Here is a 105,937-nt window from a genome sequence, read left to right on the forward strand (position 1 = left end):
CTCTATGTTGGAGATGGACAGGCACTCCTGTGGGAGAACACACACACACACACACACACACACACACACACACTAAATGACACACACACACACTGAAAATAACATTGATCCAAACAACAAATACACAACGCTACTATCTTTGATTATTCGGCTGACCATTAAAAAGCCACTCTTGTAAATGGTGCATCCTATTGGCATGTTATTCCTATAACACCCACAGCACCCTGTAGCCTGCAGCCTGTTTCCTTTCCTCATTTAGCAGAGTGGACCAGGACACCGACCCCAGTGACACATCCAAAAAGCATGACCAGCCATACACATGGCCAAAGCTCATTACCCAGCATGCAAGGCTGAGTATGGAGTGAAGCTCTTCATCGCAGGTCAGGAACCCTTTCACTGGGGGTGACATAGTGAATAATGCATGGAGGTGAGTAGGGGAGCCTGATGAAAGGACACTGTATGAGCTGATGAACATGAGAAAGAGCTTGACAACGGCCTCAAAGGGTTGTTGTTTTGTGAATAAAATTAATCATATTGGAATTACAAATGGCTGTGTGTTTTAAGGGTGGTGGGTGTATGATACAGCCTAACCCTGTCTATGATGTTTACTGTTTATAAACATTTTCCACACATGATTACAATTCTATTGATCGATCTATTAGGCAGAGCACGTAATGATACGCTAACAGAGCATTTGTAACCTGCATTTGTCATGACTGAGCACCACCACAGATCCAGAAATATTGTTGTTTTATAATGCAAGAAGACATTCCCTTATGAGAACCTGCTTCATTAGCTTAATTGTAGCCTGCAGTCTACACACACAGATACACACACACACACAAAGTCCCCTAATCTGCAGTAATCAAAAATACATTTGTTATTGATTTGCTTAATGCCTTTTACAATGTGAATGTTTCATCTGGAGTAAATATGTCTGAAAATACCACAATTACCTCGCTGTTTCTCAGGTTAATGAGTACAGCTCCCAGCCCGGTTGTACACAAGCAGAGTAGGAGGACACACTGAAACATTGGTCTCGTGCTCCTTTAAAAAAAATGGGATTCTGGTACTGCTGTCATGAAATCAAATGTGATGTACGTTTTCAGCCAGGTCACAGCCTATGTTGAACAGGGATGACTTGAGACTTTTTTTCATCTCAAATTAAAACAGGACAAAAAAGAGCAACATGAGAACTCATTTCACAACATGAGAACTCATATCACACAACATGAGAACTCATATCACAACATGAGAACTCATATCACACAACATGAGAACTCATATCACAACATCAGAACTCATATCACAACATGAGAACTCATATCACACAACATGAGAACTCATATCACAACATGAGAACTCATATCACACAACATGAGAACTCATATCACAACATGAAAACTCATATCACACAACATGAGAACTCATGTCACAACATCAGAATTCATATCACAACATGAGAACTCATATCACACAACATGAGAACTCATATCACAACATGAGAACTCATATCACAACATGAGAACTCATATCACACAACATGAGAACTCATATCACAACATGAAAACTCATATCACACAACATGAGAACTCATATCACAACATCAGAACTCATATCACAACATGAGAACTCATATCACACAACATGAGAACTCATATCACAACATGATAACTCATATCACACAACATGAGAACTCATATCACACAACATGAGAACTCATATCACAACATGAGAACTCATATCACACAACATGAGAACTCATATCACAACATCAGAACTCATATCACACAACATGAGAACTCATATCACAACATCTGAACTCATATCACACAACATCAGAACTCATATCACAACACGAGAACTCATATTACAATGCCACTTGAGAGGGTTCAACATAAGTTTAGTCTAATTCTGCAGAAATTCAATGTTAGTTATATGAATACAACAAACTAGACCTTGGTCTCAGGATAGCAGGTAGCCATCCCACCTCTGCTCATTTTCATACAGAGTTGTAGCATCCGTCAACATTCCACAATACACCTTGTAGCCTATTGCTGTAGTCATAATGAATCAAAAACTCCCTACCAGATATTTTTAAGAGCCATATATGATCACCATTTATGTTTTTACAACTGTTTTTGCTATTGAATGAAGCATACTTTTATCCCATTTAGTTAATAACAGACAGATCATTTAAAATGACTGTGTATGTGCACAACCGCGACCCCTAACGGTAGATATCTGAATCTGCCAATGACAAAAAAAACAACCGACAATCTTCGATTTCATTGGCCATTGCCTTTCTCACCGGGGCCTCTCATTGGTTCGTCAGATCTCCACCCTCTCGTACTGTCTCGCGGTGTCAGAGTGCTAGCAGTGAGAAGCAGATGCGCGATTGTGTGTCCACATTAAATGTTGCGCGAAGGTAAGGCATACAGCCTCTTGTGAAAAGGAACATTCAGAGAGAAGCCAGCTATCTAAGTAATTGATTTCAGAATCCCTGGATATTCAGCACTATAACTGAACAGGACATTTATTGAGCTTTTGTCGCAGGTAAGTCACACGTCTTTCAGCATTCTCTAATGTTTATTATTGCCCATGTAATGCTAACGTCTGTTTGCAATCATTTTCCATTCTCCACATACACAGCCAGCTGCTAGTTAGGACAACCGTCATATGTAGTGCCTTGTTCAGACAGTATAGCGACGGAAATTGCTATTTTTGCCGTACTAGCTTGTTTGCTAGCTATCATTGTATTTGATAGGATGCATGGAAGTTCCATGTACACGTTAGCCTGCCAGCTAGCTAACGTTACAGTAGTGGACCAGCCAGCAATGTTTTAAGACATCAGCTGGCAGCTACGTTAGCTTCTTGTAGACACACTCGTACAGCCACAGCGGGTAACGTTAGCTAGCTAACTAGCTATATGTTTTGCAAGTTGCACAAAAAGACTATCTAGGTATGTTGGTCAGTGTAAAGGGATAAAGAAAAGGAAAGCCACATTTGGGTACCTTAGCAGTGTTCATGCCCTCTGACATTCTAGCAAGCTCCTGCTAGAATGGCCAGTCTCTCATGCGTTCAACTCTGAACTTCTGAGTTTAGGCGAGTAAACTAGCTAACTATTTCTAACTACCAGATGGTACAACATTAACACTTGAGTTAACCTGTCTGTACAACCCAACCACAATGAAAGTAGATTCCACCCTCCTCTGTCCAGTTTTAGAGTTTGTCCATGCTACCATAGTATAAAACTAGTCTGATTCATCTATGGGTGTTTTCAGGAATTTTTAAAGCGAACCCTGGGGATAAAAAAAAAAAATCAAAATAACTCAGTTCTCTTTGTGTTCACACTGCCCTTGCATTTGAATGAGGACTCAACTATTTTGCCAGTTCACTTCACCTATTTTGTGGTCACAGTGCTATGTTTAGAATGGACCCAAGATATGTTTCAAATATTCATTCAATGCACTCTGAGTTTTTACAAATGGCAGGAAAGCCATTCAATCAGAATGTGTTATTGGACAGCTAGATATACCTACTTACGTTGTTGGAAGCTAATAGATTGCATTTAGTTAAAAGATGAGACAATCATTTTAATCAGAGGATACCATAATATTGACATGTTAATCGTAACAGAATAAATGGCAGAAGAATAACTGCAGATTAAATAATGCTGTCATGGTAAATTGTAAACCTAATGTTGGGTACTGCCCCTTTTGAGATCTAGAAAAAAGGTTGTACCCTTTGTGATTCTCACCAAATACAGTATATTATCTCCTCACACTATTCAACCCCCACAATTGAATAAACAGTCTATGAAGCTCTCTTAGCCTATAGATCACATATTGCAAAAATTATCTGAATTAAACTCCACAATTTTTGGGGGCATTTCTGTGCATTCTTGACAATCGCTAATCAATATTCAAAACGGCACATTTTTCCCACAAACCTGCACATCATCTCTCTTTTTTGGCACTAATGTGAGGGGTTATGTCAGGGAAAGCGGTGGCGCTGGGATAACGACATGTAAACCTGGGGAGATTTTTGTTCACATTACCCCCCAAAAGTGAAGGGAACAGAGTTCAGACCACCTCTCAAGATGGTTTCACGCTTCGAGGGCTCTTTTGAGGGGTCTGAGTTCCTTTGGAATGTTCACACTGTACAATTTTTTTTTTGCAAACTGCATTGAGTTCTCCAAAGTTGTCTGAAAAGGGACCAAGTGTGAAAACAACCTAAAACAGGGGTGTCAAACTTATTTTGCCCCGAGGGCTGTATGTTTGGCTCCCCTGATCTTTACAAAATACACAACTTTTCAGAAATAAAAAACTGTCACACACCCCAGTCAATTCTATTCTATCCAGCCTCTTCACCAATTAACGGAGGTTCATCCAGCTTCTTTGTTCTGTCAAACTGTTTCTGCAGTCTTGGATACAGTTACTTTTTGGGGCTTTTGTGTGCACTGGCTCAGCCCACTTGGCTGTTGTGTCTGCATCTCTCTGGTCTGAGAAGCAGTCTTTGCTCTGTGCGCTCTAGCAAGCCTAATGCCTTCAGAAAGTTAACACAATTGGACTTTTTCCACACTTTTTTTGTTGTTACAGCCTGAATTTGAAATTTATTAAATTGAGATTGTGTCACTATTTTCCCCCATTTATATTTATATATATATATATATATATAGCACACACACAAAATAAAAAGCTGAAATGTCTTTAGTCAAGTATTCAACCTGTTTCTTATGGCAAGCTTAAATAACTTCAGGAGTAAAAATTTGATTAACAAGTCACATACGTTTGCATGGACTCACACTGTGTGTAATAATAGTGTTTAACATTTATTTTATAATGACTGCCTCATCTCTGTACCCCACACATACAATTATCTGTAAGGTCCCTCAGGTCGGCAGTGAATTTCAAACACAGATTCCACCACAAAGACCAGGGAGGTTTTCCAATGCCTCACAAAGAAGGGCACCTATTGGTAGATGGGTAATACATAAAAAAGCAAGCAGACATTGAATATCCCTTTGAGCATGGTGAAGTTAATAATTCCGCTTTGGAGGGTGTATCAATACACTACGAAGATCCAGATGCCCGTCCAAACTCAGTTGCCGGAGAGGAAGGAAACCACTCAGGGATAGCACAATGAGGCCAATTGTGACTTTTTAAAGGGGTTACAGAGTTTAATGGCTGTGACAGGAGAACTGAGGATGGATCAACATTGTAGTTACTCCACAATACTAACCTAAATGACAGAGTGAAAAGAAGGAAGACTGTATAGAATATAAATATTCCAAAACATGCATTCCTCCAATACAAGGCATTATTTTCAAGCATGGTAGTGGCTGCATCATGTTATGGGTATGATATTAATCGTCAAGAACTAGGGATTTGTTTTTAGGATAAATAGAAACAGAATAGAGCTAAGCAAAGGCAAAATCCTAGAGTAAAACCTTGTTCGGTCTGCTTTCCAACAGACACTTGGAGACAAATTCACCTTTCAGAAGGACAATAACCTAAAACGCAAGACCAAATATACACTGGAGTTGCTTTCCAAGATGACATTAAATGTTCCTGAGTGGCCTAGTTACAGTTTTGACTTAACATCTGCATGAAAATATATGGCAGACTTAAAAATAATCAACAATCAACTTGATAGAGCTTAAATCATTAAAAATAAATAATAGTATGGCAATATTGTTCAATCCAGGTTTGGAATGCTCTTAGACTTACCCAGAAAGACTCACAGCTGTAATCGCTGCCAAAGGTGATTCTAACTCCGGTTGTTGAACACTTGTGTTATATATATTTGTGAATACGTTCTTTAGGCACTGTATATGCCAAAAAAGCCTCCATGGTTTGGCCTTGGCAGTGTGCACTTTTGTCAGAGTCAGCGACTGTGATTTGTAGTTTACGTGTCCTTCCAAACCCATTTCAAAGCCCTTTCTTCAATGAGTGTCCTTCATCAGCACATTTTTTTCATACGTTCTTGAATGATTCTTTCTGTGATTGAAGTGCAGAGCTAGCTGATTCTCAAAGGAACGGTAGATCAGTTGCTATTCAGACTTCCAAAAGAGACTCATCAGTGGAAATGCCTTTTCATTCATAAGCACTTTTGAAAAGACCTGGGGACTACATCTTTTCTAGAAATGTGATGCATAATGGGCTCATTGGGTTTAGAGTTTAATTTGAGATTTCTGCTGCAGCCAATGTTCCCTCTAAGCTGTGCAAGCACACACAGTAGCCCGAGACGCGCAGCTCCCTGGGACTGCAGTGCAGAAATATCAGCCTGCAGAGAGTAGCTTGAGATTGAAACTTCACTCAAATTTCTAGAGCAGTGGTCACCAACCGGTCGATCGATTGGTCAATCTCCAAGGCATTCCAAGTCGACCTTCAAACATTTCTGTAAAAACCCCAACGATAAATCCTTGTTCCTATTTGTTATTTATTTGTCTCCTGCTGTTGGTGGTAGGTGACCCGGGTAGGGGAAAGGTTGCCACTTTGAACCATTTAATGTGTCTGTAGGTACAAACTGTCCCTTCCCGGCAGGCCCAGAGAGCAAATCAAGTGCACTAAAGGCCTACCACTGTCCAATCAGTTGGCTCAGACCTACCGCTGTCCAATCAGTTGGCTCAGACCTACCGCTGTCCAATCAGTTGGCCCAGATGATCGTGTCTGCAGTAACGTTGCAGGCATTATAGAAAGCTGAAGCAACGTTGGTACTGTGAGATTTCAAAATGTTTAAAACCATGAGAGAGACTCAATGAGAACAGCAAAGAGATGCTGTTTTTATGACTGAGTTCATGTTTAAGTTCTTACTCAGCACTGTCAACACTTTGTATTCAACACTTTTATAACCCATGAAATGCGAGTTCTTCCTATTTTCACTCACTGCTACAACAAGCACTGCAGCAGTAATGAATGAGCAGGAAAGTGTATCGATAGACTTGCGTTATTTGGGTCTTTTAATATCAAGGAACATTTGATTTTTTCTGTTCATAGGAGTAACAATATGAATTTGTGCATGAAGTAGAAATAATGCAGTGCGACTGGAGTTTAGCCATCAGCTGGAAGACAGTGTTTCCTTTTGGTCAGTGTGGGAAAGGGAAGTGGAGGGGTGTTGAGAGGCGGACCCTCAGTCTGCTGTGAATGACCATCAGCTGGAAGACTGTTTTCTTTTGGTCAGTGTAGGAAAGGGAAGTGGAGGGGTGTTGAGAGGCGGACCCCCAGTCTCAGTCCAACAACAATGCATTGGCAGCGAAGACAGTATGCATTGATAATAGGCCTATAGTTTACTGCACAAACCTCATTGCTACAGTGCTGCTTTTAATTGGTTATTAATGTTGCATAGGCTTACGTCTAAGTCATGTTAATAAATCTAAGCGGTAGATCTCAGCTTGCATTTTGACTCTGTGATCGTGACTCAGAAAAGGTTGGTGACCATTGTTCTAGAGTTTTCCCTGTTAACGCGATCAACGTTTCCCTTTACTATGGCAATTGTGATCGACTCAACACAATGTTAGCCACTTTCAATGCAACACTACCCAAAACAAAATACTTTTGCTGTAGGCAGAACGCATCTGAGTAGGATTCTATTGCATTGACATGCACTACTCAACCTGTACTCTACACATACCTGTGCTGCAGTAGGCCTATATGCAAATAGACTGTTGCCATATATGGATGTGTGCCATTTACTTTGAGCTGGACTGTGTTTACAGCATGATCAGTCATGAGTAAATGCTTTTGTTTTGAGATCAAAGCGAGAGCTAAATGTATCCACGTGTACACATTTAGTTCATATCTTTTGCTAGTTAGTGAGTTAGCCAAGTTACAAATCATTTGTAGTCAGCAATGGGGAGTGATTGCTTCTTCCAAGAGCACAAAACACATGCATTTCTAGACATCTTTGAAAAGAGAGTCAGGTAAAGAGCTTTTTTGTTTTGTCTTCGGGGCAGTGCTGTATTTTGAGACAGGCTTGAAATAAGCTGAGCCAACAGGCAGAGGGTAACTGTTTGATTCTCTGTAATAATGGTATGGGAATAATAATGCATTTTATTTTGTAAAGTGGTTTCTTGCATCAAACAACATTTTCAGTCACCTTGGCCTCTGTTAAAACTAACTTAGTGGGTGCACCCTCAGTGTTCAGTCAACGGGCTGGAAGTTGCACTGAATTTTTACTATTTTCAAGTTTGCACTCAGCATACTTTACATTTTCTCCCAATGTTAAAGGCCTGACCTGTAGTCTAATTATTCTTTTTTTTAATGTTGCTATTATTTCAGTCATGTTATTCAGACTACTTGAGAACTCGAATAGACCACGTAGGTGGTTAATGCCCCCAGTGTGTGAACAGATGTGAAAAGCAACATTAGCCAGAGCACTAGGCTACATGCGTGAGGAACCTAGGTTCTGTAGGCTAAATGGTGTGGGGGAATGCAGTGTTCAGGGAAATGTTGGCGTCTCTCATTTGCATGATGAACTAAATTAGTTCTGGGTTTGAACAAGCTTATGTTATCTCAGCTTTACCACCCCATTCTATTGGGAGCAGTTATCATCTTGGCTAAATTAATGAATGATAAGTTGGGCTGATTATCAGACTGTCAAAAAGTAAGCTAATTATTGTGTGTGTGTGTGAGGCTTTTGTATCAGTTGCTTTGCATTAGCCTAAAGAGAGATGGTACCATCTAGCTTCCTGCCACAGATATACACATTTCTTCTGTTTTTTCCCCTTTTATTGTTTGAAGGAGTCTTGGTAGTACTACTTCCTGTTCCGTAGCTTTGGAAAGCAACCCTCAACAATGAGCTGCTTTTATGAGCTTTGAAATATTCCAGCTGAAGAAATTTGTATTCAAGGAATGTTAACATGTCTGTGCCCTGAGGAGATGCCATTGTCTCTGGGGGTTTTGCCTGCCGCCCATCAAAGCAGATCCCTAAAGCAGACTGAGTGGCTTTATGACACTTGTTTGGCTTTGTCCTGCCCTGTGGTGTTTGGCTGGGAGGTTATCAGAGGTGGGGTGTCTGGGGCCAGGCATACAGGCAGATGGCCACTCTGTGCTGCTCATACCCTACTGGAGCACACTAGGAAAACCTCTAATTGTCATGTCCTTTTGGGACGTGGCAGTGAAGTGGCAGTGCTTGAACATCTCCCTTCCTGTTTTCTGGATAAATTGCGTTTCAAGGACCCACGACCATGTTAACTCTTGCTCTTAACAAATTGTTCGGCTTGTTTTCAGTAAGGCTTACCTACACGGTGTCGACCCCAAGGCATTGTCATCAGTGACAAGTGTATCTAGCAAACAACCAAAACATTATTTAAATATAGTACAACTTAGTATGCTGCAGTGGATTAAATATCCAATGTTAACAATATAACAGCTTTCTCAGTAATGTATTTATGAAATTGAATTAACACAAATCTTTTGGAAATGTAAAAGTCCCCCTGTCAAGGCTGTTTCAGGGCAAGACTTTTGAAAACTTAAGGAATAATTTGAGAGATGGGCCTGGTACTAGCAGCAGTGTAGCCTCATAATGATGGGCCTGGTACTAGCAGCAGTGTAGCCTCATAATGATGGGCCTGGTACTAGCAGCAGTGTAGCCTCATAATGATGGGCCTGGTACTAGCAGCAGTGTAGCCTCATAATGATGGGCCTGGTACTAGCAGCAGTGTAGCCTCATAATGATGGGCCTGGTACTAGCAGCAGTGTAGCCTCATAATGATGGGCCTGGTACTAGCAGCACTAGCCTCATAATGATGGGCCTGGTACAGCAGCAGTGTAGCCTCATAATGATGGGCCTGGTACTAGCAGCAGTGTAGCCTCATAATGATGGGCCTGGTACTAGCAGCAGTGTAGCCTCATAATGATGGGCCTGGTACTAGCAGCAGTGTAGCCTCATAATGATGGGCCTGGTACTAGCAGCAGTGTAGCCTCATAATGATGCAGCATTTTTTACTAACATTCCTAAATCTCTTCTTATTGTCAAGGTTGTATGGAAACGTAAGTTGTAGCTGTAATCAGTGGCTCATGTGACTTCTGTCTTGGTAGTTACAATAGTTCCATGTTTCAACCCATAGCCTACACACACACACACACATCAGCAACCCTGCTTTCAAGAGCGACAGTTTACAACCAATGAAACCAACCCCGTCCACGCATAATTAGCACTTAGCAGTATGTCTTGATAATCGCGAGTCTCACCTGCAGTGCCTTGATAAGATGCAGAACTTTCCCTCCCGTTCTCCTTTATTAACTTTTGCTAAAGCTTTGGGGAGTCTGCCAAGGCCCACCAAGTGCTTTGATTAAGAAGCATATGATATTTCAGTGGACTAATTATACTGGAAGGTGCGAGGGGAATTTTTAATAGGGAGTTTGGCTGAGAACAGGTCTCGAGCACAAAGGAAGCTGAAGTGAAATGGGAAGAAGTAATTTGGCCTTCACCGATTTTCAGATGAGGCCTTTTCCTCTGTCTTTTTGTTTTACTGCAGCACCTCTTAATGAGCATCCGTAGGAGCCGTTCCATGTAATTTCAGCAAGCTATGACACCCACCATCTCAGACCATACAATTTATTTTCATCATGAGCACAAGCAAATGGCTCTCTACCCAAAGTTACAAATACAATGTTGTGATCCGTTTAATAAACATGAGACCAGTGACATTTTATAAAAGGGTGTGGCAGAAACAGTGGCATCTAGTGGAAAAACCAGGTAATTTTAACACTTTTGTTAAGTAATGCAAGCGACTTCAATGGCCAATTTCTCGGAACAGGGAAAAATCACCAGGTTAACAGGGAATACATTACATAGTATGACGAAACAATACTCCAAGCCGTTGCTCCATATTACTTGTTAGACACGGGGAACTGATAATGGTTGTTGAGGGGGGGGGCTTTTGATCATGTTGTTGGATTCCTCATGACTTACAATAATTATGGTCCAAATTGGATGTTAGGTACTATATTTATTGAGTCCTATAAATTAAAAGGACCAATTTGGGTGTAATCAATTAGCTTAGTTTCTCAGACCAAATAATGTTTCAGGAATGCTAATCTTATTTCTAACTACAGGAACAATTTCAACATGACCTGTAGCCATCTTGAAAGGAGATTTTGAAAAAAATAGGAATACGACTCCTGGTAAGACTATTGTGGGCCTGTGCAGGCCTGGCCAACTAGCTGGGTCTCATTTGTTTGCCTCAGGACCTCTGTACTCTAAAATGTTGGGTCACTGGCCTGTTCTGCGGCTGCCTTTTTTTTAATAGGCTCACTGTCAAGTAGACACTAATAGGTAGATTGATCATCTGCCCCAATGCTTCAGTCACTTGAGTCTGCTCATCGAGGGGGTTTAGTCTCTGTACCGTGAGTGGAGCGTTAAGCCAGGCGCCCCATTGAGACTAATAATAGTGTAGTGCTGGAAGGCCCTGCCCTACTTTGGCTCCTAGCTAGACACTTCCTGGAGCCTGCAGCCCTCTGGTAAGTCACTCCAGTCATTTGGATGGCTGGGTTACTGGCTAACTAACATTGCTGTCAGCAAGACTGATAAGATGGATCATCCAACTGTGCTTCATTCAGCCATGCCATTAAAGTTCAACACAGTTGAGGTAAAACAAACGTGCAAGTTTTCAGTACTTTGCAAGAACCAAAAGGAGCCATGAATATAAAGCGCTCTAATCGATTGGAGACATTTTGAGAGATCGATAAGACCTGAAAGCCAGCAAAGTTTTTACGGTGCCCTCGCAATCAATATGCTGCTTGTGTTGCTGGTTTGAAAAGGGCAACACAGACAAACACAGGGTTAACGTTGCCAAGTTTACCCTGTTCTTGAGGAGTGGATACTTTTGAGGGGTTGGAATTTAGCGCGAGGGGAGATCTGTTTGCCGTGGATGGTTTCCGTAAGAGTTCCCCGGTCAGTTCATTTGTCGAGTCACAGTGGGGGTGTGACAATCCCTATTGATAGTTAATTTGATGCCTCCCCATGACACATGGCTCCAGTTTCCAATAGCTTGTAGAAGAGTAGTTAATAAATACATGATTGATGCAGAAAAGACGAGTAGAAGTGTTTTTAAAGTGCTCATGATGTCTTCAGTGTGCTCTGTTTTTAACTGAAGCATTCAACCTGTGGAAATGACTCCCATGTCATGATTTCAAGTGTGCATGGATGACTCCCCGTCTCGCCACTTCATTGTACAATGAAGTCTTTCTGTTGAGGCCCTTTTGCTTTAGGGCCACTTTGTCACCCCGGAATGACAGCAGAGCTTCTGGAAGCCAAGAGATGTCAGGAAGGGCTAGGCCACTATTGTCTCATCTCAGAGAAAATACGGGCTTGAGAAACTAGACACTTTCACCCACCGACTTCTGTTTTCTGAGTGGTTTCTGAGTAGTCAATGGGCATTCATATCACATTTTAATGTTGGTTTAATGGGTGATTCATGCTGTTTAACATTTTTGAACAGTGCTTTTTTAACTGGGGCTGATCATGACATGGTGCAACATCGCGTAGTCAGCTGATTCAGTGTGATAGTGACCATGCATCATTGAGTGCCTCATTAATTCAAACAGCTGTCCAATCATTTCTATATATTTTGTACTGAATGGTTCCTTTTTATAACTGTGCTGTATGTTGTCTTCCTAAATATTACAATGGAGTAGCCTAAATGTGGACATTGCTCATTTTTCTATCATCATGGGTCTTGGTGAAATACAAAGTATTACACAACTTTGTAAGACAGACTATTTCCTCTTTCGAACTTCACTTGTTTTCCTTAATGACATTTTATTTTCTGACTGAGTACTGGCTCTTGGAAATGTGGTGTCACTGTTACCACTGCTGTCTGTAGGGGGTAGGCTCATTGACCCACTCGCTGGGGCCCCTCAGGGCACCGTTGACCATGGCCCAGTTCAGTCCTAAACCAGACGGCACTAATGCTCCCCGACCCGGGGTGCTCTAATCCTCAGACGCGTCCCCGGCAGCCCCAGCAGCCACATCAACAAAGAGCTGGCTTCAGCACCCTGGCACCAAGACCAACAGAGATGGAGCTGTATTCCCATCCTATTATTCACTGTACTCTCATTATGGCCAGTAGTGAATGGAGGGGGCTTTTAGAAAAATGTGTCTGCACTGCCTTCGGGGCCAGACTTCCTGGTCGAGGCTCACAGGGACTAAGGTGGGGGTGCTCTCTCTGAGGATTGGTAATATCTGGTTGGCTGCTGCTGAGCCAATGGAAAGCTTGCCGCTCTCCCTGTTGTCCTGTGGTCTGCTATGACAGACACTGGCATGAGGAGTAGTGGCTATGGACACGCCCACACAGACACACACTGTGGTGTTGGCCGGTGGAGTCACACTGCTGCCCTGGTCCTCTCAGGCACTGGCACCGTCTGTTTAGGAGTCTATGGAGCCCATTCAGCTGAATGTATAGAGGGGTGTTCCGCAGTGTCAAGAGGTCCATATGACCCTCATGTCATACTAAATGGCTGAGGGCCTTTTACTTGGTTTTCACTCTGTTTTGATCTCCATTTTCTGTCTTTCAGTTGTTCAAACAATGATAGGAGAATGGATTGGAGCGTAGAACGGCTATTGGCATTAAAAGTGGAAAACCATGTTTGTCTTGCCTGTTCTTGGTATTGTTGCTGTTTTGACAACAGCCAATGGGAGGAGTACAGTGCATTGGGAAAGTATTCAGACCCCTTGACGTTTTCCACATTTTGTTACGTTTACAGCCCTGTTCTGAAATTGGTGAGAAAAATAGATTGTTGAAATTATATATGTACAATACCCCATAATGATAAAGTGAAAACCAGGTTTGCTGGTGTATTAAAAATAGAAATAAGACACACAAATACCTTTAAGTATTCAGACCCTTTGCTATGAAACTCAAAATTGAGCTCTGGTGCATCCTGTTTACATTGATAATCCTTGATGTATCTACAACTTGATTGGAGTCCACCTGTGGTAAATTCAATTGATTGGACATGATTTGGAAAGGCACACACCTGTCTATATAAGGTCCAACAGTTGACAGTGCATGTCAGAGCAAAAACCAAGCCATGTGATCGAAGGAATTGTCCATAGAACTCTGAGACAGGATTGTGTTGAGGGACAGGAAGAAGTTTGGAACCACCAAGACAATTCCTAGTGTCCGGACAAACTGAGCAATCAGGGGATAAGGGCCTTGGTCAGGGAGGTGACCATGAACCTGATGGTCACTCTGACAGAGCTCCAGAGTTCCTCTGTGGAGATGGGACAACCTTCCAGAACGACGACCATCTCTGCAGTACTCCACCAATCAGGCCGTTATGGTAGAGTGGCCAGACGGAAGCCACTCTTCACTAAAAGGCACATGTCAGCCCGTTTTGGGTTTGCCAAAAGGGACCTAAAAGACTCTCATACCAGGAGAAAAAAGATTCTCTGGTCTGATGAAACCAAGACGGAAGTCTTTGGCCTGAATGGCAAGCATCACATCTGGAGGAAACCTGGCTCCATCCGGTGAAGCATGGTGGTGGCAGCCTCATGCTGTAGGGATGTTTTTCAGAGGCAAGGACTGGGAGATAAGTCAGGATCAAGGGAAAGATTAACTTAGCAAAGTACAGAGATCCTTGATGAAAATCTGTTCCGGTGCGCTCAAGACCTCAGACCGGGACAAAGGTTCACCTTCCAACAGGACACCGACCTCAAGCACACAGACAAGTCTCAATGTTCTTCAGTGCCATAGCCCGGACTTGAACCCGCTCGAACATCTCTGAAGATACCTGAAAATAGTTGTGCAGCGACGCTCCCCATCCAACCTGACAGAGCTTGAGAGGAACTGCAGAGTAGAATGGGAGACACTCCCCAAATACAGGTGTCAAGCTTGTAGCATCATATCCAAGAAGAAACGAGGCTGTAATCGCTGCCAAATATGCTTTAACAAAGTACTGAGTAAAGGGTCTGCATATTTATGTAAATGTGATATTTCATATTTGAAAAAATGTCTAACCATCTTTTGCTTTGTTATTATGGGGTATTGTGTGTATTGAGGAATGTTTAAAAAAAAATCCATTTTTAGAATAAGGCTGTGTGGGGGAAAAGGTCTAGACAACAGCCAATGAGAGGAGTATGTCTAGACAACAGCCAGTGAGAGGAGTATGTCTAGACAACAGCCAGTGAGAGGAGTATGTCTAGACAACAGCCAGTGAGAGGAGTATGTCTAGACAACAGCCAGTAGACAACAGATGAGAGTATGTCTAGACAACAGCCAGTGAGTCTAGAGTGAGAGGAGTATGTCTAGACAACAGCCAGTGAGAGGAGTATGTCTAGACAACAGCCAGTGAGAGGAGTATGTCTAGAGCCAACAGCTAGACAACAGTGAGAGGAGTATGTCTAGACAACAGCCAGTGAGAGGAGTATGTCTAGACAACAGCCAGTGAGAGGAGTATGTCTAGACAACAGCCAGTGAGAGGAGTATGTCTAGACAACAGCCAGTGAGAGGAGTATGTCTAGACAACAGCCAGTGAGAGGAGTATGTCTAGACAACAGCCAGTGAGAGAGTATGTCTAGACAACAGCCAGTGAGAGGAGTATGTCTAGACAACAGCCAGTGAGAGGAGTATGTCTAGACAACAGCCAGTGAGAGGAGTATGTCTAGACAACAGCCAGTGAGAGAGTATGTATGCCAGTGAGAGGAGTATGTCTAGACAACAGCCAGTGAGAGGAGTATGTCTAGACAACAGCCAGTGAGAGGAGTATGTCTAGACAACAGCCAGTGAGAGGAGTATGTCTAGACAACAGCCAGTGAGAGGAGTATGTCTAGACAACAGCCAGTGAGAGGAGTATGTCTAGACAACAGCCAGTGAGAGGAGTATGTCTAGACAACAGCCATGAGAGACTAGACAACAGCCAGTGAGAGGAGTATGTCTAGACAACAGCCAGTGAGAGGAGTATGTCTAGACTGTTAAACGTAAAAATACCTAACCCATAACGGACGTGAACAGCAACAGCCAGTGAGAGGAGTATGTCTAGACAACAGCCAGTGAGAGGAGTATGTCTAGACAACAGCCAGTGAGAGGAGTATGTCTAGACAACAGCCAGTGAGAGGAGTATGTCTAGACAACAGCCAGTGAGAGGAGTAGGTCTAGACCTACACATGTTCCATCATTCTCTATTCATGCTCAGATTGAAATGATACCTGGACAAGCCAGCGCAGAAAAGGAAAAGCTTTCATTGTCGTTTGAAATGGTCTCCATGTCAATGTTGCCTGTTATCTTGTAAAATGACAACCATGTCAACAAGTGGATAAATTAGGCCATCTAATGGCTGCTGCTGTTAGCCTGTTCAGGGTTGAGGCGGGTGTCTGGATAGGTCGTGCATGGTAGGGACGTGAGTGTTAAAACGTAAAAAATACCTAACCCATAACGTTGTTACCGTAGCATAGTCGGTGAACTATCATGCTACCATGTACGACTGGGGAGGATCTGTCTCTATCGCTACCATGTACGACTGGGAAGGATCTGTCTCTATCGCTACCATGTACGACTGGGGAGGATCTGCGCTACCATGGGGAGGATCTGTCTAACGCTACCATGACTGGGGAGGATCTGTCTCTGCTACCATGGGAGGATCTGTCTCTATCGCTACCATGTACGACTGGGGAGGATCTGTCTCTATCGCTACCATGTACGACTGGGGAGGATCTGTCTCTATCGCTACCATGTACGACTGGGAAGGATCTGTCTCTATCGCTACCATGTACGACTGGGGAGGATCTGTCTCTATCGCTACCATGTACGACTGGGGAGGATCTGTCTATCGCTACCATGTACGACTGGGGAGGATCTGTCTCTATCGCTACCATGTACGACTGGGGAGGATCTGTCTCTATCGCTACCATGTACGACTGGGGAGGATCTGTCTCTATCGCTACCATGTACGACTGGGGAGGACTGGGGAGGATCGCTACCATGTACGACTGGGGAGGATCTGTCTCTATCGCTACCATGTACGACTGGGGAGGATCTGTCTGACTGGGGAGGATCTGTCTCTATCGCTACCATGTACGACTGGGGAGGATCTGTCTCTATCGCTACCATGTACGACTGGGGAGGATCTGTCTCTATCGCTACCATGTACGACTGGGGAGGATCTGCTACCATCGACTCGGGAGGACCATGTCGCGACTGGGGAGGATCTGTCTATCTACCTACCATCTGTCTCTATCGCTACCATGTACGACTGGGGAGGATCTGTCTCTCGCTACCATGTACGACTGGGGAGGATCTGTCTCTATCGCTACCATGTACGACTGGGGAGGATGTATCGCTACCTGGGGAGGATCTGTCTCTATCTGCTATCGCCATGTACGACTGGGGAGGATCTGTCTATCGCTACCATGTACGACTGGGGAGGATCTGTCTCTATCGCTACCATGTACTGGGGAGGATCTGTCTCTATCGCTACCATGGGAGGATCTGTCTCTATCGCTACCATGTACGACTGGGGAGGATCTGTCTCTATCGCTACCATGTACGACTGGGGAGGATCTGTCTCTATCGCTACCATGTACGACTGGGGAGGATCTGTCTCTATCTACCATGTACGACTGGGGAGGACCATGTACGACTGGGGAGGATCTGTCTCTATCGCTACCATGTACGACTGGGGAGGGGGAGGATCTGTCTCTATCGCTACCATGTACGACTGGGGAGGATCTGTCTCTATCGCTACCATGTACGACTGGGGAGGATCTGTCTCTATCGCTACCATGTACGACTGGGGAGGATCTGTCTATACGACTGGGGAGGATCTGTCTACCATGTACGACTGGGGAGGATCTGTCTCTATCGCTACCATGTACGACTGGGGAGGATCTGTCTCATCGCTACCATGTACGACTGGGGAGGATCTGTCTCTATCGCTACCATGTACGACTGGGGAGGATCTGTCTATCGCTACCATGTACGACTGGGGAGGATCTGTCTATCGCTACCATGTACGACTGGGGAGGATCTGTCTATCGCTACCATGTACGACTGGGGAGGATCTGTCTCTATCGCTACCATGTACGACTGGGGAGGATCTGTCTATCGCTACCATGTACGACTGGGGAGGATCTGTCTCTATCTCTACCATGTACGACTGGGGAGGATCTGTCTATCTCTACCATGTACGACTGGGGAGGATCTGTCTCTATCGCTACCATGTACGACTGGGGAGGATCTGTCTATCGCTACCATGTACGACTGGGGAGGATCTGTCTCTATCGCTACCATGTACGACTGGGGAGGATCTGTCTCTATCGCTACCATGTACGACTGGGGAGGATCTGTCTCTATCGCTACCATGTACGACTGGGGAGGATCTGTCTCTATCGCTACCATGTACGACTGGGGAGGATCTGTCTCTATCGCTACCATGTACGACTGGGGAGGATCTGGCTACCATGTACGACTGGGGAGGATCTGTCTCTATCGCTACCATGTACGACTCTCGCTACCATGTACGACTGGGGAGGATCTGTCTCTATCGCTACCATGTACGACTGGGGAGGATCTGTCCATACGCTACGACTGGGGAGGATCTGTCTCTATCGCTACTGGGGAGGATCTGTCTCTATCGCTACCTACCATCTGTATCGCTACCATGTACGACTGGGGAGGATCTGTCTCTATCGCTACCATGTACGGGGAGGATCTGTCTCTATCGCTACCATGTACGACTGGGGAGGATCTGTCTCTGGGGAGGATCGCTACCATGTACGACTGGGGAGGATCTGTCTCTATCGCTACCATGTACGACTGGGGAGGATCTGTCTCTATCGCTACCATGTACGACTGGGGAGGATCTGTCTCTATCGCTACCATGTACTGGGGAGGACTGGGGAGGATCTGTCTATCGCTACCATGTACGACTGGGGAGGATCTGTCTCTATCGCTACCATGTACGACTGAGGAGGATCTGTCTATCGCTACCATGTACGACTGGGGAGGATCTGTCTATCGCTACCTACGGGGAGGATCTGTCTCTATCGCTACCTACTGTCTATCGCTACCATGTGGGGAGGATCTGTCTCTATCCGCTACCATGTGTACGACTGGGGAGGACGACTGGGGAGGAGGATCTGTCTGGGGGAGGATCTGTCTCGCTACCATGTACGACATGCTACCATGTACGACTGGGGAGGATCTGTCATGTCTGGGGAGGATCGCTACCATGTACGACTGGGGAGGATCTGTCTCTATCGCTGGGGACCATGTACCGACTGGGGAGGATCTGTCTCTATCGCTACCATGTACGACTGGGGAGGATCTGTCTCTATCGCTACCATGTACGACTGGGGAGGATCTGTCTCTATCGCTACCATGTACGACTGGGGAGGATCTGTCTCTATCGCTACCATGTACGACTGGGGAGGATCTGTCTCTATCTACCATGTACGACTGGGGAGGATCTGTCTCTATCGCTACCATGTACGACTGGGGAGGATCTGTCTACCATGTACGACTGGGAGGATCTGTCTCTATCGCTACCATGTACGACTGGGGAGGATCTGTCTCTATCGCTACCATGTACGACTGGGGAGGACGACTGGACTTGAGGAGGATCTGTCTCTATCGCTACGACTGGGGAGGATCTGTCTCTATCGCTACCATGTACGACTGGGGAGGATCTGTCTCTATCGCTACCATGTACTGGGGAGGACATGTACGACTGGGGAGGATCTGGATCTGACTGGGGAGGATCTCTATCGCTACCTACCTGGGGAGGATCTGTATGTCGACTGAGGAGGATCTGTCTCTATCGCTACCATGTACGACTGGGGAGGATCTGTCTCTATCGCTACCATGTACGACTGGGGAGGATCTGTCTCTATCGCTACCATGTACGACTGGGGAGGATCTGTCTCTATCGCTACCACCATCTGTACGACTGGGGAGGATCTGTCTCTATCGCTACCATGTACGACTGGGGAGGATGCTACCATGTACGACTGGGGAGGATCTGTCTCTATCTGCTACCATGACTGGGGAGGATCTGATCGCTACCATGTACGACTGGGGAGGATCTGTCTCTATCGCTACCATGTACGACTGGGGAGGATCTGTCTCTATCGCTACCATGTACGACTGGGAGGATCTGTCTCTATCGCTACCATGTACGACTGGGGAGGATCTGCTACCATGTCTGGGGAGGATCTGTCTCTACCATGTACGACTGGGGAGGATCTGTCTCTATCGCTACCATGTACGACTGGGGAGGAGGACGACTGGGGAGGATCTGTCTCTATCGCTACCATGTACGACTGGGGAGGGAGGATCTGTCTCTACGACTGGGAGGATCTGTCTCTATCGCTACCATGTACGACTGGGGAGGATCTGTCTCTATCGCTACCATGTACGACTGGGGAGGATCTGTCTCTGGGGAGGATCGCTACCATGTACGACTGGGGAGGATCTGTCTCTGCTACCATGTACGACTGGGGAGGATCGCTACCATGTACGACTGGGGAGGATCTGTCTATCGCTACCATGTACGACTGGGGAGGATCTGTCTATCGCTACCATGTACGACTGGGGAGGATCTGTCTCTATCGCTACCATGTACGACTACGACTGGGGAGGATCTGTCTACCATGTACGACTGGGGAGGATCTGCTACCATGTACGACTGGGGAGGATCTGTCTATCGCTACCATGTACGACTGGGGAGGATCTACCATGTACGACTGGGGAGGATCTGTCTCTATCGCTACCATGTACGACTGGGGAGGATCTGTCTATCGCTACCATGTACGACTGGGGAGGATCTGTCTCTATCGCTACCATGTACGACTGGGGAGGATCTGCTACCATCTCTACCATGTACCATGACTGGGGAGGAGGATCTGTCTGTCTATCGCTACCATGTACGACTGGGGAGGATCTGTCTCTATCGCTACCATGTACGACTGGGGAGGATCTGTCTCTGGGGAGGATCTGCTACCATGTACGACTGGGGATCTGGGGAGGATCTGTCTCTATCGCTACCATGTACGACTGGGGAGGATCTGTCTCTATCGCTACCATGTACGACTGGGGAGGATCTGTCTCTACCATCGCTGGGGACCATGTACGACTGGGGAGGATCTGATCTGTCTCGCTACCATGTACGACTGGGGAGGATCTGTCTATCGCTACCATGTACGACTGGGGAGGATCTGACTGGGGAGGATCTGTCTATCGCTACCATGTACGACTGGGGAGGATCTGTCTCTATCGCTACCATGTACGACTGGGGAGGATCTGGATCTGTCTATCGCTACCATGTACGACTGGGGAGGATCTGTATCGACCTGGGGAGGATCTGTCTCTATCGCTACCATGTACGACTGGGGAGGATCTGTCTCTATCGCTACCATGTACGACTGGGAGGATCTGTCTCTATCGCTACCATGTACGACTGGGGAGGATCTGTCTCTATCGCTACCATGTACGACTGGGGAGGATCTGTCTCTATCGCTACCATGTACGACTGGGGAGGATCTGTCTCTATCGCTACCATGTACGACTGGGGAGGATCTGTCTCTATCGCTACCATGTACGACTGGGGAGGATCTGTCTATCTCTACCATGTACTAGGGATGTGGCGGAGGGGGATTTATTTTTTCTGTTTTTGGGGTGTCTTCCGTTCAGATTGTTAAGCATTACTGTACCTCAATTCCACCTTGCAAAGTTTGCTGCCTTTCCATTTAACTTCTCAAGGTGTTGCCATACAGGACTTTGCCTGTCGTCGCCTGCCTCTCTCTGCCATTTTTCCAACTGTTAACGAAGCCGATGATTCAGGTTAGGATTAAGTTTAAAATCACATTTTGTGTCTCCTGAGTGGCACTGTGGTCTAAGACACTGCTAGAGGCATCACTACAGACTCGTGTTTTTCCATTTGTCACATCCCTAGTGATGGTAGTGATAGCGACAGATCCTCCCCAGTCCTTTAGCTCACTTCCTGCCACCGGGAACTCCTGCCTCGACCTTTAGCACCCTACAAGCAGCAGGTTGTCAGGGGCGATATATTAAAAACCTCCATTCATCCAAAAACAACGTAGAAGAGTGTTTTTGCCTAAACCACATGAAGGCCATCCTCTCCTCAGCAGATATAGCCTTGTGATCCTCCACACACGGTCTATTAGCCTGTACGTGCCCATGTTAAATCCATAACGGAATGCTAAACATCCTGAGAAGCCATCACTGATTGTAAACATTGCTTAGTGTCTTGTGTTTTAATATCATTGGTTGAACTTTATTTGACGTGTAGGTTTTAATGACATATTAGCTCCTCACTAAACTACTAATACTTTACATATGCAGACCATTGCTCAATATCAATAGTGTTAGGATAGTCATTATCAGAAGGTTGTGTTGGCATTATTTGCAGCGACTCCTTGATGTTTCTCTTAAGCGAGGAAAGCGCTTATGCAAATATGCCCAGTGTCATGGGAAGGACAGCTTCATAAGTATGAATAACCACGCAATTATTTTTCATCCATTTGATAACACATGGAGCCAGTATAATAAAATGTCCCTGGGCAGCCATTTTCCCTCCACCGCCACGAGCACCACCCACTCCTCCTACCGTAGAGTCTGAAATGATGCCTCGTTAAATAGTTCTAATAGCTGCCTTTACAAGCCAGTGCCTGGATACAAACTGGTGGTCTGACTTCCTCCTCTCCCAGGATAAAATGATTTCTCTCCCTGGATGCCTCAAGCCACACTCACACATGATTGGGCTTGCAAATGAAGTTTTCCCCTTTGGACAGATAAGAGCAACCTTGGCCTTGGAGACCCGGTAAGTCTGTTTTGTTTGGCCGTGGACAGGCCAGCTCCATCATCAGCACTTTCTTTAGCTCTTCCATCGCGTCCTCCACAACGGCCCCTCCCTCAACAGCCTTTGAGGTGAGGGGTGTCCCCCAGACTGATGAAGCAGTCTTGAGAGAGACACTGTTTTATCATCTGATTTGATGCAGAGCACACAGAGGAATGGAACCGAACCAATCAGCTGGCCGCCTTTCCTCGTCCTCTTTTTACATGGTGTGGAGATCGCACCTCCTGAAACGTTGTCTTTTGGGGGGGACTTAACTGAACGGTGGTGATCCACAATTGGCTATAGACGGGTTAGTTGACAACGTCAGGAAAACGATGTGCTTCAATGTGGCAGAAGTCAGTGTGTTGTGATTCTGGATGTGCAGATGGCTAGCAGCAATGAAGAGGGAGAGGAAAATACATCCTGGCATGTGGGGAATCGTAGGTGGCTAGTTTTATCTCGTGCTTGATGCAAGGACATCAGTAAAAACACCTCAATGTCTGGTAATGTGGCAAATTCACTAGCTAACCAACAGCTGTAACAATATATTTGAGAAGTGCTCATTGTGCAAATGTATTTGTTTTGAAAATATATTTGACATGTCAACAATCTAAGCCAGGGGCCTGTAAACCTTTTTCTAGCATGAGAGCTACTTCATTTTTTAGTCGCGAGTTAGTATTACTTATTTGTTTTATAGCTTCTCCTCTACACGGCAACTTGTCTTCAGGTTCTTGGTGTACACTGTGTTTTCTGTGAATATACCCGGTCAAATAAGGGTTGATAAACAGTATTTGGCGTGACTTGTATTTTCCCATATGCTGTTTTCTGTATTTATTTACTACAATAATTCCCAGAGAAACAGCTGATTGATGTTCTGATAGGTCCAGGCAGTATACCTCATTTGACCCAGCAACACGTTTGGTTCCTACCATGTCAATAATTCCCAGAGAAACAGCTAATTGATGTTCTGATAGGTCCAGGCAGTATACCTCATTTGACCCACCAACACGTTTGGTTCCTACCATGTCAATAATTCCCAGAGAAACAGCTGATTGATGTTCTGATAGGTCCAGGCAGTATACCTCATTTGACCCAGCAACACGTTTGGTTCCTACCATGTCAATAATTCCCAGAGAAACAGCTAATTGATGTTCTGATAGGTCCAGGCAGTATACCTCATTTGACCCACCAACACGTTTGGTTCCTACCATGTCAATAATTCCCAGAGAAACAGCTAATTGATGTTCTGATAGGTCCAGGCAGTATACCTCATTTGACCCAGCAACACGTTTGGTTCCTACCATGTCAATAATTCCCAGAGAAACAGCTGATTGATGATCTGATAGGTCCAGGCAGTATACCTCATTTGACCCAGCAACACGTTGGGTTCCTACCATGTCAATAATTCCTCCCTGGTGTATTCATTGTCAAACAGCAATGTATTCAAGGTGCTGCCCACTATATTCCAACTATAGAATTAGAATAATCATTATATTTTCATGATTCCAACAGTTCACCAATTTAACTAGGCCTATATTTTATGCCCATATCATGCTGCATGGCACAGTGTGGCATTGATAAGTGTGGAAATGGATAAATATGATTTGTTGTGTTGAACAGTATAAATGGAGAGACCCATTTTGAAATCCCATAATTTGTCTTATCACGGTAAGGTTATGAACTACTGAAAAAGCATATTTAGAACTTTTATTATTGTAAAACATACAATACCGTCAGACATTTTGATAGACAAAAAATAATATCTCCCAGCCATATGTTCTGAGTACATTTCAATGCTTAACACATTTTTAATTTGTCGAATTCCCCTTTAGTTGTCCATCTAGAATGAGAAATGTCAGTCTAGCGATTTGTTTCTGCTCTTAGGCATACTGCTGCAGCACATGTCATAGTTTGCAAAACAATGGACTCCCAATTTAATCAAATAATGATTTCTAGTTCTGTCAGGTAAACCTGCTCTGCAGTTAACATTTTCATTGGGAAGGTTTTTGGGGAAAGTCTTTGTCTACTCTACCCACCAGACTGTTATCATTAGCACCACTAACAGGGTAAATACGTAGTGATGGACAAACACGCGCACCAGATGGGCAATATTGCTGGAAATTAATTGCCAGGTATTGTTATGTTTGGCTTTTTAAGCCAATGGTGGCTAACCAGTGGTGGGATATTGTCAACATGGCTTTGATTGGATAGTAGCCAGGAGCTTTATGTTTATGACAGTACTCCGTCTGTGTTGTCCCCGGACCCCGTCTGTTTCGACCCCCTTCTAGTTTAGCCCCCGTAACCCTGACTGGTTTGTCCCCCGTCTAGTTTAGCCTCCTTACCCCGTTTAGTTTAGCCCCCTTACCCCGTCTGGTTTAGCCCCCTTACCCCATCTGGTTTAGCCCCCTTAACCCATCTGGTTTAGCCCCCTTAACCCGTCTAGTTTAGCCCCCTTACCCCGTCTGGTTTGTCCCCCGTCTGGTTTAGCCCCTTAACCCGTCTAGTTTAGCCCCCTTACCCCGTCTGGTTTGTCCCCGTCTAGTTTAGCCCCTTACCCCATCTGGTTTGTCCCCCGTCTAGTTTAGCCCCCTTACTCCGTCTAGTTTAGCCCCCCCAACCCCATCTGTGTTGGCCCCGTACCCCGTCTGCTTTTGTTGCTAAACAACCAACCTGTCTTTTAAACTGTGCGCATTCAGTACACACACACACATACCTCACACGTTTGATGTTTTCACACACTTCACACTGCTCAAAATGCTGTGATGTCTTCAGCTCCATTGGCCCCATGTAAGACCTGTCACCACTGTCAGATCTCATGTGCTGAGGAGTCGGGCCAATGATCTATAACAGCTTTGTTTTCTTCAGAATATGTATCCAACCTAAAGATGGCGCTGACAGAGGGCTGCCTCGCTTCTAGTCCTCAGTGCTACGTTTCCTATTTTATTTTTAATCTTTTATGCTGCATTGTCGGAACTAGAAGCACATTAATTTTGCTACACTCGCAATAGTATCTGCTAACCATGTGTATGTGACCAACACAATTTGATTTGAAATGATGTAACTCTCTCCTGAGATTGGACTATTCTGATAAGAAATGACTTCTAAAGGAAGGATGGTTGGTGTTTATTGCAAGGAACAGAATAGAATAGAGTGGGGAAGCATGTTTTGAAGGGCAAACATTATTGGTGTTATTCTGGAAGAAACAGAAGGTAGTTGGTTGGCTTTTTCCCCAAGTAGGTCTTTGTAAACTTGCCAGTCCAGAGATAAAAGCATGAAGGGAAGTGATCTCTCCTCCATTGCAGGTTTTCTTTGAGCGCCTGTTCAGAGTGTACACATCCTGGAAAGTGCTTGCTTGTATTGCATGTTGTATTGCTAGTTATAGGCTGCAACTTGTTGTGAAGCCAGCGGCCAGGGTGGGCTAACGGTAGCGGCCAGGGTGGGCTAACGGTAGCGGCCAGGGTGGGCTAACGGTAGCATACAGCCCCTCCCTTCCTTTGAGGAAGAGAAACACCAGGGCTAGCTGATCATTTGTTACCTTGTTGCCACTGAGGAGAAAATATTTGGATGTGCTTTCAATTACAAGGCTGCACATCAAAGAACATCAAGAGAGATCTTTGAACACGTCTGGCTGGAACCAAGATGTTCATTTCATGCGTTTTATCTTTTAGATCGAAAGCCTTCAAGGTTGTTATGACAATAGCCTTCAAAGGTGAAGCAACCATTTTTATTGTAGCAAATGACAACCAGCTTTTCAGTGGCAGGTTGTAGCACAGCCATATCTTAACGCTCCTCACCGCCATGACTGAGGACTGATCCACCCACGTGACGTCACCCCTGAAAGCTGGGCTCTTCATCCTCTACCTCCCTTTCATCTTCTCCACACCAAAGCGAGACTGCAGCACCTTTTCATTCTGCCTCAGTGGAATATTCCAACATAGGGATCCCCCACCACCACCACCACATGGTCACAGAGGCGCTCAGAAGCCTCACTAAGAGGTTTTCAGTTGGAGGCGGTCGGTGCCAGGTAGAGGTCAGGCCAGGTTGAGCTTGAAAAGAGAGCCTCTGTAATTTGCTGGTAAAGTTCTGAGAGTTTCTGCAGGCTAGGCGTCGTAGTGGTGTGTTGGTAAAGTTCTGAGAGTGTTTCTGCAGGCTAGTGGTGTGTTGGTAAAGTTCTGAGTTTCTGCAGGCTAGGTGTCGTAGTGGTTTGTAAGTCGCTCTGGATAAGAGCGTCTGCTAAATGACTTAAATGTAAATGTAAATGTGGTGTGTTGGTAAAGTTCTGAGAATGTTTCTGCAGGCTAGGTGTCGTAGTGGTGTTGGTAAAGTTCTGAGAGTGTTTCTGCAGGTCGTCGTAGTGGTGTGTTGGTAAAGTTCTAAATGACTTAAATGTAAATGTAAATGTGGTGTGTTGGTAAAGTTCTGAGAATGTTTCTGCAGGCTAGGCGTCGTAGTGGTGTGTTGGTAAAGTTCTGAGAGTGTTTCTGCAGGCAGGCTAGGTTCTGAGAGTGTTTCTGCAGGCTAGTGGTGTGTTGGTAAAGTTCTGAGAGTGTTTCTGCAGGCTAGGGCTAGTGGTGTGTTGGTAAAGTTCTGAGAGTGTTTCTGCAGGCTAGGCGTCGTAGTGGTGTGTTGGTAAAGTTCTGAGAATGTTTCTGCAGGCTAGGCGTCGTAGTGGTGTGTTGGTAAAGTTCTGAGAATGTTTCTGCAGGCTAGGCGTCGTAGTGGTGTGTTGGTAAAGTTCTGAGAATGTTTCTGCAGGCTAGGCGTCGTAGTGGTGTGTTGGTAAAGTTCTGAGAGTGTTTCTGCAGGCTAGGCGTCGTAGTGGTGTGTTGGTAAAGTTCTGAGAGTGTTTCTGCAGGCTAGGTGTCGTAGTGGTGTGTTGGTAAAGTTCTGAGAGTGTTTCTGCAGGCTAGGTGTCGTAGTGGTGTGTTGGTAAAGTTCTGAGAGTGTTTCTGCAGGCTAGGTGTCGTAGTGGTGTGTTGGTAAAGTTCTGAGAGTGTTTCTGCAGGCTAGGTGTCGTAGTGGTGTGTTGGTAAAGTTCTGAGAGTGTTTCTGCAGGCTAGGCGTCGTAGTGGTGTGTTGGTAAAGTTCTGAGAGTGTGTTTCTGCAGGCTGAGAGTGTTTCTGCAGGCTAGTGGTGTGTTGGTAAAGTTCTGAGAGTGTTTCTGCAGGCTAGGCGTCGTAGTGGTGTGCTGGTAAAGTTCTGAGAGTGTTTCTGCAGGCTAGGTGTCTGCAGGTAGTGGTGTGTTGGTAAAGTTCTGAGAGTGTTTCTGCAGGCTAGGTGTCGTAGTGGTGTGTTGGTAAAGTTCTGAGAGTGTTTCTGCAGGCTAGGTGTCGTAGTGGTGTGTTGGTAAAGTTCTGAGAGTGTTTCTGCAGGCTAGGTGTCGTAGTGGTGTGTTGGTAAAGTTCTGAGAGTGTTTCTGCAGGCTAGGTGTCGTAGTGGTGTGCTGGTAAAGTTCTGAGAATGTTTCTGCAGGCTAGGTGTCGTTCTAGTGGTGTGCTGGTAAAGTTCTGAGAGTGTTTCTGCAGGCTAGGTGTCGTAGTGGTGTGCTGGTAAAGTTCTGAGAGTGTTTCTGAGAGTGTTTCTGTTCAGGCTGCAGGCTGTCGTAGTGGTGTGTTGGTAAAGTTCTGAGAGTGTTTCTGCAGGCTAGGTGTCGTAGTGGTGTGTTGGTAAAGTTCTGAGAGTGTTTCTGCAGGCTAGGTGTCGTAGTGGTGTGCTGGTAAAGTTCTGAGAGTGTTTCTGCAGGCTAGGCGTCGTAGCGGTGTGCTGGTAAAGTTCTGAGAGTGTTTCTGCAGGCTAGGTGTCGTAGTGGTGTGCTGGTAAAGTTCTGAGAGTGTTTCTGCAGGCTAGGTGTCGTAGTGGTGTGCTGGTAAAGTTCTGAGAGTGTTTCTGCAGGCTAGGTGTCGTAGTGGGTGTGCTGGTAAAGTTCTGAGAGTGTTTCTGCAGGCTAGGTGTCGTTCTGAGAGTTTCTGCAGGTGTGCTGGTAAAGTTCTGAGAGTGTTTCTGCAGGCTAGGTGTCGTAGCGGTGTGCTGGTAAAGTTCTGAGAGTGTTTCTGCAGGCTAGGTGTCGTAGTGGTGTGCTGGTAAAGTTCTGAGAGTGTTTCTGCAGGCTAGGTGTCGTAGCGGTGTGCTGGTAAAGTTCTGAGAGTGTTTCTGCAGGCTAGGTGTCGTAGTGGTGTGCTGGTAAAGTTCTGAGAGTGTTTCTGCAGGCTAGGTGTCGTAGTGGTGTGCTGGTGGTGGTAAAGTTCTGAGAGTGTTTCTCTGCAGGCTAGGTGTTTCGTAGGCTAGGGTGTGCTGGTAAAGTTCTGAGAGTGTTTCTGCAGGCTAGGTGTCGTAGTGGTGTGCTGGTAAAGTTCTGAGAGTGTTTCTGCAGGCTAGGTGTCGTAGCGGTGTGCTGGTAAAGTTCTGAGAGTGTTTCTGCAGGCTAGGTGTCGTAGTGGTGTGCTGGTAAAGTTCTGAGAGTGTTTCTGCAGGCTAGGTGTCGTAGTGGTGTGCTGGTAAAGTTCTGAGAGTGTTTCTGCAGGCTAGGTGTCGTAGTGGTGTGCTGGTAAAGTTCTGAGAGTGTTTCTGCAGGCTAGGTGTCGTAGTGGTGTGCTGGTAAGAGTGTTTTGCAGGCTGAGTGGTGTGCTGGTAAAGTGTTTCTGCAGGCTAGGTGTCGTAGTGGTGTGCTGGTAAAGTTCTGAGAGTGTTTCTGCAGGCTAGGTGTCGTAGTGGTGTGCTGGTAAAGTTCTGAGAGTGTTTCTGCAGGCTAGGTGTCGTAGTGGTGTGCTGGTAAAGTTCTGAGAGTGTTTCTGCAGGCTAGGTGTCGTAGCGGTGTGCTGGTAAAGTTCTGAGAGTGTTTCTGCAGGCTAGGTGTCGTAGTGGTGTGCTGGTAAAGTTCTGAGAGTGTTTCTGCAGGCTAGGTGTCGTAGTGGTGTGCTGGTAAAGTTCTGAGAGTGTTTCTGCAGGCTAGGTGTCGTAGTGGTGTGCTGGTAAAGTTCTGAGAGTGTTTCTGCAGGCTAGGTGTCGTAGTGGTGTGCTGGTATAGTTCTGAGAGTGTTTCTGCAGGCTAGGTGTCGTAGTGGTGTGCTGGTAAAGTTCTGAGAGTGTTTCTGCAGGCTAGGTGTCGTAGTGGTGTGCTGGTAAAGTTCTGAGAGTGTTTCTGCAGGCTAGGTGTCGTAGTGGTGTGTTGGTAAAGTTCTGAGAGTGTTTCTGCAGGCTAGGTGTCGTAGTGGTGTGCTGGTAAAGTTCTGAGAGTGTTTCTGCAGGCTAGGTGTCGTAGTGGTGTGTTGGTAAAGTTCTGAGAGTGTTAAAGTTCTGAGAGTGTTTCTGCAGGCTAGGTGTCGTAGTGGTGTGCTGGTAAAGTTCTGAGAGTGTTTCTGCAGGCTAGGTGTCGTAGTGGTGTGCTGGTAAAGTTCTGAGAGTGTTTCTGCAGGCTAGGTGTCGTTTCTGCAGTGGTGTGCTGGTAAAGTTCTGAGAGTGTTTCTGCAGGCTAGGTGTCGTAGTGGTGTGCTGGTAAAGTTCTGAGAGTGTTTCTGCAGGCTAGGTGTCGTAGTGGTGTGCTGGTATAGTTCTGAGAGTGTTTCTGCAGGCTAGGTGTCGTAGTGGTGTGTTGGTATAGTTCTGAGAGTGTTTCTGCAGGCTAGGTGTCGTAGTGGTGTGTTGGTATAGTTCTGAGAGTGTTTCTGCAGGCTAGGTGTCGTAGTGGTGTGTTGGTATAGTTCTGAGAGTGTTTCTGCAGGCTAGGTGTCGTAGTGGTGTGTTGGTATAGTTCTGAGAGTGTTTCTGCAGGCTAGGTGTCGTAGTGGTGTGTTGGTATAGTTCTGAGAGTGTTTCTGCAGGCTAGGTGTCGTAGTGGTGTGTTGGTATAGTTCTGAGAGTGTTTCTGCAGGCTAGGTGTCGTAGTGGTGTGTTGGTAAAGTTCTGAGAGTGTTTCTGCAGGCTAGGTGTCGTAGTGGTGTGATGGTATAGTTCTGAGAGTGTTTCTGCAGGCTAGGTGTCGTAGTGGTGTGTTGGTATAGTTCTGAGAGTGTTTCTGCAGGCTAGGTGTCGTAGTGGTGTGTTGGTATAGTTCTGAGAGTGTTTCTGCAGGCTAGGTGTCGTAGTGGTGTGTTGGTATAGTTCTGAGAGTGTTTCTGCAGGCTAGGTGTCGTAGTGGTGTGTTGGTATAGTTCTGAGAGTGTTTCTGCAGGCTAGGTGTCGTAGTGGTGTGTTGGTATAGTTCTGAGAGTGTTTCTGCAGGCTAGGTGTCGTAGTGGTGTGTTGGTATAGTTCTGAGAGTGTTTCTGCAGGCTAGGTGTCGTAGTGGTGTGTTGGTATAGTTCTGAGAGTGTTTCTGCAGGCTAGGTGTCGTAGTGGTGTGATGGTATAGTTCTGAGAGTGTTTCTGCAGGCTAGGTGTCGTAGTGGTGTGTTGGTATAGTTCTGAGAGTGTTTCTGCAGGCTAGGTGTCGTAGTGGTGTGATGGTATAGTTCTGAGAGTGTTTCTGCAGGCTAGGTGTCGTAGTGGTGTGATGGTATAGTTCTGAGAGTGTTTCTGCAGGCTAGGTGTCGTAGTGGTGTGTTGGTATAGTTCTGAGAGTGTTTCTGCAGGCTAGGTGTCGTAGTGGTGTGTTGGTATAGTTCTGAGAGTGTTTCTGCAGGCTAGGTGTCGTAGTGGTGTGTTGGTATAGTTCTGAGAGTGTTTCTGCAGGCTAGGTGTCGTAGTGGTGTGTCTGGTATAGTTCTGAGAGTGTTTCTGCAGGCTAGGTGTCGTAGTGGTGTGTTGGTATAGTTCTGAGAGTGTTTCTGCAGGCTAGGTGTCGTAGTGGTGTGTTGGTATAGTTCTGAGAGTGTTTCTGCAGGCTAGGTGTCGTAGTGGTGTGTTGGTATAGTTCTCAGAGTGTTTCTGCAGGCTAGGTGTCGTAGTGGTGTGATGGTATAGTTCTGAGAGTGTTTCTGCAGGCTAGGTGTCGTAGTGGTGTGTTGGTATAGTTCTGAGAGTGTTTCTGCAGGCTAGGTGTCGTAGTGGTGTGTTGGTATAGTTCTGAGAGTGTTTCTGCAGGCTAGGTGTCGTAGTGGTGTGTTGGTATAGTTCTGAGAGTGTTTCTGCAGGCTAGGTGTCGTAGTGGTGTGATGGTATAGTTCTGAGAGTGTTTCTGCAGGCTAGGTGTCGTAGTGGTGTGATGGTATAGTTCTGAGAGTGTTTCTGCAGGCTAGGTGTCGTAGTGGTGTGTTGGTATAGTTCTCAGAGTGTTTCTGCAGGCTAGGTGTCGTAGCGGTGTGTTGGTATAGTTCTCAGAGTGTTTCTGCAGGCTAGGTGTCGTAGGTGTGTTGGTAGTTCTGAGAGTGTTTCTAGGCTAGTTCGTAGTGGTGTGTTGGTATAGTTCTCAGAGTGTTTCTGCAGGCTAGGTGTCGTAGTGGTGTGTTGGTATAGTTCTCAGAGTGTTTCTGCAGGCTAGGTGTCGTAGTGGTGTGTTGGTATAGTTCTCAGAGTGTTTCTGCAGGCTAGGTGTCGTAGTGGTGTGTTGGTATAGTTCTCAGAGTGTTTCTGCAGGCTAGGTGTCGTAGTGGTGTGTTGGTATAGTTCTCAGAGTGTTTCTGCAGGCTAGGTGTCGTAGTGGTGTGTTGGTATAGTTCTCAGAGTGTTTCTGCAGGCTAGGTGTCGTAGTGGTGTGTTGGTATAGTTCTCAGAGTGTTTCTGCAGGCTAGGTGTCGTAGTGGTGTCTGGTATAGTTCTGAGAGTGTTTCTGCAGGCTAGGTGTCGTAGTGGTGTGTTGGTATAGTTCTCAGAGTGTTTCTGCAGGCTAGGTGTCGTAGTGGTGTGTTGGTATAGTTCTCAGAGTGTTTCTGCAGGCTAGGTGTCGTAGTGGTGTGTTGGTATAGTTCTCAGAGTGTTTCTGCAGGCTAGGTGTCGTAGTGGTGTGTTGGTATAGTTCTCAGAGTGTTTCTGCAGGCTAGGTGTCGTAGTGGTGTGTTGGTATAGTGTGTTTCTGGTAGGTGTCGTAGTGGTGTTCTAGAGAGTGTTTCTGCAGGCTAGGTGTCGTAGTGGTGTGATGGTATAGTTCTCAGAGTGTTTCTGCAGGCTAGGTGTCGTAGTGGTGTGCTGGTATAGTTCTGAGAGTGTTTCTGCAGGCTAGGTGTCGTAGTGGTGTGTTGGTATAGTTCTCAGAGTGTTTCTGCAGGCTAGGTGTCGTAGCAGCTTTGACAACAACAACGATCTTTGGGGTGATTATTGACTCCCAGCTTTTCTACTTTTGATCTTCTTCCCCATTAATATTTATAAAGAGGTTTTTAGAAGTCCATATTTAGTTATTCATTTCATGTAATCCTCCGCCCTAAAAGCATTCTGCTGGAGTTTACTGAGCTTTAGAGGCGATATGCCAGAAAATCCAGACCCATGCAATTTCTGGCCTGCTTTCCAGTGGAGGTATTTGGGAGTGTTCTACTCACACCATTTCTACAATGTATGTGGCATGTGAGAACTTGCCATATGTCATCTCTAATAACAACGTACCTCCTGCTTTATATAATCCCCGTCTGTGGCACTCAGAAAACCTGTGCCAGTCATTTTGAGTCATGGTCACGTGCTACAGTAAATGTGTGCATCTCACCTTTTTGGTGACGTCTATGGTCTATCTTCCTCCTTTATGAATGTTGCTGAGGTCTGTGCATCTGCAGTAGGTCTGTGCATCTGCAGTAGGTCTGTGCATCTGCAGTAGGTCTGTGCATCTGCAGTAAAGAGTCAGTGAATCCCTACTTTCTGTAGCGCTCCTAATGTGAGGAGCAGCTGAGTAAATATCATCTCACCTCACCAACAAGGTCATTTTCCTCTCCTCTCTGCCTCTCCTCTCCTCTCTGCCTCTCCTCTTCTCTGCCTCTCCTCTTCTCTGCCTCTCCTCTTCTCTGCCTCTCCTCTTCTCTGCCTCTCCTCTTCTCTGCCTCTCCTCATCTCTGCCTCTCCTCATCTCTGCCTCTCCTCTTCTCTGCCTCTCTCTTCTCTGCCTCTCCTCTCCTCTTCTCTGCCTCTACTCTTCTCTGCCTCTACTCTTCTCTGCCTCTACTCTTCCTCTCCTCTCTGCCTCTACTCTTCTCTGCCTCTACTCTTCCTCTCCTCTCTGCCTCTACTCTCTTCTCTGCCTCTACTCTCTTCTCTGCCTCTACTCTCTTCTCTGCCTCTCTCTTCTCTGCCTCTCCTCTTCTCTGCCTCTCCTCTTCTCTGCCTCTCCTCTCTCTTCTCTGCCTTCTCTGCCTCTACTCTTCTCTGCCTCTACTCTCTTCTCTGCCTCTCCTCTCTTCTCTGCCTCTACTCTCTTCTCTGCCTCTACTCTCTTCTCTGCCTCTACTCTCTTCTCTGCCTCTACTCTCTTCTCTGCCTCTACTCTCCTCTCTGACTCTCCTCTCTGACTCTCCTCTTCTCCATTCTGTCATATTGCCCTCTGACTAGCTAGCCCTGGTAACATTGTACTGCTCCCTTGCCAACCAGCCAGTTCAAACAAAGCCCTGTCAGTGATGACAGATTTGACTCTAATATCCTCAGCTCTCTCCCCCCTCCCCGTCTGGAGGAGGTGTGGAAATGACCTGGCACAGCATCATGTCCAACCCCGTAGGCGCCTGTTTGTAAAAAAATTAAATACATTTGTCACCAAGTGAAACCACGTCGTTTTTGTCATTTTTCAAACGATAGGGTTTACTTTTTAATCATTTGTTCCACACCATTACCTGCCACCGCACTTGTTTTGAGATGAGAAAATATGATTTTCAGCTGAGTGCTTAGGATTCTGAAAAATTCAGCCTGTTGCTTAAGGGTTCGGTGTGTGTCAAGGCAGGTGTTAGCTTTTAATGCTAATGTTCTGAGAAGTGAGAGAGCTAAGACTGAGGCTATGTACACAAGGTGAAGTTTGAAGGGGTACATCTCAGGTTTTTAAATCCCCCAGGCCTTTCTGTTCTCGCTCACTCATCTACAGATACATTGAACCGTTTTACTGGCCAGCCCCCATGTGAATACTGACATTTTTGTAGAATTCCTAAGCATGGTGAGATTACGGGCCTTGCATATTGAACTTTGAATGAGCTTTTCTTATGAGCTCAGGTCTACTTAGTTTATTTTGAACTGTGGATAACCTCTCTGAAGTTCCAGGTTAATACAGGATACATGAGAAGTACTAAGTCAGACGGGCTATATATCACATTTAGTCACATGCGCCGAATACAGTCATTTATCTAAGGTGCTACTAGTTATCCAAGTGGGTTATTCTTATTGAATCAACATGTTTGCTAAGGCCATCACCCAACGGAAACCCTTGGTACCGGTCCCAGTTGTAAACTCTGTTTAAAGGGCCGTGCTCTGCTGCTGTCATCTCTGCTGCCTTGACCATTGTTGATCTAATCATTTCATCAGGCCCCTGACCTTCCAGTTCCCCCAGAGTGAAGAGGCATGTCTGTCCTCTCCTCTCTGGCCGACGCCTCTCCGTCCTCCTCTCTGGCCGACGCCTCTCCGTCCTCCTCTCTCTGGCCGACGCCTCTCCGTCCTCCTCTCTCTGGCCGACGCCTCTCCGTCCTCCTCTCTCTGGCCGACGCCTCTCCGTCCTCCTCTCTCTGGCCGACGCCTCTCCGTCCTCCTCTCTCTGGCCGACGCCTCTCCGTCCTCCTCTCTCTGGCCGACGCCTCTCCGGCCTCCTCTCTCTGGCCGACGCCTCTCCGGCCTCCTCTCTCTGGCCGACGCCTCTCCGGCCTCAAGGTTAGAATATAGGGTGGAGTGCTTGGTTAGGAATGCAATAAAAGGACAGCTATTTGTGGTATTCGGCATGCCTTGGTAGAAGTAGTGTGTAGCCTGCAGTAGTTGAGTCTGATGTGGGCCCCAACACACCACGCTGTAGTTGAAGACTTGTATTAGGAGGTTACTGTCAGGGAGATGGCCCTCAGTATTACATTCTGGCCTCATACTGGAGATCAGTGTCAAGCAGTGTGTCTCAGATCTATTGAAAGAGAATGACCCATGTCCTGAATCCCCTCCTGGTGTCCCACTTCCCTCTCTTCCTCTCTCTCTGGCAGTCTGTTTCACTCTTTCTCCCACCACTTCCCTCTCTCTTCCTCTCTCTCTGGCAGTCTGTTTCACTTTCTCCCACCACTTCCCTCTCTCTTCCTCTGGCAGTCTGTGTTTCACTCTTTCTCCCACCACTTCCTTCTCTCTTCCTCTGGCAGTCTGTGTTTCACTCTTTCTCCCACCACTTCCTTCTCTCTTCCTCTGGCAGTCGGTGTTTCACTCTTTCTCCCACCACTTCCTTCTCTCTTCCTCTGGCAGTCTGTGTTTCACTCTTTCTCCCAACACTTCCCTCTCTCTTCCTCTCTCTCTGGCAGTCTGTTTCATTCTTTCTCCCACCACTTCCTTGTTTCACTCTTTCTCCCACCACTTCCCACTCTCTTCCTCTGGCAGTCTGTTTCACTCTTTCTCCCACCACTTCTCTCTCTCTTCCTCTGGCAGTCTGTTTCACTCTTTCTCCCACCACTTCTCTCTCTCTTCCTCTGGCAGTCTGTTTCACTCTTTCTCCCACCACTTCTCTCTCTCTTCCTCTGGCAGTCTGTGTTTCACTCTTTCTCCCACCACTTCCCTCTCTCTTCCTCTGGCAGTCTGTGTTTCACTCTTTCTCCCACCACTTCCCTCTCTCTTCCTCTGGCAGTCTGTGTTTCACTCTTTCTCCCACCACTTCCCTCTCTCTTCCTCTGGCAGTCTGTGTTTCACTCTTTCTCCCACCACTTCCTTCTCTCTTCCTCTGGCAGTCTGTGTTTCACTCTTTCTCCCACCACTTCCTTCTCTCTTTTGGCAGTCTGTGTTTCTTTCTCCCACCACTTCCTTCTCTCTTCCTCTGGCAGTCTGTGTTTCACTCTTTCTCCCACCACTTCCCTCTCTCTTCTCTCTCTCTGGCAGTCTGTTTCATTCTTTCTCCCACCACTTCCTTGTTTCACTCTTTCTCCCACCACTTCCCACTCTCTTCCTCTGGCAGTCTGTTTCACTCTTTCTCCCACCACTTCCTTCTCTCTTCCTCTGGCAGTCTGTGTTTCACTCTTTCTCCCACCACTTCCCTCTCTCTTCCTCTCTCTCTGGCAGTCTGTTTCATTCTTTCTCCCACCACTTCCTTGTTTCACTCTTTCTCCCACCACTTCCCACTCTCTTCCTCTGGCAGTCTGTTTCACTCTTTCTCCCACCACTACCTTCTCTCTCTCTTCCTCTGGCAGTCTGTTTCACTCTTTCTCCCACCACTTCTTTCTCTCTCTCTTCCTCTGGCAGTCTGTTCCCACCACTCTTTCTTCCCACCACTTTTCTTCTCCCTTCCTCTGGCTCTTTCTCTCTCTCTCTTCCTCTGGCAGTCTGTTTCACTCTTTTCTCTCATCACTTCACTTCTCTCTCTCTTCCTCTGGCAGTCTGTTTCACTCTTTCTCTCTTTCTCTCACCACTTTCTCCTCTCTCTCTCTTCCTCTGGCAGTCTGTTTCACTCTTTCTCCCACCACTTCCTCTCTCTCTCTCTTCCTCTGGCAGTCTGTTTCACTCTTTCTCCCACCACTTCTTCCTCTGGCAGTCTCTTCCTCTGGCAGTCTGTGTTTCACTCTTTCTCCCACCACTTCACCACTTCTTCTCTCTCTTCCTCTGGCAGTCTGTTTCATTCTTTCTCCCACCACTTCCTTGTTTCACTCTTTCTCCCACCACTTCTCTCTCTCTTCCTCTGGCAGTCTGTTTCACTCTTTCTCTCACCACTACCTTCTCTCTCTCTTCCTCTGGCAGTCTGTTTCACTCTTTCTCCCACCACTTCTCTCTCTCTTCCTCTGGCAGTCTGTTTCACTCTTTCTCCCACCACTTCTCTCTCTCTTCCTCTGGCAGTCTGTTTCACTCTTTCTCCCACCACTTCTCTCTCTCTTCCTCTGGCAGTCTGTTTCACTCTTTCTCCCACCACTTCTCTCTCTCTTCCTCTGGCAGTCTGTTTCACTCTTTCTCCCACCACTTCTCTCTCTCTCTTCCTCTGGCAGTCTGTTTCTCTTACTCTTTTTCTCCACCACTTTCTCCCACCACTCTCTCTCTTCCTCTGGCAGTCTGTTTCACTCTTTCTCTCACCACTTCCTTCTCTCTCTCTTCCTCTGGCAGTCTGTTTCACTCTTTCTCTCACCACTTCCTTCTCTCTCTCTTCCTCTGGCAGTCTGTTTCACTCTTTCTCTCACCACTTCCTTCTCTCTCTCTTCCTCTGGCAGTCTGTTTCACTCTTTCTCTCACCACTTCCTTCTCTCTCTCTTCCTCTGGCAGTCTCTTTCTCTCACCACTTCCTCTCTCTCTCTTCCTCTGGCAGTCTGTTTCACTCTTTCTCTCACCACTTCCTCTCTCTCTCTTCCTCTGGCAGTCTGTTTCACTCTTTCTCCCACCACTTCTCTCTCTCTTCCTCTGGCAGTCTGTTTCACTCTTTCTCCCACCACTTCTCTCTCTCTTCCTCTGGCAGTCTGTTTCACTCTTTCTCTCACCACTTCCTTCTCTCTCTCTTCCTCTGGCAGTCTGTTTCACTCTTTCTCCCACCACTTCTCTCTCTCTTCCTCTGGCAGTCTGTTTCACTCTTTCTCCCACCACTTCTCTCTCTCTTCCTCTGGCAGTCTGTTTCACTCTTTCTCCCACCACTTCTCTCTCTCTTCCTCTGGCAGTCTCTGTTTCACTCTTTCTCCCACCACTTCCTTCTCTCTCTGAATCAGAACTGTTGATATTGAAAAGCCAAGCCTTTGATTGAGGAATAATATCATGTGCCAGGATAAGATTGGCAAATAATGATCCTCCTGTTTTGGGAGCCCTTTCTTCCCTGCCTTTTTAATTTGTTGGCTCTGTCATATCAGCAAGCCTTGGAAGAGATGGAGCGATATCACCCAAAAGCTTTTTCAAGCCCTCACTCTCTTCAAGTCCTTTTGATTTCCACAGGCTTAACTGTTTAATATTCCAAACTAGTTGGTGGCCTTTTCAGAAAACCAACAAGGTGCTGAGGATGTGAGCCTTGTCTTTATGCGGAGGCAGCTGGTCTCAGCCTCTCAGACACCGGGGTCGCAATGCTTCTAGAAAGCTCTGTCGCTCTCCTCAGACAGCACCGCGGCCTCACGCCCTACAGACGCTTGCGTCATTGTCCTCCAGTCTCCTGTCTTGATAAGTGTCCCTAGAAGTGCCCCCCTCTTAGTGCAGGAGGAGGGGTGTCAGTGCAACAAGTTCCCCCTAGTCTGACAAGAGGGACACGTTTAGCTGAGACTCCGTCGACCAATCGTCTGGATTCAGAGCTGTGAGTTTTTGCAAACAGGTGTGTGTGTGTGTGGACAGTTTAGGACCTGTATCCTACTTGTTTATCTTCTATTTCAAGATATGTTTTCTGAGTTCATCCAGGATATGAACACTCAGTCTTCAGAGACGACACTCTGGGAGGCTCTGCCCTCTAGGGCTGTTTATGCAGCTCTGTCAAACTGTGTCCAGTTTTTATTTCCTCTCATCTCAGCCTGCCTGTGTTGCAGCCTGCCCTCCCTGCCTTTCTCTCCTGCCTGTTTGTTTGGCCCCAGAGAGCCTGAGAGGTACTTACAGAGAAGCTGCAGTCTGGTCTCCCCTGTCGCTCAGCGCTCACTCCCTGCCTCCCACTGCCTCCCTAGAGCCTGTTTTGGTTTTATCGCCTCTGCCTGCCACTTCTCACTCATCTGTCTTTTAACCCCACATTAGCGGGGTTCACATTTTGTGAGTAAATGGGGAAACAGTGAAGGATTCCTACTCTTCTGTCATAGTCTTCACAGTATGGTGGCGGGGGGGTTGTTGGTTTGTCTAAAATAGATCAATGACTTGTGATGCTGCCAGCGGGATATTGTGACCGGGACAGGATGTACTACTCACAGTAAAACACCAGCTGAGAAAGGGATGGAGGAGTAAAGAAGGACAGAAGCGGTAGAAAACTGCTGCTTCGATCGGGGTGGAATCCACGGAGGAGACGGAGGACCATGGCAGAGCCACATTCGTGGGGAGAGAGGACCACCAAATGATATGCAAAGCCTGGGTAAAAACTCTGAAATATACTGACTATATCCCTGAGAGCTTGTGACAGCCCCAACGCATCTCTCAGCGTGTGACGCAGGGCCCCTGAAACCCTCTTTGTTCACTAAATCCACTGTGAAGATTCCGCTCATGTTTGGAGATTTCGGGATGGGGGGGAAGAGCAGGATATTAGGGGTGTGTAGTTCTGCAGTAGCCATCTCAGGATTTAGGGCCTAATTATCCCCATCAGCCAGGGTTATTGTGTTGGCGTGATACTCCCAGTGTGCTTCCAGAGACTGCTGAAGAGAATCCTGTCAGCTGTGATATAAATAGAAGCTGCGTTGCTCTATACAAACCAAATTGGAGACCTGAGTCTTAATAATGTCTCCGTTTCCCACCCATGTGTAGTTGTCTTGCATATTCTAATCTAAATATTGCTTTGTGATGTTGTATTTGCCGGTCCGCATTAAGATGTTCTTGGTCCATCCTGATTTTACGAGCAGCATTTCTGACACTGTTATAAATCAGAAATGAGAGAGATTCCATTTCCCTTTCAAGTGTGCATCTATTATTTAACCTGCAATATTTTATGCAGAATGGAAATTAGCCTGGTAAGAGGCACTTTCTTTTCCATCTTCATCGGATGCCAGATTAAATATTGTGTAGTTCAGTGTTCCAGCTCTCTCTCTCTGTGCTCATTTAGAATTCAGCTTTGTTGCCTCAGCCTTTTGAAGTGTTGTCAGGGAAGCAGCTTGTGATCTTCATATACATTAGTGTTGAGTCTGACATGGTGTACAGACTCATCCTTCCTAGTATTTGTTTACACAAACATACAGGCAGCCACACTGTATTATTCTAATGAATCAAGGAGCTCTAAAGGCGTCCGCACGCGTCCCCCAGCCAAAACAGTTGGGGTGAGTTTCAATGGATTATGACGACATTTTGGGACGTGTTTGTTTTCGACTTCGGTAAGTTTTGTGTTAGGTTGTTCACATTGTTTTTCTGGAGACGAGGACGTTGGTAGCTGAAGTCTACGCCCGTTCGTTAGTGATTGGTCAGCAGTAAGGATTCTTCACTGAAGTCTACGCCCCTTCGTTGGTGATTGGTCAGCAGTAGGGATTCTTCACTAAAGTCTTTGTCATTCAATGAGAGATGACTCGTTTTCTTGCAACTTTTTAAAATTGAAATACCGCACCAAACATCTTAATGTAAAGTTGCGTGACTAAGATTTCCTCTTCAAAAACATCAATTACAGAGTTCTTGTTATCTTAGATTAATTCTGACTATTTTGAGGAAGTGTACTCGCTACAGCATCTCAGAATGGCCAAACGGTACCATTTCAGATAGTTTTCTTGTTTTTCAGGAGAAGGTCTTTTTAAGGGAGCATGCGAGCACACGTTCGGTGAGCCGCCAGCCGAACTTAAACATGCTGACACCTTAATTGCTCCAAGGTTTTAGCTCAGTCTTTTCTTCCATGATACAGGAAGCAGACCCTGGAATACTTTGCTTTGATTCGTTCTTTCAACGTTCCACAGTAAATGTCATAGATCTGTCTTCGTGCTTTGTGTAATTTCTCAGCTGTTTTCCTTTTTGTGTTTGCTTTTCTATGAATATGACAGTCAAATCACTTGAAATGGGAAGGTGTGCAATGATGGGAGTGTCCGTTCCTTCAGAATATGTGATGGACTCCTGTCACTGAAGAGTCTACTGACGCTCTAAAACTTCTGTTTAGATCTTCAGCTCAACCCACTCAGGGATCTATGTTCTGAATCAGAACTGAGCTGGCTGTGTGACTGGTTCACTCAGGGATCTATGTTCTGAATCAGAACTGAGCTGGCTGTGTGACTGGTTCACTCAGGGATCTATGTTCTGAATCAGAACTGAGCTGGCTGTGTGACTGGTTCACTCAGGGATCTATGTTCTGAATCAGAACTGAGCTGGCTGTGTGACTGGTTCACTCAGGGATCTATGTTCTGAATCAGAACTGAGCTGGCTGTGTGACTGGTTCACTCAGGGATCTATGTTCTGAATCAGAACTGAGCTGGCTGTGTGATTGGTTGACTCAGGGATCTATGTTCATAATCAGAACTGAGCTGCCTGTGTGACTGGTTGACTCAGGGATCTATGTTCTGAATCAGAACTGAGCTGGCTGTGTGATTGGTTGACTCAGGGATCTATGTTCATAATCAGAACTGAGCTGCCTGTGTGACTGGTTGACTCAGGGATCTATGTTCATAATCAGAACTGAGCTGCCTGTGTGACTGGTTGACTCGGGGATCTATGTTCTGAATCAGAACTGAGCTGGCTGTGTGCGTGTAATGTCTCAGGAAGCAGATATCTCTGTCATTTTGGTTCTTTGTTTCACCGACTCAGTTTTCCTGACACTGCTCTGGGTATCAGATGGCCAATGATGCCTGCCACTATTAATGTCCATGGCTTGATTAGTTAATGATTAGCCAGCTATCAAGACCATGAGTGTTATGACTGCAGAGCAGATGGACCATCACAGGCCCACACACACCCTGAGTAGAAGTCCTGATGGATGCTCGCTCAGAGCGCCAGGGAAGGACGAGTGTCCGGAATTTACAATGCAGTAACATCATACTTAGACCTGCAGTGTGAACAAGGCTTGAATGCTCAAATTAGTTATGGAATACTGATTGTCCAAAGCGGAAGTTAGAAGTTACCAAATAGGATTTGTATGTGTTCAGACAGCAGTCATTAGCTGACATGGCCAAGTTAGTTGTCACAGTAACGCCGGGTGTGTGTGCAGTGGTGCAGGCTATGAAGGTGGTTTGAAATGTGGCTTGAAATATCAGATTCCATGTGCCTTTTTGGCTGTAGGTTCAGACTAGAGGTCGACCGATTAATCGGAATGGCCGATTTAATTAGGGCCGATTTTCAAGTTTCCATAACAATCGGAAATCGGTATTTTTGGACGGCAATAATTTTTTTTTTTACATTTGTTTTTATTTAAATGTATTATTTTTTATACCTTTTATTTAACTAGGCAAGTCAGTAAAGAACACATTCTTATTTTCAATGATGGCCTGGGAACAGTGGGTTAACTGCCTCGTTCAGGGGCAGAATGACAGATTTTCACCTTGTCAGCACGAGGGATTCAATCTTGCAACCTTAGTTAACTAGTCCAACGCAATAACACCTGCCTCTCTTGTTGCACTCCACAAGGAGACTGCCTATTACGCGAATGCAGTAAGCCAAGGTAAGTTGCTAGCTAGCATTAAACTTCTTATAAAAAACAATCAATCATAATCACTAGTTAACTACACATGGTTGATGATATTACTAGATATTATCTAGCGTGTCCTGCGTTGCATATATTGCACTTTTACTTCTCCAACACTTTGTTTTTGCATTATTTAAACCAAATTGAACATGTTTCATTATCTACTTGAGGCTAAATTGATTTTATTGATGTATTATATTAAGTTAAAATAAGTGTTCATTCAGTATTGTTGTAATTGTCATTATTACAAATATATGTTTTTTTTAAATCAGCCGATTTAATCGGTATCAACTTTTTTGGTCCTCCAATAATCGGTATCGTTATCGCCGTTGAAAAATCATAATCGGTCGACCTCTAGTTCAGACTGCAGGAAAAATAACCGATTTCAATCAGAGATGCAATTTTTGGGGGGATTTGAGTCATTTCAAACTGCCAATGTGAACAGCACTTAATGTGAGGATCCTTAATCTAATAGACCCCCCCTCTTTACACCATGTACAAAGTGAAGGGTAGGTTGGAGCCTGGTTGAGTCATTGCATGTGTGCAAGGTGTCAACCCCCTGCTTTGAAGTGTCAGATGAAAGGACACTTGATGAAGGCTATGATAAGTGTCACGGTAAAGATTACAGTCCAGAGATGTGCTAAGCTACCTCTCTGCAGGAACTGAGATCCCTGGATCATGTTGAACAACCATTCTGCTTCTTAAACATTACACATCCCAAGGCTTAGGAATGGTTTGTTACGAAGGCTCGCATGCCTTTTTTCTCACCTTTGTATGTGTGTGAGGAAGTGGCCATATGTGGCCTGACTGAGGCCGGGCCTGGCTGTGTCCAGATGTTCATTCCTGTGGGAAAGACGAGGGGCACATCTAGAGGGAGAGTGCCACGTTGGTGCCTGGAGAGAGGGGGAGTGACGCACAACAAACACCCGCTTTCTGCTCAGGGAGTCGGAAGGGTGAGCTGCTTTCTGCTCAGGGAGTCGGAAGGCTGAGCTGCTTTCTGCTCAGGGAGTCGGAAGGCTGAGCTGCTTTCTGCTCAGGGAGTCGGAAGGCTGAGCTGCTTTCTGCTCAGGGAGTCGGAAGGCTGAGCTGCTTTCTGCTCAGGGAGTCGGAAGGCTGAGCTGCTTTCTGCTCAGGGAGTCGGAAGGCTGAGCTGCTTTCTGCTCAGCGAGTCGGAAGGCTGAGCTGCTTTCTGCTCAGCGAGTCGGAAGGCTGAGCTGCTTTCTGCTCAGCGAGTCGGAAGGCTGAGCTGCTTTCTGCTCAGCGAGTCGGAAGGCTGAGCTGCTTTCTGCTCAGCGAGTCGGAAGGCTGAGCTGCTTTCTGCTCAGCGAGTCGGAAGGCTGAGCTGCTTTCTGCTCAGCGAGTCGGAAGGCTGAGCTGCTTTCTGCTCAGCGAGTCGGAAGGCTGAGCTGCTTTCTGCTCAGCGAGTCGGAAGGCTGAGCTGCTTTCTGCTCAGCGAGTCGGAAGGCTGAGCTGCTAGCTGTGTAGTTTACTTTACTCATTTTCATTTATCTCCTTGCTTCTTGGCTACGATTACAGCTGTCTAGCCCTGTAGGAGTAGAGATTTCCATATTGCTGTGGAATATTGATTTGACCGTCTTGCTTGCCAACATGTTTTCTGAATTCAAAGGGATTTAAAAAACTATTTTAATCTATTATCCCTATTTATAAAATGGACTACACATGGTTTTAAGGGAATAGCCATGTTAAATTTCCCTCGTTGAGTGCAGAATAGTTTTTTTCCCCCTAAAGGGGAAAGTGCTATTTTTTCTTATCGTAGCCACTTGGAAGACCACTGCTCTGTTATCCTACTTAATTTCAGGTGACTAGTATCTTGAGGCAGTGTTCAGCTGGCCACTCATACCCTGCCTCTAGTGCCTCCTCTTCAGTCTAACAGGGTTTTGAGGTTCCCTGTTGCAATGTGGGTCATAAAAGATGCATAGTGCTTTATCATGCCTGTCACCTTCAAGGTGGCCATGGGGGGTTGTATTTGATATTAGTAGCATCTCTAAATGGCCTTCATCACATGACCTGTCAAACCAGGCCTTCATCACATGACCTGTCAAACCAGGCCTTCATCACATGACCTGTCAAACCAGGCCTTCATCACATGACCTGTCAAACCAGGCCTTCATCACATGACCTGTCAAACCAGGCCTTCACCACCCAGACCTGTCAAACCAGGCCTTCACCACCCAGACCTGTCAAACCAGGCCTTCACCACCCAGACCTGTCAAACCAGGCCTTCAACACATGACCTGTCAAACCAGGCCTTCAACACATGACCTGTCAAACCAGGCCTTCAACACATGACCTGTCAAACCAGGCCTTCACCACATGACCTGTCAAACCAGGCCTTCACCACATGACCTGTCAAACCAGGCCTTCACCACATGACCTGTCAAACCAGGCCTTCAACACATGACCTGTCAAACCAGACCTTCATCACATGACCTGTCAAACCAGGCCTTCATCACATGACCTGATGCCCAGATTTGTTGTGTGTGATTTTGTCTTCCTATAGCCTCCTTTGCGTGTCAGTACTCTGGTCCGATGGCTAGATCAATAGCAATAGATCAAATGCAATTAAATATTATAATTCTACGAAAAATCCTCCCACACAGCTCTGCCCCAATGAAACATCCAGCTTCCTGCTCCACCCCATCTTAGCCTCGACTGAAAATAGTCTCTTTGTTGTTCAAGCATCCGCTCCACTATGTAACACCGTGCCCACAACAGGGCTTGTATGTTACCAGCGGTTATAAACTTTCTAATACCTGATTTGAGTGCTTTGTCGATAAGCCCGTTTTGATAAAAGATTGATCGTCTCTCTTTGTGCGGTGATTTAACAGTCTTCTATTTAACAGCCCTTTCCACCTCCGCTGTAGCAACGTTATAGGGGCGCGATTAATTGCAAGGTGAAGTATCCCTGTCACTTTCTACACATTGCTCATGATGGATTGGCAGTGCATTAATGACCTAGTGGTTGAGACGCCTGTAAATTCATCATGGTTGCAATTACAAATATGTGTTTGTTTCCTCAGCATCATTTATGGGTCATTCAGAGCCTTAAGTCATTGGCTATTGATGTAAGACCATCATTTACCCCTGGTCAAAAAGCATTACGGCAATCACTTTTGCTTTCCCTCAAAACGTGTGACTGAAAAGGCTGTGGAAGAGCGATCAATCGTAATTTACTTCAAGAAACATTACGCCTGTTAAAGGAATGTGTCTTGAAACCCCCAACAAAGGGCAAGTGCAGCGTGATCTGATTTACTGCCTGATCAATTCTCCCATAAAAAAGGCCAACGTTAACGTCGTTCACCCTGCAAATCTTGAAGTGTGGTGTTGAACCTTGTAACAAACCCTGTTGTGAACAATTAGATATTATTGTCTGATTTGACAAATTACAATTAATATAGGCTAAATGCCCGGGCACAGTTAATAGTAGTGATTTCAGTAAGAAGGAAGATGGACGTCAATACTTATTGGATTAGGAGGATAGCCTCAGCATGAGGATCATGTTATAGATATCCAGCTAAATTCTCATGCTCTGGTGAAAGCTGATCTCGCTAAGATTACCCATAGCCTATTATTCCAGAGATTGTGTTGCCTGAACGTCTTAATCGCAGCATGTTTATGACCCACAATTTGCATACAATTTGTATCCGTGCCACTGGTTGCTGCAGTGACCAACATCCTGCCAATTTTGGCTCTGTAATCTTGTCCACCAAACGGTACAGGATTAGCCAAAGAGGGTGTGTTTAGTGATTTACAATGAATCATTTGTATTTGATGCAGCACAGTTTGGGCACATTTGACCTTTAACGAATAGGCCTCTGAATGGAGGAGAACATGGAGCTTCAATATTCCAGATTATATTTAACCTGTGAATTCCACCCCATGGAGTCTGCCTTTCATGTTGAACTTTCCTGGTATGGATACATATGTCGGAGTGACCTTTATGTTCTCTCCAAATAGATCTGATTCTGTCTGATATATTTCTAAGCCTTTTTGTCCAATGAACATCAGACGCCAGAGGATGAGACTTGGCTGTTTGATTGGCCTAATTTGATTGCAGAGATATAATCCCTGCATGTTTCTTTTTAAGTGCTCATTTCTACAACTCATCACAGCCTTTCATCCCTATCAGCAGGGTACTAGAAGACTCTTCCTTCCCACAGACACATTTCTCTCTGACCATGTTTGCCCAGGAGTTGTCTGATCTCCCGATGTAGGCCTGATGATTGCAGACACTGATAGAGCCCGGTCTTGGTCTGGGAACTCTTGATGTTCCCTGTCAGTGGTCGAAGTCCAAAATGGCTGCCGCCCAGTCAGCTTGTCTCCGTCCAGCAAACACACACAACATGATCTGCCCTACAGGCCTTGTTGTTGTCTCCCTTGGTGGTTAGGTCATTATGCTTTCATGTTGTTAGGGACCATTTTTGAAACGACCAAAGATGTCTGCCTGGTAACTCATCCAAAATGTTAACCTTATTACAATGTGATCATATGGAACTTCTTTCCTGGAGTTTTAGGCCTAAATTTAGTAAGTCATCCTCGTCGGTAGGTAGTCACTGTTAGCCATGTGACAAACTGAAACATTTTCTTAATGTTGAAAAAACAAAAAACATCTGCTTTCTGTTAAAACTATAAGCTCCCGAGTGGTGCAGCGGTCTAAGGCACTGCATCTCAGTGCATGAAGCGTCACTATAGTACCTGGTTCGAATCCAGGCTCTATCACATCCGGCTGTGATTGGGAGTTCCATAGGGCGCCGCACAATTGGCCCAGCGTCGTCGGGGTTTGGCCAGAGTAGTCCGTCATTGTAAATAATAATTTGTTTACTGACTTGCCTAGTTAACCTCTTACCTCTACCTGGGACGCTTGCGTCCCAACTAGAGCTCTGGAAATGCAAATGCGCTACGCTAAATGCTAATAGTATTAGTTAAAACTCAAAAGTTCATTAAAATACACATGCAGGGTATCAAATTAAAGCTACACTCGTTGTGATTCCAGGCAACAAGTCAGATTTTTAAAATGCTTTTCGGCGACAGCATGAGAAGCTATTATCTGATAGAATGCACCAATACACTACAACAGAAAAGCACAGCAGGGGACGTAAACAAAATAATTAGCATTTCGGCGTTACACAAACCGCACAATAAAATAGAAAACAGTCATTACCTTTCACCATCTTCTTTGTTGGCACTCCTAGATGTCCCATAAACACTATTGGGTCTTTATTTCGATTAAATCGGGCCATATAAAGCCAAGATATCGTTATATGTAGACTGTGTGATAAACGAAAAAAACAGCGATTTCACAACGTAACGTCATTTTTTTTAATTCAAAAAGTAGACGATAAACTTTCACAAAACACTTCGAAATACGTTTGTAATGCTACTTTAGGTATTAGTAAACGTTAATAAGCGATAAAAATCATCCGTAGGTGATGTATATATCATTAGCTGTCGTCTTGGAAAAAATTTCAGGAGAGAGCTCTTCCGGAATGATCTGGGCGGAGACCGGAGGTAAGTCGTGCCCCTCTTTCGGTTCAACCAAGAATCAAAGATGGTTAAATTCACAAGATACTCGACTACATGGGGATGCTGTGGGAGTTGAATGCTCGGTCTTATCTAATTCGGCTCACTGTTAACAATTGCTGGAAGTGGCGCAAGGATATTTATTTCCATTTTCTGTGATCAGGTTTTCCTGCGCTTTCCGATGTAACGCACGTTATGTAATAGCCACAGTCGTGATTTAACCAGTTTTAAAAACGTCCGAGGGTTTCCTATACACACATTCTAACCATATGAACGTACTATATTCCTGGCATGAGTAGCAGGGCGCTGAAATGTTGCGCGATTTTTAACAAAATGTTCAAAAAAGTAGAGGGTCGACTGAAGAGGTTAAATCAAGGTTAAATAAAAATGTGATAAAATTCACAATGCCTTTTCAGATGGTTAAGCATTGTAAATAATACTTGTACTACCATTACTGTACTTCAATTCCACCTCACATAATTAGCATTTCCTTCTCAACTACACTACCGTTCAAAAGTTTGGGGTCACATAGAAATGTCCTTGTGCTTTTCTTTCAAAATCATTTTTTTTGTCCATTTTAAAATAACATTAAATTGATCAGAAATACAGTGTGGACATTGTTAATGTTGTAAATGACTATTGTAGCTGGAAACCATCAGTCCTGTGTTCCAATGGCATGTTGTGTTACCTAATCCAAGGGTATCATTTTAAAGGCTAATGGATCATTAGAAAACCATTTTGCAATTGTTAGCACAACTGAAAACTGTTGTTCTGATTAAAGAAGCAAAGACTAGTTGAGAATCTGGAGCGTCAGCATTTGAAGAAGTTGAGCCTCGCGCTTCAACGCTCTTAGTTCTTGTGGAAATTGACCCACTATGCTGTTTACTTTCTGCGTACTGGGATTTGTCGTAATGTTACGAATCCCAAATTTAATTTAAAAGTGAACATTTTAAGTGTTCACACTGCTCGTCATTGTAATGGAATGTGATGTTTTTGTTGCAGGTGGTGAGGAGTCGGCCAGATGAACTAGATCCAGGGGAACCCGTAGCCGGGGACATGACTGATCCGTTGGCTGTTTTCTGCTGAATGGATTAGGGTGAGTACCTACAGTGCCTTCTTAAAGTATTCATACCCCTTGACTTATTCCACATGTTACAGCCTGATTTCAAAATGTATTTTTCTCCTCACCCATCTACACACACTACCCCATAATGACAAAGAGCAAACATGATTTTAGAAAATTACAGAAATAAGCTAATTTACATAAGTATTCACACCCCTGAGTCAATACACGTCAGAATCCCTTTTGGCAGCGACTACAGAGTCTTTCTGGGTAAGTCTATAAGAGCTTTCCACACGTGGATTGTGCAACTTTTGCCTATTTTTATTTTTTATAATTCTCTAAGTTCTGTCAAATAAGTTGTTCATTATTACTAGACAACCATTTTTAGGTCTTGATATATACAGTGAGGGAAACAAGTATTTGATCCCCTGCTGATTTTGTACATTTGCCCACTGACAAAGAAATGATCAGTCTATAATTTTAATGGTAAGTTTATTTGAACAGTGAGAGACAGAATAACAACAAAAAATCCAGAAAAACGCATGTCAAAAATGTTAGAAATTGATTTGCATTTTAATGAGGGAAATAAGTATTTGACCCCTCTGCAAAACATGACTTAGTACTTAGTGGCAAAACCCTTGTTGGCAATCAGAGGTCAGATGTTTCTTGTAGTTGGCCACCAGGTCTGCACACATCTCAGGAGGGATTTTGTCCCACTCCTCTTGGCAGATCTTCTCCAAGTCATTAAGGCTTCGAGGCTGACGTTTGGCAACTCGAACCTTCAGCTCCCTCCACAGATTTTCTATGGAATTAAGATCTGGAGACTGGCTAGGGGGTCAAATATTTATTTCCCTCATTAAAATGCAAATCAATTTATAACATTTTTGACATGCATTTTTCTGGATTTTTTTGTTGTTATTCTGTCTCTCACTGTTCAAATAAACTTACCATTAAAATTATAGACCAATAATTTCTTTGTCAGTGGGCAAACGTACAAAATCAGCAGGGGATCAAATACTTTTTTCCCTCACTGTATATTTTCATGCAGATTTAAGTCAAAACTGTAACTCAGTCAACACCCAGTGTAGATTTGGCCTTGTATTTTAGGTTATTGTCCTGCTGAAAGGTTAATTCATTTCTCAGTGTCTGGTGGAAAGCAGACAACTAGGTTTTCCTCTAGGATTTTGCATGTGCTTAGCTTTATTCCATTTTTTAAAATAAAAAAACTCCCTAGTCCTTGCCAATGACCAGGCACCACCTGCTTGAAAATAGGAAGAGTGGTACTCTGTAATGTGTAGTGTTGGGTTTGCTCCAAACATTACGCTTTGTATTCAGGAAAGCAAGTTCATTTCTTTGCCACATTTTTAGCAGTTTTACTTTAGTGCCTTGTTGGAAACAGGATGCATGTTTTGGAATATTTTTATTCTGTACTGGCTTCCTTTTCACTCTGTCATTTAGGTTCGTATTGTGGAGAAACTACAATGTTGATCCATCCTCAGTTTTCTCCTGTCACATCCATTAAAATCTGTAGCTGTTTTAAAGTCACCATTGACCTCATGGTGAAATCCCTGAGCGGTTTCCTTCCTCTCCGACAACTGAGTTTGGAAGGGAGTCTGTATCTTTGTAGTGACTGGGTGCATTGATACACCATCCAAGTGTAATTAACAACTTCTCCATTCTCAAAGGGATATATTCAATGCCCTTCTTGGTCAGGCATTGGAAAACCTCCCTGGTCTTTGTGGTTGAATTTGTGTTAGAAATTCACTTCTCGACTGAGGGACCTTACAGATAATTGTATGTGTGGGGTACAGAGATGAGGGACCTTACAGATAATTGTATGTGTGGGTTACAGAGATGAGGTAGTCATTAAACAATCATGTTAGACACTATTATTGCAACTTGTGTGACTTATTAAGCAAGTGTTTACTCCTGAACTGATTCATGCTTGCCATAACAAAGGGGATGAATACTTATTGACTCAAGACATTTCAGCTTTTCGTTTTGTATTAATTTGTAAACCTTTCTAAAAACATAGTTCCACATTATAGGGTATTGTGTGTCGGCCAGCGACAGTCTAATTTTGAATCCATTTTAAATTCAGGCTCTACCCCCAATGTGGACCAAGTCCAGGGGTGTGAAATACTTCCCGAAGGCCCTGTACCTGTCATTTTTCAACAGTAACTTACTTTGGAACCATAGAACTGCATTAATGCTGACCCAATCTGACCTGATCTTAATTGAGTAAGCAGAGCTGTGCCGGATTTCCCTAAACCCAAACCGTATCAGGTTGATAGCAAAAGGAAAGGAGAAGTCTTTGAACGTGCTCTGGATTCATTAGCCTGTATCAGGCTGGTAATTGGAAGTCTGCATGGAGCGAGAGGACAGGACTTGGGTACATACACAGATGCTGATCAAAGCTGTGTCCCCTACAGCCCCACGGGCTGCTTTTTATATACCCCCTCTTCCTGTAAAAGACTCACCCGGAGGGGATATGTCACATGTTCAAGGTCCCAACACCTGTAACCCTGCTATGTCATGGGGTTTTAACCATGTAACACTTAATGTGGAAGGATCCCATGTCCTGCTCTGTCCCTGAATCATATTCTGTTATGCTGCTACAAGGCTACATGTAAGACTTACTGTGGAAGGATACCATGTCCTGCTGCGTCCCTGAATCATATTCTGTTATGCTGCTACATGTAAGACTTACTGTGGAAGGATCCCATGTCCTGCTCTGTCCCTGAATCATATTCTGTTATGCTGCTGTAGAGGCTACATATAAGACTTACTGTGGAAGGATCCCATGTTATGCTGCTACAAGGCTACATGTAAGACTTACTGTGGAAGGATCCCATGTCCTGCTCCGTCCCTGAATCATATTCTGTTATGCTGCTACAAGGCTACATGTAAGACTTACTGTGGAAGGATCCCATGTCCTGCTCCGTCCCTGAATCATATTCTGTTATGCTGCTGCAAGGCTACATGTAAGACTTACTGTGGAAGGATCCCATGTCCTGCTGCGTCCCTGAATCATATTCTGTTATGCTGCTGTGGAAGAGGCTATTCTGTTATGTAAGCTACTTACTGTGGAAGGATACCATGTCCTGCTCCGTCCCTGAATCATATTCTGTTATGCTGCTACAAGGCTACATGTAAGACTTACTGTGGAAGGATCCCATGTCCTGCTCCGTCCCTGAATCATATTCTGTTATGCTGCTACAAGGCTACATGTAAGACTTACTGTGGAAGGATCCCATGTCCTGCTCCGTCCCTGAATCATATTCTGTTATGCTGCTACAAGGCTACATGTAAGACTTACTGTGGAAGGATACCATGTCCTGCTCCGTCCCTGAATCATATTCTGTTATGCTGCTACAAGGCTACATGTAAGACTTACTGTGGAAGGATCCCATGTCCTGCTCTGTCCCTGAATCATATTCTGTTATGCTGCTGTAGAGGCTACATGTAAGACTTACTGTGGAAGGATACCATGTCCTGCTGCGTCCCTGAATCATATTCTGTTATGCTGCTGTAGAGGCTACATGTAAGACTTACTGTGGAAGGATCCCATGTCCTGCTCCGTCCCTGAATCATATTCTGTTATGCTGCTACAAGGCTACATGTAAGCCTTACTGTGGAAGGATCCCATGTCCTGCTCCGTCCCTGAATCATATTCTGTTATGCTGCTGTAGAGGCTACATGTAAGCCTTACTGTGGAAGGATACCATGTCCTGCTGCGTCCCTGAATCATATTCTGTTATGCTGCTGTAGAGGCTACATGTAAGACTTACTGTGGAAGGATCCCATGTCCTGCTGCGTCCCTGAATCATATTCTGTTATGCTGCTACAAGGCTACATGTAAGACTTACTGTGGAAGGATACCATGTCCTGCTGCGTCCCTGAATCATATTCTGTTATGCTGCTACAAGGCTACATGTAAGCCTTACTGTGGAAGGATCCCATGTCCTGCTGCGTCCCTGAATCATATTCTGTTATGCTGCTGTAGAGGCTACATGTAAGACTTACTGTGGAAGGATCCCATGTCCTGCTCTGTCCCTGAATCATATTCTGTTATGCTGCTGTAGAGGCTACTTGTTGTTGTGCACTGCTTATAAATGATGTGCAAAGGTCACAGTAATGGCATTGAAGAGTGGTTATTTTTCTGTCTCTTCTCCAGTTGATTAGGAGCGTGTTTAATCCCCCCTGTAGGTCTCTAATATTGTAGGCTTTTTGGTAATAACCTGCCTAATCCCTGGACTAGCGACGGGTTGGACCGAGACATTCACTTCAAAGCAATTTCCTCCATTCTCTGCCTGCTCTGAGAGATATAAACAATGTTTCATTGTGCAGCACTAATGTGAAATTACTTCTTTGTTGGCCACATCGAACTCAATTTGTTAGCTCAGTGTGTTTGCTACGGTGATTCAACAAACGGAATGTAAGAGAGAAGCCCAGTGGAATGCAGGGCCAATGCCAGGTAAGAAAGACCTGGTGCTTAAGTCTTGTGTTATCAGGGCACAGACGGTAAACACCGGCTGGCTGGTAGAGACCTTCCTCAGCTAAAATCAGCAGAACACGTCTTCACTCAATTATATAGGCCCAGCTTTAGAGGATAAATCCTACATGTAGATATCTCAGCCTTACCTGGCCTTGAAATGGGCATCATTTTTTCAATAATTACATTTTTCTACATTTGTAAACACCCATATGACACTCTGGGTTGTTAGAAGTCTGAAGAATATCGTCTTGGAGTTGGAGTTCTCACACAGTAAACTCCTTTTAAAACCCTGTATTAATCCAAATACACATTCTCACAGGGTTAGACTAGAATAAGCTATAAGCTATTCTGTTTTCCACTGCAAACATCTGGATAGGAGTTTTGATTGATTTGAAGAAGACTCTTACTGCAGTCCAATGTGAGGTCTGCTGGGCACTATTGGAGTGGCGAGGGCATCCACACCCATGCATGATTAACAAGGCTGGAGGCCAGCAGGGTATCGAGCTGCTGGAAGTCCTGCTACTCCCCTGAGAGGCCTGGTGAGATGGTAAATGGAGACACATACTACTCTGGGAAAAACTGTTTGGCCTTGAGGTTGGACTCTTAAAAACGTTTATTTTTTAAAATAGAGCTTCTGCTTTGACAACTCTCTTTTCTGAACTTCTTGAAATATTTGTTAAAATATGATGACTAACATGTTAGAATGGTGAACGTAGCTCACCACTGACTCTGTTGGTGAATCCCTTTGCACTCTGATTCAGTAATTCATTAATATCATTATTTCACAAGGTGTAGTTGCAAGATGATCTCCTTCTCTGCAGGATGATCTATATCCAGTCCGTGTCAGAGACACAACCTTTCCACCCAGAGGACTGGCATCCTTTAGTGAAGGTCGCAACAGGTTTGCTTTCGTGTGCCAACGTCTGATTGGGAGACACCTGCCTCTGTGACTGGCAGGTGATGGAGCAGGTGTTTGGGGCAGAATGTGAACTCATTGCTAACAGAAGATGTGTTTTAATATGTGATGAAGGGCTAGCTCTCTCCCCCTGTCCCCCTCTCCTTCTCTACTCCTCTCCTCTGAGATACAACTCGCTGTGACGGTGTGTTCTTACGCCCAGGCAGCAGCAGGCATCTGAAGACTTGAAAGGGCAATGTGTAGGGGTGTTACCACGATTACAGAACAGACATTTGAATATGTTGTGGATGGTACATGCACTGTGGTGCATATTAATACTCTGTCATCAGTGTGACTTATTGAAGCTGAGCTGCGGTCGCTTCCCTTGTGTTGAGGCACCACCAAGGGAGAATTTGGCCTCAACCTTGGTAGTGATGCTGTCAACGCCTAAATGTGACTGAGTGAGCCATGCATTAACTGATGAAGAGGAGTGAGACGACCTACAGAGGAGCACATTTTATGGGAGGCGTGTTTGTCTTTTCTAACGAGCTGCCTCACACACACACACACACACACACACACACACACACACACACACACACACACACACGGACACCCTTCTCGTCTCCGACACAGTAGCAGTTAACAGGCCCCTGAGCTCCAGTCAGCCAGAGCTTATTTACAGCAGTCTGAGCCCCTGCCTGAATTCACCCAGAGACCACTGAAAATGTCATGAGTGTGTAGTTGGGGCAGGAACACCTGGTTGCACAAACACGGGGACTTCTGCTCCGATACCTCCCCAAGGGCAGCTCACCAGCGCTGAGGCGTTATCGCAATGATGGCTGTTATATTCTTTTTCCACACCAGAAAACAGCAGAGGGATAAAAACAACAGCCTGCTCAACCCAGGGCTCTGCTGCTACAGTGGTCTGCCCAACCCAGGGCTCTGCTGCTACAGTGGTCTGCTCAACCCAGGGCTCTGTTGCTACAGTGGTCTGCTCAACCCAGGGCTCTGCTGCTACAGTGGTCTGCCCAACCCAGGGCTCTGTTGCTACAGTGGTCTGCTCAACCCAGGGCTCTGCTGCTACAGTGGTCTGCCCAACCCAGGGCTCTGTTGCTACAGTGGTCTGCCCAACCCAGGGCTCTGTTGCTACAGTGGTCTGCCCAACCCAGGGCTCTGCTGCTACAGTGGTCTGGGCTCTGCTGCTACAGTGGTCTGCCCAACCCAGGGCTCTGCTGCTACAGTGGTCTGCCCAACCCAAGGCTCTGCTGCTACAGTGGTCTGCCCAACCCAGGGCTCTGCTGCTATAGTGGTCTGCCCAACCCAAGGCTCTGCTGCTACAGTGGTCTGCCCAACCCAAGGCTCTGCTGCTACAGTGGTCTGCTGCTACAGTGGTCAACCCAGGGCTCTGCTGCTACAGTGGTCTGCCCATCCCAGGGCTCCCAGTGGTCTCTGCTCTGCTGCTACAGTGGTCTGCCCATCTGCTGCCCGGGCTCTGCTGCTAGGGCTCTGCTGCTAGTGGTCTGCCCATCCCCGGGCTCTGCTGCTACAGTGGTCTGCCCATCCCCGGGCTCCCAGGGCTCTGCTGCTACAGTGGTCTGCCCATCCCGGGCTCTGCTGCTACAGTGGTCTGCCCATCCCCGGGCTCTGCTGCTACAGTGGTCTGCCCATCCCCGGGCTCTGCTGCTATAGTGTTCTGCCCATCCCCGGGCTCTGCTGCTACAGTGGTCTGCCCATCCCGGGCTCTGCTGCTACAGTGGTCTGCCCATCCCCGGGCTCTGCTGCTACAGTGGTCTGCCCATCCCCGGGCTCTGCTGCTACAGTGGTCTGCCCATCCCCGGGCTCTGCTGCTACAGTGGTCTGCCCATCCCCGGGCTCTGTTGCTACAGTGGTCTGCCCATCCCCGGGCTCTGTTGCTACAGTGGTCTGCCCATCCCCGGGCTCTGTTGCTACAGTGGTCTGCCCATCCCCGGGCTCTGTTGCTACAGTGGTCTGCCCAACCCAGGGCTCTGTTGCTACAGTGGTCTGCCCAACCCAGGGCTCTGCTGCTACAGTGGTCTGCTCTGCTGCTACAGTGGTCTGCTCTGCTGCTACAGTGGTCTGCTCTGCTGCTACAGTGGTCTGCTCTGCTGCTACAGTGGTCTGCCCATCCCCGGGCTCTGGTGCTACAGTGGTCTGCTCTGCTGCTACAGTGGTCTGCCCAACCCAGGGCTCTGCTGCTACAGTGGGCTGTCATGAAGGGTTTATTCTGTTCTGGAACCAGCCGGGAGATAAGCAGGTAGCTAGAGAATGTCCAGAACTTCCAGAGGACTGCCATTAAAAAGGTCTGCTGGCATGAGCATTGTTTTTCTACCCTCTTGGTATTCACACATCACTTGATATAGCCTAAGCATACCAATGAAAACATACTTTCAGGTGCTTGTGAGATGGGCTTCCAATTATCTTAGTGCTGAATAATCCTCACTATCACCCTTTGTGTACTGCAGATGGTGGTTTTGGTATGGAGGCAAAGGTCGTAGGACATGAATGCTTTTGCCTAAACGGGGAAAAGGATAATGACAGGAAAATGAACTTAAATACTGCAGGATGTGCTTCCTCATCCCTCCTTATGTTATCAGTAAAACGACACAAACCCTCTGCTCACATTTGAAGAACAATGTTAGGCCCACTTGTTTTGCTCTTTCCGCGGTCTCGTCATTATAAACAGAACTTGTAGTAGGAGATTGGCTTTAAGCAGGCAGTAACTAAGTAGCCAATCCTTTTCTGTCTTCTTGCTGTTGTGTGAAGGGTTAAAGTACCCCCCTTATTATACATGCACATTAAACTAACTGGCCAGCTGGTATGTTGGCAGTATGTTGACGTTCCAAGGCAGAATGAGATACTCTTGAGCACGGTGTATCCTGGGTAGTTTTGAAGCAGCTGTTACTGCATCCAGAGATTTCTGACACGTTAACAATGCAGCGCAGCTGCTGCCAGCATTCAGCCAATGAGCAAACGCCTGTCATCGGAGCTGGCCTATGAGTGATGTCAGAGATGACCGGAGAAGCTGCGAGCAATTGGAACTCGGAGACCTCCCTCCTCATGGCTTCTGTGTTTACAGTCCCGAGACCTCGGATCACAAAGATACTTCTCAACACGTAAACCCCTTCAACATATCGATTGACCTCTGCTCCAACCAGCCAAGGTTTGACATGACCTCTGCTCCAACCGTCCAAGGTTAGACATACTATTATGTCTCTGTTGGTCTTCAAGGACTGTTTGTAAGTTTTGACAAGGCTCATGTTGCCTAGAAGAAATGCATTGTATTTCAACCAGCTTTTTGACTGAGATGATTTTCAAGTCTTGGCAAGCCTGGCATGCACCTGCCTCTGATCTATTCCTGGGACTTAAATGACTTGAAGAGTTGGACGGTATATCTGATGACCGTTCTGTCAAGCTCGCCGTAGTCGTCTAACCCCACCTGGCTGGGCAGGTTGGGCCCAATATGGCATGTCGTCCCAACCCCTTGGAAGCCAACACAACACCACATGTAGTCCTACATCATCAGCATGCTAGCAGCAGCAGCTGCCCTCTTCATTTTGTCTCATCATTGATGCCCAGTCAGTGTTATAAAAAAACTGAGTGGAAGAGTTCTGACAACCATAAGGTGACCGGAGCCAAACCATCCAATCAGAGCAGAGGCCACTAAACCTGACAGCAGTCCTTTCAGACTCCCCAGTCCCTAGTGCCAGGGCCAGCCTTCCTCCTCCCACCCCTGATGGCCATTATCGGGACAGCATCTAAAGACAATGTAGCCCCTATGCTCCCAGGGGCTAGGTTGCCAAGGCTGGGGTGGAGGCCAAGGGCAGTGGATGTTCTCACATTACTGAGACCCCCCTTATCAAAGCTGAAGGCCGGGCTGTTTTAAGCTCAGTGGATACCCCCCACACACACACCTTTTTATCTGGGCTTTCTTAAGCTCAGACAGTGGAGAACCCCCCCATACACACATTTATCAAGGCTAAAGGCTAGGCTGTTTTAAGCTCAGCAGTATGCTTAGCAGCATTTCAATGGAGTCCTTCATTTCCTCCTGTCTCATCCCTCCCCCTTGGCCCCCTGGGAAGGCCATGCATCACCAGGATGAGGACGGGTAGTGGGCGTGAACTTTGGCCAGAGCGCCGTGGCGATGGATGAACTCAAAGCATACTGAGGGCATTTGGTCATGTGTGCTGGCTACAGATTGATGAGCTCATTTTAAACGCAGGTCCCATGCTGCTGTGTCAAATTTTTAAGTATCTTTCAATTCTCCGAAGCAGGACGTTGGCTCATTTAAGCTGAAAAGCTCCACTCCCCCCTTTTAACCACAATCTGTCAGGCATGAAGGGGTTTTATCCTCAACAGCCTTGTACTCCCTATCTGGGTTGTTGTCTGTTGTTTTGGAGTACTTCCCCCCTAAGTCTGTAGTTCAAATCGTGGATATTACCAGAGGGATTACATCTGTGCAACACATCCGTAGTCAAGCTGATTGCCCTTGGATTACACAGAGGCCCATCTCATATCTCATGCACTTAAGTGGATTTGGGCCGAAATGATCCATGAAAACACTGCTACTGTCTAGTCCACTAGATAGAGCCTAGTGGTGTTGTCTGAACTGTAGTTAAGTCGTACATAATACATAGGTTACATTCACAAGTGAATTGAAAGATGCTACAGGTTTTAATTGAAATGGCTCTTTCTCCAGAACCTTGAGGAGATCCGTTTTAACAGTCTGATCATATCAATCACAAGAGATGTGGATTCATGAAAGGTGGTGAGCGAGAACGTGAATGAATTACAAGCAATGCGATATAAGTTCTAGATTTATCCTTGCCCACTTGTCTAGTCACTATGGTCTTGTCCTGGTTTAGGCAGGCTGTGATTGGCTGGACTCAGTGAAGCCTAGTGGTATAGCCAGTAGCCATGCCACTGACTGAGCTCTGCCGGCAGCACACTACCTAATAAGATCCAATTATTTATAGTCAGGCCCTGACAAGATGGAGACAGTCTGCTTATCTTTCACTGTGCAGTCCCCAGGCTTCCTCCCAGAGTTCTCATCATTGTCAGAGCTCCCAGCAGCCCAATCATTCATCTCTCCACTATGCTGACTTTTCTCCAAATATCAATGATACTTTTATTCACACAGCAATATTTTACATATGCAGAGGTCTGCCAAAGCAGATGTTTCACATGACATGACACTTAAAGTTGGTAACTGCAGAGTTCACTTTCACCCTCCAGCAGTTGATACTTGGAGAGAACCATGTGTAGACCTATTTCCAAATGGAAGTGCTCGCTATTATTGGAAAGTGTGTTTCTCACCCACCCCATACTGCTCATGTATTTGCAGCAGCTATTGTTAGAACACGATCATTAACACATGATCTTCAGGGTTTATATTGTGAGCTGGGTTACTAACACCAGGCTGAATGTATACAGTACCAGTCAAACGTTTGGGCACACCTACTCAAGGGTTTTGCTTTATTTTCTACGTTGTAAAAATAATAGTGACGACATCAAAACTATGAAATAACACATATGGAATCATGGAGTAACCAAAAGAGTGTTCAACAAATAAAAATATATTTGAGATAGCCACCCTTTGCCTTGATGACAGTTTTGCACACTCTTGGCATTCTCTCAACCAGCTTCACCTGGAATGCTTTTCCAACAGACTTGAAGGAGTTCCCACATGCTGAGCACTTGTTGGCTTCAGGCCAGGTCATCTGGTGCAGCACTCCATCAATGTTCTTCTTGGTCAAATAGCCCTTACACAATCTGGAGGTGTGTTTTGGTTCATGATCCTGTTGAAAAACAAACGATAGTCCCACTAAGCACAAACCAAATGGGATGGCGTATCGCTGCAGAATGCTGTGGTAGCCATGCTGGTTAAGTGTGACTTGAATTGTAAATAAATCAGTGACAGTGTCACAGCAAAGCAGCCCACACCATCACGCCTCCATCACCACGGAGATCATCCGTTTACCTACTCTACATCTCACCAAGGAAGGAAAAATAGTGTTTTCTTGGCCCAAGAAAGTCTCTTCTTATTGGTGTCCTTTTAGTAGTGGTTTCTTTGCAGCATTTCGACCATGAAGGCCTGATTCACACAGTCATGTTGAGATGTCTGGTACTTGAACTCTGAAGCATTTATTTGGGCTGCAATTTCTGAAGCTGGTAACTAATGAATTTATCCTCTTCGGCAGAGGTAACTCTGGGTCTTTCTTTCCTGTGGCCAGATGGTTTTTGCGACTGCACTTGAAGAAACTTTCAAAGTTCTTAATGTTCCGCGTATTGACTTACCTTCATGTCTTAAAGTAATGATGGACTGTCGTTTCCCTTTGCCAACAGTTCAAATAAGCATAGTATAGACTTGGTCTTTTACCAAATAGGGCTATCTTCTGTATACCACCCCTACCTTGTCACAACGCAACTGATTGGCTCAAACGCATTAAGAAGGAATGAAATTCCACAAATGAACTTTGAACAAGGCACACCTGTTAATTGAAATGCATTCCAGGTGACTACCTCATGAAGCTGGTTGAGAGAATGCCAAGTGTGCAAAGCTGTCAAGGCAAAGGGTGGCTAATTTGAAGAATCTCAAATATAACACTTTTGGGGGGCTACTACATGTGTTATTTCATAGTTTTGATATATTCACTATTATTCTACAATGTAGGGGGGGGGGGGAGAACAAAAAAATAAAAACCCTGTGTCCAAACTTTTGACTGGTACTGTATATGTTTTCCTTTGTTTCCGCATAACCCTACCACCCCTCCCCTAGTTGGAGTAAACGAATCGACAACAGCACTTAGGCTTCTACTTCCAGCTTATACATCTTTCAGCTCCCCTCCACCCCTCCCATCTAGTTCTGAACACCATCCGGTTTTGGTTTCTATTTGGTATATATTTTTCAGCTGTGTTTCACAAAAGTTGTGAACCTTTCTATTCTCATAGTGTCTACAGATTGTAAATAAAATAAACATTTTTTGCTAAGAGCATTATTATATTATTGATAATTTGACTGAGATTTTCAATCACCCAGCACTCAAGGCTGTTCTTAAGAGAGTAGCCTATCCTGCCTCATATCCTGCCTCATATCCTGCCTCATATCATGTCTTTACTCTACATGCTTATTAGAGAGAACTGGAACCTCCTAACTCCTGTTGTCCTTGTCTGGCTACATGCTTGTCCTTGGTGTATAACTTTGTTGGAGACCAGAGACCATTATCGTTGTAATTTGACTCGGCGTTGCTAGGGCAGATAGATTGCTCCCATTGTGGAATTAATGCGCATTCATTGTGTTGACCTTTAGCTGTGGCTGGATTAAGCTGAAGCATTGAGATGCTGTTGGAAGTAATGATTTTCTACCCTCTCTCTCTCCTCCTGTATTGTGCGAAGGCCGAGTCTTTGTCGTTGCTGCATCTGCAACTCCTAGCGCCGTAAGCTGTAATTAGTGAGAGGGTTTGCCTATTGATTTCTCTCAGGACGATGGAAATGCCAGAAACAACAGGGCAGACGACGTGAGTCTCGGACCCGCGCTGATTGGCACTGTTAATCGGGTGAATGAATTGACGCGTCTCGTTCACCTGGTAGACGTCGACTCCAGCCTTTATCTAGTTTTGACCCTCACCTCAAAGCGTTTCAAGTTCTTAATTACCGTTCTCGTAGACAAAAGTGTTTACCCACAACCAAAGAGGGACTGTCTGTGATCCACTATTTGGAAAACACTATTCTAGCTATTTACTCCTTGTTCTCACTCTCCACCCCTGTGCTCATTTAAAACTGCCAATGCTGACATGCGTTATGTGAATTGGTCTATGCAAGCCTCTGAAGTGGTAGTTGAATGTTTTCCATTCCCAACCCTCAAGCGGAAGCAGCTGCAAAAGGCGTACACAAACAACTAATTGCAAATGCTGCTCGTCATCACATTTACCATAATGCTGGTTCCTTTCCTCAAGTTAATCTGCATTCGATTCTCATCAACTCATCTGCAGATGCTCCTCAATCACCTTGCATCTCCTTAAGCGGTTTAGTCTACTTTGTGTATTCCTTAATTGATCACCCGTGAGCTGTGGAGCCCAAGCCTGTAGGCTCTATTTAGAACCGTGAGCTGTGGAGCCCAAGCCTGTAGGCTCTATTTAGAACCGTGAGCTGTGGAGCCCAAGCCTGTAGGCTCTATTTAGAACCGTGAGCTGTGGAGCCCAAGCCTGTAGGCTCTATTTAGAACCGTGAGCTGTGGAGCCCAAGCCTGTAGGCTCTATTTAGAACCGTGAGCTGTGGAGCCCAAGCCTGTCGGCTCTGTCTAGAACCGGGAACTGTGGAGCCCAAGCCTGTCGGCTCTGTCTAGAACCGGGAGCTGTGGAGCCCAAGCCTGTCGGCTCTGTCTAGAACCGGGAGCTGTGGAGCCCAAGCCTGTCGGTGTAGAGCAGTAGGCTAGTGTTGGAGTGACTATCTGTGCTGTTTTTCCCCACATCCCAACACCTCTCTTGTTTGTATCAATGAAGCTCCCAGATAACACGTTGCATGTTTTTTTGTTGAAGATGAGGGCCACACATATGATGACAGTAGTAGTTGTACAGCAGAAGTACACACAGTATACAACATATTAAGAACACCTTCATAATATTGACCCCCCCCCCCTTCCCTCAGAACATCTTCAATTTGTCAGGACATGGACTCTACAAGGTGTTGAAAGCGTTCCACAGGGATGCTGGACCATATTGACGCCAATGCTCTCTTGGCTTGTGTGGTATCAAGATGATCATTCCAACCTTGTGTCATACGGGGATATTCAGTAATATCGGCACTGATCCCAAGGGCCGTGGATTTCAAACCCCACTTATACTCTGCAATCTGAGGATTAGCAATGCTATCAAGTACATGTAAAATCCCATAGAGAATGCTAATGATCGCGTTGTGAATATTTTTGTACAGTTTCTTACTGAACTATACAAGGAACTCAAAATGCTACACAGTTTGCTGCACAAAACAAATATTAGCCTGCGAGGCTCTTGATCCAGGAGTCACTCTAGAGTAGAGAGGGGGGAAAGGTATTTATTGGGGTCATAAACCTCACCTGCAGACCAACATCATGACATACCTTTGGCAGAGATGAGTCTTTCTGGGTAAGTCTCTTAAGAACTTTCCACACCTGGATTGTGCAAGATGTGCCCATTATTTTAAAAAATATATATATAATCTTCAAGCTCTGTCAAATTTGGTTGTTGATCATTGCTAGTCAACCATTTTTCAGGTCTTGCGATGGATTTTCCCAGTAAATTTAAGTCTCAACAATAACTCTGGAACATTCACTGTCTTCTTGGTGAGTAACTCCAGTGTAAATTTGGCTTTGTTTTAGGTTATTGTCCTGTGAAAGGTTAATTAATTTCCCAGTGTCTGGTGGAAAGCAGACTGAACCAGGTTTTCCTCTAGGATTTTGCCTGTGCTTAGCTCCATTCATTAGATTTTTTTTTAATCCTGAAAATCTCCCTTGTCCTTAACAATTACAGCATACCCATAACATGATGAAAATACGCAGAGTGGCGCTCAGTAATGTGTTGTATTTTCCACAAACATAACACTTTGTATTTCGGACAAAGTTAATGGCTTTGCCACATTTTTTTGGGCAGTATTACTTTAGTGCCTTGTTGCAAACAGGATGCATATTTTGGAGTATTTGTATTCTGTACCAACTTCCTCCTTTTTGTTGATCCATCCTCCGTATTCTCCTATCACAGCCATTAAACTCCTTCCACTGCGGAAAATGAAGTAGGAAGGCTGCCTGTATCTACAGTGCCTTCGGAACGTTTTCAGACCCATCCACAATACTTATGTAAATCTTATATTTCTATTTTTTTAAATTTTGTAATACATTTGCAAAAATGTATAAAACCCTGTTTTTGCTTTGTCATTATGGGGTGTTGGTTGAGGGGAGGAGGCATTGACGATTTAATACATTTTAGAATAAGGCAGTAACGTAACAATGTGGGAAAAGTTCTGGGGTCTGAATAGTTTCCGAAGGCACAGTATGTGTCTTATATACTTAATATTGTCAAAGGATACTATTAATAAGTCTCTGTTTCCCCCTGTGCAGGTGTGCTGTGACCATGCGTTGCCTGGCGGCCCGGGTCAACTACAAGACCCTGATCGTCATCTGCGCCCTCTTCACCCTCCTCACCATGCTTCTGTGGAACCGTTGCTCCAGCGACACCGCCCTGCGCTTCCTCCCGCGGGCCCCGCCGCCACCCCCCAGCGCTAAGGGGGGCGACGCCAGCATTAGCAGCCAGCAGCAGCCCCCGGAGCCGCCGCCCATAGTAGGCGGAGCTGCCGGCATCAAGTACGAAGAGATGGACTGCCTGATTAACGACGACGTCACGATAAAGGGTCGGCGGGACGGTGCTGAAGTGTACTTTCCTTTCAGCTGGCTGGAGAAGTACTTTGAGGTGTACGGCAAGGTGGTGCAGTACGACGGTTACGAGCGCTTTGAGTTCCAGCACAGCTACTCCAAGGTGTACGCGCAGCGCGAGCCCTACCACCCGGATGGCGTCTTCATGTCCTTCGAGGCATACAACGTGGAGGTGCGCGACCGCGTCAAGTGCATCAGTGGAGTGGAAGGTGAGTCGAATCCCTTGAGGTGCCAACATTGATCCGTGACACCGTCCACGAGAAAAGGCATTTTATTGCAGCCAACCACATTACAACCGTTATTTTGATTCACCTGACGCACAGGAAATCAGAGCTAGTCTATCAATCCTTTAATCGCCTTAATTACTACTTATTGATCAATACCATCACGAATGTATGGCCTTATAAAATCTTATTTGTTTTTCCCCAAATGTAGTTTTCTTTGTTTGGTTTTTCAAGGTTTCTGTGATTCCCAAACTTTAAAAAAATAGAAGAATAACAAAATTAGATTTTTTATTTTGGGTTGTAGTATGAACCAACAAGAGACTGTTTGCTTAGCCATGTTTGTGTAGCGCTCTTGTAGTTGGAGAGTTTGCAAAGCAAATGGCCACTGGATTGATGCAAATGGTCATGATCTCATTCTGCCAGGTAGCCATAGGCTACTTTGGTAGAGATTTTAAATGGGAAGGTTTTTGGGAAAGCCTTTCCATCTAACAGAAGATGGTTATAATTAGCATCATCGCTAACGGCTACACAATGTGCAGACATACGCTCGCACCGCAGACACGGGCATTCCTCGCGGCGCGGACACGGGCATTCCTCACCGTGGCATAAAGTTGCAGGAAAATACGAATCACTGATGCATTCTGTTCTAGTCTTGTCTTTGGCAAATTAATTTGTTTTCTACTAAGTTCAAAACATTTTTGAATATGGTTGAATTCCGTTTTAATATCTGGATTCTGTCCTCATTCTCCGCAATGTGGATTTTATAGGGCCCTGTGATTGGTCCCACCACAGGAAAAATTCTGCGAATAGTCAAATGTAAAAAAAAAGCAAAGTAGCCCAACATTCATTGCCTTTGTCCTCAACTCCATAAACAGGGACCAGGAAAGGAACCACTAAAGCTCTATCACACACTAGTTTATACATGGCACGTCAGGACTAGCACTTAGTGGTTGTGTGCAAAGCAGTCTGAACGGACCCCGTCTTAAAGGACAGTGTCCGTACGAGTTTAAGAGACATTTAGCTGCACAGTCCGTAGGAGAATTTTCCAGGAAACCAGGCTTAAGTAATCCACCTCTGGCCCCTTGTGAATAATGCACCATCAATTGAGTTGCATTAAGCAAATGAAACTGGGATTTGATCGGGCAGATCACGAAACCTGATTGTGGCAACTTTAATGGAGCACCATTTTGTGCTTGTACCGATACGCCGGGGTCTCCTGTTTCACAACGTGGAGATGGACTATTGGTAGACAATGGAGTGTGAGGGTCTCCATGTGCGGGTACCCGTGGTTTTAATCTCTGATCAGATATCTGTGTGGTGAGGATGTCGCTTATTTTCTGTTTGACACCTAGAGCACCCGATGTCACAAGAAGGGCAACGAGATCATCGACATCAACCACCCGAGCCACGGCCTATTCACCCTACTATCATCCAGAAAGCCATGTCAGTACAGGTGCCTCAAAGCTGGGACCGAGAGACTGGAGAAACAGCTTCTATCTCAAGGCCATCAGTCTGTTAAATAGCCATCACGAGCCGGCCTCCATCCAGTACCCTGCCCTGAACTTACTCACCACCCGGTTACTCAACCCTACACCTTAGAGACTGCTGCCCTATGTACATAGACATGGAATCACTGGTCACTTAATAATGTTTAGATACTGTTTTACCCATTTCATAAGTTTATACTGTATTCTAGTCAATACCATCCTATTCTACTGTTGCTGTATATATAACATCCTGGAGTCGCCTCTTCACTGTTGACGTCGAGACTGCTGTTTTGTTGAGGACTTGTGAGGCGTCGGTTTCTCAAACTAGACACTAATGTACTCTTGCTCAGTTGTACACCGGGGCCTCCCACTCCTCTTTCTATTCTGGTTAGGGCCAGTTTGCGCTGTTCTGTGAAGGGAGTAGTACACAGCGTTGTATGGGATCTTCAGTTTCTTGACAATTTCTCGCATGGAATAGCCTTCATTTCTCAGAACAAGAATAGACTGACGAGTTTCAGAAGAATGATATTTTTCTGGCCATTTTGAGCCTGTAATCGAACCCACAAATGCTGATGCTCCAGATTCTCAGCTAGTCTGAAGAAGGCCAGTTTTATTGCTTCTTTAATCAACAAAACAGTTTTCAGTGGTGCAACATGATTGCAAAAGGGTTTTCTAATGATCAATTAGCCTTTTTTTAAATGATCAAGTTGGATTAGCTAACACAACATGCTACAATGTCTACACTTGTATTTCTGATCAATTCGATGCTATTTTAATGGACAATTTTTTTTACTTTTCTTTCAAAAACAAGGACATTTCTAAGTTCAAAATCAACATTCGGTATCTGGTGTGGCCACCAGCTGCATTAAGTACTGCAGTGCATCTCCTCCTCATGGACTGAACCAGATTTGCCAGTTCTTGTTTTGAGATGTTACCCCACTCTTGCACCAAGGCACTTGCAAGTTCCCGGACATTTCTGGGGGGAATGGCCCTAGACCTCACCCGCAGATCCAACAGGTCCCAGACGTGCTCAATGGGATTGAGATCCGGGCTCTAAACTGGCCATGGCTGGACACTGACATTCCTGTCTTGCAGGAAATCACACACATAACGAGCAGTATTGTCGTGCTTGAGGTTAACGTCAGGATGAGCCTGCAGGAAGGGTACCACATGAGGAAGAAGGATGTCTTCCTTGTAACGCACAGCGTTGATTTCCTGAAATGACCGCAAACTCAGTCCGATGATGCTGTGACACACCGCCCCAGACCATGACGGACCCTCCAACTCCAAATCGATCCCGCTCCAGAGTACAGGCCTCGGTGTAACGCTCATTCCTTTGTCGATAAACCATCGCTCCTGGTGAGACAAAACAGCGACTTGTCAGTGAAGAGCACTTTATGCCAGTCCTGTATGGTCCAGTGACTGTTTGTACCCATAGGCGACGTTGTTGCCGGTGATGTCTGGTGAGGACCTTCCTTACAACAGGCCTACAGGCCCTCAGTCCAGCCTCTCTCAGCCTATTGCGGACAGTCTGAGCACTGATGGAGGGATTGTGCGTTCCTGGTGTAACTCGGGCAGTTGTTGCCATCATGTACCTGTCCCATGTTACATGTGGTCTGCCACTGCGAGGACGATCAGCTGTCAGTCCTGTCTCTCTGTTGCGCTGTCTTAGGCGTCTCACAGTACGGACATTGCAATTTATTTCCCTGGCCACATCTGCAGTCCTCATGCCTCCTTGCAGCATGCCTAAGGCATGTTCACGCAGATGAGCAGGGACCCTGGGCATCTTTCTTTGTGTTTTTCAGAGTCAGTAGAAAGGCCTCTTTACTGTCCTTCATAACATAAGTTTTCACAACTGTGACCTTAATTGCCTACCGTCAGTAAGCTGTTAGTGTCTTAACTACCATTCTACAGGTGCATGTTCATTAATTATTTGTGGTTGATTGAACAAGCATGGATAAGTGTTTATACCCTTTACAATTGTTAGATTTGTTCCTTTCCAATCATCATTGGCTCATTGGTGAAATTAGCATTTTGACTATCTTTAATTAAATAATTCAAAAACCTTTATTAATGCAATTGCAGACAGAAGTTGACAAACAGCACCATAGCACAAATGTTGCTGACTAAATTCTGTGTCAAACACAAGGTCTCAAGTTGTTTTATTAAACCGAAGCCCCGCCTTAGTGATGTCACTGACTACGTCATTACCTTTTTACTCCTGAGACCAAAACCCTGCTTCCATAGCTATACAAACATAGAGTTTCAGTGTTTATCTAAAAGCTAGGCAATAAATGTCCCCTCCCCAAAGCTGATTTATTGTGGAATGTCTGAGTAGTCTCTTATCTCCCACACTCCCCTGCAGAGTTCTGTCTCAGTCACACATTATAAGAGAGAGAAAGAGCAAACAACTGTGCAACAATTCTAAATCTATAATGAATATATATTTTGTTAATCTGTAGTCTAGGACCCTATAAAGGTAAGAAGGGAGGGGTCTTATAACCCCTCCCCTTCTATTAATATAACATAAGCATAATCAATTATTCTAATACATCAACCATTTGTAAAGCCCCAAATCATGACCCCTAGGTGAATCCTGACACATGAAGATCTGTGAAGTTATTTTTATGAATTATCTTTGAAAGACAGGGTTCTGAAAATGGGACATTTCTTTCTTTGCTGAGTTTGTGTGTGTCTCACACACACTCTGACATTTCTCGTCCTAATATTTATATATTTCTTAATTCCATTCTTTTACTTTTAGATCTGTGTATATTTTTGTGAATTGTTAGATATTAATGCACTGCTGTACCTAAGAACACAAGCCTTTCACTACACCCGCAATACCATCTGATAAATATGTGTATGTGACCAATAACATTTGATTTTGATTTGTGTGTTCTATTTGTCTATCTTGTGGGTTGTGAAGTATGCTTCGTGTTGGTGTGTGGGTAGGTGTGAATATGTCGGCTATAAAACACGACTTAAAAAGAGCACGGTCTCTCAGAAGCTCACACACATCGTCTGCCTTTGTCCTCGAGTGCTCCACTTACTGAGCCGGAGAGTAACCAAGCGTCTTTCTACCTCTGTGTTGGTCCCTGTCCTTACTGCTCTGCCAGTCCACTTTCATTTATCTTCTCTGTTTAAACAAGAAATTCTCCCCAAGGATGGCCTTGGGTTTTTGTTCTGCCGTGACTACAGCACAGTGGCGTGAGCAGTTTCTCTCCCCCCATCTAGCAGTACGTCTCCTCTGCATCTCTCACTCTCTCGTTCTCTCGCTCTCGTTCTTGTGCTGTCTCTTGTTCTCACTCTCTCCTTACTGGAAGTCACAGCGATACTGCTAAGTGTGGAAGGAGAGAACATCTCTCATGTTCCTTCCAATTCTCTCCTTGTTATTACTCTCCTTTCTGATGCCTCTCACTCTCACCTCTCTCTATCTCTCTCTCTCTCAATTCAATTCAAGGGCTTTATTGGCATGGGAAACATGTGTTAACATTGCCAAAGCAAGTGAGGTAGACAACACACAAAGTGAATATATAAAGTGAAAAACAACAAAAATTAACAGTAAACATTACACATACAGAAGTTTCAAAACAGTAGAGACATTACAAATGTCATATTATATATATAGATATATATATATATATATATATATATATATATATATACAGTGTTTTAACAACCGTGTACAACAGTGTTTTAACAATATACAAATGGTTAAAGGACACAAGATAAAATAAATAAGCATAAAATATGGGTTGTATTTACAATGGTGTTTGTTCTTCACTGGTTGCCCTTTTCTCGTGGCAACAGGTCACAAATCTTGCTGCTGTGATGGCACACTGTGGAATTTCACCCAGTAGATATGGGAGTTCATCAAAATTGGATTTGTTTTCGAATTCTTTGTGGATCTGTGTAATCTGAGGGAAATATGTCTCTCTAATATGGTCATACATTGGGCAGGAGGTTAGGAAGTGCAGCTCAGTTTCCACCTCATTTTGTGGGCAGTGAGCACATAGCCTGTCTTCTCTTGAGAGCCATGTCTGCCTACGGCGGCCTTTCTCAATAGCAAGGCTATGCTTACTGAGTCTGTACATAGTCAAAGCTTTCCTTAATTTTGGGTCAGTCACAGTGGTCAGGTATTCTGCCGCTGTGTACTCTCTGTGTAGGGCCAAATAACATTCTAGTTTGCTCTGTTTTTTTGTTAATTCTTTCCAATGTGTTAAGTAATTCTCTTTTTGTTTTCTCATGATTTGGTTGGGTCTAATTGTGCTGTTGTCCTGGGGCTCTGTAGGGTGTGTTTGTGAACAGAGCCCCAGGACCAGCTTGCTTAGGGGACTCTTCTCCAGGTTCATCTCTCTGTAGGTGATGGCTTTGTTATGGAAGGTTTGTGAATCGCTTCCTTTTAGGTGGTTGTAGAATTTAACGGCTCTTTTCTGGATTTTGATAATTAGTGGGTATCGGCCTAATTCTGCTCTGCATGTGTTATTTGATGTTCTACGTTGTACACTGATGATATTTTTGCAGAATTCTGCGTGCAGAGTCTCAATTTGGTGTTTGTCCCATTTTGTGAAGTCTTGGTTGGTGAGCGGACCCCAGACCTCACAACCATCTCGCTCTATCTCTCGATCTCTCTATTTCATCATATGCCACTTGTACTTTCTTGGCTTAGTCAAATTCTGACCGTAAATGCATATTACAGGCAGGCGTCATGCTATGAGTCATATTATTCTACATGGTATTTATGGTCATTGCATGGTAGCTGCCATGTGTTGTTGCCTAACCAGTACTATTTACTGCTCTATGGATATTGTACCATTTTAGTACCCTGTAATATGAATGAAACAGAAGGTGGATTTGACTAGAACAGAACATCCTATTTTTTATTGATTTGTTCTGTGCTGATGTGATTTCAGGCTTGATTAACAAGACAGATCCCATTTACCAACGTGCATCACCTGCCCCTCCACCTAAATGCATTTTATTTTTTTACTGCAAACATAATCATACTTGATTTGTTCGTAAAGCCAATTAAGAAGGCATTGGAACTCTAGCTTGGAGGCCTTGTTAGCGTTGCAATCAACAACGAATGATGCTAGCTTTAAGAGAATGAGAACTGGGCCAGCTAGTCTTCTATAATGAGAACTGGGCCAGCTAGTCTTCTATAATGAGAACTGGGCCAGCTATCCTGCTGTAATGAGAGTCCGGCCTTAACTAAAGTCATTACTGATAGGCACTTCTTGTTGAAATGAAAGCCCCCAGAAATCAATAGCCCATTTCAGAAAGCTCTGGCTCCAAACCACATTATCATCATGCTGGACCCTTCCCAATGCTAGTTGGTAAAGTGGCCTTGTATACTTGAGGGGAGTTGTCTAATAGATATTCATTATCTTTTGACAGCCCCTTGTCAACATGTAGGGTCTTACTGGCATCCTAATGCAGAAGGGAGGTTGTCGTAGTGCTGGTGGAAATGCAGCCGAGATGTAGCCTGTCTGTACTTTCTTAGTTGTTTAATTGAACCTCTTATTTAACCAGGCAAGTCAGTTAAGAACAAATGCTTATTTACAATGACGGGATACCCATCAAACCCGGACGACGCTGGGCCAATTGTGCGTTGCCCTATGGGAGTCCCAATCACAGCCGGATGTGATGGAGCCTGGAACACAGCAACAAGGCCTGCTTTAAAGGTGATGCACACATCACTGTGACTAAACAAGCAATGTGTAGGGAATCATTGTACCATCTAATCCACTTTGAAATATATTTTCAATAACCAAATAATATAGTATTTTCAGCTGTTTGAAGCTGGTGTACAAAACCCAAAGTAAAACACGCAAGAACTTGAACTTACCGCTTGTTAAACTTTCAATGAGAATGACAGATCTATAACTCTGTCAATTTGGTCGACCAAAAAGTTAACACTACAGTAACAAGACTGATTGTGTTAGAGCCAGACAGAGCAGGGGGAGGGGGGACTGTTGGAGCCAGACAGAGCAGGGGGGCTGTTGGAGCCAGACAGAGCAGGGGGGGGGGTATACATGTGCCTGAAGTGATAAACATTTGTGGTGTGCTCTCACTACCTGCTGACGATTGTGTAATTATTCAAATGACCAACATTAAAATGTGAAACCTTGTAACTTCTTTTGAAATAAGCCACTGACCGGAAACAATCGTCTCAGGAACAGTCATAGGAATTTACTGTAGCAGTTTGTATATGGAAAAAGTCAATCCCCTGCAGATTTATTGGTTGCTGCGTCACTCTAGATTTGTTGCATGGCTGAACTGCACCCTGTTGTTGGGTCCAGCTGGGTCGTAAATGCTGCTACCTTCACCCAACAGTGTTCTGCACCACAGGTATGGAGGGCTGCATTTCACTGGGGCGGAAAATGGCTGTCAGGAGCTGAGCAGAATCCATTTGTGGTACTGTATGAAGCTGGAGGGAGCTTACTTATTCTCTCTCACCCATTTCCTGTAGACGAGGAGAGTCTCTCACTCTCTCACACCTCAACTGCAACTTTGCATCTTATAAAGGGGTGAATATATCACTCCATTAATTAGGTCGTCACAGCTAGAGGGACCCGAGGGCTCAGCCGTAAGGTTTTGGGAGCGTTTCTACCCAATGCGCCCTGGTATCCATGGAAAAGTTATTTAGCGAAGGCCCCTTGGAGCATAATGCATTAAACATGGGTCTCCTTTCATCTCTGTCCCTACTTTATCCCTGCCTAATCACTCTGGGACCAACTCTAAGCTTTCCCCATCCACTGAGAGACTCCTCCACAACAGACTTGGTCAGAGTGGAGATGTCAAGTGGACTCATTTGTTTACATTTCGTGTTCAAAAGGCAACTCTTTGACGTATAAATGCAATTCACAGAACAATAAGTGGTTTATTTTGACGTGATGATGTCATGTCCTCTTTATGCGTTGCGTTTCTATATTAGAAGGGAAGCGTAGGCATACAGTTTTTTACTTATTAGAATGTATACCAGCAGTGTTTTCTGTCAGTACATGGAGAAAGTAGCCAGCCAGATAGTTCCGGTCTGGGGGGGCAGACCCTAGAAAAGGGGGATGGCCCGCGGGAATGATTTTAACATTAAACAGGTCTTGAAGTTAGTCATATTTAGTTTTACTGTAACACGAATTGTCACGATGTTTGTTCTTCAAATAATGTATTTGATTGGCTCTGCTGCTTTGGATACTTTCAGGGTAAGGAAACCAATGTAATTTTGTATTTTGGGTGAACTATCCCTTTAACAGGTATGTCAAACTCGTTCCACGGAGAGCCGGGTGTCTGCCGGTTTTTGCTCCTCCCTTGAGCTTGACTGATGAATTAAGGTCACTAATTTAGTAAGGAACTCCTCACAGCTGGTTGTCTAGGGCTTAATTGAAAGCAAAAAGCAACAACCTGCAGACACAAGGCCCTCCATGGAATGAGTTTGACACCCCTGCTTTAACAGTTTGACCTGTCAATCAATCACTGTGGGTGGGATTGTCAAGGCAGGATGTTTGAGTCAGTTCATAGGGCTTCAGACCTGTCAATCAATCACGGTGGGTAGGACTTTGAGGGAAGGCAGTAGATTAGTCATCTTGTCAGAAATAAGTGTAGTCTACTCTTTTAATTTAGTTTTATTGTGGAAAAAACGAGAGAGAAAAATGTCGTGAACATGGATTCCCTGTTGAGAAACAATATAGAATTGCAGGGAAATGGGTTTAAAATAACATTTAAAAACATGTTAGGGGGAGGACACCCAGACTCCCCGCCAGTTTGTGCACCCCCACTTTTATACAAAGTCAGGTGCATATGAAAAGACCTACAAGTGTGATTTGAAGAATGTGAAGGCGGTGTTTAACATGTGCTTTGATACACAGAAAGCCGCAGTTGACGACTCGATTGTGGACACTAAATCAAATCAGTAGGCCTATATCAATATTTAGAATAACACCATACCAAGTACCATGACATTAGCTTTTATAACCTTCAATCTGTTTTATTAGATCATTTTGATCATATTTTCTCAACTACCTATTTTTCCTGCAGTGAGGATTCAGCATCTTCACCGAATGTTTTCATCATTTATCTGCAGTAGTAGTAGCCTACCAGTATGCAGATTAGACAGCTGGTTTACTTGTCCTGATTCGATACCATGGAATTATAAATATCAAAGTATGGTTTCTAAATGGCAAAGGGATGTAGAAGATTGACTTTATTAAAGGTGTCGAACTGATTGAATAAAGTGTTCAATACTTGCTGTTTGGTCGTCAATCAAAGCACAGTAAATAGTCTATGGCCCGGGACTCTATGGCTGGCTATAGTAGGCCTATGAAACACGCTAAAGAAAATAAATGAATATGCCACAAAACAATAATTAAGTGGATTTGAACTCATCGTTACCACTTACATTAATGTACATTGGAAGTGTAAATTCGCTCACAGGAGACGGTGAAGAGAACCTCGCTCCTCCATGAAAATAAATGTGACTGTAGCCAACCAGAGAGCACAAAGATCACACGGGTACCGAGTGGTGGGACAGACAGCAGACTGACAATCCAGCAGTTTCCCTGTCATCTCTGGCTTTGTGACTGACAGGCAGGCGCCTGTCCTATAAATAGATCACTAGAAGATTCATGTCGTTCATTCGAGTGGGAGAAGGCTCTACTGACTTTTCTGACTAGCGAATTTAAACTTTTTAAATGAAAAGAAGCCTAGTTAATTAATGAAGTGGGAAAAGTAGCCGGCTGACAAAGCAGTTTATCGGCTATTTCTCCGATGGTCGGAGCTTATGGAAAACTCTTATCAGGTGACTGAGTTGCTGCTGAAGTTGAATCTTTAGGAATGAAGTTCTAGCAGGGTGCATGTCATTACTGGAGAGAAGCTTCTCTCCTCAACCCATAGAGCTTTTCTTTATCACTTTCTAGTCTCTTGTGTTCTCACAGTCTTTCTCTTCCCCCAGTGTCTCACTCACTCACTCACTCACTCACTCACTCACTCTCTAATGATGTATATGAATCTCTTCATCCAGAGGAGAGGAGTGAGTGTGTGTGGAGGGGGCTCAGGACTCTCTGAATAGAATCTAGGCCAGACACTGTCGCCAAACCTAAGACTTAATTTAACTCCTGCAGCGTGTAGCAATCCCCTTCCATGGTGCTTACAGCTGCTGCTGCCACGCGGCCCAAGTGTAAATGAAGTTTTAAGTGAGAATGGCTTGCATCATCTTTAAAGTCAACATAGCTCAGGAAGATCTAAGCAATAGTCAAACCATTATAAGCCATTTTCACACCCAAAATGATCTATTTTCTTTGGAGAGTCTTCATGCGCCAGGTATCCTTTCAACATCAGACATGTCTCTTTCTTTACCCAGCAGCCCCTGAGAAATAATGGATGTGCACGCTGAGTGTTTGTGTGAGATAGATGGAGGGCGACCTGGCAACTGACTAGGTTTTGTATGGAGAACTGAAGGCAGACTAATGAATACTGAACACTATGCTCCCAAATTCATGAAACATCACAACCTCAACTATTCCATTATTAATAATCCTGAACTCTGCCGTCCTTTTGTCTGGTCTTGCCGGTTTATACTTGATACTTAACGGTCTTTCTCTCCTCATCTCTTGTCCTTAATCTGCTCTGAACTGAGGACAGCGGAAGGCAATATGGTGGGTGCAGATGAAGGAAAGGAGATATGAGGAAGCTTCTTTAAACTATTGACACCATTGGTCCAGTGTTGTCTTGTTGCACAGGAAAAAACAATGCAAACTGATTCACACCCCCCCATTGCTTAATGCAGAATAATCACCCCCCACCACCACCAAAACACTATGGGCTAGCCTAACGCTAGCCGCAAATGTGATTGTCATGCTGTCTCTGTCATGAGCTCTTTAGGTAAACTATCTATTCATCAGGGTGCCACCCGCCAGGCAGCCCAGGCTATTTCTAGTGGGACGAGGAGGCTAGCCTCCGGGTACCTGACATTGGAAATAGATTAGCTTGAATTTCTCTCTGATCACTTAATGTGGCCATTTTTCCTTTCTCTCTGTGTGCTTGCCGATTTCTCAGTCTTTGTTTCTAAAATAGGCCGCGTCTTGCTTTACTTTGTCTCCACCCCCCCCCCTTCTCTGCATTGCTCTCCCTTCTCTTTATAGGACTCTCTCCTTTTCTATCTTTGTCCTCCCAGCTATGTAGCTCAGCTCTGTCTGCCGCCGCGCCCTGTCTGCCGCCGCGCCCTGTCTGCCGCCGCGCCCTGTCTGCCGCCGCGCCCTGTCTGCCGCCGCGCCCTGTCTGCCGCCGCGCCCTGTCTGCCGCCGCGCCCTGTCTGCCGCTGCTTTTCTCACTGTTTCTAATTTAAAGATGAAGTTAGAAATAAATAAATAAATAATATATAAGTAATATTAAACTTTATTTGTCACTTATAGACCTTACCGTGAAATGCTTACTTACAAACTCTTAACCAACATTGCAATTCAAGAACAGGTAAGAAAATATTTACCAAATAAACTAAAGTATCAATAACGAGGATATATACAGGGGATACATTATCCGTGTCGTCATTCAGCCACAACTCGGTGAAACATAAGATATTACAGTTCTTAACTTCATTGGGATAAGGGGAAGTATTTTCACGTCCGGATGAAAAGCGGTCCCAAAGTAAACTGCCTGTTTCTCAGGCCCAGAAGCTAGGATATGCATATAATTGGTAGATTTAGATAGAAAACACTCTAACGTTTCTAAAACGTTAAAATTATGTCTGTGAGTATAACAGAACTTATTTGGCAGGTGAAACCCCAAGGACAAACCATCCAAGAAAAAAAAAAGAGGTCACTGTTTCTATGGGAAACTATATTTATCAGGAACCTGGTTGCAGTTCCTATGGCTTCCACTAGATGTCAACAGTCTTTAGAAATTGGTTGATGTTTTTCTTTTGAGAAATGAAGAAGTAGGGCTGTTCTTTGAGCGTCAAGCCAAGTGGACTCTTCTGTTTAGTGCGCGTGACCAGGAGCTCGTTCCACGTTGTTTTTATCTGCTATTGAACACAGAATATTCTGTCTATATTTTATCTATTTTTTACGTTTTAAGATATCTAAGGTTGGATTAGGAACGTTGTTTGAAATGTTTGGACCAAGTTTACTTATGAGATACTTTGTTGTCATGTTGGGCGAGTTGGAACCGGTGTATTTCTGAATCAAACGCGCCAAATAAATGGACAAATAAAGGAGGGGATATAAATAAGGAATTTATCAAACAAAAGGACCATTTGTGATGTTTCTGGGACCTTTTGGAGTGCCGACAGAAGAAGATCTTAAAAGGTAAGGCATTTTTTATATCGCAATTTCTGACTTTCGTGTCGCACCTGCCTGGTTGAAATGTTTATCATGTGTTCGTATGCGGGGCGCTGTCCCCACTTTCGCCGTAAAGCCTTTTTGAAATCTGACACTGTGGCTGGAATAACAACAAGTTAAGTTTTATTTTGATGTATTACACTTGTGGTTTTATGAAGGTTAAATACTTATGGTAATTTCATTTGAATTTGTCGCTCTGCAATTTCACCGGATGTTGTCGCTAGCGTCCCACTGATCCGAAGGAAGTTCATGTCCCGTTGGTAGGATAATCGTAATCGTAGGTCATCGATTTTATTTTCCAATGATTGCATGTTAGCAAGTAGCATTGATGTCAGTGGGAGTTTACTCTCTCGCCTACGGATTCTCAGAAGGCAGTCTGATCTGCGTCCTTTCCCTCCGTCTTTTCTTCACCCAAATGATGGTGATCTGGGCCTGTTCCCGGGAGAGCAGTATATCTTTCTCGTCGGACTCTTTAAAAGAAAAAGATTCTTCCAGTTCGTGGTGTGTAATCACAGTTCCGATGTCCAGAAGTTATTTTTGGTCATAAGAGACGGTAGCAGCAACATTATGTACAAAATAAGTTACAAACAACGCAAAAAAACCTACCAAAACAGCACAACAGTAACTAATTGCAACTGATATCGAAATGATATCACAGTGTATCAAGAGTCTCTGAAAACAAGACAGTAATTATTCAGTGGCGTCCTGGGTACTCATGCTCAGGCATGAACTTTAAACACAGATGATGTCACTGCTTTGTGATGCTAGTGCCTCAACTGACCATGTTTTCATGTGTAATCACTGTTTCATTATGTAACCTCTCTCGCTGTCCCCCAGGCGTGCCCCTCTCCACCCAGTGGGGTCCCCAGGGTTACTTCTATGCCATCCAGATCGCCCAGTACGGCCTGAGCCACTACAGCAAGAACCTGACGGAGCGGCCACCCCATGTGGAGCTGTACGACGCGGCCGAGGAGAAGGACAACCGCGCGGGCTCACCCAGCGGGCCCTGGACGGTCCCCAAGGGCTGCAGCCTCACACGGCTCCACGACAAGGGCCGTGCCACCGCTGTGCGCCAGTTCAGTGCCCCAGGTAGGATGGCAGAAGCACATGTATATCTGTCATATCTGTCATACAGGGAGGTAGATGGAAATAGAATAATATTCTTGTGTGTTTCTATCTTTGTGGTGGACAGAATGCAGTGGTTGAAAATGAGGCTGGAATGTTCTGTCCTCACCTCAATCTCCGTAGAGCTTTCTTAGACCTTGATCATTATAACATCATCAACCTCTCCTTGATCGCTCTTTTGTCTTTCTCTTTCTCACTCTCACCTTTGTCTGGCCATTTTTCTTCTCTGCTCCATCTTTTTTGAAGGCTTTTCCTCTCTCTACTCATCTTTCTTAGTCCCCATAGAATTGTGCAGGTTAATGTTTTTTTCCTCATGAATCTTGCTATTGAGGCAGCTCTGCACAGCCACAAAGTCATTATTTGAACCTTAACCCACTGCTAACCCAATTTTGACTTTTCAGCTGGCAAGGGAAGTTGCTCAGTTCTGCCTCCAGGACAAGACTCGTGACGTCAACCTACTAGAATGAACTCCCACAATCCCTCTCTCTCTCTCTTCCTCCCCCTTGGGTATCTGACAAGCGGATCAATGAGTTTCATTTGATTGGAAGCTTGTGGCCTACATATCCCATACAGAGCAGATTGTGGTCACTACTGTATGTCTCAGTCGTCAATGGCAGAGAGGCGCCTGGATTCTGGGCGCTGATGCCCGTTCTTTTGTTGATCATCCTGTAATGCAGTTTTCCCCCTGCAGCAGATCGAACCCCATTAACATTAGCAGGGCCATTCTATAAGGAGACAGTGGGGTAATTGTTGTCACTAGCTAAGCTCCATATGGCTAGAGCTGTGGTCTGTGAATGTGTGAGTGCTTGTGTGTTTCGATAGGCCTAAATAAGTGTGTGTGTGTTTTTGAGAGACTAAACAAGTCTGTGTGAGAGCACAATTGAGAACCTGGGTTTGTATTTGTGTGTTGTCACGAACCGACTCAAAGTGTGTAACAAAAAAGGAGACAACGTTGAGATAAGGAATAACAAAATATATTTATTTAACTAAAGTAAACTAAATATAATTAACAATGGTGTGTGTAGTCAGTAATCAGTAGTATGTGGTTGCGTGCATAAATGTGATAATGAGGGGTGTTGAAAGGTGCCAACGCAAACAATCAAAAACAGCCACACTACTGATTACAAAATCTGTGTCTGCATGGAGAGAGTCTCCCCAATGAATGGGGAAGAGGTGCATTTATCCTGGGACACACCCGAGCCCAGGTGTGTCCTATTTCACTGACGACCCTCCCGGCTCCGCCCACCGACATCCTATTAAGGAATACAAGAGCAAAGCGAAATCAATCGGCAGACCGAGTGGAAGGGTCGTCAGTGTGTCACAATATCTGCATTTTAATTTGGATACCAGGTTTAGTATCACAATGCTCGATACCAAACCAATACCACAGCAAAAACAGAAGGCTTATTAGCCAAAGTCACAGAATGGCACTTGATCCAGACAGATGAACCCAGGTTCTGCTCTGTTCAATTGCCGGGCATCTTTTGAGTTAAATACATTTGAAATGTTTTACGTCAGACTTCAGATACAGCCAAGTATGAACCAATTAAACAATCTAACTACATAACAACATCATGGTAAATACCTTTTTTGAATGCTAAATCTCTATTGAAAAACGGTGTAAATCAAGATGTAGCCTAGGCCTATGCACAATACAGGTGAATGCATATTCAATAGGAGTGTGTGCATGCGTTGAGTTATTCAGCTTGTTTTGGCTGATTTCATGGGGTACAGATGACAATCTGTTTCCCTTCCATGTGACACTTATGTTACTGTACTGATCAACAACATTTGCATAGAAGTAGCTTCTTTTATAACATTGCCACTGTCTCTTTAACTAGTAATGAAGTCGTTCACGAACCAAGAGGGGTCCGGCCTGTCGGAGCCCTCAATTCTCTGAGGCAATAAATCTTTGACAGAGAGAGAGACATGAGGGAAACCGATAAAGTGAATTAATTATGTTTTTGGTGGAAAGTTAACCTACAAAGCTGGGAGCTACCAGTATCTTCTTGCATTGTAAAGTATTTTAGCCTGTATGGACATTGTTTTGCGAACAGTAATTAACAGTTTCAACTTTTCTACATGCCGTGTCACATTATTCAAGTGTTAACTTGTGTGCAGCATGAGTGAGGAGCTAAAATAATGCAGCCCAGACTCCCAGTGCAGGCTAACAGTGAGTATGTGGAGCTAAAATAATGCAGCCCAGACTCCCAGTGCAGGCTAACAGTGAGTATGTGGAGCTAACATGATGCAGCCCAGACTCCCAGGCTAACAGTGAGTATGTGGAGCTAACATGATGCAGCCCAGACTCCCAGTGCAGGCTAACAGTGAGTATGTGGAGCTAACATGATGCACTCCAGACTCCCAGGCTAACAGTGAGTATGTGGAGCTAACATGATGCACTCCAGACTCCCAGGCTAACAGTGAGTATGTGGAGCTAACATGATGCACTCCAGACTCTCAGGCTAACAGTGAGTATGTGGAGCTAACATGATGCACTCCAGACTCCCAGTGCAGGCTAACAGTGAGTATGTGGAGCTAACATGATGCACCCCAGACTCCCAGGCTAACAGTGAGTATATGCAGCTAACATGATGCAGCCCAGACTCCCAGTGCAGGCTAACAGTGAGTATGTGGAGCTAACATGATGCACTCCAGACTCCCAGTGCAGGCTAACAGTGAGTATGTGGAGCTAACATGATGCACCCCAGACTCCCAGTGCAGGCTAACAGTGAGTATGTGGAGCTAGCATGATGCACCCCAGACTCCCAGTGCAGGCTAACAGTGAGTATGTGGAGCTAACATGATGTAGCCCAGACTCCCAGTGCAGGCTAACAGTGAGTATGTGGAGCTAACATGATGCAGCCCAGACTCCCAGTGCAGGCTAACAGTGAGTATGTGCAGCTAACATGATGCACCCCAGACTCCCAGTGCAGGCTAACAGTGAGTATGTGCAGCTAACATGATGTAGCCCAGACTCCCAGTGCAGGCTAACAGTGAGTATGTGGAGCTAACATGATGTAGCCCAGACTCCCAGTGCAGGCTAACAGTGAGTATGTGCAGCTAACATGATGCACCCCAGACTCCCAGTGCAGGCTAACAGTGAGTATGTGCAGCTAACATGATGCACCCCAGACTCCCAGTGCAGGCTAACAGTGAGTATGTGGAGCTAGCATGATGCACCCCAGACTCCCAGTGCAGGCTAACAGTGAGTATGTGCAGCTAACATGATGCACCCCAGACTCCCAGTGCAGGCTAACAGTGAGTATGTGCAGCTAACATGCTCTTCTGCTCTTCAAATTAAATTATTAACACACCCATAGTATAAAACAGCCTTTAGTCTTGATGTCTTTGCTTGTTTAGTACATGACCTCGCATGTGAATCCTTAAAGAGATGGTGGGGCTAAAGCTTAGTGTGAACGATGCTGAATGGGTGTAGACAAAGAAGAGCTCTCCAGGAGGTGTACCAAAACATTCAAGACATTTTGTCAAAAGTGAGGTTACATGTTTATCAATTTTCAAAACATAATTACTTTCCCATTGTTCTGCAGTGTATGATAATACCATTTTGTAGCTCTGAGTCTCTACTTTTATCCTATGTAATATATATATAGATCTCTCTCTCTCTGCGCAGAATACTTATTGACCAAAATTACAACTTTAGATTTTTATTCATTTGTAAATATTTCTAAAAACATAATTCCACTGACATTATGGGGTGCTGTGTGTAGATCCGTGACACACATTCTCAATTGAATCCATTTTAAAATCAGTCTAACTCAACATAATGTGGAAAAAGTCCAGGTGTGTGAATGAAGGCAATGTATGTAATAGTGCACCTGTGCTGCAGACAACCTAGCATAGTGTTTCTCTCACCCCCGGTGATGAGCAGCATCAGACAACCTATAGCATAGTGTCTCTCTCTCAACCCCGGTGATGAGCAGTATCAGACAACCTATAGCATAGTGTTTCTCTCACCCCCGGTGATGAGCAGCATCAGACAACCTATAGCATAGTGTCTCTCTCACCCCCGGTGATGAGCAGCATCAGACAACCTATAGCATAGTGTCTCTCTCACCCCGGTGATGAGCAGCATCAGACAACCTATAGCATAGTGTTTCTCTCTCAACCCCGGTGATGAGCAGCATCAGACAACCTATAGCATAGTGTCTCTCTCTCAACCCCGGTGATGAGCAGCATCAGACAACCTATAGCATAGTGTTTCTCTCAACCCCGGTGATGAGCAGCATCAGACAACCTATAGCATAGTGTCTCTCTCAACCCCGGTGATGAGCAGCATCAGACAACCTATAGCATAGTGTTTCTCTCAACCCCGGTGATGAGCAGCATCAGACAACCTATAGCATAGTGTTTCTCTCAACCCCGGTGATGAGCAGCATCAGACAACCTGAGCATAGTGCGGTGATGAGCAGCATCAGACAACCTATAGCATAGTGTTTCTCTCACCCCCGGTGATGAGCAGCATCAGACAACCTATAGCATAGTGTTTCTCTCACCCCCGGTGATGAGCAGCATCAGACAACCTATAGCATAGTGTTTCTCTCAACCCCGGTGATGAGCAGCATCAGACAACCTATAGCATAGTGTTTCTCTCACCCCCGGTGATGAGCAGCATCAGACAACCTATAGCATAGTGTTTCTCTCACCCCCGGTGATGAGCAGCATCAGACAACCTATAGCATAGTGTTTCTCTCAACCCCGGTGATGAGCAGCATCAGACAACCTATAGCATAGTGTCTCTCTCTCAACCCCGGTGATGAGCAGCATCAGACAACCTATAGCATAGTGTCTCTCTCTCACCCCCGGTGATGAGCAGCATCAGACAACCTATAGCATAGTGTTTCTCTCAACCCCGGTGATGAGCAGCATCAGACAACCTATAGCATAGTGTCTCTCTCACCCCCGGTGATGAGCAGCATCAGACAACCTATAGCATAGTGTCTCTCTCTCAACCCCGGTGATGAGCAGCATCAGACAACCTATAGCATAGTGTCTCTCTCACCCCGGTGATGAGCAGCATCAGACAACCTATAGCATAGTGTCTCTCTCAACCCCGGTGATGAGCAGCATCAGACAACCTAGCATAGTGTCTCTCTCTCAACCCCGGTGATCAGCAGCATCAGACAACCTATAGCATAGTGTCTCTCTCACCCCGGTGATGAGCAGCATCAGACAACCTATAGCATAGTGTCTCTCTCACCCCGGTGATGAGCAGCATCAGACAACCGGTGATCAGCAGCATAGCATAGTGTTCTCTCTCACCCCGGTGATGAGCAGCATCAGACAACCTATAGCATAGTGTCTCTCTCACCCCGGTGATGAGCAGCATCAGACAACCTATAGCATAGTGTTCTCTCTCACCCCGGTGATGAGCAGCATCAGACAACCTATAGCATAGTGTCTCTCTCACCCCCGGTGATGAGCAGCATCAGACAACCTATAGCATAGTGTCTCTCTCAACCCCGGTGATGAGCAGCATCAGACAACCTAGCATAGTGTCTCTCTCACCCCCGGTGATGAGCAGCATCAGACAACCTAGCATAGTGTTTCTCTCACCCCCGGTGATGAGCAGCATCAGACAACCTATAGCATAGTGTCTCTCTCACCCCCGGTGATGAGCAGCATCAGACAACCTATAGCATAGTGTCTCTCTCACCCCCGGTGATCAGCAGCATCAGACAACCTAGCATAGTGTCTCTCTCACCCCCGGTGATGAGCAGCATCAGACAACCTATAGCATAGTGTCTCTCTCACCCCGGTGATGAGCAGCATCAGACAACCTAGCATAGTGTTTCTCTCACCCCCGGTGATGAGCAGCATCAGACAACCTATAGCATAGTGTTTCTCTCAACCCCGGTGATGAGCAGCATCAGACAACCTATAGCATAGTGTCTCTCTCACCCCGGTGATGAGCAGCATCAGACAACCTATAGCATAGTGTCTCTCTCACCCCCGGTGATCAGCAGCATCAGACAACCTATAGCATAGTGTTTCTCTCTCTCAGCATAGTGTCTCTCCCGGTGATGAGCAGCATCAGACAACCTATAGCATAGTGTTTCTCTCTCACCCCGGTGATGAGCAGCATCAGACAACCTAGCATAGTGTCTCTCTCACCCCCGGTGATGAGCAGCATCAGACAACCTATAGCATAGTGTCTCTCTCAACCCCGGTGATGAGCAGCATCAGACAACCTAGCATAGTGTCTCTCTCACCCCCGGTGATGAGCAGCATCAGACAACCTATAGCATAGTGTTTCTCTCACCCCGGTGATGAGCAGCATCAGACAACCTATAGCATAGTGTTCTCTCTCACCCCGGTGATGAGCAGCATCAGACAACCTATAGCATAGTGTTCTCTCTCACCCCGGTGATGAGCAGCATCAGACAACCTATAGCATAGTGTCTCTCTCACCCCGGTGATCAGCAGCATCAGACAACCTATAGCATAGTGTTTCTCTCACCCCGGTGATGAGCAGCATCAGACAACCTATAGCATAGTGTCTCTCTCACCCCGGTGATGAGCAGCATCAGACAACCTATAGCATAGTGTTTCTCTCTCAACCCCGGTGATGAGCAGCATCAGACAACCTATAGCATAGTGTTTCTCTCTCACCCCGGTGATGAGCAGCATCAGACAACCTAGCATAGCACCCCGGTAGTGTTTCTCTCACCCCGGTGATCAGCAGCATCAGACAACCTAGCATAGTGTTTCTCTCACCCCCGGTGATGAGCAGCATCAGACAACCTATAGCATAGTGTCTCTCTCACCCCCGGTGATCAGCAGCATCAGACAACCTATAGCATAGTGTCTCTCTCCACCCCGGTGATGTGCATCAGACAACCTAGCATAGTGTCTCTCTCACCCCCGGTGATCAGCAGCATCAGACAACCTATAGCATAGTGTCTCTCTCACCCCCGGTGATCAGCAGCATCAGACAACCTATAGCATAGTGTCTCTCTCACCCCGGTGATCAGCAGCATCAGACAACCTAGCATAGTGTCTCTCTCACCCCCAGCAGCATCAGACAACCTAGCATAGCGGTGATCAGCAGCATCAGACAACCTAGCATAGTGTCTCTCTCAACCCCGGTGATCAGCAGCATCAGACAACCTAGCATAGTGTCTCTCTCACCCCCGGTGATCAGCAGCATCAGACAACCTATAGCATAGTGTCTCTCTCAACCCCGGTGATCAGCAGCATCAGACAACCTAGCATAGTGTCTCTCTCACCCCCGGTGATCAGCAGCATCAGACAACCTAGCATAGTGTCTCTCTCACCCCCGGTGATGAGCAGCATCAGATAACCTATAGCATAGTGTCTCTCTCACCCCCGGTGATCAGCAGCATCAGACAACCTAGCATAGTGTCTCTCTCACCCCCAGTGATGAGCATCAGACAACCTAGCATAGTGTCTCTCTCACCCCCGGTGATGAGCATCAGACAACCTAGCATAGTGTCTCTCTCACCCCCGGTGATCAGCAGCATCAGACAACCTAGCATAGTGTTTCTCTCACCCCCGGTGATCAGCAGCATCAGACAACCTAGCATAGTGTCTCTCTCACCCCCGGTGATCAGCAGCATCAGACAACCTAGCATAGTGTCTCTCTCTAGCATAGTGTCTCTCTCCCCGGTCTGTGCAGCATCAGACAACCTGAGCATAGTGTCTCTCTCACCCCGGTGATGCAGCATCAGACAACCTACTGTCTCTCTCGGTGATCAGCAGCATCAGACTAGCATAGTGTCTCTCTCACCCCGGTGATCAGCAGCATCAGACAACCTAGCATAGTGTCTCTCTCACCCCCGGTGATCAGCAGCATCAGACAACCTATAGCATAGTGTCTCTCTCACCCCCGGTGATCAGCAGCATCAGACAACCTATAGCATAGTGTCTCTCTCAACCACGGTGATGAGCAGCAGCATCAGAGAGGAGATGGGATCTCGTCTGTATTCCCAGCCCATCATTTATTGATGGCAGAGTAATCACAGGGCCACAGTACAAATCCACTTACTCTCTGGGTTGCCTTAAGTAATGGATTTATGAGTGCATTAAAGAGCTGTAGAAACCTGGGGCCTTGCCTGGCAGCCTGACTGTCTCTCGGTCTGTGCCTGCCTGACTGTCTCTCGGTCTGTGCCTGCCTGACTGTCTCTCGGTCTGTGCCTGCCTGACTGTCTCTCGGTCTGTGCCTGCCTGACTGTCTCTCGGTCTGTGCCTGCCTGACTGTCTCTCGGTCTGTGCCTGCCTGCCTGTCTCTCGGTCTGTGCCTGTCTCCCTGTCTCTCGGTCTGTGCCTGTCTCCCTGTCTCTCTGTCTGTGCCTGTCTCTCTGTCTGTGCCTGTCTCTCTGTCTGTGCCTGTCTCTCTGTCTGTGCCTGGTCTGTGCCTGTCTCTCTGTCTGTGCCTGTCTCTCGGTCTGTGCCTCTCTGTCGGTCTGTGCCTGTCTCTCTGTCTTACTCTTGTTTTCTCTGACTGAGGGGGCCATCCCTCTGCCTCTCCTTTTATCTCTTTCTCGTGTGCACACTCTCTTTCTGAGAGTTTAACAGTGCCTCCTCCTCTGAGTGTTTTCAGAGTGCTGTGGGGTGCAGACTTAGTAGGAGGGAGGGAGCTAGGCTTAGCCGCTGACAAGGGGCCTGAACAGTTTGGGATAAGTTCAGAAGATGATCTCTGTTTGGAAGGAAGTGGGTGTGTCTCTACATATACAGTACCAGTCAAAAGTTTGCACACCTACTTATTCCAGGGTTTTTATTTTTTACATTGTAGAGTAATTGTGAAGACATCAGAACTATGAAATAACACATATGGAATCATGTAGTAATCAAAAAAGTGTTAAAACAAATCTAAATATATTTTATATTTGAGATTCTTCAAAGTAGCCCCCTTTGCTGTGATGACAGCTTTGCACACTCTTGTGTGCAAAACCCTTGAATGAGTAGGTGTGTCCAAACTTTTGACTGGTACTGTGTGTGTGTGTGTGTGTTAGGGATTCAACATTTCCTAGTAGTATTGTCAAACTGTGTGTTCCATGCTGGGCTGCTGCCTAAGGAAGTGTTGCAGTGCGAGATGTGGACTGAATCCAGACAATAAAACGGAATTCAACAATATTCAAAAAATGTATTGAACTTATCAGTAGGGAACCAACTAAATGTATAAAAGCATGTATTCATTTGCCCAAGTTTATCATGAAATGAACAGAGCGATTCTTATTTCCTGCAACTTTCTGATGAGGCAAGGAGAATTCCTCCGTCTCAATGCTGTATGGACGGTGTGCGCCGCTATCACTGTGTAGCCGTTAGCGATGATGCTAATGAAAAATCTCCCGATAGATGGAAAGGCCGTCTCAAAAACATTCTAAATGAAATGTTAACTACAAAGTAGCCTCTGTTTACCTGCCAGAATATCATTATTATTTACATCAATCCAGTGGGTATAAGTATTAAACTCTACCCACGTGTGACAATGCAAGTGTGTGCTACAAAAACATAGCTAAACAGCCTCTTGCTAGGTGCACACTGGAATTAAAGGGTGACTACACACTCACATTTTAAAACATTTTCCCAGACCTCAAAAGTGGTCTTCTGATGTGGTTTAGTATGGTTGTTGACTTAGAATATCCCATTTTTAGATGTTTTAATAAGTGGGATTTTTGAGAGCGAAAAAACTGAAAAACAATGAACTGAAAAACAGAACCAATTTAGAATTGTTTTGTAATTTTTTTTGGGGTGGGTGTAATTAGGATATTTTCCTTCTCTCCCCACTATCTCTCTCTTTCTCTTCCCCTGTTCTCTCTCTTCCCCCTCACTCTTTCTCACATACATACTAACCAGGATCCCATAGGGGGGACTTTCTCTCAGAACCCATGCATCTGTTGGAGGGGGGGGGGACTTTCTCTCAGAACCCATGCATCTGTTGGAGGGGGGACTTTCTCTCAGAACCCATGCATCTGTTGGAGGGGGGGGAACTTTCTCTCAGAACCCATACATCTGTTGGAGGGGGGCTTCTCAACGTTCTATTACAATGCAAGCCTACAGAAAGCTGTCCTTAGAATGACACGGTAGCTCTTTATGATGCCGCATGTTTAAGACTAACTGTCTTGGGTGTGATGGGCCTTTTTCTAAATGCAGCGCTTTGTTACAAAATAAATCTAACTTCACAATTTCCCTCACCCTGTTCTTAACCATGAGAACAAACCAAAATACACACATTCTCATTAGTTCAGAGAACGATGGACCCTAGTGACTACCAGCACTGTGAAGAACTGTGAAACCATTAAACCCACTATGTTGTTTCTCCCTCCTGTCACTACAGAGAACTCTGAAGGTGTCTCCCTCCCCCTGGGCAACTCCAAGGACTTTATCATCTCCTTCGACCTCAAGTTCACCTCCAACGGAAGCGTGTCTGTGGTGCTGGAGACCACGGAGAAGGGCGCGCCCTTCATCATCCACTATGTCACCTCCACTCAGCTCATCGCCTTCAGCGGCCGCGACATCACCTACGGCATCGGGCCCCGTACTGCCTGGTCCACGGTCACCCGGGACCTGCTGACCGACCTGAGGAAGGGCGTGGGCCTGTCCAACACCAAGGCCGTCAAGGCCACCAAGGTTAGCACCTTCAGTCTTAATTGTGTTAGAGCAGGGCTCTCCAATCCCCAGTTGATTCAGTTTGTCAACCAGCTAATTATTAGAATCGGCTGCAGTAGATTAGGGGTGTAGTGAAAAATCCTACAGGAGGGTGGTTCTCCAGGAACAGGGTTGTAGTGTAAAACCTACAGGAGGGTAGCTCTCCAGGAACAGGGTTGTAGTGAAAAACCTACATGATGTTGGCTCTATAGGAACAGGGTTGGAATTAAAACCTACAGGAGGGTAGCTCTCCAGGAACAGGGTTGGAGTTAAAACCTACAGGAGGGTAGCTCTCCAGGAACAGGGTTGTAGTGAAAAACCTACATGATGTTGGCTCTATAGGAACAGGGTTGGAATTAAAACCTACAGGAGGGTAGCTCTCCAGGAACAGGGTTGGAGTTAAAACCTACAGCAGGGTAACTCTCCAGGAACAGGGTTGGAGCTAAAACCTACAGGAGGGTAACTCTCCAGGAACAGGGTTGGAGTTAAAACCTACAGGAGGGTAACTCTCCAGGAACAGGGTTGGAGTTAAAACCTACAGGAGGGTAACTCTCCAGGAACAAGGCTGGAGTTAAAACCTACAGGAGGGTAACTCTCCAGGAACAGGGTTGGAGAGCCCTGCTGTAGAGAAACAACGAAATGTATAGAAACAATACATTTTAACATGTTGGTTAAGACCATAAGATACTATTTACAGTATTGTAATAAAAAATATTTTTAAATGTTAGTTACCAAATCAGCATATAACCCATGAGGTTCTAAAGTACCAGAAACGTAGAAGTTGTGTGAATCTTGGTAGGAAGAGTTACTGTTCCTATCATGTTAAACATGGCTTCAGTGAAACAAAACAACCTCCTCCCCCCTGTTTCCAGGTGATGCCGCGGCGGGTTGTGCGACTGATAGTCCGTGGTCGCGGTACCATCGACAACGTCACCATCTCCACCACGGCGCACACGGCTGCTTTCTTCGCCGCCAGTGACTGGCTGCTGCGCAACCAGGACGAGCGTGGCGGATGGCCCATCATGGTCACACGCAAGCTGGGCGAGGGCTTCCGCCCGCTGGAGCCTGGCTGGTACTCCGCCATGGCGCAGGGCCAGGCCATGTCGACTCTGGTCCGCGCCTACCTGCTCACCAAGGACCAGACGTACCTGAACGCTGCGCTGCGTGCCACCGGCCCCTACAAGCTGCACTCTGAACAGCACGGCGTCAAGGCTGTCTTCATGAACAAGTACGACTGGTACGAGGAGTACCCCACTACACCAGGCTCCTTCGTGCTCAACGGCTTCATATACTCGCTGCTCGGTCTCCACGATCTGGCCGAGACGGCGGGCGAGAAACTAGGCCGGGAGTCTGGCCTGTTGTTCTCCAGGGGCATGGAGTCCCTCAAGGCCATGCTGCCACTGTATGACACGGGCTCTGGCAGCATCTACGACCTGCGGCACTACATGCTGGGCACAGCCCCCAACCTGGCACGCTGGGACTACCACACCACGCACATCAACCAGCTGCAGCTGCTGGCGTCCATCGATAACGCGCCCATCTTCCGGGATGTGGTGAAGCGCTGGAAGAGCTACCTGAAGGGGGGGCGGGCCAAGCACAACTAGGAGCCGGTCCTGGAGGGGGGGGCGGGCCAAGCACAACTAGGAGCCGGACCTGGACCATGAACTCTATGGGGAGGTGTGGGAGGGAAGCGGGTGGTATGTGTGTGTGCACATCTCTGTGTGTGTAGCCTACGTAGCTAAGTGTGTGTGCACATCTGTGTGTGTGTGTTTGCACATCTCTGTGTGTGTGTAGCCTACGTAGCCACGTGTGCACATCTCTGTGTGTGCACATCTCTGTGTGTGTGTGTAGCCTACGTAGCTACGTGTGCACATCTCTCTGTGTGTGTAGCCTACGTAGCTACATCTATCTGTGTGTGTAGCCTACGTAGCTACGTGTGCACATCTCTGTGTGTGTGTAGCCTACGTAGCTACGTGTGTGTGTGTGCGCACATCTCTGTGTGTGTGTGTGTGTGTGCACATCTCTGTGTGTGTGTGTGCACATCTCTGTGTGTGTGTAGCCTACGTAGCTACGTGTGCACATCTCTCTGTGTGTGTAGCCTACGTAGCTACGTGTGTGTGTGTGTGCACATCTCTGTGTGTGTAGCCTACGTAGCTACGTGTGCACATCTCTGTGTGTGTAGCCTACGTAGCTACGTGTGCACATCTCTGTGTGTGTGTAGCCTACGTAGCTACGTGTGCACATCTCTGTGTGTGTGTAGCCTACGTAGCTATGTGTGCACATCTCTCTGTGTGTGTAGCCTACGTAGCTACGTGTGTGTGTGCGCACATCTCTGTGTGTGTGTGTGTGCACATCTCTGTGTGTGTGTAGCCTACGTAGCTACGTGTGTGTGTGCGCACATCTCTGTGTGTGTGTAGCCTACGTAGCTACGTGTGCACATCTCTCTGTGTGTAGCCTACGTAGCTACGTGTGTGTGTGCGCACATCTATCTGTGTGTGTAGCCTACGTAGCTACGTGTGCACATCTCTCTGTGTGTGTAGCCTACGTAGCTACGTCTATCTGTGTGTGTAGCCTACGTAGCTACGTCTATCTGTGTGTGTAGCCTACGTAGCTATGTGTGTGTGTGTGCGCACATCTCTGTGTGTGTGTGTGCACATCTCTGTGTGTGTGTAGCCTACGTAGCTACGTGTGTGTGATCTGGTTACAGAGAAGGTGAAAGGTGTGTTCAGTCTAAAAGCGCTAAATGTTTGCGGTGCCGTTCGTCCCGGGTCTTATTTTTGCCACTGTAATTGCAGCTGTGGTCTATTCCGAGCTAGCTGTTGTAATTATGTGCAAACGTAGCTTCAGGGAGTGTGTCTGTGTGTCTGGGAGAAAAAGGGTGCCCCCCCCCCCCATTTGTCTCTTCACTCATCAGGATGCTACAGAAGAAGAATGTCTTGAATAGCTTTGTTCCAACACTTTATTCCTTCACTAGTCTCCCCTCTAATGTTCTCCTGTGTTTTGGGATGGCTGAAGAACTAGCTGACTGAAACCATACTGTAAACACTCGATGGAGTATGATATGAGTCTAATTTATAAAGACTCTTTTTGGAGGAGAGTCTGTATGAATTCTGAATGTTAGATCAGGTTTTTCCCCCGACCGACCAGTTTCCCAACAACATTGATAATAGTTGTTTTGAACGTACCAAATGTTATTTGTTGTTCTATGAAAGTAAATAGTCCACCGATTGGTGTTCAGAGTAGAAAGATAAGGAGCTACTGTCGTCATTCACTAACAATAGCTCCCCTGGATTATCATGAGTAACCCCAGATGTAGAATCAGTTTATTTTAACCCAATCCCAACCTAAAACATCAGTGTCCAATTAATAGATCTAACTTGCGATCAGCGGCAGGGTAGCCTAGTGGACTAGTAACGGGAAGGTTGCAAGTTCAAATCCCCGAGCTGACAAGGTACAAATCTGTCGTTCTGCCCCTGAACAGGCAGTTAACCCACTGTTCCTAGGCCGTCATTGAAAATAAGAATTTGTTCTTAACTGACTTGCCTGGTTATATAAAGGTTAAAAATAATGTTTTTTAAAAAGCCCTTAGGGGCAGCAACTTCTCACCCCCTCCATTCCCATAGGCCTCATAACCACCTCACCACAATCTCATTTTGGGGGGCGAAGATTGAACCCTGCGGAGCCCCGTAGTCCTAATCTGTTCAGGGGCGGTGTCCGTGTAGCTGCTCTCAGGTCAGTTTGATTGCTCTGGGACACGGGTTGTATTTCAGCCCAGCAATGGGAGGCAGCATCCCTGATCCCCGGCCACAACTAGCTCCCATTACAGCTCCCTGGGGTCGGCCCATCATCCTTCACATACTGGAGCCAGAGGCATTCGCTATAGTCGTTACATTACATCCTATCTTTTCCCATTGCCAGGAAATGGCCGCCCTCCTCAGTCTGAGACTGGAGCTCTGTTCATGTCCATTATAAATCCATCTTGAATTCTTCCTTAGTGATTTCACTCATTTTAATTTCACCATGGGTTGATTTTCGTGAACCCTCTCCAGTTGTGAGTGTCTGATCAGCAAATGAAATGTAGATGAATGTAACATCTCATTGAATATTGTTATTGTTTCAGTAACACTGACATCATATCCTATTTTACATTCATTGTCAGAAATACTGGCTACTACACTACATTTTAATTACTCTATCAATCATCTGGAAATTATATCAATAATTTGCCAATCAATACACTACAATTCTGGAAACGCGTGTGTGTGTGTGTGTGTCTGTGCGTGTGTGTGTCTGTGCGTGTGTGTGTCTGTGCGTGTGTGTCTGTGCGTGTGTGTGTCTGTGCGTGTGTGTGTCTGTGCGTGTGTGTGTCTGTGCGTGTGTCTGTGTCTGTGCGTGTGTGTGTCTGTGCGTGTGTGTGTCTGTGCGTGTGTGTGTCTGTGCGTGTGTGTCTGTGCGTGTGTGTCTGTGCGTGTGTGTGTCTGTGAGGGTGTGTGTGTCTGTGCTGTGTCTGTGCGTGTGTGTCTGTGTCTGTGCGTGTGTGTGTCTGTGCGTGTGTGTGTCTGTGTCTGTGCGTGTGTGTGTCTGTGCGTGTGTGTGTGTCTGTGTGTGAGAGAGTGGGCAGATTGAGGCGTCATGTTGTTCGAGGAACACTGTCAACATCTGTAGTTTCTCAACAAGAACATCGCCGGCGGCTGAGGTTGTTTTGAACGCTGCCCTAATTCTTGGCACACGGAGACGCTAGCGGAAAGCAAGCTAATGACAGTCAGTCTTTCTCCCATCCGTTAGCATGCGTGGGCTCAGGCCTGTTCAATCTCCCTGCCTGGCCTATTGACAGGTGGATGTGAGTGAAGAGGGCTGCAGAGCCACCTCTAATTCAGACGGTTAATAGGCTTGAGTCTTGAGAGCCTGTCGGTGGTGCAGCCGCGGCAACAGGGAATGATTCAGCTTTTAACTGACTGGTAAACAATGGCTGGCCAAGACAAAGGAGACGGTTTCACTTCTGACTGATATGGAGTCAGATCAGATTGTTTATGAGAAGGATGTTCTGCGGCTGTGGTTCAGACGGATCGGGTTTCACCGTCTCCGACCGGCTACAGGAATTGTAAAGTGCGTAAGAGGATTGAAATGTTTTTTGTTCAAAGGACCATTTCTCCCATTTTCCTAAATGACTTTTGTACTTGATAAAGGACTGAATCTGACGACTGCAGTGACGTTGGCCCTCGCTCTTTGAGGTGAGGCCAATGACATGTATAAAATAATGAAAGGGAAAGCTACTGCTGGTGTGAGTCGGGTGCTCCTGTCAGAGAGGAGACCGTAAGAAGAGTGTGAGCTCCATGTTTTCATTAGAACATGCCGAGGAAATGGTTTAGCCAATGGAGGTTAACCTTCATTTACTCTCAGTGAAATTCACTGTCAGTTCAGGTGCAGTAGTTCTCAAACTCAAAGCCCCAACCTTGTGTTTCCTAGCCTGGTCCCAGATCTGTTTTAGCACGACTATGACCATAGGATTTCACAAGAGGGCACAAACGCATCTGAGACCAGGTAGTGTGTGTGTCTACCTGTGTGTGTGTGTGTGTGTGTGTGTCTACCTGTGTGTGTGTCTACCTGTGTGTGTGTCTACCTGTGTGTGTGTCTACCTGTGTGTGTCTACCTGTGTGTGTGTGTGTGTGTGTGTGTGTCTACCTGTGAGTGTGTCTACCTGAGTGTGTGTGTGTCTACCTGTGAGTGTGTCTACCTGAGTGTGTGTGTGTGTCTACCTGTGTGTGTGTCTACCTGTGTGTGTGTCTACCTGTGAGTGTGTCTACCTGTGAGTGTGTCTACCTGTGAGTGTGTCTACCTGTGTGTGTGTGTGTGTCTACCTGTGTGTGTGTCTACCTGCTCCATCTGATCTCCCAGGTTCCATGCCAGTCACAGGGTTCAGATGGTCACCTCTTCACCCTCTGTGACCCTTGCCCTCTTGTGCCCTGCTCTGAGGCCAAGTCATTGTTTGCTGAGAAATTGCACTCTGAACCTGTCATAACTTGAGAAACCCTGATTTGGATATTCAATGGATATTGTTTGATTCTCTTAATCATTGGTTGGTCATGTCTATTCAATCTCATTTCTTCACATGAATACCACTATGCATATTTCATACTTTGACGGGACTAAGAATGAAGTCCATTCTTTAAAGGGATATTGGGACAGTCAGGCGTACCAATAGGGCCTGTGTTGATTGAGTGCTTCATTTTGTTCATACCAAAGTCTTTAAAAGTACAGGTTGTTTGGGGTGTTCTTAATTTTTTTGTTTCTGCAGATTTTCCATGAAGCATTTTGTTTGTCAGTCTCAAGTCTGAGATATCACAAGATGACAAACGATAATGCTTAAACAAGAGTTTCTGCCTTCCCTCCTCAGAGACAACGGGGGGAAATCAACTGCCTTTCGGAAAAATGTAGTTTTTGAAATGTAGATTCTAATAGAGTAGTGTCGGAAGTTGTAGTTAACAGAAGATGTGTAAAAGTCGCCTGTCTAATGGGATGTGTGCAACCGTACATCTAGTGTTAGTGCTCGGTCACATTTCAAAGGGAAAAATAGGCTCCTAACTGCAGATTCTCCTGGAGGGGGTTGTAGTTTACCAGCTTGTTTTGTTTAGCGTTGGTTTACATGGTGGAAGGATTTGCTTTAGGTTCAGCTGTTTTGTTTTTTGTTGTTGAGTAAAGCACAATCACAGGCTCCATTAGTTGGTCTATATTTCTGTTGGATTTAGTTTCTTCTGGACAATGTGCAACGCCTTCCTTTTGAAAGCTGCTATTGTTTTTCACTGTGTAAAGGAGTCTTTCTAGTCCTTATTTTCTCTCCTTTTCAACTCGATTCTTTCCACTATCCTGTAAATTGACATGTGCGGATCACATGTGACTTATGCAATAAAATGTAGACTGGGTCCCAGCTGCCGAGGGGCGCCCAGAGAGTGGTTGTACAGACCAGCACAATGTGCACATGCTACCATTTTTTTATGCAGAGAAAAAGTGTTTATATATAAGAGTGAATCTTTGTGCTTAAAAAGTCGCTTTTTAAAGTTGTAAAATAAATACATTTTTCTTAATGTTGACGTCCAATGATCTTTCTTCAAATATGCAACCCTGTTCCTGTTTAATACTCTTTAATTGCTTAGAAGATGAATCAATCAAGGTGTATCAAAATGCATCGTCGTTTCGGACGAGACGATTGAGTTGCAATCCGATCTACTTTCATTAACTGATCAGTCCTCTACACAAACCTGAGCAGGGACCTAATGGATGGAGCCCGGGTGAGTTTAAGCACATTGAATTGAAAACTCATTGAGGAACGCTCGACCTGAGCTCAGCAGAGCTCCCTTCTCCTGACATTTATAGACTTCAGCCCTTCTCTCTCTCTCTCCACAAACCCTAATGATATTACCTTTCCTCCTGACAGCCAGTTTGTCTCCCAGCCCTTTAATTAGGCCTTTCCCAGACTCCAGGCTTTGTCTCTTTATTGGCCCCATTGGCCCTCCCTCCACAGGACCATCCACATCCTTCACCTACTCTAGTGCCATTCAGATGGCTCTGATAGCATTAGAGGAGTTCATGGTGCTTTGAGAGTCCGGAGACCCAGGAGAGGAGCACTGCAGCTGGGTTCATTTCACTGTCTGTCTGATCAGATTAGCTCCAGGGTGACCCTACGCTCATTGGGTTTGGGTCCGTGTGAGGCTTTTTGTAGATGGGAGAGGGGGGTTCAGTAGAGCAGATTAAAGCAGGGAAGGTAAGAGTTGAGTGAGTGAAAGCGGGAGGTAGAGGGAGGGGAGGGGGGAAGGGTTTCAGTAGAGCAGATTAAAGCAGGGAAGGTAAGAGTTGAGTGAGTGAAAGAGGGAGGTAGAGGGGGAGAAAGGAAGGTAGAGGAAGCCTCGAGGCATCACTTCATTGTGTAAGACAGAGCTTATGAAGTTACAAGTCTTAGAGGTAGCTGGAACTCTCATTACATTTGATTTTCTTTTTCTAATCTTGGCTTGGTTTATAATCCCCCTCTGACCTATTTTGAACACCGATGCTCATCTAATTCAGAAGCAGAATAAACATTATCGAATGCAGATAGTTTCAGCAATATCTATTTCAGAGGATGGAACAGCAGAGATAATCATTAACCTAAGACCATGTGATCATTCCCTGATTGCTGCTGTTGATTTACCAAACCAGCTAATTACAGTGTTTTGCTTGGTGCTTTGTCTCGCGGCTCTCTTATAGGCTTTGTACTGAATAATATAGTGCATTATGCCACTAACTGGCAGCTGTGTCAGAGCCGGAGGTGACCTCGGTGGCGAGGCTGCCATAACCGTGCCCCAACCAGAGAGAGGGAGCGACCTGAGCTGCTTACCCACCATTAATTATGAATCTGGTCGGGCAGACTGGACCAGGGAGTGTCTGTCTGCCAGAGACCCGACCTCGTCAACAGACTCCAGAACACCACAATCAAGCAGACGACCCAGTCCAACCTACCTGCTACCGACCTCCAGCCACACTGGCAGCACACACACTAGGACCTACTGTATTGTAATGAATGTGCTGCAAGATGCCACCTGGTTTATGCTGATGTTACACTAAAGCCCTGTTTCCATTGGCGCTTTGAAATTGGCACCAAATTAGGCCGTCACTCGGGGCTCTGTTTTGCCTCCAGAAGGGGAAGGTGAGAGTAGATTTAGTAGATTTGTCTCAACAGGCAATAGTGGTGGTTACGCACCAAGGGCTTCTGTCCACTGCATGTGGTGGAAACCAAATGCGAGGTTCAGGTTGCAACATACTGGGTTGTGGCCAGAACCATTGGTCTTTGTTTGGGTTGGTCACAGGGGAATTCTTCATTGTAAAAGCTATAGGTGGGTCAGGGCCTCTGGTAGATTTGGTCTATTAGGTCCCATCTGTTGCTATTAGAAGTCATATCAGAAACAGTAGGAAATATCAATCACTGAGGATTCCCTCTCTCTTTCACTACAGTGGAGCTACTGTGGCTATGCATCGTTGGTACGGAAAATATGCAGAAAGATTACTGCTTGTCAGAGGACACAACGAACTCAAAGACTGGATCATGGGGCAAGTTAAAGACGCTAGTAGCAACTGATTTTAGTATTTTTCAACCTACATCGCCAGGCTACTAACGCTATGTTACCACAGCAATATTTATTTTTATATGACTTCTGGGGGTGTTCAGGTGATCAACAACGTTGTTTTTTATTGGTCATTATAAGCCGTCACTGTAGTTGGATGAACACATTTGACCAAAACAATCCAGACCTACTCAAAACCATGATGCTAATACCGATATTAGGCATTAGAATTCCCCAACCTGTGAGGTAAGGTAGGCCTCTGAGCTATTCACCTTGAGGACCTTTCAGAAATCTACCCTGTAATGTTTCCATATGAGAAGACTGACATCTTGTGGTAAAGTGTGATATTGCAGGCGTGGCAGTGAGCTCGCGTTTTAGTCACCTGTCACATGTATTATAGCAGGGAAGAGGGTTGAACTCTCCTGAAAGACTGTCTGGAATTCAACAAACTAACTTTTTTAAAATGTTTGATTACTCATTATTTGCATCAAGAATATGACATTTCCATTATGAGGTCAAATAATCTCATAACAGTGATGTTTCTAAAACATCCAGAGATCTATGCTCCAAATGTCCAACAAGCTGGTTTGGATTTAGCCAACTATTTAATACAATTGCATAAAATGTATGATAAGTTATTTCAGTCTCAGTGTCCTGAGTCTCTCAGGGGTCCCAGGTGATACTATATGCGAGGGTGCCATGAACCCAGAGTCCACCATGAACCCTGTGCATTTCAACACAGGAAGAGCCCACCATGAACCCTGTGCACGTCAACACAGGAAGAGTCCACCATGAACCCTGTGCACGTCAACACAGGAAGAGTCCACCATGAACCCTGTGCACGTCAACACAGGAAGAGTTAACCATGAACCCCCTGTGCACGTCAACGCAGGAAGAGTTAACCATGAACCCCCTGTGCACGTCAACACAGGAAGAGTTAACCATGAACCCCCTGTGCACGTCAACACAGGAAGAGTTAACCATGAACCCCCTGTGCACGTCAACGCAGGAAGAGTTAACCATGAACCCTGTGCACATCAACACAGGAAGAGTTAACCATGAACCCTGTGCACATCAACACAGGAAGAGTTAACCATGAACCCCCTGTGCACGTCAACACAGGAAGAGTTAATCATGAACCCCCTGTGCACGTCAACACAGGAAGAGTCCACCATGAACCCTGTGCACGTCAACACAGGAAGAGTTAACCATGAACCCCCTGTGCACGTCAACACAGGAAGAGTCCACCATGAACCCTGTGCACGTCAACACAGGAAGAGTCCACCATGAACCTCCTGTGCATTTCAACACAGGAAGAGTCCACCAAAAACCCCTGTGCACGTCAACACAGGAAGAGTTTAACATGAACCCTGTGCACGTCAACACAGGAAGAGTTAATCATGAACCCCCTGTGCACGTCAACACAGGAAGAGCCCACCATGAACCATGTGCACGTCAACACAGGAAGAGTCCACCATGAACCCTGTGCACGTCAACACAGGAAGAGTTAACCATGAACCCCCTGTGCACGTCAACACAGGAAGAGCCCACCATGAACCCTGTGCACGTCAACACAGGAAGAGTCCACCATGAACCCTGTGCACGTCAACACAGGAAGAGATAAACATGAACCTCCTGCGCACGTCAACACAGGAAGAGTTAACCATGAACCCCCTGTGCACGTCAACACAGGAAGAGTTAACCATGAACCCCCTGTGCACGTCAACACAGGAAGAGTTAACCATGAACCCCCTGTGCACATCAACACAGGAAGAGTTAACCATGAACCCCCTGTGCACGTCAACACAGGAAGAGTCCACCATGAACCTCCAGCGCACGTCAACACAGGAAGAGTCCACCATGAACCTCCTGCGCACGCATTTCTATCCGAAATGTTCAGTAAGCTAAGGGCCGCCACCTGAACTTTGACCCCGAGAGGTTTGGAGAGAGTGTGACGTTTAGAACCACAATGACATCACTGTGAAAGTCTGTGTCATTTTATCAACCTCTTTTGGAGAATTGGGTGGGAAAACTTGCACATCAAATTGACTTCTGGCCAATGAGTGATCTTTTCTTTTGAATGTAGGCTACCAACGTGGTCTCGGAGCATTTCATATTATTCTGTACGTCAATCCGAGACGATCCGAGACGATCCGAGACAATCTGAGACATGGTTGTATTATTTAGTGGAAGTCTATCACCTATTTTGAATATGATAAAAATTGCAATTTGTAGAATATGTTACGAATTGCCATTTGTAGAATATGTTACGAATTGCAATTTGTAGAATATGTTACGAATTGCAATTTGTAGAATATGTTACGAATTGCAATTTGTAGAATATGTTACGAATTGCAATTTGTAGAATATGTTACGAATTGCAATTTGTAGAATATGTTACGAATTGCAATTTGTAGAATATGTTACGAATTGCAATTTGTAGAATATGTTACGAATTGCAATTTATAGAATAAGTTACGAATTGCCATTTGTTGTGGCTAAAGCCAACCCATCCACCCAGAACAACCACCCTCCTTTCGTTTTTACCTTTAAGTAACCTGTCTTCTGTAACCATAACAAATGTAACATATCAAACTAATTTGAGTGACCCAGATTTATATTTACTATGTTACGTTTACTCTGAGACCAGTCTGAGGCTACTCACAGGTGTAAAGTGTAGGCCTGTAACATGAACGTTTAATACGCTCCGTTTTCCCTATTTTAGTGTCAGCTAGGTCTAATTATACAGTGTACATACTAATTTACCTGTTGTGACAAAGTGTGTCCGACTCTTACTCAGTGAAATTCGGGATACAATTGGCTGAATGGCGGCGCTGTCCTTCAGCACCACAACGTTTTCCCTGAACACCTCTATCTCAATATGCAATAATAGGCTACTTGCAGTTCAGCACCACACAAACTCACATTGAGGATGCACACCATGATAATAACATAACTAATTGAGGATGATCATATGTAATGTGTAGGCCTTTGTGAAAGGAACAATTTAAATAGACACATTTCATGCGTCTTCTGTTTTGTTCTTTCATACAATGTCCTTATCGAAGGTGTTGAATTGGATTGCAACACTATCAATCCATTGAGATTTTTTTTTTTTGTAAAGCTAACCAAATTGGATCATTTTCCCCCCTCCAAAATCTAAACTTTTACCTTTCCAGGCAATTTGAGACTTTCCAAATGAATGTGTACGCATTCCTAGCATGACTTGATATCACTGTCATTACATCACTACATTAAACTAGGCTACATTGAACTAGACTACATTAAACTAGACTACATTAAACTAGGCTACATTGAACTAGACTACATTAAACTAGACTACATTAAACTAGACTACATTAAACTAGGCTACATTGAACTAGACTACATTGAACTAGACTACATTAAACTAGACTACATTAAACTAGGCTACATTGAACTAGACTACATTAAACTAGGCTACATTGAACTAGACTACATTAAACTAGGCTACATTAAACTAGGCTACATTGAACTAGACTACATTAAACTAGACTACATTGAACTAGACTACATTAAACTAGGCTACATTGAACTAGACTACATTAAACTAGACTACATTAAACTAGGCTACATTGAACTAGACTACATTAAACTAGACTACATTAAACTAGGCTACATTGAACTAGACTACATTAAACTACCTAATGGTTCATGTTTACTTGCCGTCACCTGGTTACAAGTCCCAGTGAAGATGTTTTATACAATCCCAGAAGGCAGATACTCCACACTACCAGGTAACAACACACTGGTGTCTTGGGAGGAAATACAATGTTTTGATAAAGAATACCTCAGGGGCTAAATCTGTATAGCTCACAAGAGATTCTTCTGTTTGCACCTCGTTTGTCTTTGTGTTCAGGCCTAATCGGCTTCCCGTTTTCTTTTAAAAGTCATTCAAAGGAATGAATCACCAAGTCGTCACAAATAGCATGTTGAATGAATCACCAAGTCGTCACAAATAGCATATTGAATGAATCACCAAGTCGTCACAAATAGCATGTTGAATCAATCACCAAGTTGTCACAAATAGCATATTGAATGAATCACCAAGTTGTCACAAATAGCATGTTGAATCAATCACCAAGTCATCACAACTAGCATATTGAATCAATCACCAAGTTGTCACAAATAGCATGTTGAATGAATCACCAAGTCATCACAACTAGCATATTGAATCAATCACCAAGTTGTCACAAATAGCATATTGAATCAATCACCAAGTCGTCACAAATAGCATATTGAATCAATCACCAAGTCATCACAAATAGCATATTGAATCAATCACCAAGTCATCACAAATAGCATATTGAATGAATCACCAAGTCATCACAAATAGCATATTGAATGAATCACCAAGTCATCACAAATAGCATATTGAATGAATCACCAAGTCATCACAAATAGCATATTGAATGAATCACCAAGTCATCACAAATAGCATGTTGAATGCATTGGATTTATTTGACATTTATTTAAAAGATGTACAAATATGTGCGATGTTTCATGGTGTGTTGTAGTCCTCCGTAGAATACATTATTGGTCCTTTACTTTGTTCTTTCCCTCTTTGTCTAGGGACATGTCACTTAGGTCAACCTGCCGGGTCTGGGGACATGTCACTTAGGTTAACCTGCCAGGTCTAGGGACGTGTCACTTAGGTTACCCTGCCAGGTCTAGGGACGTGTCACTTAGGTTAACCTGCCAGGTCTAGGGACGTGTCACTTAGGTTAACCTGCCGGGTCTGGGGACGTGTCACTTAGGTTAACCTTCCTGGTCTGGGGACGTGTCACTTAGGTTAACCTTCCTGGTCTGGGGACATGTCACTTAGGTTAACCTGCCGGGTCTGGGGACATGTCACTTAGGTTAACCTGCCGGGTCTAGGGACATGTCACTTAGGTTAACCTGCCGGGTCTGGGGACATGTCACTTAGGTTAACCTGCCGGGTCTGGGGACATGTCACTTAGGTTAACCTCCCGGGTCTGGGGACATGTCACTTAGGTTAACCTGGACATGTCACTTAGGTTAACCTGCCAGGTCTAGGGACGTGTCACTTGGGTTAACCTGCCGGGTCTGGGGACGTGTCACTTAGGTTAACCTTCCTGGTCTGGGGACATGTCACTTAGGTTAACCTGCCGGGTCTGGGGACATGTCACTTAGGTTAACCTGCCGGGTCTGGGGACATGTCACTTAGGTTAACCTGCCGGGTTTGGGGACATGTCACTTAGGTTAACCTCCCGGGTCTGGGGACATGTCACTTAGGTTAACCTGGACATGTCACTTAGGTTAACCTGCCAGGTCTATGGACGTGTCACCTAGGTTAACCTGCCAGGTCTAGGGACATGTCACTCTGGTTGGTTAACCTGCCGGGTCTGGGGACATGTCACTCAGGTTATCCTACCGGGTCTGAGGACATGTCACTTAGGTTAACCTGCCGGGTCTGGGGACATGTCACTTAGGTTAACCTGCCAGGTCTAGGGACATGTCACTTAGGTTAACCTGCCGGGTCTAGGGACGTGTCACTTAGGTTAACCTGCCAGGTCTAGGGACGTGTCACTTAGGTTAACCTTCCTGGTCTGGGGACATGTCACTTAGGTTAACCTCCCGGGTCTGGGGACATGTCACTTAGGTTAACCTGCCAGGTCTTGGGACATGTCACTTAGGTTAACCTACCAGGTCTAGGGACGTGTCACTTAGGTTAACCTGCCGGGTCTAGGGACGTGTCACTTAGGTTAACCTGCCGGGTCTGGGGACATGTCACCTAGGTTAACCTGCCAGGTCTAGGGACATGTCACCTAGGTTAACCTGCCAGGTCTAGGGACATGTCACTTTGGTTGGTTAACCTGCCGGGTCTGTGGACATGTCACTCAGGTTATCCTACCGGGTCTGGGGACATGTCACTTAGGTTAACCTGACAGGCCTTGGGACATGTCACTCTGGTTGGTTAACCTGCCGGATCTGGGGAGATGTCTGGATAGACCTGAAAATAGCTTTGCAGCAACTCTCCCCATCTAACCTGACAGAACTTGAGAGAATCTGCAGAGAATAATGGGATAAACTCCCCAAATACAGCTGTGCCAAGCTTGAGCATTATACCCAAGAAGGCTTGAGGCTTGTAATCTATTATGAGCCTTCCTCCCATCCGCAGCCTCCACTGCACTGACCCTTAACCCCAACCCTCACTTAACCTGACCCTACTCATAACCCTATCAAATTGTTGAGTATCTTCAGATAAAATGTGACATTAATTTGTAATGGTTCTGCAGGTAAAAGATCAGGCTCTTCTGTGATCTGTAGGACCATCATGTCTGTGCTGATATAAGCCTAGCCATGTAGTTGTTACTCAGTTTACACGCTTGGTTCATTTTTACACGTTCTAGTTGCTGAGATTTGAGATTAACTGTCCTCAAGTGAACCAAACCTTAGATCTACAGTAGTTAGCAATGTCCATTCAAAGCAATACAACATAATTTGTAACTATATTCCAACAAACAAAGCAACAAAATAAAATTAAAATAAAGACAACATTTATTTACACATGACAGAAAATTACTAAGAAAAGGCC

At 45.4% G+C, this 105,937-nt stretch overlaps 1 protein-coding gene across 1 annotated transcript; it reads left to right on the plus strand.

The window, feature by feature from the left end:
• The first annotated feature begins 2,389 nt into the window (after nt 1-2,389).
• glceb (glucuronic acid epimerase b) lies at nt 2,390-94,724 on the plus strand. The gene is made up of 6 exons (XM_065012340.1): nt 2,390-2,556; nt 49,570-49,663; nt 65,135-65,655; nt 79,328-79,579; nt 89,937-90,229; nt 91,120-94,724. Exons 3-6 carry the CDS (start codon nt 65,148-65,150, stop codon nt 91,849-91,851), a joined length of 1,785 nt encoding a protein of 594 aa, XP_064868412.1. The 5' UTR covers nt 2,390-2,556; nt 49,570-49,663; nt 65,135-65,147; the 3' UTR covers nt 91,852-94,724.
• Nucleotides 94,725-105,937: the final 11,213 nt, after the last annotated feature.

The sequence above is a fragment of the Oncorhynchus nerka genome, linkage group LG27, assembly GCF_034236695.1.
Source record: "Oncorhynchus nerka isolate Pitt River linkage group LG27, Oner_Uvic_2.0, whole genome shotgun sequence".
NCBI classification, from domain to species: domain Eukaryota; kingdom Metazoa; phylum Chordata; class Actinopteri; order Salmoniformes; family Salmonidae; genus Oncorhynchus; species Oncorhynchus nerka.

What these genes read in the sequence shown, in the direction of transcription:
- glceb (XM_065012340.1), top strand. Translation starts at nt 65,148, where the DNA reads ATGCGTTGCCTGGCGGCCCGGGTCAACTACAAGACCCTGATCGTCATC. An exon ending in GCGCCAGTTCAGTGCCCCAG is followed by an intron (nt 79,580 to 89,936) that starts GTAGGATGGCAG and finishes CTGTCACTACAG; the next exon opens with AGAACTCTGAAGGTGTCTCC. An exon ending in AGGCCGTCAAGGCCACCAAG is followed by an intron (nt 90,230 to 91,119) that starts GTTAGCACCTTC and finishes CCCTGTTTCCAG; the next exon opens with GTGATGCCGCGGCGGGTTGT.